At 30.6% G+C, this 144,179-nt stretch overlaps 4 protein-coding genes across 4 annotated transcripts; 1 reads left to right on the top strand and 3 right to left on the bottom strand.

Annotated features, from left to right (window-relative positions):
* Positions 1–38,112: 38,112 nt before the first annotated feature.
* On the bottom strand, positions 38,113–38,895 carry LOC147803482 (uncharacterized). The gene has a single exon (XM_087151340.1). The coding sequence runs from the start codon at positions 38,893–38,895 to the stop codon at positions 38,113–38,115; it is 783 nt and encodes a 260-aa protein (XP_087007466.1).
* Positions 38,896–39,587: 692 nt separating this feature from the next.
* LOC107442850 (retrovirus-related Pol polyprotein from type-1 retrotransposable element R1) lies at positions 39,588–41,420 on the bottom strand. Its single transcript, XM_016056510.4, has one exon. The coding sequence runs from the start codon at positions 41,418–41,420 to the stop codon at positions 39,588–39,590; it is 1,833 nt and encodes a 610-aa protein (XP_015911996.3).
* An 8,712-nt stretch (positions 41,421–50,132) lies between these two features.
* Positions 50,133–54,389, bottom strand: LOC107446823 (uncharacterized). Its single transcript, XM_087151339.1, has 4 exons — positions 54,278–54,389; positions 51,474–51,699; positions 50,885–51,404; positions 50,133–50,799 (listed from the first exon to the last, which is right to left on the bottom strand). The coding sequence occupies exons 1-4, from the start codon at positions 54,387–54,389 to the stop codon at positions 50,470–50,472; spliced, it is 1,188 nt and encodes a 395-aa protein (XP_087007465.1). The 3' UTR covers positions 50,133–50,469.
* Positions 54,390–75,429: 21,040 nt separating this feature from the next.
* On the top strand, positions 75,430–142,302 carry LOC107442849 (uncharacterized). Its single transcript, XM_016056509.4, has 5 exons — positions 75,430–75,833; positions 129,818–129,944; positions 130,865–131,007; positions 139,826–139,967; positions 141,015–142,302. The coding sequence occupies exons 1-5, from the start codon at positions 75,794–75,796 to the stop codon at positions 141,268–141,270; spliced, it is 708 nt and encodes a 235-aa protein (XP_015911995.1). The 5' UTR covers positions 75,430–75,793; the 3' UTR covers positions 141,271–142,302.
* Positions 142,303–144,179: the final 1,877 nt, after the last annotated feature.

The raw sequence follows: 144,179 nt of genomic DNA, 5'->3' as shown, positions 1-144,179 counted from the left end.
AAAAATATATATCTTAAATAGTGTGAATAGTTTTAATATGAAAATTTCTATTATCTGATAAAGTAGGATAAAATTTGAATTTCTGAATTAAGTTGACAAAAGATTTAAAAATTACATTTTCAAGAGGTTTTTTTTTTTTTTTTTTTTTACTTTAGTTTCAAACTTTTTTTTAAAATTCTGTTCCATTTTAATCCAATTGAGCTGTTACTTTTGTTTACTCCAATCTTTCCTTGTAACTAAAGAATTTCATAAAAGGTTGTGCCAATGAAGCATCATCTGTTATAGAATCATATATTTTATTTCCGTTAAAATTGTACTTAAGCTCATTTCTTTTCTTAGCCATATATAGTTGGAAATGTTTTCAGGGGTGTTTTTTTCTTCATATTTCATTTATGTTAGATATTTTTTCACTGCATTTATAAAGCTAATATTTTCTTGATTTCACATTAGGTGTAGAATTGAATAATTATTATTTTATGTTGGATCTCCTAATTCTTTTTTTAAAGTCTCTTAATTATTTTTCTCTTTCATACTGACTTTAGAAATTTTAGCATTAAAGTCTGGAAAAGTAGGAGAAATTTCAGTCCATGCTTTAAAAGTGAACTTGTCTGTGCATGTACTATTGTTATTTTAAATCAGGGATTAAAAAAGCCAAGCTGGCCTAGATTTTTCATCAAAACCTCAAGAGTTTTTTAATTAGGAAAAATTTTGAACTAAGATGGAATTAACTGTATAGCTCAAATTTTCTTTTTTATATCGAATTAAATTTTAATTGAATCATGAAAAATTGAAAACTAATTTGTTTCATAGATTTGATTAAAATATAAAAATTCAATTTTTATGTAAACTTAGTTTATTAATTATATCTTAAAATTTGCCTAAAAAAATTGATCAACTTTTTCAATCTTTTTAAATAATTTAATTTAAATCGCTACAAACTGTCTAGATGTTCAAGTGGTCTTAAGGTTTTTTGAACATTAATTAACAATGCTTTCTTTATTAACAGATACTTTACTTTTCCATCCAAATTAAAACAAATTGAATGTAATTTGATTTAATTTTCTTGATAGTTTGAATGTTTTATTGTTTTTATTTAAATGAGAATAATTTACAATTATTTTACTGCTGAAGTAAAATCTATTAATCTAGTACTGTATATTTTGATTAAAACCCACCTTAAAATATAAAAAAGCGGTGGATCTTTACAGGTTTGGTTCATTTTGGCGAGAGCTCTACTTTAAATTGTGCAAATCTTTAACCCACACTACAAATAAGTCATTGGAAGTGGATGAATATCAACTGGTTACAATGAATTGCTTAAGGAGGTTATTAAAAGTACACTGCTGTAGCATATGTTCTTCTATTTAAATTGCACACATTTTCCTATATATGCATGTAGCTTTCAGGTAAATATATCTTGTTAAAGCTTCAATAGCTTATAATTCTCAAAGAATAAATTGTTAACATACTACTATTTAATTTATTTTAAAATTTCTTGCTTTTGAAGATAAGAAACAAAGGTTTTCTGCATCATATGAAGATGGTTAAAAGGTAAGTATGAAAATTGCTGGGTTTATGGCTAACAAATGTGAAAAACTGAAAACAATTATGTTTATTAAACTTAAATATTTCTAATTATCTATGTTTTTTTTAAAATTGTTATGACTTTCATAAAAATTTTTTTTTTTAAATACTGTAAAATTTATGCATTGATTTTATAAAAATGTTGGCATTCATAAAATGTAGCTACAGTTAAAGCTAACATTAAATTACTAACTTAAATCATCTTTATATCTTTGGAAGGTTAAACCAAGTAGAATTGAAATATATAATAAAGTTTTTCAAAGTTGAAATATAATATTTAAATAACTTGATTTAAAGCAACTGGGATATTTATTTTTTAAAATTGTCTAACATATTTTTTGCCCAAATTTATTAATAAGGATATATTTTACGGTCTAATTCCATTGATGGGGAATGCGTGTATAATCATCTGTGTAATTGTTTCATCTTATATGAATATAATCGCTTGCACCATCATGCATTATATTGCATCTTCTGCTAATGCATGTATATTTTATTTCAATATTGACTTGGAAAAAAAAGTAGACTGAAAGCTTTAGAATGAAAGTAGAATGAAAGCTTGCTTAGTAGAAAGTAGACTGAAAGCTAGTAGAATGAAAGCTTTCAAGTATAATTTTCTATTCTCTGTATATAATGTGATTTGCTACTAATAAACATATTTCAATTCTGGTAATAAAGATATTTATACCAATTGAGTTATGTCTATTTAAATATAATCTTTGAACTTGAGTTAGTATATCAATGATGAAAAAGGAATTGCTCTACCTACAGTAATTTAAAATATTCTTTTTTTTTTACTTTAATATTTTCTAAACTAAACTTATTTACTCGTCATTGTATATCTCATTGGAAAATTTTGCCTTCCCAGAGTGTAGGTGATGTTATATCTTTCAATGAAAAGTGATAATCAATAGAGATAAAGTTAAATTTTCTTATTTTGAAAACAAAATTATTTCTTAAATTTCATGACGAGTTTCTTTCAATAAATAATGAGGGAAATTGTCTGCAAAAAATAGTTGAATGATAATAAGCATTTTGTTACCACTTGATCTATTTTATTGACACAAACTGTTGGGAAGAATTTCATCTCGCGCTGCGTGTTCTTGTGCCAGCAATCTAAAAGTGTTAAAATTATCAGTGATATTTAACTAATTTCATTTATTCAGTAATTAGTTTGTGCTAATTAAATAATAATTTAGATCTTTTAACTAAATAAAAAATTCTATTGTAACAATATTGTTTTTAAATAATATTTAAAATTATCAATACTTTTATCAGATTCTTTGGTTAATAATTGTTAAAAAAAATCAAATTAAAAAAGAAATCAGGATTTTTGCAACCTCTTGTTGTCACAACTATTCCTGTTTTCTAAATTTCATTAAACCTAACTAGTTTTAAAGTTTGAGCATAGCAAAAAATGATTTTATATCATTTTGTCCCCTTAAAAATTATTTAAATATTTCTTATTTTTCAAAATTAACATTCTTAATTATTGATTGCCTCATTTGTTAAGTTTTTTTTCTTCTTTTTTCTACAAGTCTTGTTTTTGAAAAAAATAACTGATTACTGTAAAAAAATAACTGATTTGTATTTGATAATGCTGATATAAAATCTTTTGATTTCGAACAAATTGATATATTAGCATTGATTAGTTTTATCTACATTTTCTTTTTGTCATTATCATTGTTTAGAATCTAAATTGTTACATATATATATTTATATGGGTTTGATATGGTAGTTTTTTTGTGTAGGAGGAAACTTTTGATAGATTATATATAAGATTAAATAGTGATTAATAAGATTTTAATTACTATTGAATTCATAATGCTTATATATTTATCAGCTTCTTTTGTGACATGATTAGTATCTGTGATGCAGAATATTTGTGTATTAGAGATACTAATAATTTTATTAATGACTAAACTTAAGCATTTATTTTTATAATCTAATCTGGAAGAAGCTCAGATAAATTAAGTTTACTTTTTATTTCATTTGTGATATTAATATTAGTAGAAAGTTAATCTTTTCTCTGTGATATATTTCTCTTGTCTTTACTACCATTTTTCACTGTATTGTGGTTTTATATTTTTTTATTGAAATAAAATATACAATATAATGTTAGGTAATATTAATTCTTTATGGTTTACAGTACATTTTGACCACAGCACTGTCAGGATATATTGCAATATTAAACTCGAATTCTTTAAAAATATGTTTGGAAAAGTCAGTGAATTTTTTTAATCTATTTGAGTAGTAGCCCTGATTTTTTCTGATGATTAAAAAAAAACAACAGATTGTTAAATCTTGAATATAAGAATTAAAAATATAAAAATCTACATTGTTAGAAAAAATGAAACTTGTGAAATACCAATAAAAAAAATACTCTATTTTAGTGTCTGGTTATTCAGAAGCTGTTCGAACATATCTGAATATTTTGAATTCAATCTAATACCTGATGTGGATACAAATTCTGTGTTTTTAAGTTATATCGATTTTGAAATATTTAAATTATTAGAATAAATATTTGCTGGATTCTTCCTCAATGTGTCTCCACCTTGCCGTGGTGAGGAAGCTTAAGGTAGAGTACTACATTGTGAGTTACTCTACTGAACAAAGAGAGACACTCTTCTGCCGTATGTTACAAGTAGGGATGTTACGAATATTCGACCCTTTTGCTGAATTTTCGGCCTAGCCGAATACTAAAGTTATTCGGCTGAAGATGAATATTATTAGATATTTGGCTGAATAAATTCATAATACATTTCACTGCATTAATTATTAGAAAATCTAACTTTTACTCAATTTAAGTTGTATAATACATAAGTGTATTTAATAATGTTACATAAATAAAAACGTTTTCTTGTTGCAAATTTATCATCATATGTATTTAAACAAGCATTGGAATCTTTTACATTAAAATACAAATATATATAGTTTGTTAAATAGAAGTGTGAATACTATCTGAATCGGCAATTAAAATTTATTTGTGATTCCCTTAATAATATCTATTTATCAATTATATGCACTAGAAATATATGATTATATAATTATTTATTATGAATGTAGAACATTGATTATCCATTTAATGGATGTCTTGATACTTAGAGAGACAAGCTACATGAGATATATGGTTTACAGGTATAAAAAATCATTTATCATTGTAAAGTCTGAAATTATGATGCAAGAACAATATTGGCAGAATATTCATCTCTACCTTTTTGGCACCAGTCTTTAACTTTACCATTATTTTAATTCTCTAAATCAAGCCAATCATCGCGAAATCGCATAAAATGATTTGGCATCTTTTACTTGTACTTATAAATTAAACAGATTAAACGCAATAGATATAAAAACAAATTAATCAAACATAATAAAATAAAAACTTAAATAATCTAATTGAAAGTTAACATTTTGAAGCAAAATATTAACATAATAATTTAGTTTGCCATCTACTCAGAAAAAAAAAAGTCATAGAAAGTAGTATAAGCTTAGAAAGCACTAAAACTAATTTTCTGTGTAGTCAATGACAACACTCACTACTTCCAAAGGGTAACTTAAAATGGGCGATGAAGGTCCAATCAGGTAACAAGTTATATTCACTCCTCTGAATGAACCAATGGAGGTTGACAGAAAAACTCCCCTAAAAAGAGGGGGAGATAAAATTAGTTAGGACAAATTCCTGTTACTTCCATAGAAGAAAATAAAACAGGTGAATAGAAAGAAAAAAAACTGACCTTGAGGTGTCTTCATCTTTGAATAGAATGAGTGACCCATAGATATTGAGGAGAAATACAGCAGATAAAGAAAGAAAGAGTTTGACAGACAACTGCAATTTCCACAAAACATCCCTCTGACTTTTTTAGTGACATTGATAAATAATACTCTATGATACATTCCATTCATGCTACTACTGGTTCTCTGTTATTTCACCCTTTATTGGCAAAAGGGGAGTTGTTCCACAAATGTCTCCAGGCCCTAACAATAGGAGTCCACACACTAACTTAGTCATTGTACCTTGAAACTTTTGTTAAACAACTACAAGAGATAGGGAAGGGGGGAGAACACTCACTTACCCATTGTCATTAAGCAGTATTGAGGACAAGTGAATTTTATAATGATCATGACTATCTGAGGAAAGAAAAATCTAGAAAATTGCCTTCTATAGTAAAAAAAAAAAATATTAGAGGGAAAAATATAGGCCAATTTTGAAAAATAGGAGGCTTTCTTAGCTTTTTATAAAAATATAGGAGGACTTCTACCCCTGTATATATTACCAGCTTCGGAAAATAAACGCTCACTGTATACTGCACTTGTAGAAGCTGAAAGATATTTTCTTGCTAAATTTGCAAGTCAAGTCTTGGAAAGTTTTCTGCGTTTGCTTTCCTCAAATTAAGTGGACACTCCATCCTACCTATTAGAGGTTTATCAAAATAGGAATTTACCTCTAATAATTTATCCATTGAATTTTCTTCTGTATTTGTCGTGTTCTGCAGTGACGAATGCTTTATTTCTGTAAAGCAATCCCAAAACGAAGAGGGTTTCTCCTCAGCGATTCTAACATCTGTAGCTGCTGTGTTTTTAACTGCACAATCAATGTCCATAGTTTCCAAAAATGAAGTGAGCTTTCTTTTAATAGTACTTATTTCTTCAACATCTTGTTTATTAAAAAAGGCAAATTTAAATCGTGAATCTAAAGCTGTTGCAATCACATAATTTTCATTATTTTCAAATGATGAAAATCGTTTGTCTATATTTTGTATAAGAACATCTTTTACTGTTTCCACACCAAAAAAATGGTCTCCTGACTTAGAGAGGTATAATTTCAAAGTTTTAATCTACAAAGTTTTTTCTACAGAAATTGAGCATTTTGTAGAACTAACTTCTTTCTTAATTGCTTCAAAAGGCTTTAACAAATTTAAAAGTTTTTCCAAAAGCATCCACTGATTTCCAGTTAAATTATTTATATCTCCATATTCAGCTACATATAAGGAAACAGCACTTTTTTGTTCGTTTAAACGTTCTAGCATATAAAATGTGCTGTTCCACCGCGTTGATACATCTTGGATCAATTTTTTTCGCTTTCATGCCAAGTTTCTCAATCTGGATATCTTTCAATCTAGAACATGCCAGAGATGAATGATTGAATTGGCCCACAATCTTTCTAGCTATTGCAATAAGGTCATTTACAGTTCTTTGTGTAGATAATGCATCTGTAACCACCAAATGCAACAAGTGTTAAAAACACCATTCAGACTGCATATTTGCCGTATTTAGACCCTTTTGTAATGTTACGACCACCATCATTTGGAACAAGATAAATTTTATTTAAGTTCCATTCAGTGCACACTTTCTTGATTATGTCACTAATAGCTTCTCCTGTATGAGAGCCAGGAAAGTGTTTTGCAGAAAGAAGAGCATCATAATAAATGAAATTGTTACTTATCCAATGTCCTGTTACACTTATAAAGCTGTGATTATTCACTGAACTGGTCCAGATATCTGGAGTAAGAGAAATCTCCTTTGCTGTTGCTAGTAGAGATGAAATCTTCTCCTTACAATCTTCATACAAACTTGGTAACACAGTGCCCTGGAAATAATTTCTGCATGAGCTTTATATCGTGGTTCTGTTTCTTTCATTAATTTGATGAAACCTGTGTCTTATACAAAAGAAAAGGGCTGGTTATCACAAGCAATCATCTCCCCTAAGTAGGTAAATTAAAAAGGCCGATTCTGGCGGTGGAGTTGAGTTGTTTTCATCCTGCTGCTGAGTTGAATTGTTTCCCTCCTGCTTTAGTTTTGGTTTCGGTTTCTAAAATTTTTGACTTCCGGTTACAACACCAGATTTAGTTTCTGTTTCCAAAGCAAGTAAAATGTCACCTATTTCTGCCCGCTTGAATTTCTTATTTTAGTTTTGATTTCGGTATTATTTCTTAGCGATGGCTACACTCATTCATTTATATTTGTTTTTAAAAGATGGCAACACTCAATTTGGTTTCGGTTTTCAAAATACACAGGCGGTTCAGTTTTAGCTTCGTCATTTATTACAAGTGGCTCCATCTAGTGATTAAAATAATTACTAATTTTTGCACATTATAGATGTTTGATACTGGTGACGCCATCTATGTGGAAATTTTAGAAATAAAATAATTTTAAATCTATTTTAATATTTAATTATGTTTTTTTATTTATTAAATTAAAATTCAGACTGAGGATCGAACTCATGCCAATCAAAAAAGCACTCGTGGGTCAGTAGTTGGATATCATAACCACTGACCTACGATTGCTTGGTCAGATATGTGTAAATAAGTTAAACCTTTGTATATTGAACACGTGTATAAATGAAAAGCGGTCGATTACGATATCACCTTTTAGTTTAATCGATAAGTTTTTCACTTAATCATTGACAGTTATTAAATGACTATTTCTACCCGTATTGATGCTATTATAATTTTCTCTGGGTGGCAACGGCTTTGACCATGCACATGTTCAACACACATTTGAGTTTTCTTCAAATGAATAGCCATTAATGATTCAGAAAATATAGTTCGACGATTAAAATTCGGTTTTGCTACAAGTTTGCAAGCTTGTTCTGCAGAGGAGCATAAGCGAATGTCAATTCTTTTTCTAACATTTTCCATTGTCTTTCCAAATATACTTAGTATATTTGGAATATAATAGTAACTATTATTCATCAATTTATAGAAGTCTTTTTGAAAGTCGTTAACAGCTTCTGTTCTAAATTTAGTGTTAAAATCAATGTAACTTTTAAGCCAAGGAGATTGATGAAACTGTAATATGCGATGGATATTTTTTAAAACTAAACCTAATTTTAAAACAGCTTTAAATTTTGATAATGAACTATACAAGGTCCGGCTATTAATTTCCAGGACTGACGTAACTGTAGGAGAAAGAAAAGCCGGAAGATGGCGCTAATGATTGCATATTGAAGAGTATTTTCTTGCGCATGTGCAGTGCAATCGGCGCCATTCTGAAGTGAGTGGTTCTCGTGGAAAGGCGCATTAAAACGGAGCTCTTAAATTCCTGTTGTCGAAGTGAAATGGAGCAAAGAATTAACATTAAATTTTGCTTCAAATTGTGCAAGACAGCTGCAGAAACCTACAAATTGTTAAAACAAGTTTACGGCAAGGAAGCATTATCTCGCTCAAGAACTTTTGAATGGTTTAAACGCTTTCGAACGCGAAAGCGTGGAGGATGATCCGCACACAATTCGGCCGCAGTTCGTACGCAAGCTGGAAACAATTGAAAAAGTTCGCGTCCACACATTGCGTTTGCTGTGAGACGATTCTGAGCTCAGCATGGTGTCGTTAAGTCGCAGCATCCACCATACCCGCCAGACCTAGCACACACTTTTTCCTGTTTCTTAAGCAGACAAATTCACTGAAGGGAACAAGATTTCAGGATGTCGGAAGCCTTCACGAAAACTGTAACGTCACTAATAAAGAGCATTCCAAAAGAGGACTTTAAAACTTCTTTCCGAAATTTGTACAGCCGAGCACAGACGTGCATTACGGCTGATGGGGATTACTTCGAATACTATTAAATGGCTATGTGTTTAACTTTTTTTTCTTCTGAGTTATTCCATGAGTCCTGGAAATTAATAGCCAGACCTTGTATATTTTCTTTTAGGAAAAAGAGTTGTTAGTAATCTTTTTTTCTTGCAGTTTTGGTGGTATAGTATTTTCTGGTGGCAGTGGAAAGTCCGAATGAGTGTCGTGGAGATGTTCAGGATAATCAAGGTCGACTTCTAAAATATAACCGATATCGGCGATATGAGATATATTTTGTACGTCTAAATTTAAATTTTTACACCACTCAAAATCTTTAAGGGACTGATCTGAGACTTAATCTTTAACTGACTCATAGCCCACCCATAAAGATTATTTGCATCTAAGTACATTAAAAATTTATTGGGGATTATATTCATTCATATATTTTATTTGCATCCCAAGATGAAGCTGGGGCTGTGAAGTACCAACATGGGTCTAATTTATAAGTTTTTAAGCATGTATTACGAAAATTTTCAAATAGATCAGCCAATAAAATAACATCACTTTTAACATACAAATCACAGTATTCCCCCAAATTATTTAAATTAAATGCGTTAAACACTGTATTAGCATGATTATATTCTTCTATACTTATCGGTTTCTCATTTAACTCATTATAAAATTTATCGATGGGGGGTAAGCATGGATCGGTACATTTTTCGTAATTGTCAATATAATCATATGGGAAGATACCTTTTCTTAACAGTAAATCTAATTTTTCTGAAGGGAAATAGTTTTTCATGTGATAAAATTCTTCCTTTTTTAATGTTTTAGTTAAATTTTCTAAGCTGGAGGACATAAATTTGAAATAATCTAAAAATCGAATTTGAAAATTATTACTAACTTTTTTACTGAATGATATATACTTTTCTTCCATGTTGGGAATTACGTTAAAATATTTCTTATCAAACCCTAATTCTTTTATAAATATATGGGCATCATAACCTGATAAATTATGGAAAAAAACTGGTAAAAATGTTGGTACCCTCATCAAAAGATTACAACTATTGCAGCATGCTCCGTTAAAATTTTGATTGATATGATTATGATCGCGTACTTCTTTATTGGATGAAGAGAAAGGTGTAGAACAAACGTAACAATTTTTAGCATCGTCATAAAGTTTTTGCTCAATATCACTTAAAGGTTTTAGATTTGCATAAATTTTTTCTATTTCCATAGCTTCTTTTACAATATTTTAAATGAATACTTTAGGGGCATCCCTACCTCTGTATACGATTGGATCTTTATATTGGCACCCGTCGTAACAGACAAAATAGCAAAAACTAATTGGGATATGCTTTTCGTAAGCATTAGTGAAGGAAACTGTTGGGTCGGGGCAGCAGTTATCAATTTTTGAAGTAATGCATTCAAAATCGGCATAAACAACAAAAGGAATTTTTAATGCATTTTGAAAGTTTTTAAATTTAAGAAACTTACTATCTTCTGTTGGCATCACCACTCTGGCAGGACTCTTCTCATCGCAAATTTCTTTGTGACGAGAAAGTGCTTTCTAATTGGAAGCCTGTTAAGCATCTTTTACATATATATGTTTTGTGTTGATGTTTGCATAGTTGTTTCGATACAAGTCGTGACACGTTCTTAATCCAGCAATAATGGCCAATTTCTTTACTAATCGATATAAGAAACTTACTATCTTCTGTTGGCATCACCACTCTGGCAGGACTCTTCTCATCGCAAATTTCTTTGTGACGAGAAAGTGCTTTCTAATTGGAAGCCTGTTAAGCATCTTTTACATATATATGTTTTGTGTTGATGTTTGCATAGTTGTTTCGATACAAGTCGTGACACGTTCTTAATCCAGCAATAATGGCCAATTTCTTTACTAATCGATATAAATAACAAGTCAATATGTTGTTCTAATTCTAAGTCACAAAATAGAAGAGGGAAAATTTTAAGGTGCTTTTCAAACGAATACACATTTATAGAAATGTTGTTCATTTTCCCAAAATTCTTTACATCACTAAGAGGGGTTGGAAATGATACCCCCTTAAAATTTAATGTACTTACATTAGCATCATAACTTGTTACTTTATTTGCATTGCTTGTGACCGGGAACAAAGCTGATAGAATCGCCCACTTGAAACACTGCGATTCATTATTTATGACATTCATAACAGCTTTAGTGTCCGAAATCTGCTTCGGCAGTTCTACAAAAGTTGATCCTTTTAAAGGGGAATATTTGTTTGTGCGAACTTCGAGTCTCAATATTTCCTCTAATGTCCAGCCAGAATCTTTTTGTTCGAAATCTTCACTTTCCTTATTAATTTTGTCTGACATATGGCTATACAAAATTTCTAAATTTGTTGACTTATACACTTCACTATTTGGCGTTTTGAATTCGACGTTTTTTATCTGCTTTTCACCGGAATCGGTTTTCTTTGAATAAATAGTGTGTAACCATTTACTAACTTTTAAAGCATTATGAATTTTAAGTTTCTCTCTAAATATAGACAAAGTTTCTTCTTTTTGAAGCACTAAAAACTCCTTAATCTCAAGTGAATTGTCATCGTTAATAAGTTCAAAAGTTTTATAAGACTTTTTAAAAGCACTTTTCACTGCAATGTGTTTCAGGGGAAGAGAGGGTTTTTCCACTGGAATGCTTGTCGACGAAAGCTCTGTTGATGTAGAAGGTTCTACAATATCGATGAATTTGTTTGAGGCTACTTCTATCTTTTTATTCACTGTTGTCGACGAAAGCTCTGTTGATGTAGAAGGTTCTACAATATCGATGAATTTGTTTGAGGCTACTTCTATCTTTTTATTCACTGTTGTCGACGAAAGCTCCGTTGATGTAGAAGGTTCTACAATATCGATGAATTTGTTTGAGGCAACTTCTATCTTTTTATTCACTGTTGTCGACGAAAGCTCTGTTGATGTAGAAGTTTCTACAATATCGATGAATTTGTTTGAGGCAACTTCTATCTTTTTATTCACTGTTGAATGTTCTGTTGGTGTAGAAGGTTCAATAATATTAGTGAAATTGTCTAAAGCGACTCCTATCTTTTTTTTCGATGAATTTACACTCTTCATCTCTTCCTTGCTAGTTTTTCTATTACTGTTCCCATTGTTTAAATGGTGTAAGAGAGTGTCGTTCCTGGTGAATGATGTGTTACAAAACTCCCACAACAGTTTTGATGAAGAATGCACAGATTCAACATGTCTTTGAAAATCACTTTCACGAATGAATTTTTTCTTGCAATCTATGCACTGATGAGAATGTTTTTTATGATGAATTTCTAAGATATGACGTTTTAAAGCAAATTTACTTTGAAAACTTTTCCCGCAAACACTACAAATACCCATATTGCAACTATGGAGCACTAGAGCTTAGCTAATAGAAACAAGCGACATTCGTTATCTACAAGTTCATACTGACTGAATTTCTTAGAGGACGCGATAACCACCTTTACTATTATGTTAAAAGATGCATCTATACTGAAATCTTGAAACATGTTCACTTTACCTGTGTGGTCTAAAACAAGTTTACTATGATAACAGATAGTCACGTGATTACAGATCAATACGTACAATACTAGTTTAGTCGGGACGTCAATCGCCACACACACAGTCTCAGTCAAAAACATATATTTTCAAAAGGATGGGGGGGAGGGGGTATAATTGCCTACCTTTGTGTAAAAAGAACTGACAACTCAGGAAGGTGTTCCATATTTCATCAGAAAATAGTATAATCAAATGCTTTTCCTTAATTATGAAAAAAAAAAGCTTTTAATTCATCAGCATTGATTTCTGATATAAATAGACGGGTCACAAATTATAATTGTTCATTTTAATCATGGATTCTCTTAAATTAGTTCATCCATATACAATGGTCCTCGCTGGTTCAACTGGAAGTGGCAAAAGTCATTTTGTTAAAAAAATAATGGAAAATAAATTGATAAACCCCTTTCCGAAAAAAATTGTTAGGTGCTACGGTGTTTATCAAAAATTATATGCTGAAATTTCAAACGTTACATTTCATGATGGTATACCACCAAATTTGAATCAGTATTCTGATGCATTAATTATCATAGATGATCTTGGAAATGATTCGCAATTAACTAAGTAATTCACAAAATTTTCTCATCACAAAAACTTAAGCGTGATCTTTGTAGTGCAGAGCATTTTTCACAAGGGAAAAGAAATCAGAGAAATATCTTTAAATGCTCAATATCTCGTATTATTCAAAAATCGAAGGGATGAATTACAAATAATACATAAAGACTTTTTCTTAGAATTTCCGATTTTTTTTATCTGTAAATTTAACAGCTTGTCATGATGAGAAGAGCCGGAGATTGTTAGCTGACTGACTGAGTCATCTTCACTTTCGTTTTCTTCAGCCGAATTCAAAATGTCTTCATTGGTGAAAAGGTATTTATCTCCACTACTCAAAATCGAAGCATTCTCATCATTGTTATCTTCTGAATCATTTTCAGATAATTAATGAAAATATTCCAAAACTTCATGAACGGTAAGACTACGACACCGTGACATACTTATAATGAAAACGAAGGGGAAAAAAAACTTCTAATAGTCTGCAAAATATTTCACTCTGAACTCGAACGGTCTTCACATGCCAGCGTTTGATACTCATTATGACCTTGATTGAAAACTTTCATTTAACTACTAATCACCGGTTCAGACCATTTGAGTATTTCATGGGGTTGAGACAGACATGCTTTATGTCTTTAACGTTGTTTCCAGGAAAAAAAAAAGGATTTCTTTTTCATAATTCAAGTATCAAATTTATTTACGGGTCAACTTGACCCGTAAATGTTGAAGTTAGCCTTTTTGGAAATGTACTTAACCTTGTTATTTATAAAGCAAAAAATAATCTGACATTTTATAAATTGAAAGCTGCATACGTGTCATATTATGTATTCAATAACATTCTGAGGTTTGAAAACATGCAATTTTCACTGATAAATGGGAGATTTGAAGGCAATATTAATAAATATCGAACAATATTAGAGAACATAAACAAATTTTTTTTTAAAGGTACATACATTACATTACGATTTCTAACTTGTCGTTTTCTGTTATAACTTTTTCCCAGGATAAAATCTGGAAAAAGAGAGGCATATTTTAACCTCATGTTCTCAGCATCCTCTTCACTAAACGCAGTCTGATTTGCAACTCTTTTCAAGACAATAATCTTGAATCGGTACAAGGTCGAGTCGAAATCTGGTCTGTAGAGGACATCTAGAAAGATATTAAAACATTTTAATAAACAGAAAACATTAAAAAAAAATTTCATATAATAAAACAGACAAGCAAATTAAAGAAATAACTTCTGCTATTAATAAATATTTTCAAAATTTAGTACGGTATTTGATTCAATCAAGATTAAATCCATCACAGTATTGGAATAATGTGCACCAGCAAAATAATTTCAGTAAAGTTAATAAAACTAAAACTTTTTCCTCTGCTGCTATGGTAAACACATACAGTGCACATTTTTGAAGTAAAACATTAATATAGAATTCTTAACTTTAAATTGATAAGAAGTTAAACATATTTCCAACTTGCCACATTTCTTAAATTTATGATGATTTTACATAACCTGGTAGTTTATACAATATCAATACAATACAGATTTTATTTTTTATACAATTAAACCACTGTTATGCATTCACATTCCGTACAAAGATAACTCAGTTTATTTTGCCGAATATGTTATGTATAGTCAAAATAAGCATGCATACTTTCGGTAACATGAGCTCATATTTTTATTGTAATAGTTAGATCTTTATATTATGCTAATATATTTTGCTTATCAAGCTTTCGACTAAAAAAAAAGATTTTTGAGAAAGATTTTGTTTTTATACAATAAAGCCAATTTTATGCATTTTCATTCGATACAAAGATAACTTAAACATAGGCTCACCCACCTAACAAAACAATAGAATACATGTTAAGTATGAGCTTTATGTAGCACAGAACACAGCTCACTGCAATAATAAAATTTCGCAGCAATAATCATTATATACAGATAAAATTTAAATTTTAAAAAAAACAATTAGCATAAATTTTTTAATCGATGTAGATTGCATTTAATGCTTACCTTTGAACAATATATCCCAGACCAACGGCATGTTTGCACGTGCCACTGATCCCAGCTACACGAGAACAGGAAATTTTTTACACAAATTATCGCCTGAAATGTTAAATTCTCCTTCAATTCAATGGGGATCTTAACTCTGATGTTTGCATACATAAGGCAAGAAGCTTTATGTGAGCACCGTTTCTTTCTTTCACACCCAGCTATGTAAAATGATCAACATTCAAAAGTCGCTCTCCTTCGATCTTGCATTAGGATTTCCTCCCACATATCTAACAATTTCTCCAATTCTAATCTTAAAAAACATGATTTTTCAAAATCAGATGACTCGAAATTTTAAAAACACAATCTAATCAGACGTAGTTCTCCCCTATGACTGTCCGCACGCTAATGGTGAAAACATACGGAGTGTTGCCATAAGTAAAGAATTTCGCTAGACTCCACCTATAGCCCATTTTGATCACCTATGTTTATATATATTTAAAACAATGTTTTTATGAAGAGTTACGAATAATGTAAGTAGAAATGATATTAATTTACAAACGATATAGGTAAAGTTTTATAAAATTACAAGCAATGGTAAAAAAGAATAGTTGCATTAAAAGTTATAAAAATTACAAAGTTTAAAACATTCTAGTTGGCATTGGATGCGAAGTTATGCAATAATTCTTTGGCCTCATTTGCATGACGTTATTAGTCTATTTCTTCGTAAGCAATATAATGCAAGTATCTTGCTCACTATTACTATACTATTACTATTTATAATCTCACAGCGTTAAGTTATGATGGAACTGCGTTTTAAGTACTAAGTTGGCAACTCGTATTGAGTAAATATTTTTAAATAGATTAATTCTTTTTCAATAATGATCGGTATTTGGTATTAAAAGTAACTAAATGAGAGTAAAAACATTATCTTTTAACTTTGTATCCAACGAAAAGGTAAGATAAGTACAATGAAAGAAATTGATGTCTGTTGCCCTTCGATTTGTTTATGAAGTTTGACACATGCACGCAGAAATTACTTTTAAATCAAGAATAATCTTTATTTTCTCAGTTTCTGCTGCAAAAAATGATTCAAACCAACGTGACAAACTAATATTTGCATCAAAATATTTTCTCTCCGTGATTAAAGTTTACGCTGTAAAATTTATCTTTTTGCCCATTATGTCGAAACCTGTTACTTAACTTCTGAGGCTTTTAAGAAAAGTCTCCCTGAAAAGACTTGCGTGTTTTCCTCAGCTGCTAACTCAATTAAATCTTCAAAGCTTGAAGTTGTTATATTGTCTCGCATCATTCTTTAATGAGAAAAAAAGAATGCAGACCATGTTAACGGATCACTTTTCCCCGTCAAAGTTACTTTCAAGAAAGTTTCCGTCAAAGATACTTTTCAGCATAATGGATTTCTGTTTTAAACAGTTAAAAATTTTGTTTAAAATGATAAAGTTTTGACAGGATTTTCTTAAAATTAAGCCATATTCATGAGCGTCCTTCAAGATTTTATTTTAAAGAATTAGGCGCTTTACCATTAAACGTCACTAGCACATTGTTATCGTTCGTAGTTTTTGAGAGATTGAGTTTTATATTTCAACTGTTTAAAGCGTACTTTAAATAAGTATTTACCTTCATTCATTAACTAAGGTTGTATTTTAATGATATTTGTTATAATATTTTTGTTATATGAGCCGCGATGACTCAGTGGTTAAGGCACTGAACTCTCATCATGAAGAACTGGGGTTCGATCCCTAGTGGCGGCTTGAAGCCCACCCAGCTTACGATTGATGGGTACCAGCTTGTCTGCAAAGTAAAGGTGGCCTATGCAAACTGACCACATTTTATTTTAATTTTTGTTATCCCTAGTAATGCAGTTGCTGTCAGTGAAACTTTAAAACGTATTGACTCCTTAGAGGGTTCAGCTTCGTCAGGTATCTACGCTTACCTTAGATATCTTTTCCGAGAATGTTTGCACCATAATTCATTTATAATGAGGTTTGATGATAAGACTTGATTTGATTATGTGTTAGTCATGGTATAGTTCTTTTGTTTCTTTAATTTCGGGATACCGTTTACATGCGTCGCAGTACAGCAGAGCTCTGCCATTAAAATTCAGATCTACTCAACAGTTCATCTTCGTACAATTGCCTGATCAAATATAGTGTAGTTTGTACTCCAAAATGCAAGGATTTTTTGTGAAAGTAATCAATGATGAGTTCAATCAAAGGATGATTCTTTGGCAAAAGTATTTGATGTTTTTGAAATTCAGAAAGTTTAGAGCATTTCAATCTTCCTCCAACTCTCAATATTTCTTTTTTGTCCAAAAATAAGTTAAGGATGTTGTTATTTTTTCGTTTTGTTATTTTTTGGAATAAGATTAGCATTTTTTAAACACTTTGCTTCAGAAGAAAATTCTGATAACTGTACACGTTTCACTAAAATTTCCGTAACTAGTTCTAATTCAGACGCGACGCACTTAAACACTCTGTTTTCCTTAATTCTGGTTCCATTTTAGCATTATGCAGAAACCTTAAGGCTAAAGCTGATATTCTAATTAGTCTACTGAATGATGAATATATTGCGATCAAATCTCTTTCTGCTGGCTCTTTTTTAACTGTTGCATTTACAGCAACTTATTTCTTTAACTCCAATTCATCGATGTTTTTATTGTTTTGGATTACTGGTTCTGAGGATACTGGCCATTCTGTTTCATTTAAAGTTAACCATATGGGTCCATGACACCATTCGCTGTTCTTAAGATCATTTAAGCATACTCCTCGACTTATCAGATCAGCAAGAATGTCTTTTCCTACTAGGGGGCAAAGCCCCCTGTTCGCCACCGCTCGCCAACCCCGATGATTGCTTCGCAATAATTGTTTTTTCTTGCCAGAAAACAGTTTTTCTACTAAAGTTAAAAATATTCACTTAACATCTATGTACTAAAAGGAATTCTATTTACTTACGCTCTTGCGCCTCTACTTCCCACTTCCAAATATTACTATCTATTAGTTATTATAAACATTTAGATCTCTTGGTGAACAGAAGTGATTTTTTAATTATAATTTTTTTCAAATAACATTTATATTCTTAATACATTATATTGTTCAAACAAATTTGATGAGTTCATAACCATAATTTAAAATTTTAACTAATAATAGCAGTACTGAAAAATAACTTTAAATTGGGGATACAAAAATATTTAAAGGAAAACAATACCTTTACGACTATTGTTAATTTTATGCTGATGACAACCTAAACAACATGGAAATGAATGGGGGGAAACTAGATCCTACCACGTGATTTTCCGGCCAATAAAAATGCGCCGACAACAATGGAAAACGGTATCAGACCATTATGATTTAATGTTATATAGAGATACAGCGATGCCACTCATCGAGTTTGCTAAGTTTTTGTATTTCTTGAGCTCATAACATCATTTGGATTTTTAACGGGCGATAAATTTAGTAAACCACTCAAATGAGCGTTGATTAGCATGTTTTTGTTTGCAAATCTATCTTTTAATAAATCCAGGGCTTCATCGTAATTCTCATCAGAAATTGCAAATCCGTTAATGCATGCAAGAGCATTACCACATAAATAAGATTTAAAATAATTAAATTTATCAACTTTGCTTAATTTTTCATTATTATGAATACAACTTTCAAATAAATTGTAAAAATCTAATCAACCTGCATAATTTCCCGCAAATTTATTTATATGTAATTTAGGTAGATTTATGTTCTTGCTTTCATAATTATTTGAATCATTTATTTCAGTGGTTCTTGAAACTGTGTCAGCTGGGATAGAATTCATTTTCTTTATTTTTAAAGAAAGTTTTGTTTCCTGAAAAATAAATTTTTCTTGGATTTCTTCAGAAGTTTCAATATCTTCAGAAATTGTATCTTCAGTCAAAAGATTTAAAATTCCATCATTCAAAAAATTCAGTTATTTTCTTTTTCATTTAATTGTGCTAAAAAGGCTTCAAATTATTCCAGTATTTCTGTTTCGTCAATAATAGATTCTTCACTTTTAATCAATTTTGTCAATGTTGTTCGTACGGCGGTACGCTTCTTTTTTAATTTCGCAGTGTTTTCAGCCATATTGATAAGATATTGTTCTATCCAGGTAATTCAGTTTCAATGTAAAATAAAATTCTTACCTGGATATTTCATTCGCTGATGATGTCATATCAGTTTAAATTCAATTCAAATTCAATGTAATCAGTGATTTAAAAATCAATATCAAGGTAGATTCAGTTTCTAAGTGGTTTTTTTTATCAACAGTTCAGAAAATAAGTCATCGGCGAAAGCAAATATGTATAACAAAACAATTATTTAATAACGAAAAAGAATGAATACAGCATCTTAACGTTTCCGTGTTTGCATGTTCACTACTAGTTGTTGCGCTCACAGTGCCTTCTTACCAAAGAGAATAAAATATTTATATTCACTATTTATAAAAAATCATGAAAATGAAATAGAAGGATTAAAAATGATTAAATTTATGAAGTTAAAAGAAATTTTAAAATCTTAAGAAATATGTAATGCCTACAGTGGCATCACTGTAACTAACATAACCTCCAGGAAAATGTGGTTAGTATACGATTAGGGTTCGGTTCAGTAAATGATTTGGTTAGGCTTTTAATTATTATTTTATAAATAAGAGAAAGAATTTTTATTTTTCCAAAGTTTTTTTTTTTTTTTAAATAAATAAAAATATTGTGTTATGAAAAAGTGTTGAAGTTGGTGCTCCCAACCCACTGTTAGTTTACACTGAATAATATTGTTTCGGGTAGAAAAGAAGGACTTGAAATTGCATTTGTAGAATCCATCTGCAAAGAATGAAAATTGTAGTCGAAAAGAAAACACTTTTGGATGCGCGACTCAATACTGAGGCGGTGAATGTTTTCTTTTCTATTTTCTCTTGCACTTTTGAAAATAAAATAGTAATTTTATATTTCTTTTAATATAGTTTTGGTTCTATTTCTTTTTTCGATATAAAATCCTGTGCATGAATTTTTTTTTTTTGGGTGGGGGGCGGTAGAAGTTTATATTTAAATGATAGGTTGTATATTGCGTTGAAGGTTAATTTTTAGTGCTACATAGTTTTCAAAATATCTTTTTTAAAGTTGAAATATTATTCAAAATTAGTTCATTGTTAAAATTAGAAATGTTTCAGAAAAATATTTATTATTTAAATACGATCTCATGACGAATTTTACCACGACACAATAAACGTGGATCGTCTCTACGATATCAAGGCGCCTCATTGAATTTTAATTTACCACACTGTTTGCTTTCGTTATTTTAAATATACGACATCAATTCGGTTACGTGCTGGGTTTGGCCTTATATTTCATTAGTTTTTTCGTTGTATCTTACGTCTCACTTTCATTATATTTTTTATTGAATTTCATTACTACACATTATTTTCATCTAGTCATTTAACGTTATTCTACAACAGTATTTTGCATTCAATGTAATCCCTTTTATATTCAGATTTTGAGCGCGATATAGCCAAATCATGACTCCGCCATCAAAAAATTAATCCACTTACTCACCCTTTTTTTTATATTTGATCCATTCGTGAATAGGTACTTGTGATGAGAAAAAATATTGATTACTGAATACCACGAATGAACAAATATTAACTTGCAAGAAAATGCAAATGTTTTGTTTACCCATGTAAGCATATTCTATTCTGTTTCAGAAGTAGATCACAATAAATTTTTTTAAAACTAATGTTAAATGACTGTCACATGTGCCTATGCTATTTAAAGTTTGAGCTGTAATGTAATTTACAAACAATCTTTTTTGAAGCTAAATGTGATGACTAAGTTGCTGCATGATTTGTCGGTTCCTGAAAGAATAAGTACATATCGTCGCTTTGAAACTAAACCGTGGTAACTAAAAAAAGCAAGTTTCTCAGGAGAGCGATTTCTAACTTTTCAGGAACTTCCACCGCAGGTTGACTCAAAGCTATGGCGACTATTACAAAATAGTTTACATTTAAAAAAACCTGTTTCTTTGCATTTTTCAATGAACCAGGCCAGATTCTCGTAGCATTTCTAATTTTTGCGTAATTTCGAAGTAAGTATTTAAGGTACTTTGAGTTGCAACACTTTTCTCTAAAACTTTTATTAAAAGTGGAGAGTTATTTCAAAATACAACGATGTTCTTCAAAACATCCTCCCGAACATTACATATTTCATTTCAAATCTTGACACACAACAGTGTAGGAAAAAAGCTTTTTTGAGTTACCACGGTTTAGTCTCAAAGCGACGTTATATCCTCCAAGGTTATGTTGCAACTGGCACACTGCTACACTATTCCCTAAAACTAAGATTGCGAATCGTGCCAATGCGATAACGATTTATCTGCTCTCTAAATTAATTTTATGGAACGATGAAGCTAACACGTTGTTTCTCTAAAAGAGCGTTTTTGTTTTGCACAAAATGACCCAAATATCTCATTTTTCGATTTTTTTTGATTTACTACGATTTAATTTCAAAGCAACGATATGTAACTACGAGAATTAATGAAATTTGACAGATAAAACATATCCCAGTTCTTCCACTCCTTCGGGCAACTTCAAGTTGTCTCTTAATCTGTTTCTGATGAAGCATCTTGAAAGGTGCTTCAGAGATCTTGGACGCTTATCAGAAGTTTCCTCATAATTTACAAGATTGCATTGCCATACGTCATTTATCTTAGCTACTTTAAGAGAAGAAAATTATTTCTAATAAGAAAAACTAATTCTCTTAAGTACTAAATGCCAATTTTGATTTATAAAGCACTGCCCTAAATATTTAGGGGAATCCTCCGACCCATTGAAAGTGAAAAAATTGTTCTATATTTCTTATTGCATGAATCTCGCTTAAAGTGTTTTATCAGAGGGCATGCAATCGAGGCGTTTGAATACCTAATGTACATGTATATAAAGGGCAATTTCTCAGCGTAGGGACTCTTACACATTCTAATGTTGTGCAGTTTTTTTTTTATGAATGATAATAAAATTCTTGTCGAATGTGAATAATTTAAAATAAGATATAATTAGAAAACTCTTTTTGACGGCTGTAATAATTTCACGACATACGGGAAAAAAATGCGGAAGAATTTATAATAAAATTTCATTTTGAACGAGAAAAAAAAAATTTAGAATATATAATACTTCAAAATGATTATTTTACAATACAATTAATGCTTTACAGTTAAAGTCAAGATAAAGCAAAAGTTTGTTTTCTTAGGCGAAACTGTTTTCCACTAATGAGATGAATTAAAACATTTTACGCTGAACTTAAATCCCGTAAGGCACCTTGATTTCTCAAAATTTCTTTTTAGTTTTGACTTAACGATGAGAGCAACTTTTCAAATCTGGTTTTCCCAAGAGGATGAAAGCGCAAAAGTAGTTCCTCCGAATAAACTTCAGTTGTTTACACAACGTATCGACATCGGATTCCACCAAATAAATCTTTCTATAAAATACTTATTTATACCACTGAGCTGATTCTTAATGGCACGTATCACTAAGTTCGAGAGTTTTAACTTAAGGCAGTTAGTTACTCAAGGGGAAGTGCGTTAATTTTCTTTTTGAAACTACGAAAGATAACTTTATTTCTGCCCGTTATCGATTAAAAACCTTTCTTCAGAATTGTTATATTCATCGAAAATGTTTCGATTTTGACGAAGAGTGACACATTTTTACTTTGAAATTTCTCGAATTAAAAGAATCTTGATTGAATTAGAACTGTGTGAAAATCTTCCTTGCCTTGCCTACTAGAAAAATTTTTTTATGAGGGGGGGAAATTTATTGTATATTTTCACATTAACAAAGTATAACTGATTAATTAGATTATTTTTAAATTAATGAGCTAGTTATTTAAAATGGTGTAATTTATTCGAGATATATTTTGCATGAAAATCCTACTCAACAAACGCACCCTTGAATCGTTATCACTTTCAGAGTCCCTAACCTCATCCAAGATATCTGTGATTGACTATTTTTTGACCATGTAAAAAGCATTATTTAAAAAGTCCTTTCTGAGACAAACGAAGTCTACCTAAATCAAAATTATGACCACATGGGTACTTATAAAGTCTACACTGTGATTTATGTGAACTAAATAACTTAAGATATTTAACATATGATTTATTTTAGATTTTCTAGAGAATAAATCAATATTATATTTTAGATATTAAATTGTTTTAAAAAAAGTTTTTTTCAAATTATGAGCAAAATTGCTTAAGAAATTCTAAAAAGATTTTTCAGACATTTTTCTGAGCTTTAACTTATAAGTCAGATAAATTTAAAAATAATAGTCAAATTTATTATATTCTTTAAAAGCTATTTTTATTTAATGAGCATTCATTTAATCAAGATCTAATGCCCAAAATAATTTTTTAAATCAACAATTAGGTTAAATATTATTCCAGATAAACATGCATTAACACTGAATAAAATACTTTGATTCATTTAAATAAGTGTTAATACAAAGGCATATGTTATTCAAATTAACTCATGTGCTCTTCATTGTAATTTAGTATCTTTCATTTAAATAATAAAAAAGAATTTACTTACCTTCTTTGGTACTAATAAAAATATTGTTCTATATTACATTTTGTAAAAGCAAGATTTATTTGAATCAGTCTGTGGATGATCTATAAAGCGGATGATCAGTTAGTAGAAAATTTAAATTTTACTATCCGGCTGGTAAAATATACTTCTAAGAATAAATATTAAAATTAAAAAAATTGTTTATTAAAATACAAATTGCAGAATAAGCATGTATATTGTATGTATTTAAAGCAGAAACTCAAAAACCACAAGTTTTAAGCTTCTATTGCCTGAACCCAATTTTAAGACTATTATTTATTAAATGACCAAATCTTTCTTTCGTTCTTCGCATAAAATATTTTCAAAACAATTACTTATCTTTTTTGATCAGTATAATCTTACCTACTAATGAGTTTAATATTACATATCTAATTATAATAAGATGAATTATTTGCATTTTAAGTCATTATGCTAAGAAAGCTAGTTAAATAAAAAATTTCTCTGATTAAAAAAGAAATAAATACAAAAGCCGTCTAAAAATAAAATAAATAATCATGTAATACTTACTGTAAGCAATAGATACACCAATCAACAAAGTAAATAAGGTTACTTATGTATTTTTGATAAACTGACTTATTACCCTTCATTAAACAACTTTCTTTGTAGTTCGAAAAAGGAAGAAAATGTAATTTTTTTCTTTTTCTCTTTAAATCTTATGTTACTTTGGTGCGCCCCACAGGGGTGTTATTTTTATTTATGCAATCTAGTGTCTGAACGGAAGCATATGTATGTGTTATCGATAAGAACTGTTTATTTGACGCCTTAGCAACCAACTTATTGTCATATATAATCACTCTAAAACTTATTGTCGTTTCAATGGGGGGGGGGGGTCCAATGTGTTTGGTATTGAATTCTGGTAATAAAAAGTTTCAATATTAAAAAAAGAAAATAATGACAGAACATTCATTCCTCCCCAACAGCAAAATGACTCTAAATTTGTGTTTGCATTTTTATAAAATAATTAATTTATAATAAATTTGTATTATGCTTTAAAGTTTCCTACGGGAAAAATCAGTCTTAAAAAATTTCTAAGATTTTCCTTTGGCTAAGAATTTTAAAATCTGGCAAATAATTTGAAATTCTTAGCATTGACTATGTATATATAAATAGTAATATCATAATTAAAGGTCAATAAAGAAAAAGTACAGGTAAACAAAGAAAACACAACAACGGAAGCAAAATTATAATGGTAATCATACTTAATACAATGACTAATTAACCAGTGAGAATAGCCTAAACCAAGTTTACAAAAATTATAGTTTAAAATAAAACATCATAGTAAAAGGTGAAAACATACAGGTAAATTTGTCATACAGAATGAAACGACTTTAAGTCCATTTTACTTGAAGAGATGGTTAAGACTCGTTTAATGCAGGCACTTATAAAAAAAAAGTCCACATGTTTCGCAGAGAGCTTTTATTAAAACATTTTCCTAATTTTGAAAAAAATCAAATGACACACATTTTTTTTTAAAAAGTTTTCACTAGTGAACACACAATCACAATAATTTGGAGCAATAGCAACAGACATTTAAAAGTTGTATCTGGAAGAAGAAATGCTCAAGTTAAAAACTTTGCCGGGGGAGGTACATGGGCAAAGCATTTGCAGAGGAGGCCTGACCAAATCCTTCCCGCAGCATCCACATCTTGCACGTTCTTTAAAGTTTAAACTTTCGCTCGAACAATGGTGGAGAAAATTTCTCTACAGGGGAGAGTAAAAGCGAGTCGATGAAGTTATCAGCATAATTGTGAAGTGATCGGCTTTATTGTTTCCAGGAGTGTCACAATGGCACAGGGAATAGAGGTAGACGGATCATGGGTCTGAGTCCCCTGGACGTCAGACTAACTGTAGCAGGTTTGAGTGGTTTTCCTCTCCATGTAACTCAAATGCGACTCTTGTCATACATTCAGCTCGGCTAGAACATTTAAAACAGGACTTATCAATGTAAGAGTATTTTATTTGAATAGGTTGTTAAAAGTTTTCATCACAATGTACACAAATACATTCATGAAGATTTTATTACATTAAGAATAGGTTTAGCAAAAGTAATTTTTAAATTTAATATTATTGAACTAATTTAACACGTTGAATGCCATAGGGGTCACCGGTGACTGGTGCTGAGTTTGTAGTGCCACAGGGATCACTGATGAACGGCGAAGCCTAGATTATTCGAAACACATAATTCGAATACATTTTTAATGCTCTTAATTTTTTTTATATTACTATTATTACTAAAATGGTTTGAAGAAATTAATGCAATACATACTGAAAATATCATTTTGGCCAGAAGCCATGTAAAATAATCAAAAGCAGTGTAAATCTAGCTAAGCTTAAATACATAAGAAAGTATTAAGATTGTTTTTAACACATAACAAAATTGGAGTGAACAAAGAAAATTCAAATGTAAATAGAAAAGTATTTATTTATAAAAATAACTACTCATAAAAATAATAAATTTTTATAAAAATATTGAATAATTGAAAATTTTTTTTGCATTTACTGGAACACAGTTAAGACAGAAAGTAACAGAAAAAAACTATAAATAATTTGGTTAAATTTAGATTACACAAACATTAAATTGCCTTTCAGAGAGCAAAAAATAATGTCACTGTATCAAGTTTATACACATATCTTTACCTAACAATCAATATATTTTCTTTCGCAATATTGTTATCAAAATTGCTTCGCTTCATATTTTTTGACTACAGTTCAGGAAAAGCATTAGTTATAGATTAATAAAAGCTTTTTGATAATGTTATGCTAAGTAACACAGGTAAGGTAGCAATAACAATAAAATAAATAAAGGTTTCTTAAAAATTATTATCACTGATGCTAAATTAGAAACTTTTACTTGTTAGCTTTTCGTTGCAGGAAAACATGGAGTATAAAGTGTTCAGCATTGAATATGGAGTACCAAATACTTTTTGTATAAAGTATTCAGTATATATCGATAAAGCATTAAGAATTTATCTTGAAAAATGCCAGTGGAACAACAGCGATTCTGCATATCTAATCCATTTGTGATGCAATGAATGTTATGCAAAAAATTTTTTTATTTATAGTTATTGATTACAAAATTATGTAAATTATACTGCACTAGTTAACAATACTTTAATATTTTTAAAAAGTTCAAGCTGTTAAGCACTTTTTATTATTTTATTTTAAACATAGAGCAAGGTACTCATCACCGCCATCACTCAACCATGACCAAAAATCCCATTTCTAGGGCTTTGCTTTTTAACGGCCATGGTTGGAATGCCATGTAATTTTGATACTGGTCAGATAAAGTGGACTCCGCTTGAGCTAGCTCTTTTCAATCTTCGGCACGATAACCAATGAGAGAACTTTCAGCCGTGGCAGAGTTCATATGCACCTTGCAGAGTATACACGTCAGTTGTTTTATACATTGCCAGGATCAAACTCCTTACCCTAGTTCTCTAATAAGCAGTGTGAAAAATATTTTAACTAGCTGTGCCACAAGAGCACCCTGGAGCAGACTATTAACCTTTCTTAAAAACCAAACAAATAAATTTTACTTTCAAATGTTAAATTTTTTAAAAGGAAAGTTTTTCAGTCGTAAATAATTATATATCCCATATTATCTATTTTGAGTCATAAATTCAGAACTAAAATTTGAAATTTTAAACTTAAAGCTGTGATGTTACAATAAAACATTTTGAAACATTACTTTTACAAAATAATAACTGATTAAAAATTAAAAATCTACAAATCATTAAAAGAGTGCTTTTTTCATGCTCATACCATATTTAACATATTAATAAAGCATAATCTTGTTTTTTTCTTCAGGTTTATATTAACTGTAAGTTTAGTAGCAGTTTAAAATAATTATAATTAGAATATGTATATCCAAATGTCACTTGTTTTTTAAGATAGCTAGTGATTGAAAGTATACTTTTCATAATTATAATAAAAGTTCCAAAACATTCTTCGTTGTTTTTTAAATTATTTAATCATTCTCTGAGAGAATTTCTGTGATAGCTCTTGATTATAAACTGAGATAAACAAGAAAGCAAATTGGTTTATTCAAATAAAAATAATTTCTTATTCATAACAATCGCCACATTGAAAACCTCATACAAAATTATGATCAAACACTACAGAACAAATATAGGGCATTTTAAAATCATTCTTCCTAATACTATAATGATAAAACATAAATGCTACAACTACAACAGAAATGTAAACATTTTTATAAGATTTGTAGCAGTAATAGTTCATCAATAATAATTGAAATGTTTTAATAAGAAAGATGGCATCGTTAATTGGGAAAAAATATAAAAATAAGATATAAGCATAAGTTTTCAACTTACCAAATTCAAGCATTTGTAACATCACACGCGCCACATAGCCCGGGCTGTAAACGTAAACAATCTGTTTCAATCGGTGGAGTGGATGGGAGAGGACAGGAAACGGAAGCTGGGCTGTTCAGATCTTAGAGGAGATATTAGGGTAGAGAGAGCTAGTCTATTGTTTGGGCTCTGAAAACTTGTCCCAAGATGGGGGTTTCCATTTTGGCGAAAAAGTCATAGCTGGCGGTCGCATCGTACAGGAATATTTTCAAGAGTACTAAAGATTTTTTCTCTCTTTTATTTTATTTTGAATGCTTTCCCAATTTTATTCGTGATTGTAAAAGATAAGCTTTCAAATAAAAAAACATTATAGTATGTGTGCTACATTTAATTATTTACTTTTAATTTCTTAATCATAAAAAGCTAATAACATATTATTTAAGTATGACTTTGCCAGACAATGAAATAAAAATAATGATTTTTTGAATCGAACATACATTTGAAAGCATTTAAAATATAAAGAACTAATTGCAAATGATTATAGGTATTAATTATTTTTGTCAAAGCGTCATAAGAGTTAAATAAAAAAAATAACTAGTTCCTTCAATAGAATTTAAAGAACAGCAAGAAAATAATTGGATATCAATATTTTATTTTAAATAGTTAAAAAAATACATTATCATTCTGTTTTATATTACACTAGCCGCCAAAGGCGGCCAGCTGTCCGCCACGCTAAAGGTTTTCACAAATAAAGTTTTGTAAAACATGGCAGGAAATCTGAAGATTAGTGGACAAATAAAGTGTTCCTGTCCTGCAATTTTGTCTTCATATCCAGTTCTGCTGCAGATGTGTTATAGCTTTTGAGGATGTTTGAAGATGTAACTTTGCTATGGTAACCTAAGGCCTATGGTAACCTAACCTATAATATATCTATCAGGTGGAGACTTGTTTTTCCTTTAATTTTTTTTAAAAAAAGGCCTCAGAAATTGTAAAAGCATACAAAAGTTGCTTTCGAGATCATCATTGGCCAATAGCTGAAAGCTGAAAACCTCTTCTAATCTTCTTTGACGTTTCTCTGATACTTCTTGGGCTCTAGAATTGCTTGTCGAAATTCGGTCATGTTCCATCCTTCTTTGACGTTCCACAGACGTTTCTTGGGCCTTTCATCTTCTTTGAGAATCTCTTAATATCTTTTTCTTTGACAAAATACAAAGTTTTTTGGAAGGTGGTCCTACCATGTCAGTAATCGGGTTTTTAAAAAGTCAACGAATACTTTAGAACAACAATTACTATGAAAGCAAATCATGAAACTTCAATATTAAAATCCAAGTGCTTACCTGCAAACTGAAACTTTCTGAAAATAACTAATTACATTTAATAAAAACTGTTAAAATAAAGAATAGAAAAACCAAAGAGATCCAAGGTAAGTGTGATCGTTCCTTCGAAAACAATTAAATTCCTATTTTATATATTATATAGCTACAACGCTTAAGAAAAGAAAAAAACTAAAATGCTAAATACATGAAAAGAACACGAAAACGAATTAATTTTTTATGGTATCAATTTCTATTTCGATATAATATTTTATGGTATCAATTTCTATTTCTATATTGCTACAAAAACTATCGTCTTCGCTTATGAAAAAAATAGAGCGTGGAAGGAAGAAGAAAACTTATAACAATTATGAACAGCGACAAATATATCAAAGCGAAGCGTTCTATTTACGTATCGAATATGTTGCCACATTTTTAATACAAAAGTCAAACTTTTCTCCACTTTGCTAAAAGTAAACTAATGCGAAACTTACAATTAAATAATTAATTCCTTCGTATATTATTGGTTTAAGCTGTCGAAAATTAATATTTCATTTGTAAGGTTCGCATTAGCATACATTTATAAGAGTGGAGAAACGTATATGCATTTTTAATAGTTTTTTTAATATGGCTCTTTGAAGACGAAAAATCATAGATTTTCTTACAAAATGACTGATAACTAAGAAACTAATCCAAATTTTTGAAAAAGAAAAAAAATACTTCTTCATTATGTCAAAACACAATTATGTGCCGAGTTTCGTGCCTGGGCGAGGCTTCTGGGGCGATATATTGTGATTACAGACACACACACACACACAGCCGCGTTTATTATTATGTATAGATTACGGCTTGAACTAAGAAATATATTTTCATTGTCAATCTTTGTTTAAAGAAAATCATCTTATCCATTTGATACAACAATCTGGCTTGATATGCAAAATATTTTCTAAGTCATTACTTTATAATCTGTAAATTTTAATAAGGAAAAAGAAATAAAATGTAATTTGCAAAGTTAAGAAATACATTTAATTTTTAAAAATTCATCATGTCTTTTTTATATTACATTCTGACATGAATTATAAAATACGTTATTAGCGTTATATGTTATCAGCGATAATAATTTATTTCAACCAATGCATACAATTAAAATTTTAGTGAGTTAACATAACATGATGAAAGTATTTAAATTAAAATACCAAATTTTTGTCTTGTTATTTGTCCCTTTATCTTATTTTTAGAAAAAAGTATTGCGAAATTCCATATAAGAACATACTGTCTACCAGTTGTTTGAAACATTGATAGCTCTCGACCGCTACTTGTAATTTTATATTAAAAAAATTAATTGATATTCAAAAAAAGAATGATTCCCTTTTTATTTCTCGAAATCAAAATTAAATACATATAATGATAATAATAAATAGCCACACCTTTTATAATCCTATAACAATTATTTAATAATAGGACCTATTATTAATAATAGAACCTATAATAACCTAGTTAATATTTTCTTCAATAATAAATGTACAGTAATAAATGTAAAGCTTCCTAAGTAAATATGAATATCCAAACAATTTTTCCTATATAATAAAACAATAAGAAATATATTCTTCGGCTTATAAATTTTATTTAATAACGGAATTTCTAAAAGATAATTTTAGTTTTGATCCAAAAAAATATTTTTTGCATGAAATGTATTAAATATATAATTAAATCATTTAATATATATAATTAAATTCGCTTAAAATTATTACAAAAAATTATTTTAATGCATCAATAAAAGTTACAGAGCGAAAATTAAAGCGATCTGTTTGCAAACATTGGCGTGAAAAAAATGCGCCAAATCCGATGCACGCGCTTTATCAGAAAAGGAGTAAAAATATCAGAATATTTGTATCAATATGAAATTTAATTGTAATGAAAATGCCTATCAATGTTAACTACATTATAATCTATTAATTTAAATAAAAATATAAAAAAATAATTGCTATTTTGCTAGTTAAAAACCAATTAAATTCATTCCATAATTTGACATGCTAACATATAAATAGAAAATAAATGTTTATAATTGAATATAAAAGAATAAAGATCTTTCTTGTGAAATGTAAAAGGTCCTCCTTTAATGAATTTTTCGTTGCATCCAAATGCACAGCAGTATACCACCATTTTTTTAACATTTAATAGTTAAAAACACAGCTTATCAATTCACCTCCATAGGAAAAGAATGGGGAGAGGGTTTACTGGAGGGAAAATCGTCCAGGAATCACGTGACGATGTTCCTTGCAACGAGGGATGGGGGACTGGTTCTCTCTACCTAAATTACTCCTCTAAGGTTCAGATAGCTTTTTCTTTGATTAAAGACTCCATGATTAAAGGCTTGTTAATTTTCAGTAAATGAATAAAACTGTACGCTTAAAGCATTTGTGAACGAAAACGGTTCATACAGCTTTAATGAGTACAGATATTACATACGTACTTAAAAACAAAATTATTGAACACAAAATTTAAAAATTCGTAAAATTAAACTTGCTTTGTTAATGTGAATGCTTTACGTAACTGTTGCATCAATTCATGAAAAAATAAAACTAATAACTACTGTAAATATGCTATCTATTTCTGTGATATCGTTATGATTTAAATATATTTTGAATGAAATAAATAAAAAACATAAAAGAGTGATCGTATTAGTGAGATATTGTTCAAATTAATTACCTGACCCCTCGTTCCAGAAGGATCTCCAGGTTTCTCTACTGGTCAACTAGTGCATTTGAGATGAAGTTAAAGAGGGCACACAGTTCATTATGAAGTGTTGAGAAACTTTATTTTATTCATCAAACTTTCGGTTGGTTCACTTTGATGGAGCTGGCTCCCTTTTCACCATTTCTTATCATTCTATTTGAATACGCATTTCCATTCGAACGAGGCTTCCTTTTTTTTATCTCCTTTAAAAAAAATTCTAGCACAGACGATTCATAAGCACCTGGATCGTAGATTTTATCATGGAAGTCCGCCAACCATTGGCGACAATGCACACGTGCTGTTCATCTCTATTTGCCAGAGATCTACTTAAATACAATTTGGTTTTCCCTTACATTTTATTTGAGAAACTTTAAATATTAATTTATATCTTAAACTTTAGAGAGGTGAAGCATCTTAAAAACTTATTGGGAGGAAAACTTGAAAAATATCAAAAAATGAGACCGTTGCTTCTCTCTCACGGTAGCTTCCTCGACTGCCGCCAAGAAGGTACGCGGGAAAGCGCAAAAACGATATACGGTTAAAGTTAGGGTAGGGTTAATCGATACGAAAAATGAGTCAAACAAGTTAAATGAAGTAAAAGGCTATTGCGGTTAAAAAGAACGAAAACTGAAAAAACTATTGAGGAGTAGAAAAACAACGCACGTGTGATGTAGCAACATCACAATTTCTTAATCAGGTATATCGTATAAACTTAAAATTCGAATCTCGGAGAGTGAATTGGTTATACATTCAACTTGGCAAAATTTCCAATCATTCAAATTTTAATAATGTGCGAGTTTTTGATTAATAAAAATTGATCTGATTGGTGAATTGAATTTCAAAGATACCAGTTGATGTTTCATAAAAGCAGTAAAAAAAAATATTTAAAATAGAAGTCAAATAAAACATTTTCTTTTCAATCTGAAATTAATATTTTGTAAGTTTCATGAAAGAACAAAAAAAAAAAAAAAAAAAAAAAGCAGAAAACTTTAAATATATACTTTAATTAGAGAATTATTGAAATTCTCAAACAATTAAACAGAAACTAAGATCTGAAAAACTAAGGTAGAAAATATCACAAGACAAATTTTGTGTGAACTGAAAAAAAATTTAAGAAATCTTTGTTCAAACTTAATTCACCTTAAAGATATTCAAAATGTCTTCAAAAATTCTTAAGATATTCTGAAAAATCTTAAGATGTTTTAAGGTAACATTAACTCAGGAAACTTTCTTCAAATTTTCTTAAGACAAACTTAATTCATCCTAAAAATATCCAAAATGTCTATAAAATGTCTGAAAAAATTCTTAAGATTTTTTAAAGAATCTTAAGATGCTTTAAGGTAATTCTAACTCAGGAATCTGTCTTAAGAATTTTTGAAGTCAAACTTAATTCACCTTAAAGATATTCAAAATGTGTGTAAATTGTATGCAAAAATTCTTAAGATATTTTGGAGATAGAGTTAGAGGAGATCTTAAGAAATTCTCTAGATTTCTGAAGAATTTTTTAAGAAAATCTTAAGATTATTTTTAGTGGGGCAGCAATGGGACTCCCAGATCAACAATAAACTGCACTCTGTCAAACTAGATTTGAACCCTTTACCTGTGGCACGTCTCCGCAGTGCAGATGTTAAACTTACCCGGTTTCGAATCGGCCATACTAGACTGACCCATCTTCATTTGTTATTCGAGGAACCTCTTCCTCAATGCAACATTTACTTGTAATGTTTTACCTTCGGTGGTTCACCATATTTTAATCATTTGCCCGCTTTTTAACAAGCATAGTCTTACCTTTTTTGGTAGTTCTATTTTATCTATGGGAGATTTGTTAGGTGACTCTCATCACCCTAACATTTTTGCATTTTTACGTGCTATTGGCATCTTAAATTGTTTATAAATTTTATTCTATTCATGATTTTAGTCACTTTTAGAAAGATGTTATTACTTTTACACTATTTTACATGTCTTACAAAATTTTACTGTGTTTCAACTTTGACCTGATTTTAATCCATTATTACCGTTGATTGTTTCTATATGATTTTATCAGTGATCAATGTTATTTACGGAAAATAAGTAAGAATGCACTTTAATTTTTGACCAAGTATTAACATATTGCTTGGCGCAGCATGTCCACATTTGGACCTTGTGCCATTAAACTCTATATTCAATCAATCATGAACTTCAGAATCCACACCATGTTTTCTCTTACAATACTTCCCAACATTATATTTAGAAGATTACAAACAACGCATGGAAAAACTTTTACAGTTCTTATCCTTCAACTCTTACCAGTTTCTGTTTTGAATTATGTTTATGTTTTATTGATATAATTGCAATTTAATAAAGAACGTTTGGTCATTTAAATTCTGTACAAAATAAAACGAAAAGGATATTGAAAATTGTAGCTAAGGAGAATTGTTGAAAAATAATACAGATTATATATCTACTTAAAATTTAATGAGTACGTGGTATAAAGTCTATTAAAGTAAGTCAATGTTAAATTGTTTATAAACTTTAGACTATGAATACAATTCTAAAATTTAACGTTACTTTCTACAATATAACTTTATCCTTAGGTGACACCCATAAGTGATAACAAATTTTTAGTGAAGAAATATTTTTTGTAAAGTAGCAATTTACTTTTATGTTTTCCTATTCTGATTTTAAATGTCATTGGTTTTTGACTATCACGTAATATTTCGACAATTACGTTTTAAAAAGGTCTAATAATAATATATAAAAAATAATGTTATATACCATGCAATGGATCTAGATGTTACAGAGGTAGAATGAAGAATTAATTTCTGTTTACCGAAGTGTATTTGTAAATTAATAAAAATATATCTAGTTGTTAAATTTGATATATTTCTTATACATATAAATTCCTATAGATGATGTGAAATTAAAAATTTGAAACTTCCCATCCCTTCTTGAGATATTTGTAACCACTTTTTAAATTTTTTTTCTTTCGATTGTGGTCACCCTGAAAACAGTTAATGCAAATGGTCCAATCATTACATGACAATGCATTATTCGAAAGAAATATCTGCGGGGCATGGCAATCAATGTCTTATTTGATAAACGAGTGCTTAACTGTTCAGCAAATATTTGACTGCTCTGACTTTTCTGAACGAACAACTACTATAGTACTTGAGTTATTTGACTCATTCTTCCAGGATTAGACTGGAATGGAATGGAAGAATTGTACTCTATTTTGATTAGTTTCCTACATTGGCATACCACACAAGGCTTTTATTTTTTTAATCAGATTTGTAATTTTGCGTTATATATAGTAAATTCTAAATTGTATGATTTTTTGACATACTATGCGTTTTTTACACTTAATCATTCATTGAAGTTTTTTATTATAGTTTTTATGGAATGGTCATTATTATAAGTTAATAATTTTTGAAAAATAATGATCTGATTTCAATTGTTTCTATTTAATTCTTGTGGTTTCAATTTACGTTAAACGTTAGCTCTAAAATATGACAGGAATTACAAAAAAAAAGTTATGTATTAGCGAATGTTTGTATTTATAATATGCAGTGATGTAAGCGTTTCTTTGTTACTGAAGCTTTTGTAGCATTCTTTGTAAAAGTTTTCTACCACGACGTATAGGTAGTGTAAAGGATAGAAAGTTATTGTTAATGAAGATGATGTAAATTCAAAACTTGATGTAAAGCTTACTTGTCTCAGAATCGGTCACTCTCGACTCACCCATCTTCATGTGTAGTTCGGAGAACCTCCTCTCAAATGCGACACTTGTAACGTTTCACTTACGCTTCATCATATTTTAACCATCTATCCCTGTGTAAACCAAGGGCGATGCTTTTGTTACGTGTGCTACTTTTACACGACATATTTTAACTTTAACACTTATTATAATAAATTTGTTAGATATTTTTTATGTTTTTCTTAATTTGTTGTTAAATCTACACGTGTTTCAAGTTTTTAAAAAGAAAATAAAAGGTACAAATAAATGTGATGTTGGAAAAAAAAAAATCTGAAATTTTATTACGTGTATTTATAATGTTAGATATTTGAAACTTTGAATATATTATTTTAATTCTGTAAAGTATAAATGTGTGAAAGTAATGTATTTTCTTTTATAGATAGACACAATATCAAAGATGTGTCAAGTTATATTTTAAAATTTTTTCCAAAAGTAACTTCTTAATTTGGAGAAATTGGAACGTTACGTGTTCCAATTTCTCCAAACGATCAGTGTGTTACCTTTTGTGAATATTTCAACTAAAAGATCAATTCAATGTTCCGCTTATTTAAGTTAGCAAGCATGCGCATTTGCGTCAATAATGTGCCTGAGATAGAACACATCTCGTTTTAATTTCAGTTATAGGTGCTCTACTGAGTACAAAATATCAGGAGGGGATAAAAAGTGACTATTTGTGTGCCACAATCTGTGCATCTATGCATGTTATTCAAGTATCTAGAGATAGTTGGCATAGATTTTATGCTTTATATTATTGTTGCCATGAATTGATGCTTTCAATTAATATCTTTATTTCATTTTGACCCTTAGGAAAATTTGCCATAAAAAATGCCATAGGATATTCCTATGGGGTTTTGCCTATGGTAAAATTTTGCCATAGGCAAGACCGCATAGGAATATCCTATGGCATTTTTATATAACAAATTTTTGCCATAAAACTAAGATGTGCTACAGTTTATGAAGAAATATTTTTCCATAGGCTATGATACACCTTTGCCATACAGCTATGGCAAGCAACATTTCCCATTGATATTTTACCATACATCAAAAATTAATTACTTACAAGAATCTTTCGCAATGGATATTAAAAATGCAAAACTTAATAATTGTAGAATAAATATATATCCAGCAAGCTTTTTTAAAATTTCTTTGATAAACTTCCCCTGTTTTACTTGCAGAATCCTTTCTGAATGCTTTTCTTATTCAAATAAATTTTAAACGGTTAATACTAACCGTTAGCAAATGGGTCCGGTGGTCGGAGCGAGTGGGGAAAATATTGGTTATGTTGATTAGGAACAAAATATATTGAGTACAGGCAACCAATATTTGTTAATGCTGTAAAAAATAAGAAACTAGAAAGTGGGTCCGGAGGTAGGAGCGAGTATAAAAAACGTTAATTTGATTAAATTGTATCATAATTAGTTAGATAAGCGTCAGATATTAAAGGAACCTAAAAGAAAGCGAAGTAAAATAGTGGTCCGATGGTCGAAGCGAGTATGAAAATTTTTTAAATTTTGATATGTGATACTAAGCTAAAAATTAAACAGACTACTTAAACGATAAAATACTATGAAAACTCAAAAGATAAAGAGTGGGGCCGGTGGTCGAAGCGAAATTAGTTTAAAATAGACCAAACGGGACAAAAGCCGAATATGTAACTGTGCAACTAGTGGTGGCATGTGAACAAAATTTTATCTAAAAGCTAAGAATACAAAACAAGCTAAATTAGTTGATCCCCTACTAGTGAGGAATATTTTTTTATTCAATAACAAAAAGATTCCTCGTGCACCACTGAAAAAGTACAACACGAGGCTTACAGACGTAAGTATGGTATCAAACAATGTAGGATATTTAAACAGATATACATACTAAAAGGGCATGAAAAATTAGGGAGAAAAAAAAAATAATAATAAAAGTAAAAAAAAAACATTTGCAAAAAGGATGAGAAAAGGAAAAATAAAAATAGTACATAAAACAAACTGATTTATAAGATTGCATTAAAAACTGAATCAATGAATTTGCAGAAAAGTTTGAAGACGGTTTTGTTTCCCACAAAAGTGCGAAGAGGAGGGGGATAGTTAATATTGAGCGACTTTAAGGCAATTATTAAGTTTTTTCTATTTTTCTCAAAATGTGAGCATTTTACAATAAAATGCTCAACGTCTTGTGTTCCTCCAATATTGCAATCTCACAGATCACTGGAACTTAAGCCAAATCTTTTCAAATATGCCTTGAAGTTGCCTTGTCCAGTGAGAAATTGCGTCACATGAAAGTTGCAGAAAAAATGTTGATTATTGAGTCTTTGATTAACAGATGGAAAGAAGAGTTTAGTCAGTGAAGCATTTGTAGAAGCTTGATATTGTTCATTCCACACAGTTTGAACTTTATGTCTGGCTGAAAGTCTAAAAAAAGATTTTGGGGGACTTATATCACAAATGGAATCAAGATTAGTCGCTTGTTTCGCCAGAAAGTCAGCTCTTTCATTACCCAGAACACCGGAGTGACCTCGGACATGTGAAAAGAGCACAGGTTTACCCTCGGATTGGAGTTCATTTAAAATAATCTGCGAATTTGCAATAATTCTGTTAAATGAAGTAATACATTTAAGTGCAAAAAGGGATGAAAGGGAATCTGAACAGATGAGGAATTTTGATGAAAGAGATGAGTTGTTTGAGATCCATTTAATAGAGTGGTAAAGACACAAAAGCTCAGCTTGGAAAACACTGCAGTCATCAGGAATTCTAATCAGGTGGTTCTCCATTTCAATATTATTATAAAAGATCACAAAAGCCAGGTCAACTCTGTTATTTAATTTACTTCCATTTGTATAGCAAACGATCGGAAAGTCACTTTCAAAACTATTGCAGAATTTAATGGTATCAATAGGTTTTCGATTACCTGGATGTGGAACATTAGTTAATGAGAAATTAGAACTTAATGAGATGTTGCTGATATTGTTTTTATAATCCATGTCCTGTAAGATATAAATATAAATGGGAGGAAAACCTGATAAGACGAAACAAGCATCGTAACTAATAGTCCTGTATCCCCGCACAATTCTAAGAAGAATTCTTCTCTGAACTCTACGCAGATTACGTACATTAACTTTTTTAAGTAGGGCATTACCCCATACTCTAGATGCGTAGCAAATGAAAGGAACAATTCCCTGTTTGTAAATTAAACTCATAACATTGAACTTTAAACCAAAAGTATTGCATGAGACCCGATTTAATCCTTGAAGAATATTTTCGCATTTTTTTGATAAGTAAGCAATATGTTTTTTCCAATTCAAATTATCATCAAGAATAAGTCCCAAATATTTAATTTCACTAACAAAATCCAGAAGGTTATTATCAGATTCGAGTAGTCTTTATTTTTCTTTTTGATAACCATGATTTTGGACTTATTCGAATTGAAATCTAGTTTTTGTTCTTTGGACCATTTAACAATAATGTCTAGGATGGTTTGCGCAAGTAAAAAAATAGTGTCCTAACATTTGCCTTGCAAGCAGATTAAAAGGTCTTCAGCAAAAGCAATTGTTTTACAGCCTTGATGTTTGAAAGTATATTTAAAAGTTCATTAAGAATAATGTTCCTGAGCAGGGGTCCAAGGTCTGAACCTTGAGGGCAGCCTCTTTCAAGAGAGCGAAGGATGGTACGGTGATCAAGTGTTAAGAGTGGCAGATCTCTCACACAAAAAGTCTTTAATGGTATTGAAAATGTTGCGTGGCACATTATATTTTCTAAGCAACTTAATTATGCCAGGCCACCAGGCGAAATCAAAGGCTCCACGTATATCTAAAAAGATAAGCAATGTATGGAGATTCTTCTTCTTACCCAGGCCTACAAGGTCTTTTAATAGTAAAAGTGCATCTTCACAACTCTTTTGAGGAGTAAAACCAAACTGAGATTCGTTTAAAAGTTTATTGCTGTGCAAGAACCAAGTTAGTCTATTGGCTAAAAGTTTTTCTAGACATTTACCAAAAGTTGGTAAGAGACTGATGCATCTAATGTTATCTAAATGAGGTGTACATGAATCAATATTTTTGGGAATTAGAATGACATCAGCCCTCTTCCAATTAGGTGGAAAGCAACTAAGCCTCAAACAGGCATTAAAAAGTTTAGGAAGTAAGTTTGGAAACATATTGTGTATATATTTAACTGTTTCATTAGGAATACAATCAGGACCTGGGGCTTTATTAAGCTTAAGGTTCTTGACAATTGTATCAATTTCTGCCTCTGTAAATGGTGGCTCAAGATCTGTGTTGAGGGGAAAGCTCATTTCGTTACGCAAGGCAGTATGGAACGGGTCATCAACCCTCAAGGAGTCTGATGGGAAGCATTTATTCATGACCTCATTCATTGTTTCCTTTAATGATGTAGTAACTGCACCACAAGGCAGTCGAATGCCAGTAACTTCAATTCTTTTGGTGAAATTTCGCTTTATACCATAAGTATAAATTTGTTTCCAAACATTATGTACATTAATCGTATTTAGAAATTCTTTCCAAGAAGAAAGTTTTGCGTCCAGAAGTTTATTACCGTAAATTTTTTTGAGTTGTGGATATTTTTGTCTGTAGAGCTCTCTTATAGAAGAGTTATGAGTTCTTTGAAATCTTCGCCTTGCTGCATTAACTTGTTTCCTCATACAGTTAATTTCTGTGGTCCACCAGGGCACTTTATGAGCTCCGTGTTTCTTAATAGGCATTGAAAGCTTAGAAGCTTGGTAGATAACAGAACCTAAGTCATCAGTGATAGTGTAAAGAGAATTACGATCCGTACAGGAATCTAAGAGGTTAGTAAGATTGTCAATTTTATCCTTGCAGAAAAAGTAGAAACGGTCCCACTTTTCTTTGTTAACATTAAAGCGAATTGGTTGATAAATTGACGAAGAAATATGAGGAGAAAGAGCAATATCAAATTCAATAGTAAGATGATCCGACAAAGATTCATAGTCTGGAATACTCCAACTAGAAACATCACCAAGAAGATCAGTTCCCACAACAGTAACATCAATATAGCTGGAACCCTGGGAACCGCAAAAAGTGGGGCCGCAATCTTCGTTAATCACGAAAAGATGATACATGCTAAAAAAATCACAGAGCTTAGCACCGCGCGAATCCGAAAAAGGACTGAACCATATTTCAAATTTACTATTGGCATCCATAGCCCAAATTAATTTACTGCAGTTTTTAGTAGAAAGAGCATCATTAATTTTGCTAAGATCATCTTCAATATTTTTACTGGGTTCAAAATAGTATGAAAGCAAAATAAACTCGGACTTAAGGTAAGAAGCATGAAGAAGAACCATATTGTAGCTAAGATTCTTTAAATCTAAAAAGATAGATACTTGCTTATTCCGAATAATAATAGCAGCTTTGATGGTGTCACTATTGGTATCAAAGAAAATCCGGTAGGAAGAAGGAAAAATTGGTAAAAAAGAATTATAGTAATAGGGTTCCTGTACAATTGCGACATCGGCGTCAGAACTTTCCATATTCAGCACAAGCTGTTGGGTTGCCTTTTTAGAACGATGTAGATTTAGTTGAATAATTTTAAGGGAAAATGAAGTCGTATTAGACATAGCAGGTTTGCGAGATAATTTTATTCTTCATAAAAATATGTGATGGGCACTTTTCATCAAAAGGCTTGTGTCTAACATCAACTTTTTTGTTAGCATCATTAATATTACTATTGAATCTAACTCAATTGACACACGTACGTCTATCATCATTTGGACAATTTTCACTTTTATGTTCCTTAGAACATTTAAAACATGCGAGTGAGTTTCTACATTCTATTCCCCTGTGGTTGTAACCAAGGCATTTATAGCATCTATTAATTACAATAAAGTTCTCTACTCTGCAAATGGACCAATCACAGTGAAAATATCCAACAGATACGCTTTTCTTATGCAATGAAGGATTCACTTCCACAACAATATGTCGAGTCTTTTGGAACTTTTTAAGAGTAAATCGAACTCTAATACTATTTTTTTCATTGTTATCCAATATATCAGGGTTTTGCTCGGAAATAACATTTAATATTTCAGCATCTTTAATATCATTTGGAACATTTTTAACTAATAAGGTTGGATTTCTAAGCTTTGGATCAGTGGATACCAGTTCCGGACTATTCTTTAACTTCTCTTGTAAAGTTAATTTATCCTTAGAAGAACAACACTGTACTAAGACTCTATTATTAGAGATAGCTTTGATGCTTTTCACGCCCAGTTGAATTTCTCTAGGATTAACTTTTTCCATAAGTAGTTTTTTAATGTCATTGGAAGAAAATTTTTCCAAATCAGAAGCGGCACTAACTACGAGATTGTTGTTTGTTGTTTTGCTGTAAGCCGTATAGTTATTATTTTCATTCCTAGATGGCGACACTACTTCCGCGTACGTGGGTATCACAGAAATAGCCTTTACACTTTCTTCACATACTTTGCGATAATTAAAAGACTGTAAACGTTCAAAAGTCTTAATAATGAGAGTATTTAGCTCACCCATTGCTGTCCTGGCATGCTCTCTTAATTCTGTACTCATGTTGCACTTTGAAAGTAAGGCTTTGTTTATAATATTGTACTGATTTTCAAGAGACAAATAAAACGCGTCAAGCACGTCATCCGCCATCTTGAGCTCTCCTAGTGAGGAATATAAAACTCAAAAATTTATGTTGAGTTGTGTTAAGCACAGTTAGAAAAGAGAACGCAATATAGAAACATTGGTAAATACAAAACATGTTTAAGACATATTAAAATTGGTAAAATTAATTATTGCTATTGACAAATTGACACTTGGTCAGGGATAGTAAATAAAAATTAATTGGGTATAGGGATTAGCTATGACGAAAAAGTTGTAAACTTAAGGAAAGATTAAATTGTTAAAAGCAATTTTGGTAACAGCAGCAGACGATTTCGCCAGGGACTGTCCCGTTGATGATATTGAAGCAAAACAATTGTCAACCAGTAATCCAGCAAATCTAGTTAAGTGATGACCCTAAGCTATGTATAAATATGTAACAGAACCTTGTACATATATATGTGGATACTTAGGACATATTAGTTGTAAGATAGTAAAACACAGAGACATGATAAAAACAATTTAATGGCAAGCAAAAGTTAAACACAAAATAAAAATATAAAGCCCTAACATATGTAAGATAATGTAAAAAAAGCATTGCAAGAACCTAAGTGGAATTAAAATCAAAAACTAATGAGAATGCAAACACTGACTTTGATATTGATATATGACTGCAATAAAATGAAATTGTCATCGAACAAGGTAAAAGAATTAAAAAATTTCAATTATTAAAGAAATGATGGATCTGGCTTGATGATAAGCACTTAACTGTGTTTTTCATCATGAAGATTGTTTACAAATTGCTAAGGGGAATAGAACACCATTAATAATGGAAAAGTGATGTGACTTTAAAAATTTATATAAAATCAGAGGGAGGGGATAAAATAAAAAGAAAGATGTCGTTTAATCAGAAACAGTTGGGAGAAAGAAATATAAAAATTTTAGATAAAAATATAAACAGCAAGATATTAATTAATTAAAGTGTACAAAGTCAGCCTTACCAAATGGAAAAATTTAACATAGCGAAAACCTATACCCAATCGCGACATATTTTGAAAAGATACAGATAATAAAAGTACCAGACCGCCGGAAATTAAAAACTTGATAAATTCAGATAGATAATCGCATAGGCGTTTGCAATAAAATGTTTTTGACCAAGAATGAGATGAAAAAAATATTAAAATAAGTAGCCAAAGTTTGCGAAAAATTCCACTTGTAGTGGATGACACGTTAATATTGCGGTCTGATACTCTAAGCCTAGATCAATGGAACATCAGATTTCAAACACTCAAAAATGGGGAAATTGGCCTCCCGGTGGCCGGAAAAGACTCACCAGGAATGCCTTATGGGATTACATGTTGAATTTAATTAACTTCGGGGTGAAAAAATGGATATTTCTTTCTTTTAGAAGATGTTTTTGAGGACTCCATAGGCTAGATCAGCTTTTCCCTATGGTGTACTTTTTCTTTTCTTCCAGACGTGGACACGTACCTAGGTTTGCAAAACCCTTAACCGTATAGTCCACGTCTGGACGACAGTCTAGCTCGCACAATACGCGGCACATAAGTAAACCATTACAAAATTCATAACTGCACCACAATTACAAAGCACAATTGCGCAATACAGATGGCAATAATGCGTATACTGCCTATGGTATCTTGCCATATAAATTTCTATGTTAACCATAGGCTTATGGGGTAGTGCCATACAAATCTCTATGGTAACCATAGGCGTATGGTATCTTGCTATACAAATTTTTATGGTTGCCATAGATTACCATAGGCTTCTTTATGGCAAATTTTCTTAAAGGGGCTAATATGTAATACTGTCGTATTAGGCAGGAGTTGATTGGTTAGCTTTGCAAACACTGTAGAACAACTTAACTTTTTTGTATAAAAACTGAGGTAAATTGATTTTGCCTTTTGCTTCGCACTAAAAGTTTTGCACTGCACATCTATCCCATACAAAACACTTCTGCCATGTGATATGGTAAAATATTTCCAAATGAATTTTTTATATTTTGATTGACAAAAGATGAAATAATTCAACCATATATTTATTTTTAAATTCTGAATTAAATCAAGGTTCATCACTATAGAGGATTTCTGTTAATTCATTTTCTGAAGTAAAAGCATTCTGAAACAGCTTCTCAATTAGTTTTAAAATAAAAGTGCAGACACTTTTTTTTTTTACCTTTGTCTTTTCTATCAGAGAATACCGCGAATGAAGAACAAGTATCGTCTAACGAAACCGCTGCTGTGAATAGTCAAACAGATGCTTGATAGCAAAATACTGATTGAACTTTTTTTTGATATTCACAAGAATATGCCATTGAAAAGTCAACTTGAACTACCTTGATTTTACTATTAGATATTGTCCTTTTTGGAAAGCATCAGCGTGGATTCTTTTAACTTTTATGTATTATTGAAAGTTAGTCCAATTTTCAAGAGTAATTTCAAAAAATTCCTCCTGCACATTTGCCATCATATTTTTTTTTTTTACTATGTGACATTTAACATGTACAGAGTTCTTTCTTTCAGCCTTTAAACTTCAGCATTATCTTATTAATATTATAATCATTAGAATATTTTCTAATTAGGCTATCTTAAAAATACTATATTTTTAAAGATATTTTTGGCGACATTTCATTCAAATGTAGCCAAATAAGGGATAAAATACAAAACATGGCAAACCTTAAGAATTATTCACAATGAGATATTAACTTTCCAAAAAAATTTTTGGCCTTACGACCTCTGAGAATCAATACATTTCTGAAAGCTCTTATGAATGGTACAATTATGTTTAGATTTGAACCCAAATTACAATAACAAAACTGCATAGAATATTAGGCTTGTTCACACATCGCCTCGTAGTCATAACATAAGCGGAGGGATACACCGGAAATTTTCTAAATTTCTTCCGGTTTAAGGACGCTTGTTATTGTTTACATTAGACCACCCATCCATAAACAATCTCACTTCTGAAGAAAAATTAGGTGTCTGTGTTTCGTAGTCTCGGTTACACCTGGGAGGAAGTAGAGGTTAAAGAGTGTAGAAAAAGAGTTCTTTTAGATGAACTGGTTGATGAAGAAGGAGGAGACGAAGGTCTGAGATTCGAAGTCCTTTCCGCCGAAAACGAATCAGTGTCGTTCACCTGCTAAAGAAGACAGCTGTGCAGAAAAAGAATCTTCTAAACATGGCAAGTCTGTGGGCATAAAACACCACTTACGGTTTTGTCATTATTGTAAAAATAAAAACAAAACTAAATGCAATTTTAATATTTAAAATGCAGTTATTTTGCTGTAAAATTTTTTTGTCCTGAAACAGATTGAAGTTTATCTGAATGTGGAACCGTGGTTTCACCAAAACCAGAATAATTATTTGTCATAAATCAAATTTTAAGATTTCTATGCTTTAATATTTGTTGTTCATAGTGCGATTATACTCGATTTTAAATTTTGCACCATGAAAGTTTGCTACATATACTTTTGATGGTATTATTTCTTATAAAATAAATTATTGTGAACTCCCTCAACACATTGAGTAAGATAATAGTAAGGGCCATATAGCGAGGAAACAGTATTATATATTTATTTATTATTTTCTTAGCAAACATTTTTATGAATAAGTTTAAAAATACTATTAAAAAGTAAAATAATCGATAGGAAAATCTGATATAACGCTGAGAGGGTATTTTTCAAATAATATATTTTGTAGCTGTCAGAAAGGATCTTATATAAGATTGATTGAAGAGCTCTGTAAATTCCGAAAAATTGATTTAATATTTTATATTTTTTCAAGTTTGTTATCGTATACGAGTGCTTATCAACTTTAAATTGTCATTACCATAAATAAAAAATGTCTTTTTTTTTCTTCTTACAATGCTGCATATAGACAGCTCTCAGTTTTTGATGCTTGATAATAGTTATACCTTGTTTTGTTAAATGTTATATTGTCTTTTTTCTACCTTTGTCCTACACTACTATAAACATTTCGCTGCTTGATATATTTTTGAGATATATTGAAATCTATCTAAAAATGTGAAAATTGAAGTACTAATCGAAGAAAGGAAGTGCATGATAGTTAATTCTAAATAAAATTGTTTTGAATATATTTTATTTTATTATTTATTTATTTTTAATGTTTTTTATATTTGAATATTTGTTATATATATATTCATATTTTTAATTGTGCAACTAAGCAACATTGAAATAAAATGGATGTCCGTAGTATTTGATTTTTAATGGCGACTATACGATAATGTTTCTTAATGAATGCTCTAGAATTCAGTGCTAGTTTTGTATGTATTTGAATAAATGCAGTTTTTTATATTAGAGACTAAAAAATTCACGAATTTAAATTTTAGTAAAATATGAGTTGCTAAGGTAAATATCAATAGATTCGATGCATTTTAGACAAAATGGTTTCTAAATATTGTATTTACTACTGAGGGGTAAACTCCTCTGTTCACTGCCGTTAAACTGTATATACTTAAAATAATTCCGTTTGCTACTCGTTGTCCCCACTTACCACGTTTATATATTTCTCTAATAATTCTATTAAGATCTATATTTGTACACAATCATTTTGCTTAATGATCACTTTATGAAATGTTTAAAAATTAAGATTTATTATCATAACTAATTTAGCGAGTGTAGCCATAATTTCGAAGACCGAAATGATTAGGTATATTAAACAGTTACTTTTCGCAAGGCAAAAGGCCCAGAACAAGCAAAATTGGCTGCTTCCTCCTATTCACTACTGGTATAAAGCAAAAAGACCAGGACTCTCTCTATCTCTTCCTGGTGACAGGTAGACCAATACTTGCTTACGCCGACTGCGTATTTACAAAGACTCAATGATACAGAGCACTTGGCATGACGCGAATTTTCTTCGCACAGATATTAGGGATTGTCGCCAGATTTGTGGTAAACCCACACATCCTCTTTCGATTGTTGTAACCCCGTACAGAATGCGTTGTTGTGTTTACATTTCAATTTAAGGTTAAGAAATCGTGAAAATGTGTACAATATTTCAACAGCAGTTTATAAATTTTTTATCATCTTTCGAAATGAAATCGCCGAATTGTGATTAGCATAACAATACTTTAGTATCGAGCTGTAACAAAACGATTTGAGAGAATTATAATACTTCAGCTCAGAACGAATTTTTTTAATAAGATGAGATTAAAGTGTTTGATTACTTGAAAAAAAAAGCATAGATGTTTTAATTTTAAAAATCTGTATGGAGATATTTATAATATAGCATTTCTGAGATCGCCACTGTGTTTCTAGTGCTTACACTGTTGTAGTAAATTGAATATATTTTATACAAATATTCAAACTGCTGAAGTGTCTCCTATTATATTTCAGCAACTTTTCACTTCCCATCGTCATCAGTTTTCTCAATACGCCCCTGTATTTACAGATGGCTCAAAATCTCCAGGACATGTCGGTTGTGGCGTCGTCATTGCTGATGCCACGTACAATTTTAAAATCCCAGATATTTGTTCAATTTTCACTGCCGAAGCTGTAGCTATTCTTTTAGCTCTGCGATTGATCTCATCACTGCCTACTCGAAAATATTGCATTTATTCAGATAGTTTAAGCGTGTTGCGCCAATTGGGACATTTCGAAGAATCGACTCACCCAATTTTAAATTTTATACATCATCTGTTAAATTCTTATCATAAAAATGGGTTTGATATTTTATTTTGTTGGGTCCCAAGTCATGTCGGAATTCCGGGCAATGACTTGGCCGATGTTGCCGCACGATCTGCTACAAACCCTTTCTCTCTGTCTATACCATACCAAGATATAAAAACACACGTACGACAGCTTACAAAGTCTCTATGGTTGCAGCAGTGGGATCTCCAAATTAATAATAAATTGCGCGCTATAAAAATTGATTTAGATCCATTGCCTGTGCTACGTAATCGTAGGGCAGACGTCAAACTTACTCGTCTTCGAATTGGCCACACTCGATTGACCCACCTTCACTTGCTGTTTGATGAACCCTCTCCTCACTGCAATACTTGCAACGTTTTACTCACAATCCATCACATTTTAATTTATTGCACATGTTTTAACCGTCATCGTTTAACCTTTTTTGGTAGTTCTATTTTAACACTGCAGGATTTGTTAGGTGACTGCCATCATCCTAACATTTTTGCGTTTCTACGCGCAATTGGTCTCTTATACTGTATATAACTGTTTTTATCCTATTTACAATTTTATGTGTCTTTATTCAGCTTTGAATGCAACTGTTTTATGATACTTAACTACATTTAAATTTTATCTTGTTTTACTTACTCTTGAATGCGTTGGTTTCGTTGTATTCAGTTTTATAAATGCCGTGTGATTTTGATGGGAAAAACTTGTAGTATACATCTACCTAGGATTTTATTTTAAAACCGTTTGTTTGGCGCAGCATGTCCTTCTGTGGACTTTGTGGACATTCAATTCAATTCAATTCAAACTGCTGATTAATGATAAACACTATTCTTATTTTTAAAAAATTGTTACTCTAATAGACGTTATTATAAGAAATTGGATATATGATATACTATCGGTACTTTTGAAGAAAAAAAATGGGTTTATGTTTTACATTCTTATAGTTGAATTTGTTGCATGGTCTAACTTTTGAATTGTGCATGATGGTTGAAATATGAGCTAAAAAAAAACACTTTGTATTTTTAAAGATTATATGTATTTATTACCAATTTTATTTTAATTTTAAAGCAAGAGCAGATATCTAAGCTTTTATCTTTTTAAATTAAAAATTTTCCTGAGTGAAAAATTATAACTTCTCATAATTTAAAATGTTCTAGGTAAATTTAATTGACCATTTACTCTGGTAAAAATTTGCATGTCTTGTCCATCCAGTTCTACTTTCATTGAAAGAATCTTCTCTAATTTTGGACTCATCCATACTAAACTCAGAAATCGACTGGGCAATGAAAAATGCTCAAAATTATGCCATCGTATGCTTCGGCACAGTGACCCCGACTACTGAACATGTAATTTTGTTTGTAATTAAGTTTTGTTTAATGTGCTTTTTCAACTGAATAAAAGTTTTTAACTTGACAAAATAGCAGTAATTCTTGACTTAAGAGTTTGTTAGTAGTCACAAGTCTTGAAAGTTTTGTTTAGCTTATTTCTAATATTTAAGAAATGCCAAATTTTAAATTCTTCTTTTTAGTTTTTGAATTAATTAATAGTTCCCAGCTTTTTTGCTTGTTTGTTTATTTCTAACAATTAGGAAGTGCAAAATTTTTAATCCTTTTCCAAATCAAGCTATAATAATAAAAGTAAGCATCACTATTTTATAAGATTTTTAATAATTCATAATTTATATGAATATCTTATATATATATATATATATATATATATATATATATTACAAATGAATTCAAGTGAAGTTATTGAAATTAATTGCACAAGGTATTGTAAAGTAATGTTTACATTTCAAAATAAACAAATACAAGAGTTTATGTTAAAAGATCATTTTATTCCATCTGGTTTTAATATTGATGACTTATAATTAAAAAGAAATGTTTAAAATATTTACACTTGATAAACAATAAAATAGGCTTAGTTGTAAAGTTACCCCTCAAAAATCATACAAAAAGAATTAGTTAAATTTAAAATAACAACTTCAAACAAATACAAATTTTTAGAATATAATAGAAAAATATTTGAAAATTTAAATTATTTTGGTGCCGCCCTCTATTGATAAAAAAAGTAATCAATGTATGAAAATGTTTCAAAAATTAGATGAAATTACAAATCATTGCATTAGTTTATTTTAAAAATAGACAAAATGAAAATTTAAGAAATTTTGATTATTACATAGTCGCTAAATAATTTTTGAATCAAATATTTAGAAAGGAAAATTAATGAAATAAGCCATGCGATTTAGCATTTGGCTGATTTTTAACAATGCTATCTTGCAAACATCTTTTTCTTTAAATGCCCCTTTTCAGAATTCTAGAGGGTCGTCCTGAGGGTACACGTTTTTTTGATTTTGTCAACCCAAGCCTGCGTCTAGATATTGATGTAGACTGAACACCGATTTTTTTCAATCTTTTTGCCCTCAAATTTGGCAAAACACAGAGAGTCTGAAAATCATCAGGCTTTTTTATTCTTTTCAAGATACTAAGAGCAGCAGTAGCAGCATTTTCATTATTGTTTGTTGACATCATGTCCGCCAATCGTTCCAACTCTTTCAAAACTTCATTATTTTTTTTCCTCACAGGAGACGTTTTGGACACCAGGAGAATCAGTATTTTCCTTATTTACTTCTTCCGGTGATTGAATTACCTCATGCATTTCATTATCAATAATATTAATGCCTTCTATAGTTTCGTTGAATCCTTAAAAAAAACTAGGATCAGGAGACTTTGCACCTAAAGCCAGTTTAGCTAATCTGTATCTGTCATTAGCACTAATTGGTGGTGCATTAGGTAATGACATACCTTTAGTTTTCATTACAAAGAACTGATGCTTGCAGAAAGCACCGGAAGCTCCTGCTTCGCAAGTACAAACACCATGTTCAACATTAACGGTGTAAATGTTTTTTCCGTCAGCCGACTTTACTGTATACAAGTGCTCACTTTCTTCTTTTAGATTTTCCTCTGATAAGCTTTGTGTTTTTTTATTTAAATTGTTGTACAATAGTACAACTTCACCTCGCCTGGAGTAAGCAAAAGCCATCAATTTTTGTTTGAGATATGAATTCCACACAGAAATGCAGAAGTCTGTGAGGGCGACAATATTATATGCCTTTGTGCGGCACAACACAACATCTTTTAAAATTCTAATTGTTGCCTCACAGAAGTTGTTGGTATTGTTTTGACGAGTTATCAAAGTTTGGCGGTCAAGCAACAACCATTCTGACTTTCTGGTAAAAAATATAACGATTTATCAGAAGAAAAACAAATCAGTAAAAATACAAATTTCATTACACTACCTTTGAAAATTTCCTTGCGTCCTATAGATGATCCAATTCGAATTTGTGATTTTAGATACATTGTTTTTTAGTTTTTCTGCATCATCTGCATCTACCAGTGACAGTCTCAGATTAATTTTATTCAAATCTGATTTTTCACAGTCAATCTCTGCATCGCTGTACTGTTTTCTGATTTCAGGAAATAGAGTATCCTTGAAGAAATTAACTTCTTCATCAGGGTTTTGCCCTGAAAAGGGCATTTGTTTTGAATTTTCATCTGTCATACCTGAGATTAATAAACTACTAAGGTTGAACCAGGTTAAATGTCACAAACTGTCAAACTAAAATAGCGAGCGACTAAAAGTGTCAACAACGGAACTAACACAAACGCAAAGGATTGCTCTATATGCCTTTTCCTTACAGCGCATGCGCAGGTTTCTTTTTCGCACCAAAAATGCTTAGATGTTCTTTATCGCGCCAAGTGCTCTGTATCATTGAGTCTTAGTAAATACGCATCCCGACTAGCCAGTGGTCACCTGAAAAGTCTCACATTTTCTGCTAATCAAAAGATCTTTCCTCTTTGCCCTGAATGCCAAAAAACTAGGCATCATCTGAGCATATCTTGAACTGTTTAGGTCTGGACTGAAATGACATTCATTCCTCTCCCCTTTTAGTTTCGGACTTCCTAAATGTCAACGGATTTATTGATCTGGTCTGGGAATTAGCAACAACATCAACTACAGTTAATTTCACTTTACATGTAATATTTGTGTTAAGTATTCTAGTAATCACCATTTTTAGCTCAGCTCTAATTTATAATAATATGATATACTCTTAACAGGATAATGTTTGTGAAATGTAAATAAGTTTTGATACTGATTTAATTATACGTGTCATGAAATATTAGGTAACATTTTAAGATTACGTCATTATAAATGAAACACCACCACGTCGACCCTGTAACGCCTTTAATTTGTTACAATAATCTAAATCAGAAGCGTAATGATAGCAATGTAAGAGAAATAAATTTTACCTTTAAATTAGGGATACAAAATTATAGAAATATTTCATAGATAAATAAAATCATTATTTCATGTCGGAAAACAAAATCATATAATTTGGTTTTTCTGGGATTTTGTGCTGTCAATAATGTAAGACCAAGACATTTGCGATGATACGTTAGAATTAATGTATAGTTCTAAGAAAAGTTTTACGGAAAGTATATTAAGCATCAATTTAATCTGTTATTTACCAAGTTAATAAAATCAAAACGTGTGAAACTTTTTTGCTCCATTGAAATGGCTATTTTACGCATTTCTTACGATATAATTTTCTAATTTTTTCATAACATTTTTATTTGGGACAGAAATGTTAATAGAGCAACAAAGAGTAATAAAATACTTTTGCTCATATTTTTTATTTCTAAATTTAAATTAGAAAACTAAAATGTAAGCTACTTTCATAGTGAAATTAATTAAAAAAAATTGTTATTTGCAATTGCAATATTTTTATACTCACAATTGTTTATTTTGTATTTAAATGTGTTACGATCTGATGCATGGAATTTCAGTCCACACAATTTTAATTTCTTCATCCGTTAAGCTCAGCTGTCAAGCCTCATCTTCTCCAGTAAAAATAATAAAAAACGTACATATTAAAAACATGCAACTATAACTAAGTTAAAAAAGAAAATCACGTAAATAAATGTTAATGGATCAATGTAAAAAAAAAAATTAAAATCTAGATAAAGTCTTTCAAGATAAAAAAAAAAAAAAAAACTCAGAATTGAAGGAGAAAGTTTAATCGTAAAATGGCGTGCTCCAACAAAATATTAAATTAAATAAAAGTTATGTTTAATTTCAAATGATCTAGTACTGCTAATTATGATGAGTGAAAATTTATATCATACGGACAGATCAGTCCCAGTGGGATATTATTTTCAGTTTCAATTTTATATGGAAATAATACTAGTGGAACTTAAAAATCCCTTCGATACATGAAAAATTTAATATACTATTTTTCTTATGAGCAATATATATATTATTATGAACAATATATTTATAATTATTATGAACAATATATACAGTACCCTGCCAAATTATTAGGGACACTTAAAATTTCTAAACAATTGTCATTTTTCAAAGTGTCATAACTTTTTCAAAAATGAATCAATTTTCATAAACATTTCAGGATATCATGTTCAGGTCTTCTACTTTCTCTTAAAAATTACTAATTTAATTTATCTCAATGTTTTGCAAAAATTTGCACATTTAAACAAAGCATTTTTTTTTGAAAAAAAATGTCAAGTCTGACAAGTTGTTACTTTGTGACAAAATGTTTTGCATAAATATTATTATTTACACATTAAAGTACAAGTCGTAAATTTTAAAACGCGCTAAAGTAAATGACTTTACGATTTTTTTTCTTGACCGAGATATGAGATTTTGAAAAAATTTTGTCATTTATAGTGAAAAGTGACTTGTGGCAGTATTTTTGGTTAAAATGAGATTTCAATTGGATTGAATGAAATCGATATCAAAATTTTATAATAAATTTGAATTGTTTATTCAAATTATATAATAAATTACATATATAATAAAATGTTTATATTTATACTCGAAAGTATAAATAATTGGTTTTATTTATAAACATCTAAATTTTCACTATTTATTGTTGTGAATTCGAAAATTATTTGGTATTATTTTTTTGCAACTTTCTCATTCGGATTAATTACTTTTTTTTATTTAAAACATAAAAAACCTTCATATTTTGTAACATGTCCTTTTGCTTATATAACTGGGTTTATTCTTCGCGGCATGGCATACTTTCAATACAAGCTTTTGCAATAATATCTGGGCTATTCCAGGTTTCTTTCAACCTTGATATTAGTGTAGTATCTCTATTTGTTATAACTTCTTCAGCTACTTTTCGCTTCATTATTTCCCACAAACTCTCTATAGGGTTCAGATCTGGAGAATTTCCTGGCCAAGGAAGGACATTAATTTTTTTTATTGTCCAGGTACTTCATAACACTCTTTGCTTTGTGACAAGGGGCAGAGTCCTGCATAAAAGTGACATCTTCATCGTTTGGAAACCACGTACGTAATTGAGGTATCAAATGCCTCTGCAAAACTTGTTTATATTGATGCTGGTCCATTGTTCCTTTGACGATATACAGGTCTCCAACACCTTCAGTGCTGATAACTGACCAAACCATAATTTTATCAGGATGTTTGACGCGTTGCGCAATGCAATCTGGATGAAATCTTTCGTTGGGTCGTCTACGTATGAACATACTTTTATCTGATAAAATTTCAAAAGTTGATTCATCTGAAAAACAGACCTTTTTCTAGTCCCCAAACGGTCATGTTCCGGTGCTGCTTAATCATCACTGCAGTTAATCGTGGTTTCTTGACTGGCCGACGACCAGTTAGTTTTGCTTCTTTAAGGCGTCGTTGGATCGTTCTTTTAGATGCAGAAATTCTATTTTTTACGGCTTTATTTTGAATGAAAAAAGACTCTTTTTTCTATTATTCTTTACGATCAGATCGTGAAGTTGTAATTCTTTTACGACCACATCGCCTGGCTCTGTTGTGTTTAAAAGTGCTTTTCTTTTTAATAGCAATAGAGATGCGATTGACACTGCTTTTACTTGTTTCTTTCAAACGCGCTATTTCTCTATGTGAGTTTTCAGTGTGAAGTAAAAGGCTTTTTATTTGTGTTATCTTTTCTGCTGATAAGTCTTTTTTTTTACCCATAATAATCAAAATTAAAGGACACTAGTTGATAACATCTTGGCGAAGAAAAGTGCAGCGAGAGGAATCTGTTTTGGCGGCGTTTGTTACCGAGAAGTTTGGCGAGTAGAAATCAATTCTTCAATGGAAGGAAATTTTTAAATTTTATTTCGTGGAATGTAATTTTTTTTGATAAAATAGGATTATCTGGATGAGTTGTAGCCAAAGATGAATTCTTTTTTGTTTATTCAGCAGTCAAGATTTCCTGAGAAGAATTTTAAAATGTAGCGATAAAATAACGATGTTTAAAGATAAGAATTTTTTATTTTATTTCCAATGGCAGGGAATACAAACAATAACACAGAGGAACAATAAAAATAGTAAATAACAAAAGACCGAAGTCATCTTTCCAAAATCTCTCTCGCACGCCAATGTCTTGCGGTCTCCGAGTCAAGTCCGTGAGCCTCCTACAGCAATGGAGGTGCTCTCTATTCATTGGTGCTCCAGAACCACACAGTTGACACTGAGGGTGGTCAATACCTATACGATGCAGGTGTTCTCCTAGACAATCATGACCTGTTAGGAGTCTAAAGGTGGCTACTGCATCTCGGCGAGGCTTATCTGGTACAGTCTTAATATCTGGCTCACTCCAGTTATTATTCCTTATGCTTTCTCGTAGATCAGCAAAATCATTCATTTTCATTATGTTTTTTATATGTAGTTTTATAGAATGGTATGACAATCCAGAGCAACTGGGTTGAAGGATTTGTGTTCCCTTGCAGCAAGGAAGTCAGCTTGCGCGTTACCATACATGATACAATGGCTGTGAATCCAGTGGATGACTACTCTTTTGTTTTTTAGTGCCAAAAGTCTGATAAGTCTCCGACTCTGAAGCACTTCATCCGACAAAGTGTCTCCCTGCTAACCGATCGCCTGGATTGTAGCCTTTTTTTTAACTTTACTCCAGACGTGGACACGTACCTAGGTTTGCAAAACCCTTACCCGTATAGTCTACGTCTGGCTACCAGTCCAGCTCGCCACAACCCGGTGAGTTAGCCTGATCAGTAGGAATTTATTATCGAAAATTGCATAGTACATAATACATATAAAATCCTTTAAAATAAAATTTAGTAAGCAACATTGAAGTCTTGCAGAAGACAATGAAGTGCAAAACATTTGTTTAAAAGAAAATACAATGAATGAAACAAAAAATAAAGTAAAAATAACAAGAACAATAAAAGAAACGAATTTTGCTATGTACATAAAAATTGAAAAAGAGAAATAAAAGGAAAAAGAATAAAGAAAGTGTACATAAATGAAATGTATCATGCAAGACAATATAAATATTTTAAACATATGAATATATATATTTTTTATGTAAGACAAAATATGTTTTTTTTTATAGGCAGTCCATAATCTTAATGAGGTTAACATTAAAATTTTATTAAATTATCATTAGTGGATAAAAAATGCATTGTGTTTTTAAGTTTAGTATTCAATGTCTTGTTAGTTAGGAAGTTTTTCTGCCATTTGTATAGGTTAGATTGATTTGGCGGACGGGTATGCCAAGAGGCAGTGTAAATACATTCAGTAAGATAGTGCTCTGGAGTGCCCAGTTGGCCGCATGTACATTGATCAGCGTCAGTTATGTTTAGGAATTTTAAATATGTAGGGAAGGGACCATGTCCAGTAAGGAACCATATTTCTTGTTTTGTAGGTATGGATTTAAAGTAGTTTATTTTGGGAATAAAGTTATAAAGTCTTCGGCCTTTGTCGATGTTATCCCAATATATTTGCCAGCCTTTATTGATTGAAGTTTTGAGTTGTTTCTTGAAAAAAGAAATAGGATACGGATAGAAATAGTTTTGTTTATTAGTCGTGGAAAATTTGACGAGGGCATCTGCTTGTTCATTACCTTGTCTGTTTTGATGAGCTTTAATCCATGAAAGTTGTATATTAGTGTTAGATATGACTGTTTGGATTTTAATTGATAGTTTATTATTTGTACAAGAATTTTTCAATCAGAAAAGAGCCGATTTTGAATCTGACCAGATAGTATATTGTTGAATAATTGGATTGCAGCCTGGGAATCTGACAACAATACAACTTTTCCAAACTTTGAATGGATGACCAACAGTTGTTTCAATGCAATATATATAGCATGTACTTCGCCATCGAAGGCCGTTTTGAATTTCCTGGCAGATGCGTAGAAGGAAAAGTGATCAGAGAAAAAGCCAGATCCAGCAGCCATTTGCTAGTCAGAGCCATCTGTATAAACGTGTAGTCACTGATGATTTGGGTTCTCAGTATATATGGTCTCTAGTGCAAGGGATTTTAAAATTTCAGGTGCTGTTTGTTTCGTTATAATATAATTTTTGAGATTTAAGTTTGTTATAATTTCTTCTGAATTGATAGGGTTTTGTGGTTTTAAGTTATTTTTAATCACATTGCAAAATTCAAAATTTGATTTCAAAGACAACCTTTTGAATGAATCCGAGTTGCATTTTCAGGTTTCTCTCTTTTGCCTGATAATTAGTCCAAAAGAGGTTTTCACTTCTAATGAGTTTCTCAAACAAGAGCAAGGCCCGTTCTTCAATAATGGCTTGAACAGATCTGTTATTTATCAAAAGTAGCATGACTTCAATTGGGGTTATTTTAACCGCACCAGTCACTACTCTCAAAGCCCTATTTTGAATAATTTCTAAGCCCTTATAAGAGCTCTCCCTGCATGTTATGAGTGATTCGCAATAGTAAGTTATCAGGGGCAGGATAAAAGTTTTATAGGTCAAATTAAGAGTCGCTCTTGCGCATCCTTAAATTGATTCTGCTGAGCACTCGCTCAGTCAGCATTTCGATGTGTGGCTTCCAACTTAATTTATTGTCGAAAATTACGTCTAGGTATTTGTACCATTGAAAATTATTTACAATTACTCATGTACCAAAGTTAAATTGATTATAAATTTAACTTAAATTGAGAAAATCAAATGTAACAATTTAAAATTAATTATAAATTAAATTGAATGTTACAATTAAAATATATTATACAAAGGAATGGATTGTAAAATTGATAGAGGTATTCAGTCGATAAAGTTTAAGACAATCAAAGAAAATAAGAGATTAATTAAATAATGAATTTTGATAATAATTTGGATCATCATAAATTGATGTAAAGAAAAGGCCAAAAGTGATCGAAAATAGTGGAAGGAAAATTGCTTAAGTGCCACGTGAATTAACCCAACAGCAAGGGCTCGTGGTCAAGATAAAGTTAGGGGACGACTGAATAACATCTATGAAATTTATACACAACAGTAAATAAGTTGTAACTACCCTCTAGTCAAATAAATACAAAGAAAAAAAGTGAGTTACTCACCTCGATGAACAAACATGAAGACGTCGAGGAAAGACAATAACGTCGAAAAAAAAACAAGGTATTCACACTCACATTGTATTTTTCACCGAGGACAATCGAATACCCTGAGTGGGGAGGGATGTAGTTGAACAATTTTGGGAAGGAATTGGCCAAACTCAAAAAAATGATCTAAACTGAAAATAATAAAAGAGAAAGCAAAAAAATGTAGCTTTGGGGTGGTTTGGCATGGCTCGCTGACCACGAAGGTCAGCTTACCAGCCGCACCGCAATCCCCGAGAGACGTGTACTTGGCAGTACCAAAAAAACGATAATAATAATGGCGTCCGCTTAAGCGCGGGAAAATGCGAGTTGAAAAGCAGGAGAGAGAACAACTGCCATTGGATGGGGGATTACCACACGATTAGGTCACCACCAATCAGTGCAAATTTGTACTCCCACACCTACGAAATAAGGTGCCAAAGGGAAGCAGTCCCCCAAAAGGCGTGAACACCCCAAAAATTCTAGAAAAATCTAGAAAATCCAGCTAGAAGAGTAACCACGTGCAAAATTGAAGGTTACGTGAAAGTAATGGGAAAAGAAGTTAAGTGGTGACGTAAATTAGAATGTGAGGGAAAAGAATGTCGTCCTTGAAGGACAGTGGGGTCAGGCGACCTTGAATTGCAAAAGGTGAAAAAGAGAAAGGCACAAAAGAATGCGTTGCTAACGTAAAAGTAAAAGAAACATTTCCAATTCTCTTCACAGAAAAAAATGAAGAGAAATAAAAAATAGGAAAAGTACAAATACTATTAACTATGAAAGATTAAGTTAAATTTAAATTCCTGACCTAAAAAAATCGTCACACAACACTGTGACATCAAACAACCAACATTAAACTAAAAAGGGATTAAATTAAACAATTAGAAAAAAACGTCACACATCACTGTGACAGTATTTAAACTCGTTTGTAGTTTTTAGAGTGGTGTTGGGATAAATCAAGTTAGGGCAGAAGACCTGGTGGTTTAACGAAAAGGACTGCACAGCAGTTTTATTTAGGTTAACGATCATATTATATTCCGTGCACCAAGTCGAAAGAGATTCCAGTGCTTGGTTTAGTCTTCTCTCAATCATAACCCCTTTTTTGGTACCTGTGTCCATATAATCAAATCATCTGTAAAAAGGAGGCACTTAATACCTTCTATTGATTCCAGAGATGAAACCAAATCATTAATGTAAATGTTGAACATAACGCAGCTGCTAACTGCTCCGTGAGACAAACCAGTCTGGAGATTATACGATCTAGAAAGCTTGTTGCCATATTTGACTTTGCATAGGTGCTGGTCAAGGAACGACCTCATCCAATGGAACATTTTACCATTAATGCCAAAATCCAGGAGTTTCTGGCATAGACGGTCTTTCCAAAAGATAAGGAAATTGAAATGTTAGTAATTGAAATTGTAACATTTCAAAGATAAGGAAATTGAAATGTTCTTTTGTTAAAAAAGTCGACTGCGCCATATAGGGTATGGTTGAAGAACAAGGAATTTAGTTTAAATTAATTATAATCAAGAAGCCAGAAGATATTATAAAAAAAGTATTTGAATAAACAATAATAATAAACAGCGAAAAATCTATCAAAGCGAAGCGTTCTATGTACATATCAAATCTGTTGCCACCTATTTTTATACAAAAGTTAAACTTTTTTCAACTGTGATAAATATAAACTTATGGGAACCTTACATAACAAATAAATAATCAATAGCTAACAAATTTTCAACAGAAAAAAGTCAATAGGTTGATCTCTTTAAGCTGAAGAATATATACTAAATAATTTTCGAATTCACAATATTAAATAGTGAAAATGTTGATGTTCATAAATAAAACCAATTATTTATACTTTCTAGTATAAATATAAACCTCTTCCACAGCCATAGCATGTTAACTTTGGTTGAAGTTCAAAATTTTCCAGCCTAGACCATTCTTGAAAATTCTGTCTTTAATCAGGGTATCCCCTTCTACTTTGTTTTGAATATCTTTTATATTCGGCTGGAGCTTGAAGCGGCTGGTTCTCTTTTTCACTCTTACAGCTTCATAATCATCAAGCCGTTTGACGAGCCCTTCCACAGTGTTTAACTGGGTCCACTCATCAATGAAATGATCTTTTACATCTACCGGCAATACTGATTAATTCTACTAACTGATTAAAAGTAGTTATTCCCAAACCACTAATCCAACCTTGGAAAAAGTTCCTAAATTCATAGGCAAAATCTTGCCTAGAAAATGAGCTAGTCCAGTTGTGTTTCACGAACAGCTGACGGAATTTTTCCACATTCAATTTAAACCTTTTTAGAAGCAGCAGTTTTACTTGGTCATAATCACTAGCAACATCGTCAGTCTCTCTTGCGACTAGTTGCGCAACATCATAGGGCAGCAGCCCAATAAGATTGGATGCCCTAAATTCTTTAGGAACTTCACTGAGTTGAGTTTGGCGCTCAAACAGCACTAAATAGAGGTTTATGTCATTCTTTGGGTTAAATCGGCGCATTAAGGACAACAAATCAATCACAGGTTTTCTCTGGAAACCATCAGTATTGGTGGAGAGTTCACACTGTCTTGCCTCTATCTCGAGTCTAATGTTTTCCAGTTCCAATTTCATTTGCTCTGTCTTGATTCTTTCGTCGCTCTCGATGATGGCCTTTTCTAACTCAGCAGCTCTCTTTTTCTCCTCCGTAACATCTTGTCTTTGGGAAACGATAGTGTTTAGCATTTCTTTTACAAACTCCTCTTCATAGTTATCACTTCTTACAGGTAATAACTTTCTTCAAATCAATAATTTTTAAATCAGGGGTGACTTCTTCACCCAGCTCACTAGCAAGGAGAATTAAATCCTCCTTTGCGAGCTTTTCCAAAGAACGTCATCTTTCAAAATTTTAAGTAATCAAAAGATGTTTCTATTTTCAGAGCACACTTTATAATGTGAACACAGGAGCGATTCTTCCACAAGGGCACACTTTATATGTAAACACAGGGCATTTCTTGCACAAGGGCACAATTTAGATTAGTAAAACTTAATGTAAACACTGTGCGATTCTTGCACAAGGGCACACTTTAGAGAATTAAAATAATACTGTAATTGTAATCGTAAAAATGATCTTATAGAGGTAAATTTTATAGGATACTTGACAAACTTTGCCACCTTCTGCAACAAGTGACGCAGATGACAGCCATGTTGTTGATGTAACCAAGTAGTGAAAAGAGCAAATTGAAAACTATATCCTATAGCTGTATGATGAATTAACTAAGTTTCTTTAACATTTTAAATAAAGTTTTTTATAAGTGAAGCTTTAAAATGTTACTCCCTTCTTTTTCTGCCGACGCTTCTGAGCTACGCAAGCCTTGCCGCTGCACCGCAGTAAATTGCAGGCAATGCAAGAATGTTGAAATCGCTTGATGTGTCCTCGTCCGATTGAACTTGTCCACGGTGTAGCACTTGCTTTTTTAATCTCTTTTTTTTTCGAAAGCGTTTCATCGTCATTTAAAGTAGAAACCTGTTTACGTATATCTTTGCGTACAGGTATTTCCTTAAGAAAATACCTGTATATAGATACTATAGCAGTTGTATGTTGCCCTTTCGACCAAAGCTTAACCTATGTGCTTTTAGATGCATATGATGATTCGAAATAACACTTACTGACAGAACTACATCAGCCTGTGGTTTTGGTTTTCATTTAAGTCTCTACCCGTTGGTTGAGTGGTGGGCTGCAGATGTTTACTTTATTGGAGGGCAGATGCTTTTTTCCTCATAGCGTTAACACTTTGATCAATCCACGAATATCGTCTGATGTTTATGGTTCTAAAATGAGAAATTTAATAGTGCCAATTAAAATGAGGAATTAAATATAAATATGTTAATTTTGCAGTATTACAAATGATTATTACCTAACTACAACAGTTTTAGAAGGGGGAGCCGTCGAAAAACTTTTGAAAAAAAATCACCGTAAATTAAAAAAAGCTTGGGAATCATTAATTAAAACTATTCTTTCAATTTTTACCGATCGTTAGGCACGATATAGTTTTACGTTTTTAGCGCAAGAGACAAAATTAATTAAATGTACTTAAATTATTAATAAATTAAATGTACTTTTGTATTTTGATGTAAAAATCTTAGACAAAAATTATTACTTTACATTTAATCATTTTTATCAACATTTTTAACATGTTACAGGCGGGTGTCATTTAATGACTCCATACGTTCCGATTCTTTGAAAGCTAGCCACCTGTTCATTCCTTTTTTATTAGTAGCTGCATTAATCAGACTCGTGTAATTTTTATTAGTTTTAATACAATGAGCACCAAAGTGCAAATAAAACCACAAAATGTATTTATAACTTTGCGAGGTAACAGTACCATTATTATTTATCGGGAAAAATGTATTTAATAAGGAAAAGATAAGTGTTCAAAATAACACGATTATATCAAAAAATATTAATGTAAAAATATTATCTGTAAAATATTAATGCAACTTTCGAATTCAACAAAAATATAAATTTTGATACGTATTATCTGATGTAGATTTGGTTTTACTTTACTAGGGAAATTGCAGAATACTGGAAAATATACAGATAAAAGTGTTTTTAAAAAAAATCTCAACGAAGCTTGAAAAAAAGAAGAAAAAAAATCACAAAAACAAAAAGCGTCTGGGTTTTATCTTTTTTTCTTTTGAGAAACCTTGCCGCAAGTTTGTGGATAATTTAGATTTGGCTGGATTGTTCCTTCTTCTTCATTTGTTTCGCTATTTTTTTATTATTTCATTTCTTTCCTAAGCTTCTGAAATTCTTTATGAACTCGAGCAGAAAGGATATTTCTTAGAAAGGATTGGGATTGGTATTCTGACATCTCTCTTGTTATTTCTGCCACACTTTTCCAACCTTTTTTTTCAAGCGTGAATTAGTATGTCTAGGGAAATGGATACTAATCCTTTTTTTTGGTTGATAGCAGAAACCTATCTGTGAATTTTTACAATTGAAAACGTAATGATATCGTAAAGCACGTTAGTAAATTTTATGCGTAAGTTACTTTTAATCGAAATTGATTATATGTATATAAGTTACTTTTATTTCTTAGAACAACTTTAAATATAAAAGTTACTGCCTAAATAATAATGTACGTAGTAATTTATTTTGCTAAAACTCCCTTAAGAGGACGCTATACCGCAGGAAAACTCATTCCTGACTAATTCTCTTTCACCTAGATAAATTTAAAGTTTAGAGAGAACTTACTTCAGGTAAGCTTAGTATAAACTACGAAATTTCAAGTACTAAAAAAATGTTTTAAAAATATAGAATCATGACCTTTTTACTTTTTTCCAGCAACGTTTCATCTCTTTACCTAAATTACGACATACCGTTTAAGATTAACGCAGTATAAACGATGTTTCAGCTATTTTGTGTAATTCAACTTAAGGAATAAAATTCCTTTCAATAATTTAAAACTTAATAATTTTTAATGCTCAGTACTTTGGGTGATGGAGTCGGCATGAAACTCTATGAAAAATAAGTTAACTCTTATATATTTTTATTCTGAATTCCTGACCATGTTAGAGTTCCAGAGAAATGAAAAGGCCGACGAAATAGTCAAAACCATTCAAAATCTCCCAAATTCCCTTATGATTTATACAGGTATTTGAAACATAACTAATAGGACACATGGTGGGAGTCAACATAGACGATGGAAATTAGTAACAAACTATTTCAAATAATTCCATCAATAGTTCCTATCTTACTTTTAAATCTGCCCAGAAAATAAGAAGTTATTGCTAATAGTATACAAATTGGAAGCATCTTTTTTCTCACATGCACTTGTATTTTAATAAGTTAGCTCACGTGTATGTTCAGAGCCGTTTTTATGTTTATAGGGACCCTGGGCCTGTCATTATCAGGGGGCCCTTTATGAGTAAAATTAGAGAAAAAAAGATTTATTTTGAATAATTTTTAAAAATTATTTTATTTTAAGAGTAAAAAACATATAAATTAATTTTAAAAGTTTATATACATTATTTTTATCGAAAATTTATGGTAACAATACTTTTTGCGCTTTTTGAGAGGCGAATCTTCTATCACATCATCAAAATCAATTTCCTGTAAGACATACATTTTGCTTTGCAGATCAAAATCTGCTAGACTTAGAAGCATCAAATTATGAAGGTGTGTAGAAAATATGCAAGGAGTTATAAAAAATACAAGAAATCACGGTTTGATTATTATTTTTTTTTTAATAATCGCCGTTGAGAGACTTACTCAATTTTGAGCCAATGTCTGACTACGTAGCGTTGAAATTTTATAATCAATCCAGAAGACAAGAAAACTCTTGGATCAATACCCAGAGGTATTGAATTGTTAAGAGAACTTGGAGTAACACGCACCAGTCACCATTTTATACTTGGGCAGGCTCAATTCGAACTCTCTTTCTCACGAACACGAGTCCATAGCCCTACCATCAACCAAGCTATCGTGGCCAAGTTATTAGTTTATTTTATAACAGTCATTGAGCAGCCCACCAGATTTCGAGTTTACTACTACTAATGTTTAACTCTGTAGCCTTGTAATTTTGAACCCAATCCAGCAGACAAGAGAACTCCTGGATCAAGTAGTGGAAGACATTTTTGCCTTCGTGGAGGACGTTTCGATGGAACTAGCCCGCATTTGAGTTACATGGAGAGGAAAACCACGAAATCCTCCCATGGTTAGTCTGATACCACGGGAACTCTAATCCATGATCCGCCTACCACTGAGGATATTTCACGTCAGCACTGTGGTCGGTAAAAGCCGGATGTGGAATTCATATCGATCAGTCATCACTGGGATTCGAACTCGGTGCACCTCTTTTGGAGGAGAATGCTCTATCCCATGAGTCCAACTTTATTGAGTAATAACTCTGCGCCAGGTACCAATTTTCCAATTTTATTGATTGCTACCAATTTTATTGATTTACTTAATTTTAATCATCTTCAAAATGTAAATGGTAATTCAACCGTAATTTTTGTAGAGAAAAAAAGGAAATAAACCGTTTTTCCTCTTAACCTGCAATGAATGCAGAAGCAACCACGAGGGTTAGTGAGCAAAAGGAACAGGTAGCGGAGTCTTCCAGTTTTTTAAATAATTGTTAAATTATTAGTTATTAACATGTGTACTTAAAAAAAAAATAAGAAAAACATTTTTCAGTATAGAGAAATAATATTTAAAAAGTGTCATCAGCTGGAATAGAACCCACGATCTCACAGTTTTGTGTTAGATTTCCTAATCATCAGCCCCAAATACACACACCTGCCTTGAGGATATTTTTAAATTTTTTTTTTTTATCATTTGGATACTTGAGATTCTTGAAAAATGCTTTCCAAATTACCATTTTTAACGTTTATAACAAGTATCTTCAGTTCATTTAGAAGTAAACCATAATTCGGCTTATCTTATTCATTTTCAGCTTATGTATGTGCACCAAAAATAAATTCAAAACTAGACTAGATGTAACACAAGGACTGCAAATTTAACTGTCGGATATAAAACCTTATTTAAGATTGAAAATAATAAAACGATGAAAAATCTACATTCCTCGAATTAAATATTTTAAAAATAGTCTGTTTTTAGGTTATAATATTCGTAATTAGCTTAATAAACTTTAATCGTAATGTCGGGGCTCCGCCGATGGAAGACATTTAATATATCAATGGAACACACTAAAGCTTTATATCAATTAGCAAATTAGTTTTAGAATGGCAATTATAGAATAATTATTATAAGATTATTATAGAATGAATATAGAATTAATTATTATTATAGAATGAAAGGTTTTGAAAGACAAATATTTGTTAATGTTTAATATTTAATCTAAGAAATAACATAACCCATATTGAAATCTAACGAATAGCCCCTGATAAATTTCGTGACAGGAAAAAAAATTGAAACCTGATTGATTTCCGGATTTTAGAAACACCTTCTAGTTTTACTATTCAATCAAATTGGTTTCGATGTCTTTCATCCCACATGTCTCACTAGTGATTCAGCATATTTTGATATCATTTTTGTTTCGTTCTTACTTAATATTATTTGTTTGTGACAGTTATTTTTTTACTACTTTTTCGCTTATTAACTGTTAAAGTATTAATTGTTTTTTGAATTGACAATTTCAATCATCTTTTAGGTATTTAAAACTGCAGTATATCACATGAAAGTATTAAGTATATATCATTTTTACAATAAAGTAAAATAAAAAGAATTCTGATCCTTAAGAACAGATATTAAATAGTCTCATGATCGACTGATGGAGCATAATTACCTTTTAAACAAATCAAAAATGGTTTTACCTTTCCAACTAAAAATTTGCTTATTTTTAAATAAATTATTAATACTCAAATTATTTAAAAGATGATACGACAATGAAGTTTTTTATTTTATTCAGTCATTTTATTTATTTTTATTTCATTAAATTAAATGCACATGTTTAAAATAAAAACAAAGCTGTCAAAATTTCATATATAGTTTCGATTTATAATTTTAAGAAATTGTTTCGACTTTGATTAGGAAATTTAAAAGCCTTATTAATGAAAAAATTGAGAAGCCTTATTAACTTTAAACACATAATAGCAACAAAAAGGAGTTAAAAATAGAAACAAATATGATTAGTAAACAGTAAAATCATAAGCTAACTAAATAAATTAATTTCGTGTACGAAATATAATATTACAAATTAAACATATTTCATATTTAGGGGAAACATGGATAATTTGGTCATACAGGAGTTTTAAACAATTTTTTTCTCATGTATAAACATTTTTTTAGCTGATGATCATTTGATTTCAATGCTCTATTAAACAAAATCATATGTTGTTTCTGTCTATTAGCAGTAAGTAAAATTAAAATAAAATTACATTTGCTGTATCAATTTTATCCAGAACAGACCAAATCAAGAGTTTTGGTAAACAGGCCAGTCAAAGAGGGAATTGAATAGTGGCCCGCCATTTAAATAAATAAACAAAAATATCTCAATGTATATATAAAAAAACTGCGCAAACCTTTCACGTTTTCCCTAAAATCAAATTGATTTACCAAAATTGATTTAATAGAAACATTTGCTTACCTCCAACGTGAAAGATTTATGTCTTCTTAATATCCTACGAAAATTTTATGTAGAAATTCCTATTTATTCCTATTTTCCTGTTACGATTGATTTGAAAAATAGCAAAATTAAATCAACTACAATAATTAAATAAATTAAACAATTTGGCTAGTTGAAACATTTAGGATGACCAAAGAAAAAAAAAGCTTTTATAATAAATTAGAAAAAATTTCTAAATTTTGCAAGAGAGAAAAATTCGAATTGAACGAGTCCCAATTTAAAGACACTATGGAAATCTCAAGACAGATTCTAAGAAGACCCTCCCCCTATTTCTATTTACAGCCTTAGAAATGTTTTCTTCTTAGAAATTTATGACCAGAAATCAAACAAAAGGGTGGTTCTGTGAATATCTGATATTTCCGAAGTTAGGAAAAAAGAGCCCCTAGGCAATATCAAGAAGCTAAAAACGTTTTCTCACAGTGTAAAGTGAGGAGGCTATTTGACAACTCTGTGGGTCATAGCCAGCCACGAAAGTGGGGATATTTTCAGAAGTGGAAAAAGCGTTTTATTGCTCTTTTGAATGGAAAAATGAAGAATAACAATTATTTTATATTTGTAAACACTTCGATTAGATTTTGAAAAGCATCTGACTATGTAAAAAAGGAAAAATAATCTGATTAAATCTCTGAATAAGAATCTCTGAAAATGGGATCTGGGGGCCCCCTTGAGTTATAAATAATAAATGAGTTAGAATTAAAAAAAAACAATTAATGCAATGAGATTTTAGACTTTTCGGGGGGCCCATCAAAACTCTGGGCCTGGGCCCATCCTTAAAAACGGCACTGTGTATGTTCCAGGTGCCAAAAACCTTTTCAGTTTGATTCAGTTGATAAAATATAAATAACCAACTCTGACAACGGCACTAAGAATTTTCAACTTTACAATCTGGGGCAGAGATAGCCCACCAGAATGTTGTATTTCATCTTAATGGCATAGGTTTTTATGCAGTGATTTAATTTGATTTTTACCCTTAGACATAATTTTTTTATCAAGTGTGAAGTGCGGTATAGCTAAATGTAACTCTTGTACTAGAAATAAAAATAACTTTTTCTTAGCATATTTAAAAACTGAAAATAAATCTTTTTGAAATTGAATAATCATAAATTTCAATGATTAAAATTACCATCAGCTCCATTTATTATGTTTCATACTTCTATCATGAAACAACTTTTTTATTTTTAGGTTGTTTAAAAATTCACAAATTTAAAGCTCTAATGAAAGTACATATCATAAGTGATTTTAGAGTCGAATTTTTATGATTTGAAAAAGAAAGAAGAAAAGTTATCTATATAAAGTGAAATTTTATTTAAATATTTTTTTCTCTCTTTTCTATCGCGGATTGTTCTTTGAAGTTGATGGATAAAATATGATGAAGAAATGAAATTCATCATACATGCAATCTGAAATATATGCATCTCTCAAACTCTACTGAATCGAAAACTCTTTGACATTTCGAAAAGTAATTTCTTTTTATAAAATCTATCATACATATTTGAATTTCAAACGAATTTCGCGTTATTTATAAGCGTGAAGTTTGAAGTATGCTGGGGCGTTTTTATGATAAATAACTTTAAATTAAGTTACTGATAATGCAATGTTACATTTGTTGAATGATACATCAGTTTTAATATAAATTACGAATTCTTGAAAAAGTTTTCATCCCGTGCATTTTTCTGAATATTTTCCTTGAAATATATCCCCATCTATGAAGAAAAAAAACTGGTTTCTTGTTAACTATTCGGGAATGTTAACAGAATAGTACACAGTACTAATGTTTACCACCGTGTTCTTTAAAAGGAATAGCTGAATAACTTCTGAACAATAATTGGATTTCCTCGTTTTTCTAATATGCTAATCAGTTATTGCAGACGATATTTTCATTTACAAAATAAAACACAATAGCGTTTGAATTTTTCACTAAGGATTAAATGAAATAATGTAAAACTTTATATTGCACAAAATTATTTTTTTAATTTAAGTTTTCTACAAATCTGTGCAGAACTTAAATTATATTTCTTAATTAAAAGATTTTAATCATAGTGAACCAAACTTCTTATATCGACCTAGTATTAGAGGCGGTGTAATCGGTGAATGAACAAAAAAATAGCACCCCAAAAATGATTTTTATTTAAATTATAAAAGTGTAAAAACCTATTCGATTTGTCCATTGAACTCAAATTTAATGTAATTAGAACTATTTGAACTCGTAATAATTAATCGAACGCAATTAGAGATTTTCGAAGAAAAAAAAAATCAATATCTAAGGATTAAATTTAAAGATTACAGTAAGGAACCCTCCTAACTTCATTCTATCTATTCAACAAATTCATTAGGACTCATCATCGATTGTAAAATTGTTCTAAATATCAATAATTACACTTATTGTATTATGATATAATATACAAATATTACTTTTACAAATAATTAAAAGTTTCATGACGAAAATTTTAATAATGGAAATATTTTTGTTCATATTTTTAACTCTTGAAAGATTTACCCCTAAGATGTAAAATAATTAACTTTATAACAATACTACTTTACATTACTTAATTGAATTCGCTATTAAAAATATACCGAATATTAAAACTTCCGTTCAGTCAGCTTCAAATTAAAATTTTATTAAATAATTATTTATTATTTAGAAATATCTAATTATGATAAAAAAAATTTAATATTAAATATTAATTTTTTTAATATTAATTTTTTTTCATTTGAAAGTTCTTTGTAATCAATGTACCATGAATGTCAAAAATACTTTAGAGTTTATCCATTAAATTACAACATTGATGTAGCAGATTAAAGTTATGAATCGCAGAACTTGGAAATGATTTCATTTCATTTCAACCCAATTCTGCTCTAAGAATTTCGTGTTTTTAAGATTCGAAAATATTTTCAAGTTGTAGTACTTTATCTTTTGAAGCAAACTGAATTGAATTTTTACGATGGATTTTTTTGCTTTGGTCAATTCCTGAATTTTTAACTCTCTATGTTCTCTTTTCTTCTGGAATTTTCTATGAATTGGTATATCAACCCAATCATTCTTAGTAATTTCGTTTACTTTCAAAAATAGCTAAAGATACGTGAAGACACGTAGATCACTTTGTTTAATGATGAACAAAGTTGACTCTGACTCCTTGAGTCTTTCAGAGTTGCACCCTCTTTATCATCGTTTGGTGTAGAATGAGGTCATTCTACTTCGGACGATGTCAGCCAATGAGGGTCCTCCCACCGATAAATTTCTTCACTCAGCTGATGGTAGGTCAGCAGGATTTTCTCATCCAGGTACGGGATGCGAATTTTCCCTTCCTGTTTAGATTCATATTTTAGAAACTCCCTTAATTACAAAAGTGCCCTGAGCTTCTACGTTTTTAATCCAAAATAGTTCTGTTAAAGAATCAGTCGAGCAAAATTTTTTTGAATTTTCGATCGAATAAATACACATTTTTCCACAAAATATTACACATTTTTCCATAAATAAACTAATTTCTCATACAACCTAAACTTATTAACAATTTAATTAACCAATTAAATTTATTTGTGACAAAGTCCTAGTGAGCTTGTCAAAAGTTACAGCTTTAGTTAGGAAATCTGCGATCATTTCGTCCGTTTGCACATACTATCGCACTATCGGATACCAAAGTTTCTTGAAAATTTAATTTTCGACGACCTTTTACTCTACTTGTTGATGGTTTGTAGCCTCTGTCGGTTCCCACTTCTTGATGTTTTGAATACCAATTCCTCACTACATGTCCCGGTCGTCTACAGGAGTAGCAAATTTTCCTTGGTAAACTCTTCTGAGTAGCATACGCAGATTCCAAATTTCTTTGTCCACGGGATTTCTGTAGTAAATCTTTTTCTTCTTCCCTTAAGACTTCGAGTATTTCTTCTAGCGACTTTTCCCGTTGAGTTTTTAAAACTTGTTTTATGCACTCATATTTTTCAGCTAGACCTCTGACCGTGTAAAACACCAATTCTCTGTCAGATATTTTCAGTCCCAATGAAGCACACTTAATAGATAATCCTTTATCTCGAGCTCGGCTTTTGGCTCCAGCATTTCTAAGCCCTTAAGTTCGGCACCAGCATCAATCTTTCTGTTTTCTTCAAGCCCAGTGTAGGTAGTTTTAATCCTTGTCCACGAAGCTTTTGCATTCTTTTCTTCTGCATATTGTAAAGTCTGTTCGTCTGATAGCGACAACTTCAAGTATGATACGGCATCTTGGTTAGTAGTTTCCCAAACTTGCAATTTAGCAGGGTCAATTGGAGCTTCCTCTGTCAATGCCGGCATTAGTCTTTTCAAATTCAAAACTGCTTCCATTTTCATGGCCCAACGATGATAATATTTCCAGTCAACTTCGGAATTCCAAAAACTAAGTCTTTTTCCTTGATGATCGTAAACTACGCTCTGCTACCAACTCTTGTTTTGTTGAAGAACATAGAATCAATGCCGGCAAATAAAGAGTTTATTAAAATACAATTTGAGGAAATAACATCTCTCACACACAGTGCTATGCAAAAGAAAAATACATCATAATCAGTCATCATAGCTTAAAATGCGAACGAACGAACCACCTCTCAAGCAGATGCTTCAACTACTATATACGGATTTCCCCTATCGGGAAGTCGTTACACTAACTACGCAACTCGTGCAACTTACCTGAGAGAGAGGGAAAATGGGGTTTTGTTCGCATATTAACAACATTATAATAACACATTTATTTTACAACCGCACATAAACTGAGCAAAATTTGATTAAAATACCCGTAACGGGTTAGTAATAACCTTGCAAAATAAATGGGAAAACCTGTAACGGATTGGTATGAACCTTAAATTCAAAACAAAAACTATTCTCATCAAAAGTCAACAACTATCTGATGTTACATAAATTTTCTCGTTCTTTTATTTTTAATTTATCTCGTTATGTATATAAGATGAAGTTGAATGACAAGGAATTTAATTAATATGCAATATAATAAAGAAGCGAAAAGATATTTTAAAAAAGTATTTAATGAAAAATAATAAACAGCGAAATATATGCTTTGCGAAGCGTTCTATTTACATCTCTGAATGTTGCCACCTTTTTATATGAAAGTTAAACTATTCTCTGCTGTAATAAAATTAAACTTATGCGAACCTTACATGTATTTTTATTCATGCTTTTGTTAGCCATATGTTTTTTAGCTATTTTTAGAACCTTTGATGACAGGCAGATTTAATTTTCAAGCTGTACTTTCTGAGAAAAATTCTTTAATTAAGAGTTCCAATTGGTTAAATTCATAGATGCTTCATTCATTATTGTTTTAGCTTCATGATAGATTTGACGAGCCTCGTCTTCTGAGTCCACTCCGGTAATGAAATCATCGACGTATAAGGAATTGTCCAGTAGTTGAATTGTCTTAGGATATATATCATATAATTTTTTCAGATGACTCTTAATACAGGCAGCAAGCAAAAATAAACTAAGCTTAGTTCCAAAAATTAGTCTACAAAATCGGTGAACTCCAATTTTAGGACTTCGTAAATCCGATTTATCATCAAAAAGAAAACGCATGGCATCTGTGTCTACTGGAAAAATAGAAATTTGATATGCCTTTTTCTATATTTGACGTCATAATTAAGCGGTATTTTCTTAAGTTCATGAGAATTTTTAAAAATCTGGTTCGGTCCATCTAAAGGGCCGTCGTTGAGAGAAAGTCCTTAATTTTGTAGTCGCATGTTCAGCCCTTATCACTGCATCATAAGGAATTGCGTATTTTATGTCACTAGATTCTGTATCATCACCAATTTTTTCGATTATTTCTTTCCTTTAATTGCCTTTGAATAGCCTCTTTATATTCAAGTAATTCCAAGTTCTTCTAAATGTTTGCACCAATTTGAAAAAAAAACGAAATTTTGCATTTTTATAATTATCTTAAGATTTGCTTAACCTCCATCCATGGTCATTTAATTTCATGTCTCTTTTCCTTCTGAGTGATAGATGGAAAAAAAAACAAAAGCTTTTTCTGTTTCTTTTCTTCGCAGATATTTTTTATTCCTATTGATTCATTTTCCCAAAACATTTTTAAGGACTCGTTAATATTCATGTTTTCTTCTAAGGTCAGATTAGCTATAACATTCGTTAATTCATTGCAGTCTCAGGAGGGAAAATTCATTTGAACACACCATTCGAAAATCGTTTTAAGTGCAACCGCAGAATAATTTATTCTTTTAATTCGATCCTTACTTATAGACCACTATGTCGGTGCCAACAAAATCGAAACATTTTCACACCTATTAATCTGTAGTCGTTTAACTTAAGCCCAATTCACGATATTCCAAGGCTTTTTAGTTCTTTTTTCGTTTGATTGCTCGGCATTTTTATATCCACTGATGTAATCATTGGAACTTCGATGAAATCAAAAGTGATACTTTACTCAGGGTCATTAATATTTCTTAAAAGTTAATTCTACAATTTTGTTTTTATATTTTTTCGGGTGATTTTTTTTTTTTGGTCAAAATCACTAAGAACGCCCTGTGTAATAGAATTTGTCCCATTTGAGCTATGATTCGTTCATCCTTCTTCCGAGTTAGATTTAAACATAGAAACAAAACTTAACCTTCTGTGCAGAAGAGAGAAACTTTCTTAGAACTATGTGTATTGTAGATATATACCTGACATTTACTTTGTTATTTAGATCTATATGAGCAATCATTTTAGATTTCACAATGCGCAATGAAAAGAAGGGGAAAAAAACGGACCACCCTGAATAACTTTTTGTCTAATAACCGGACTTCACGTTATAGGACTCAATCTTAATGACTCGTGGGGGTGACCTCGAATATGCCAATTAGCGCAGATGATATTTTAAATTAAGAAAACAGACACAATAACGTACTTTCTCTAAATAAATATACCCTTTTTTCAACGGAATCGGATTTCTGACTTCCACAATATAGGGGGTGGCCGCAATCTGGGAAATATGGCCCCCATAGTTTGGTCAGGCGAGCTCTCCAAAATTTGGACCCCTTAATGCTAATTTTACCTTCTGGATTTAAAGTCTCAACATTTTCATTGTTTTTCTTGAAAATTTCAACTAAAGACTATTTACTGAGCGAACCGAAAATAAATAACAAAAATGTGATGTTTCTGCCATTCTTAAATAATCTTATCGTACTACCCCAATATTTATAAAAATTAACTCCACGGTCTGTTTTCGCTTCCCCATCTGATACAAAAACTGCTATAAATTTTCAGATTATTGGAGTTCAATCGAAAATTAATTTCAGATAGCTAACATTAGATGGAATCTATTTTTTTTTTAAAGCTAAAGCTAGACAGTTTCTAATTTTTCAGTAAAAAACTCAGTTTTGAAAATTTCATCTAAAATTGTGTTGCACAAATCAGATATCTTTAAGGGCTCATCTAACTTACGAATCCTGTACTAATTAATTAGAATATTAAAAATCTACCTTTGAAACTTAAAAATAGTACTCTATGCTCTTAAAAATCCGATTATTATATTGAAAGTAATTGTGGTATTCCGTTTTAATTTAACGCAATTTGCATCTTAACTTTAAAAAAAATATATACTTTTGTAAATTGCTTCACCTCTTACGTACTTCGTCTCTTAAAATAAAGAAATAATTCTTATTTCAAGTTCTGCTAATTAGTTCAATAAATAGAGAAATCTTCCATTTTATTAATTTTATTTCATAGAACAGAAAGCTTGTCGAAACTGAGTAAATAAAATAATACTTATTGACGAAACTGAATAAATAAAAATAATACTCATCGAAAACTAACTGATGCGTCTCTAAGCGGTTTCACTTTCTCACTGAACTTAAAACTACCACTCCATCAAAACGTTAAAATCTGGAAACGGCACTTAACAACATGAGGGGTGGATTACAAAGCAATTTGTCGAAATGGGCATTCTAACGATGTCTTTCTACCTGAAGACCCCTGGCGACACATCTCCCTTCGCCTGAAAAGCTCTTTCTCCTGATCCCGGATCTCAGTGTCGATTTCGGCATTCAAGAGGATAGGTAACACAACATAGGATAAGTGGATCATAAATTTGGTGCTCCATGTGCCGCTCTCTGCCAATTTCTCTATGCTTCTAATCCTTTTTCTTCGGCTGGCCTTATTGCCGGGTAAGAGTTTCTTCCTTTTTTTTTGTTAATGGATTTATTTTATGCTTTTAGGTAATCTGTTTTACTCAGCCAAATGTATAAAATGCTTAAAATTGATATTAAATAATATGATTAAATTCGCTATTACTAAATGAAATACAGTTAAATTTGATTTTAGATTTTTTGATTAAATTCGTAATTATTGAGCCAAATGCGTAAAATAATTATAATTAATATTAAAAATTTTAAATAAATTCGTAAATAATTGAATTGAATGCGTATTAAAAAGTTTAATTAAACCAATCGTTTTTTTTTTATAATTTAGTTCTATATTGTACTCAGATTTTGTCCATACTATCACACTTACTTGAATTAAAAATTTGTATTTTGCTGAACGAGTAGTTCGCGGAATGTAAAAGCAGAAACAGATATAAACTTTAAACATTGTCGATTAAGTTTAAAATTATTTCACCTTAAAATTTCTAGAATGACTGTATAATTCTGTCTATTTAAGTTAATTACATTATTGCAAAAGTGCTCCTTAAATAGATAATTTAAATATTTTTTTTCTAACCAACATGGCCAATTTTAAAAATTTATGCTGTTAGCTAAGCCAATGTACCGAAAAAAATATAATGATTTTTCTTATTCTTAATAAATGGGAACACCATGTAACACAGAATTTACTATGTTAAAAATTTTTAGGGAAAACTTTCGTTTATTTGATGCTTGTGCAAATACGATTGTAAGTTTTTTTTTACAAAATAGATTAAGTAAATGAGTATTATAAACTTATTTATCTGCCTTAAAATAATTTTTCTAATATTTTAAGGTATTTACTTTTGTTTTTATGTGAATATTATATTATATATTTCAACAAAATGAAAACAGATTTATAATCGTTACACAAAAATTGTACTATTGCACATTAAAATTTCGAAAGCATATAAAAATTGCTATAAAATTATTAACTATTTACTTAGACATAATAATTACAAAAAAATTCACTATAGACCATTTAAAATATTGAAAGTATAATTCTTAATTAAATTATTTTATAAAAATTTATTTGAAAACAAATAGTTAACTTTAAATATAATATTACATATATTGTAAACCGTAAAAAGCTTATTCAATTTGAGCTTCTGAGGTTAATTCATACTTTATTCAGAAGTTTTGTTGCTTTAATTTTTAGATTTCTATATTTAATCTTAATTATATAAGAATTCGATTAAAAATTTACTTAAAAATTGATAAATTTACTTTAAATATAATAGTATCTACATTGTAAAATTTACTTTAAATATAATAGTATGTTTATTGTAAACCAGGAAAAGTTAATTCAATTTGAGCTAATTAGGGAAGCTCATACTTTAATCTCAAATGGCGGTAAACTTTTACAGGTTTTGTTGCTTTACAAACTCCTGAATTTTGACATTTAATTTTAACTAATTAACAGTAAAGAAATTTCTTTGAATTGAAACATATAAAGCTGGTGCTAAATGCAAAAAATAAAAAAAATTATTTATAAAAAGTTAAAATCCATGAAGGAATTTTGAATTATTTTCACGCGTTTTTGCCGTAATCTGCCACTATTTGTTGAAGGAAAAATTTTTTATAACTCTCTTGCATCATGAATGCAGGATGATAATCAGGATTTTTTTTATTTTAAAAGCTTAAATTACTGTAAGTATTCAAGATGGAGATTGGTTAAACTCATTTCTGCAGAATTTTCTTATAATATTAGATAAAATGTGATGATAATCGATTGCCTGTTTAATTATTTTTTAATATTCATATTAAGGTTCAAGAACTTCAGAAGATAACAAGCTTAACCATAATTACACAACCTATGAAATGCTATCAGGTGCATTTGCAACTATTAATAGTTTTTCAAGATGTATAGCTTCTCCATACTTTCTTCCCATGTTATTCGAGTGCTTAGCGCATTTGGATTTCTCTACATTTATGGTGATTAAATACTAATGATCTTACTGATTCTAAGTGAGAATTCCACTGAGTATCATTTGGCAACTGCGTCATGCATGCATGAGAAAACAGAACTAATTAACTTCAAGCTGTTAATTAAAAGGGAACTCTTCATTTCCTAAACCATTTGGTTTGTAAAAAGGGGAATAATCTAATTTAAGGTTGAAAACACTTTAAAAGGAGTAAATTCCTATTGCGATAAACTGGAAATAAGGTGTAGCTAAAAACTAGAAGCTGACCATTTCTTGTGTCTTATTGAATATTTATTTAAAAAGTAGCATTAATTGTTTGATTCATTTTAATTATTCCGGAGTTGAGGATCTGAATACTGATCATCAATCTTTTATTTAAAATATTGCATAATTGAGAAATTTAATTATTTAAAAACACCACAGCCAAATTTACAAAAAATGCACATGTGAGTCGTGATGAATCTGTAAGTTTTTTTCTGATTTTAAAGAAAGGAGATTATTAAGCTCACCAGCGTCCTCCTGAAACTTCAAAAACTGGTTGTAAAATTTCTATACGGATCTTTGAAAACTCACTGATGTGCCTTTTCATATGTGAGTAATGATGAATCTGTTAGTTTTTTCTGATTTTAAAGAAAGGAGATTATTAAGCTCACCAGCGTCCTCCTGAAACTTCAAAAACTAGTTGTAAAATTTCTATACGGATCTTTGAAAACTCACTGATGTGCCTTTTCACATGTGAGTGTGAGTAATGATGAATCTGTAAGTTTTTTCTGATTTTAAAGAAAGGAGATTATCCTGAAACTTCAACAACTGGTTGTAAAATTTCTATACGGATCTTTGAAAACTCACTGATGTGCCTTTTCAATTTAATTCTTCTAAGAACAGATTTTTTTTTTAATACTAATTTGAAAAGAAAAGAGATGAGTTTTCGAATTATTCTTTTAGAAATTTTTCTTCTTGTTTTTTAGTTTTAGGAGGATATTTGTCAGTGCAGTTATTCGTCAACAGTTCATTTTTTTTAATTTACAAAATCAATTATTGATACATTTTTGAATCTGAATGGGGAAAAAAAAAATTTTTTTCAAACTTTTTTTTTTGGATTTTATATTTTATACAAATATAATTCTGATAATCTAACTGACTTTTTTTTAAAATTAATAATATTTTTTTGCTTGTAATTATAGCGTCAGAAAAAATATATGTAAAAGGGACAATGGTGTCCTATCTGCATCAAAGGGTTATAAAAAGTCATTAACTCTTATAAAACTAACTTAATCCAGAAATTAATAGCAACTTAAAAATTAAGTAGATATCAAATTAAGACTTTGGCACTTTTATTTCTTCTAGATCTTGTTGGAAAATCATTTGTTTCTCAGACAATTTCAATCCAGTTTCTTAACAAATATTGTCAGAAAGGAAAATGTTAATTATTTTGTACCTGACCTATGTCATAAAATTTATTCAAATGTAACTTTATTAAAAATTATAATAGCAGCGAAATAATAAGTGTTTTAAATAAATCATTCCTAATTACACAAATTCGCAACATCTTGTTAGATTTTTTTATCACAATAAGTTTTATAAAATCATAAGCATTATCAATATAGTGATTAAATTTTCTCTATATAAATTACATTTTTTTTTTCATAAAAGAATAAATAAAATTCCTTGCGAAACACTAAATTTCAAAATGCTACAAATTAATAATTAGCCAATATAGAGAAAAATTTCTTCACAAAGACGCAAAATATCATGTACCAAAGTTATTAAATTTATTGTGAAGTTCCCTATTTAGAACAAAATTTATTTCTGAGCAATAAATACAGAACATTTTTTGAATCATAGCGTAACAGTCTTAAAGAGAAATATTTCAGAACACAGAATTAAACCTTTGGAAATAATACACTGTTTCTATAAAAAGTTAAAATAATAAACTATTCTTACCAATAAATAAATATTCAATATTTCATTTCAATCTAAGAAAACATTTTGTAAATTATAGATAGATCCATTGAAAATTTTGATGAGGGAAACAACAAAACAGGAAAGAGGTCTCAATTGAGAATTGAATAAGAGAAAATGTTAAAAAAGTTTTGAATGTTTCCACTTGGGATTAGTTTTTCGGTATAGTTAGAAATAAAAATTTCTGAAGCAAACATTCTTAAAACTTGAATTTCAGTTATTAATATATAACATTTTAGTTGATAATAAAAGATAACCAGTTAGCGAAGAAAAAAAGATAGGAAAATCTTAAGAATTATTTAGGAAAAAAACTTTGCAATGACTATTTTAAACATGTCCGTTATTCAATTTTTATTACCTAATTTTTTATACTTCATTTTGAGTAATAGTTAACTGTTTAGATATTTACTTCAATATTCTTTAAAAAAAAAAAGGAATCGTGTTTTTGTGTATATGAACTTCATGCCATTGGGCATGTCTTAAAACTAATCATAAAGTTAAAAAATACAGTTGATAAATTTTATTGTAATAAATGCATCTCTCATGATTATTAAAAAAAGGAGGAAGTAAAATCAAAATGGAATTAATTTTACTCTAAATGTACAATTAAGTGTAAATAATCTTTAATGATTAATGTTTAAGTCACATAATAATAAAATTACTTATTTTTTTTCTTTTTTACAAAAGATTATTTTATGAACATTTAAAATGGTAACAAATGTTATACTTTACTATTTTATTAACTTGATGAGTTTGATTTACAATTATGATACATAAAGAATTAAAATATATATATAAGATCCAAGAGCAAAAATATATAGAGCAAAGTTTTTAGTGATCGCAAAATTGATTTTGGTTACCTCGATTTTACATCCACTATCACTTTAAATAATACTGAAATCTACAATTACCCTATTGGTAACTATGTAAATATTGTATCACTTTATCAACAGTTCTAAATAGTGGTAACGAAAATGAGAAAAATTTTCATCTAATTTTATTTTTACCACTAAATATTATTTTCTTGAAAAAATGAAAGCTTTGCACAATGCACAATTTGACCCCGAAACGTTTAGGTGACAGACAATGTAAAAAAAAAAAAAAAAACTCTTGCTAATACAACTGCTCGTCCATACCGTCCAGTGGAGTCATTTGTTTAAACTCATTATTAGTCATGAGCTAATCGAGTCATTTTACTAAATGGATTCTTGCAAATCAGTTCAGCAGAATGAACAGTTTAGTGAATAATTTTTTTTTACCAAAAAATAAGATAAGAACCTAACACTAATGTTCTAAAGATTTTTGCAAGGGTCGAAATTTAATTGGATATTCCTAATAAAAAATATTTTGTCCTGACCCATAGGAAAATTTGCCATAAAAAATTGCCATAGGATATTCCTATGGGGTTTTGCCATACGTATATGGCAAAATTTTACCATAGGCAAAACCCCATAGAAGTATCCTATGGCAAAATTTTGCCATACGCATATGGCAAAATTTTGCCATAGGCAAAACCCCATAGGAATATCCTATGGCAATTTTTTGCCATACGTATATGGCAAATTTTTGCCATAGGCAAAACCACATAGGAATATCCGATGGCATTTTCTATGGCAAATTGTTGCCATACATGTATGGCATAATTTTGCCTTACGTATATGGCAAAAGTGTATGGCAAAATTTTACCATAGGCAAAACTCCATAGGAATATGCTATGGCATTTTTTTATATGGCAAATTTTTGCCATAAAACTAAGATGTGCTAGAGTTTATGACGAAATATTTTTGCATAGGGAATGTTACACTTTTGCCATACAGCATATGGCAACATTTCTGGTTGATATTTTACCATACATCAAAAAATAATTACTTACAATAATCTTTCGCAATGGATATTAAAAATGCAAAACTTAATAATTGTAGAATAAATAAATATCCAGAAAGCTTTTTTTAAAATTTCTTTGATAAACTTCCCCTGTTTTACTTGCAGAATCCTTTCTGAATGCTGTTCTTATTCAAATAAATTTTAAACGGTTAGTACTAACTATTAGAAAATGGGTCCGGTGGTCGGAGCGAGTGAGAAAAATATTGGTTATGTTGATTAGGAACAAAATATATTTAGTACAGGCAACCAATATTTGTTAAAGCTGTAAGAAACAAGAAAATAGAAAGTGGGTCCGGAGGTCGGAGCGAGTGTAAAAAACGTTAATCTGATTGATTGGTATCATAATTAGTTTGATAAGCGTCAGCCTGAAAGACCTAAACCTAAAAGAACCTAACCTAACCTGTCAACCTAAAAGAAAGCGAAGTAAAATAATGGTCCGATGGTCGGAGCGAGTATGAAAATTTTTAAAATTTTGATATATGATACTAAGCTAAAAATTAAACAGACTACTGAAACAATAAAATATTATGAAAATTCAAAAGATAAAGAGTGGGGCCGGGGGTCGAAGCGGAATTAGTTTAAAATAGACCAAACGGGACAAAAGCCGAATATGTAACGGTGCAACCAGTGGTGGCATGTAAACAAAATTTTATCTATAAAAAAGATGGTATTAGACTATGAAAAGCTAAGAATAGAAAACAGGCTAAATTAGTTGATCCCCTACTAGTGAGGGATTTAAAACTCAGAAAATTTATGTTGAGTGTGTTAAGCCCAGTTAGAAAAGAGAACGCAATATAGAAACATTGGAAAATACAAAACATGTTTAAGACATGATTTAAATTGGTAAAATTAATAATAGCTATTGACAATTGGTCAGGGTTAATAAAAAAAAATTAATTGGGTATAGAGCATCGCTATGACGAAAAAGTTGTAAACTTAAGGAAAGATTGAATTGTTAAAAGCATTTTTGGTAACAGCAGCAGATAATACGGCCAGGGACTGTCCGTTGATGATATTGAAGCAAAATAATTGTTAACCAGTAATCTAGTTAAGTGATGACCCTAAGCTATGTATAAATATGTAACAGAACATTGTACAAATATATGTGGATACTTAAGAAATATTAGTTGTAAGATAGTAAAACACAGAGACATGATAAAAAACAATTTAATGGCAAGCAAAAATTAAAAAACACAAAATAAAAATATAAAGCCCTAACGTATGTAAGATAATGTAAAAAAGCATTGCAAGAACCTAAGTGGAATTAAAATCAAAAGCTAATGAGAATGTAAACACTGACTTTGTTATTGATATATGACAGCAGTAAAAATGAAATTATCATCGAACAAGTTAAAATAATTAAAACATTTTAATTATTAAAGAAATCATGACCTGGCTTGAACATAAGCACTTAATGGAAACTAAATGCTGCGTTTTTCATCACGAAGATTGTTTACAAATTTTAATGGGGAATAGAACACCATTAATAATGGAAAAGTATTGTGACTTTAAAAATTTATATAAAATCAGAGGGAAGGGATAAAAAAAAAAGAAAGATGTCGTTTAATTAGAAACAGTTGGGAGAAAGAAATATAAAAATTTTAGATAAAAATATAAACAGCAGGATAATAATTAAAGTGTACAAGGTCAGTGTTAACAAATAGCAAAATTTAACATAGCGAAAACCTATACCCAATCGCGACACATTTTAAAAAGATACAGATAATAAAAGTACCAGATCGCTGAAAATAAAAAAAACTTAATAAATTCAGATAGATAATCGCATAGGCGTTTGCAATAAAGTGTTTTTGACCAAGAATGTGGTCGAAAAAATATTAAAATAAATCGCCAAAGTTTGCGAAAGATTCCACTTGTAGTGGATGACACGTTAATATGGCGGTCTGATACTCTAAGCCTAAAAGAATGGAACATCGGATTTCAAACACTCAAAAATGGAAAAATTGGCCACCCGGGGGCCGGAAAAGACTCACCAGGAATGCGTTGTGGGATTACATGTTGAATTTAATTTACTTCGGGGTGAAAAAATGGATATTTATTTCTTTTAGAAGATGTTTTTGAGGACTCCATAGAAGTTGTTGTTTCGTTGGTGGGGATCTAGATCAGCTTTTCTCTATGGTATACTGCCATACAAATCTTTATGCCTACCATTGGCCTATGGTATACTGCCATACGATTTTCTATGGTTGCCATAGGCCAATGGTGATGCGCCATACAAATCCTTATGATTACCATTGGTCTATGGTATACTGCCATACAAATCTCTATGGTAACCATAGGCGTATGGTATCTTGCCATATAAATTTCTATGGTAGCCATAGGCTTATGGGATAGTGCCATACAAATCTCTATGGTAACCATAGGCGTATGGTATCTTGCCATACAAATTTCTATGGTAGCCATTTCTATGGCCATAGGCTTCTCTATGGCAAATTTTCCTAAGGGGAGTTGCCCTTTTTTAACCTTTTCTTTCTTGATTTTTTCTAGATTTCTTGATGCAATACCATGACTCTTTTATAGTACTCAATATAACAAGTACAACGCATTCTGAGATCCAATTTAAAATGCTAACATTAAATTTACAAAAATATATATATTTGAAATTTAAAAATTACTAGCCTTCCGCTATTGCAAAAAAAAAAAAAAAAAAAATCATGTTTTAAGTGAATAATACTCGGAGAAAAAGATAAGCAGAGGCTTTTATTAAAAATTTCTGGTATTAATATAGAAAAGTGAAAAACAAACATTTCACTTTGTTTTCATCTTACAATTTTACCCGAAATGTTTATGTTGCGAACATTCGTAAGCGGCCACTAGCTAAGTAGTATTAATCCCGAAACGGAAAATACCTATTTTTAGAAATTCTGCTGCATACTTCAAAATAATGCACCTGTTTTTTAACTTATAGCTAACTATTCAAATCAACATTCAGTGTTATCAGTAACGTTAAAAGCTATTGCATCCTCGCATCTTGCAAATACGTTTTATGTTTTGGCAATTTTTGGTTAGTTATTAACTTGTTTGAGTTTTATTGCTAGATAAAATGTTGCGTGTGAAAGAGAATTTAGTATTAAAAAAAGACAATAACATTTGGCATTAAATAAGTGTACTAGCTTATTACTACTTGTTTTTTTAGAATTCAAACTTGTATTTGTAGCAATCTATTTAATTCTTTAACATTATTAATAAATAATAGATGTTTATTGCTAGATAATAGATGTTTATTGCTAGTAATAGATGTTTATTTCTAGATAAAATGTAGTGCGTGGAAGAGAATTTAGTATTAAGAAAAAGACAATAACATTTGGCATGAAATAAGTGTACTCGCATATTACTACTTGTTTTTTTAACATCCAAACTTGTATTAGTGGCAATCTATTTAATTCTTTAACATTATTAATAAGTAATGTTCGCCCTGAATGAGTATGTTATGATCTTAAATAATAGAAGATTAAATGTATTATGTTTTTATTCTTAAAAATGCAGATGTTGAATTTTTATTAAGCTAAAGCATAGGTCACCAAACTTTTTTGATCATCGACCCCTACATAATTTTTCGAAATCTCCATCGACCCCCATAAAAAGTAGTTTTCTGTTAATTAAAATAAAACTCTATTAGATACGGTGTTTGGACATTTATTTTATGACTTAAAACATTTATTTAAGTAATAGTACATTGTGTAACAATAGTTTTATGAAAAATATATTAGTTTTGAAATTTAAATACCTTAATATTTATTAAATAATAAGTAATTATGAATAAGTAGAAATAATAAGTAAAGTAGCTACAGATTTATTGCTCCTTAATCAATGAGATGGGTGTGTCTGGTGTTTTTTTTGCAAGGTTCGCTATATTGGGTTCAAAATTGGTCAATTTTAATCTTAAATCCCCTCGAAACTCCACATTTAATTTATTTCTGTACTTAGTTAAGATTGAATTTACGTGACTGAAACCGGCTTCAACCATATAGGAACTTGGAAATGGTAGCATATATGACTGAGCTGTTTCGTAAAGTTTTACATATTTTCGCATTATATTTATATTTGTCCAAAATTTGCTTATTGTTAAATTTTCAAAAAGCGTCTTTGCTTCAAGATCCGATAATAATTCAGCAGGTGATGTCTTGCAGGTTGATGTTCACGTTTGCAATTTGAGCAGAAAATAGCGCAATAATCCAATCAGGGATGTCAATGCTTTCCAAACCAAAGCGCAGTTTAAAATCGTCGCTCAATTTTTGAAGATGATCTGCATATATTTCCAAGTCTTCTTCTTTTATTCCGTCTATCGCAGATTTGAGAAATACTGATAATCCTTACGTAGCAATGAAGATCTAAATAAATTTAATTTTACTTACTAACAGTATTGTTCGAGCTTCGATAATTGTTACATCTTTTCCTTGCAGCTTTGTTTGGACATCATTAAATTTTCCAAATAAGTCCGCTAAATAAAAAATATGATTTTTATTGTTTTGGAGTTCATCACTCAGAACAGGGTTTATTTCGCTGAGAAATTCGGTCGTGGAGTCAAATAGCCTTTGCAAGCATACACCTCTAGACAACCATCTAACTTCGGTTTGCAGAAATAGTTGGTTAAATAACTCGTCGTTTTCTTCACAAAGTTTGGAAAATATTCTTGATTTAAGAGGTTGGGCTTTAATTTGATTGATACACTTAATACAAAACTGTAAAGCTTTAGGTAACTCTGGACTCAGATATTTTGCTACTAAGTTTTTACTTTGCAACACACAATGAATAGTACGTATATCGGGCACTTTTTCTTTGAGAAATGTAGCAAAACCTCTGTAACGCCCTATCATATAGCAGGTGCCCCATCTGTGGCTACCGCTATTATATTTTCAAGCGGAATCTCATATTTATTAATTTATTTAAATATTCTTGTAAGCATCTAAAAATTGTCTCTCCTTCTCCACCAGTTTCAAAATATTTAGCAAATAAAAATTCATCAATGACTTGTCCTTTAATTTTACTGAACTATCTAACGTACATCATAAGAATAGCAGAAACGCGACAAACAGATTCATCAAGTTGAATAGAGAACTTGCAATTTTAAATACGTAAATACTTGTTTCACCGCAATAAATATTCGTTTATTAATTTATGTTCTATAAAGAAACTGATATTAAGTCAATTATAAAAAAATTCACAAATTTCACAAACTCAATTAAATATGTTTGATTTGCGTATTAAGAATTGTTTTTTCTTCGACCCCCAATCTACCCTTCCGATTCGTATCGACCCCCGCTTTTGTTAAATAGACCCCTGGGGGTCTATATAGACCACTTTGGCGACCTCTGAGCTAAAGGATTAATTTTTATCAAGTTTAAAAAAATTATTTTAAATTTGATGACCACAAAAAAATTTAAGTTTTTCAGAACTTTAAATATTAAAATATGATAAGAACTATTTTTTTTATCGATAAAATTGAGAAAAAATGTTTTAATAAAAACTATAGCTTTTAGATCGATATAACGTTAACTTCTTGTTTGTTTTTCGTCTTGCTCTATTTTTTAAAGAATATTCTGCACGAAAATTGTCTTGATTTTGTTTAGTCTTTTTTAATTTTTTTTGTTGTATTATTTCCTCCTAATATTCTGTTGAAACCACAATGAGGTACATAAAGTAACCTAACTTCTGGCAAAATTAAAATATTCGTGTATTTATTATATTGTCAAAAGTCTTTATTAATAACATTTTTATTCTATATTTTAAACATCTTTGACATTTATTTTTGTTGTTCCTCTGAAATCTTTATACTTAAAAACAAATGATTTTTAAAACAAAAACATTTGAACAAATGATTATTTTGGAAAATTTTGATCTTAATAGTGCACGGACAAACTGAATTGAATAAAATATTTTTTTCTAATCTAATTTATAAAAATGAATGACAAAAGATAAGTAAGAGGAATCCTTATTTTACAGAACCTTTAACATTACAGTAGATATTTTATTGTTCTAATTATTCTTTTAGAAAGAAAGAAATTATTATTAGTATTGTTTAATTCTTTTTTAATAAAATTCTAAATGAAGCAAGACCTTCCTTCGTAATCAAGATGAAAATATTAATTTTTTGGATTTTGGTATTAAAAAGAAAAAAATATTTTTGTTGATTTATAAAAGAGATGATTTTTATTTTAATATAAATAATCTAATTACTTGGAATTCTAATGTTTCTAAAAACATCTATTTAAATACCATTTTTTATCAAATGAGAGAATTAAAAGAATTACACTCTTTCGTATTATATACAAAAGCTTTTTTTTTACCAAATATCTGGTAGTATCATTTCGTCAATATTACGTAAAATTTGCTAATTGACATCCAATTTCCCAAAAATTAACGTTTAATTTACGTATTATACTCCATGGTAGTAGCGAGATCAGATGTCCATTAATCTATTGACATCTTGCAAATTATTTAAAAATATCTTCGTAACTAGTTTGCCAGATTAAAAAATATGAAATTAAAGCGTAAATAGAGGATAGTGAAATATATTTTATGGCGTGTTCTTACTGAAGTACAGAACCGCAAAGTTATTTTCCTATCTAATTTTTTTTGTGCTCCTCACACTATTGCATTAATATATTTTACTTTGGGATATATTAATACAATATTAGAAAGCACTTTTATTGACAGATATATTCAAGTGAGATTGTATCTTTTTGATACTTCATTTTCTGGCATTTTAATTTTTTTTAAAAACAATTTTCAAAATAAATTTAGTAAATTTTGGTAGTTATTCTTCCCATTTTAAAAAAAAGTTTATCTTTTTTATTTCTTTTCTTGTTTTCTTTGTATTTTTTTCTGATATATATATAAGTTCAAAATGTAGAGAAAACATGGAAAAAGTTGCGAAATAATGAAAAGAGAAGATGATTATTAAAATAAAATAACTTAATAAAAAAATTTTTTATAAAAATCCAGGAAAAAAAGATACAATCTCTTCATCTTTTCAAGTGCTTTCTAATATTGTATCAATAGCCAAAGCAAAATATATCAGTACAATAGTATATATATATATATATATATATATATATATATATATATATATATATATACACAGTCCATAGTTCTCGCATCCATATAAATCGTCTTGTTTTAACGGTTCTGTCACAAATACTATCCTTATAATGTTAATAATACCCGTACAGATCGTTTTTAGGAAAGTAGCAGATTTCCACCTCTATCGTTCAGAAATTTTGCTGATATTTTCCAAAATTATTGAAGTTGATTCGTATTGAGAAATAAAACTGTAACTCCTGATGTTAATGATAAAGAAAAAGCAGTTGAAATTTCGAGATATTTTAAATAAGTTTATACAGTCAGTCACAAAAGTCTACATACACCCGCTAATATTCGCAGATCTAGCACTTTACTCATATTTTTAAATATACAACTTTATTTTCGTTAACATTTTGGATAAAAACTCATATCTAATAAAAACAATTATGAACAAATTCGTTAAAATATAAAAAAAATTAACAACACATTAAATTATATAGTCACAAAAGTCTACATACAGAGACAGAACAATACAAACTTTCAGAATTAAATGCCAAAAAATGTAACATTAATACTTTGTAGGACCTCCCTTTGAAGTAACAACTGCCTGAATTCGGTTTGGCATCGACATAACCAGATTTTTTGTCGTCTCAGGTGTAATTTGAGACCATGCAAGCTCTATTGCCTTCTTTAGGGTTTCCTTGCTTGTTACCGATTGCTCCCGAACTCTCCTATCCACTTCCTCCCAAAGGTGCTCGATAGAATTAAGGTCTGGGGACTGTGGTGGCGAATGGAGCTGTTTAGGCGTTTTATAGAGTAGCCATTCCTTAACAATCTTAGCTGTATGTTTTGGGTCGTTGTCTTGCTGGGAGACAAAGTTATTCCCAAGTCCCAATTTTCGAACAGATGGAAGTAGATTGTCTTGCAAAATCTTCAGGTATTCAAATCGATTCATTATGCCATCGATAAACACTAAATTGCCAACTCCAGCGGCCGCCATTGCTCCCCAAACCATAACCCTGCCTCCACCGTGTTTCACAGTTGGAGTCAAATTCTCGGGATTCATTTCTGTGTTTTTTTTCCTCCAGATTTTTCCGCGGCCATCACTCCCGAACACATTGAACTTACTCTCGTCTGTAAAAACAACTGTTTTCCAAAAATTAAAATCTTGGTCAATATGTGCAGAAGCAAAATCAAGTCTCTTTAGTTTGTTAGTAGATGAAATGAACGGCTTTCGTTTAGAAACTCTAACATTGTAGCCGGCTGATCGAAGAATTTTACGAACAGTTTCTGGATGCACTTTCTTTCCACTAGCTGTTGCAGTTTGATTCGCTAATTTTGGAGCACTAATTTTCGGATTTTTCTTCACTTTTCTTACTATGGTTCTTGCATCACGATCATTAAGCTTCCTTACACGACCACATCGATATTTGTGAAGCACATTTCCACGCATAACATAATTTCTGTAGATTGTTTGAACAGTTGACCGACTTTTTTTTGCAATTTCTGCATAAGATTTGTTTTCACATTTCATTCTTACAATCATATTTCGAAGTTCTAAAGATGTTTCCTTTCCATGACTCATTTTGTTGAAGTTACAATGTCAAAAAAAAACGGGAAATGAAGATTAGAACAGATAACGAAACATGAAACCTCAAACTAAGATAATCTTCCAAAATAACTTCGTATGCAAATTCTTTTCCGTCCGCCAATCAGGTGTATGCAGACTTTTGCGACTTGATAATTACTATGCAAATCACAAAATTACCTAGAAATTATTATTTCTGAATATTTTTATTATGGAAAACAAATTTTTTAGAGAAAACTGAAGGAATGATATAGTTTTTAAAATTGAAATTTAATTGCTTTTTGAGAAACCTTTATTTTGATCAGTGTATGTAGATTTTTGTGACTGACTGTATGTTCTATTCGTCCTTCTTCTGAATCTTAAAACTTTTTGCATTGAGTATATATTGCAATTAGTATTACAATTAATTTGTATTACAATTAAAATGTATTTATCCTAATTATAAATGTATTTATTTTGAAGTCCATCTCTTCTTTATCAGTTTTCGAATCATAATTTAATATTTTAAGTTGACCCACATTCGTCGTTTTTCCTCATGTATCGTTCGTAATGAATCTTCCCTTTAGAAACGATCGATTGAGGTTTTACTGTATATATAAAACCCATTTTTATATATCACTTATTATTTTAGACAATAATCAAAATCTGAAGTGTAATTATAGCAGACAATAATAATGCATCACTGTAGTGAAACATACACTAGAACAAATAAATAATTTCCAGGTCAATACTGTGATAACTGCTTAGGATACCTGAATTTTAGACAATAATCAAAATCTGAAGTGTTGTTATAGCAGACAATAATAATGCATCACTGTAGTGAAACATACACTAGAACAAATAAATAATTTCCAGGTCAATACTGTGATAACTGCTTAGGATACCTGTATTTTAGACAATAATCAAAATCTGAATTGTAATTACAGCAGACAATAATAATACATCACTGTAGTGAAACATACACTAGAACAAATAAATAATTTCCAGGTCAATACCGTGACAACTGCTTAAAATACCTGGATCCTAATGTTTAAGGCAAATTATTCCCATCTCCCTCCGGAATAGAAGTGTACCGACAACAATCAGAAAGTTGATCTAACCGTTCTGTTATTATATTTAGAAATATATTTATTCCTTTGACTTATTGCAAATGCGCGCTCGAATTTTCCGTTTTCTTTATATTAGATTACTTGGAGCTTTTCGGAGATATTTGAACTGCTTCTTTTTTATCGTTATAAAATGATTTTCACTTTGAAAATAGCATCGTAGAAAGATATACTTTATTTAATTTTCTGTTACATTTTAGATCCAAAGATTTTCAGAGATGTTCTTTTACGACTGGGATACTTTCTTTGAGGATTTGAAAAATCGTTATTACATTTCAAAATTCTATAGATACTTTCGAGATAAGAAAAAATTTTATATTTTTTCCATCCTATTTTTGTAACATGGTAAACTGATTCTTGCGTGTCTTGTTTTTATAAAAATCAAGGTACTAAATTGTTTCATGGTGATACTCACCCTATTCGATAAGCCTTTTCATGAGGAATTTTTTTTTTTTTTAAATGTTTCGATTTCAATTAACAAGTGGTTTTTAAAACAAATTATACTTCTAAATAAACTGTTTGTTAAGTTAATTATCTATTTTAAAAACTATAATATCTAACTGTAATTTATTTGATGAAAAACATTTCATTCGAGATTTTTAGTATAAACTAGGCAGCTTTTCGAGTAGCTTCCCAAACCGAATTCGCATATTAGATTTTATTTCGACTATTAAATTTTAGTTCAGCTTTGTAAGTTGTAAAAATATAAAACAAATATATATCCTGTAAGACCGATGATTTATACACATTTCAGTATTATTCTGTTTCCGCCATCCGCAATTTCACTCGGGAACAAATACTAGACTATATGTGCCTTAAAGGTCCATCTAGTTTTTTTTTTTTTAAATTTGCCTATGTACACAATACTTTATTCAATGCATTTTACTCTTAAATAAAATAAACATTAAATTTTTGTATAGTTGTTGTCGCTACGAAAAATAACGTTTTGTCCCACTTAATGAGCAAATTGCTTCCTGTGTAACTACACCTGCTGCAATCTAATAACCTATCTACTATCTCCGACATTAGTTATCTAATATAGACGTGTTGCATCTATACCCTTCGACTGAGAATCGGTTAATGGTTCGAAATAATTAATGCTAAATTAGATTAGACTTTGAAATTGTTCACACTAATGTATTTTTCTAAGAATGCGCTTCACTAAACAATTAAGAAAAAATTTATTAATTTTAATAAAAATAGTGAATTGAAGTAAATAGAAGGGAAATTCAATTAATTGTCAAGTAATAATTTAATCAAATTAATTGGGATCGTGTTACATTGAATAAGTGGCAGATGTATTAAATTGATTTTTAAACATCATCACTAAAAAAAATTTCTGTTAATTCGAATAGTATTTAATCAAATAAAGATAATAGAATTCTAATCATTCTTCTGCGAAAACTTTAATTTTATGATATATTGGAAAGTTGCCTAAACCATACAATTTTTCACATTAAAATTTTTTTTCAATCACAAATACTGACAATTACACTTGAAATAATTTAAAGCTGAAAAAGTTATTCAGCTATTTTAATTATTTTTTTAGTCATAATATCTGTGCAGTGAGTGTTAAAAATTGTTTTTGCCAGGTCTGCAAGTGGTGTGATGTAGGACACTGGTGATCTAGTTCGTACTTCTTGCTCCCTAAATCGTGCCAGCATAGACAGTTTGAGCATTTAAAGTGGACAAAAAAAAAAAAAAGACATCAATTAACCTCATACAAACACTAAATATTTTAATAAGGCATACAGTACTAAATTTCCTTAAATGTTCGAGTTCGGTGAATGGCATAAATTAAAAAAGTTATAATATATGACGTCACCAGAAATAAGCTGATGTATGACTTTCATTTGAAAATTAAAACAGAATTAATTATAAAATTATTTTTAAAATTAATACATGATAGGTATATGGTTTAGTTATGCTTTTGATACCACATGAAAAATGTATTATTTTCGACCTGCAAAACTTTCACTTTTTCTTTTTTTTTTCTTTTCAAGGTAGCAAATGTTGCATGGTATCTTTTAACTGAATTAACCTTATGCAGAGCAAAATCAATTATCAGGTTTATCTTCAATGATCACAACATTCTGTATCGAAGATTGGTTTATTGTAGAACTAACTTTTTTTGTTATCAGGTATCGAGGAACTGTTTTCGAATATTAAACTGCACTTGATTTTTGAACTAATTTTAAGGTTTTTCGATCTAATTTCTTTAAATTTATTAAAATAATATTTCTTGAAATTTGCAGCTCTCGTACCTTTTCTTTGGTGAGTTTAAATTTATTCGATAATTCCTGAATCAGATTTCTCAATTTAATCCCTAGCAGTACATACAGTACTACAAGTTCTTAAATCACGAAAAGGTTCATCACATGGATCTGATTGATTTGTGTCCAGCACTTTATTAAAAAACTAATTGGTCATTGAAGTACACAACAGAACATTTACATCCTTGAACAGAATTTTGTACTGTTGCAGCCCTATTATAATAAGCCTAATAATCATAAGATAAATTAATCGAATCGATAAATTAAACTGTTTTAGTTCATAAATTTATATGATAGACATAAAACCTGTAAAAGGCTCATAAATCACACCAGTAGTCGTAAGAGCCCGTAAAAAATATAATTTTGGCACCTATGAGTTCTTAACTTGAAATTTTTTTAAAGATTAGTAATGTATTCCAATATTTTTTTAAATTACTTATCCAACATTTTTGATTCAAAAGCGAAATAGCCTTTTTTTAAATTTTGTTTTCAGTTTTTTCTTTTCTCCTATGACTTTCTGAATCCTCATCATCTCTTTCATCCTACAAGCAAAAAACCAGAATAGTCATATCTTCTATATTTAGCATTTAAAAATAAACTGGTTGATTAGTGTCGTATCCTCTATTAAATCATACAAGGTCCGGCTATTAATTTCCAGGACTGAGGTAACTGTAGGAGAAAGAAAAGCCGGAATATGGCGCTAATGATTGCATATTGAAGAGTGTTTTCTTGCTCATGTGCAGTGCAATCGGCGCCATTCTGAAGTGAGTGGTTCTCGTGGAAAGGCGCATTAAAACGGAGCTCTTAAATTCGTGTTGTCGAAGTGAGATGGAGCAAAGAATTAACATTAAATTTTGCTTCAAATTGGGCAAGACAGCTGCAGAAACCTACGAATTGTTAAAACAAGTTTATGGCAAGGAAGCATTATCTCGCTCAAGAACTTTTGAATGGTTTAAACGCTTTTGAACGCGAAAGCGTGAAAGATGATCCGCACACAGTTCGGCCGCAGTTCGCACGCAAGCCGGAAGCAATTGGAAAAGTTCGCGTACACACATTGCGTTTGACTGTGAGGTGATTCTCAGCTCAGCATGGTGTCGTTGAGTCGCAGCATCCACCATACTCGCCAGACCTAGCACACACTTTTTCCTGTTTCTTAAGCAGAAAAATTCATTGAAGGAAACAAGATTTCAGGATGTCGAAGCCTGCAAGAAAACTGTAACGTCACTAATAAAGAGCATTCCAAAAGTGGACTTTAAAACTTCTTTCCGAAATTTGTACAGTCGAGCACAGACGTGTATTACGGCTGATGGGGATTACTTCGAATAATATTAAATGGCTATGTGTTTAACTTTTTTTTCTTCTGAGTTATTCCATGAGTCCTGGAAATTAATAGCCAGACCTTGTATTTCATGGTGTGCTTGAATAGTTTTTGTTATTTCTATGGCATTAATAGAATACAAATCCTCTTCTGTGGGGTAGTTTAAGAGGTGAAGGCCTGCAGGGCAGTTAAAAACATGATATGGTGTCAGTTCCACATTAAGACAGTTGCCACAGTTTTGATATTTTCTAGTCTTATCTGTAGAAATTTTCATGTTTTTATGATGTTTTGTTCTTAGTCTGATGAGAGTAGTGGCTGTCTTCCTATCGATGTCAAGATTAAAAATAAACTTATACTACTAAATGAATTTCCATTTACCAACTAGATAATTTTTTGCTGGCGCTTTTGATATGGTTGACTACAATAAAAACTTAGATAAACGAATAAAAACATCAAATAAATGGATGAAAAATTTCAAATTAAATTAGTTCTCTTTTTTTTTAATTAATGTTTAAGTTAAAGGATATGTAAAGAATGATTTCTTCTTTTTATGAATTCATTGTATTTTGCAAATTCTTCATCAAATTTATCAGTTGAAATGTCATTTAATTACGCATGGAATTCACATGTTTTTAATCTAAAAAGTGAGCAATTAACATTCATAATACAAACCTTTTTGAAAAATACGCAATGTGAAAAACCCTCCCGTTTATGCTATTCATAACAGTTAATGATGAAAAAGACAATTGTATTATGTTCTCAATCATTTGTATGGCCTCGTCACAAAGCAAACCAATTTGATATGAATAAGGAAACTGTGCCCGTTAGATCACCAGACCTTTTTTTTTTTTTTTAAAAAATATAAAAAAATTTATAGAATTTAAATAAATCAAAGACAACAAAACATGTCTAAAATGCATCAGTCATGTAACTTAAAAAATAGAAAACTATTTTCTTAAAGAAAAATGAATGCCCTCTCTCTTTCTCCTCCCCAAAAAATGTTTATGCCATGTCTATTCCGCTGTCACACCAATAACATTCTTTCTCATGGCTTATCCGGCTTATAAAACTAAGGAATATTTCCAGAAAAGCTGCACCATTTGAGGTGGAACGTTTGTTAGAGGATTCGTCGAAATGTCACGCACACACACAAATATTCGAACCGAACAGAATATCACACTAGACAGTACGCACATGCCAGGATCATCATAAACTTTAAAATTTTGAAGGATAAATGAATTGTTTTTCTGATAGCATACAAACATTTATCTTAAGTTAGATTTGCACATTTTTTATCATTCTGAAACATTTTTTTCAAAACTTTTTGATTTGAGTAACTTACTTTAAAAAAGTATGAAAATATTTAAAAAATTATTATTTACTCCAAAAATGTATGAAAAAGGATTTTTTCACTACTAAAATTAAAGAAGTACAAGTAAAAACATTAAATTTGTAAAGTAACAAAAAATGCTAACTACTGTAGCACAGTTGTTTTCCTGCCTTCTCTTCACTGATTTTTTTATTTCTTCCAGTTTTCTCGTCGACTTTAGTTGCTCGTTGTCAAAATGTACTTGACTTAATTCATATTAAAAATTCGAAAAAAAATTAAAAGTCAAAGTTTTAATTTGTCCAATTCAATTCTTAGAAATAAACTGTGCGAGGAACCTTCCCAGTGCAGTAGATGTTAAATTCAACTAACGATTCATTGCATTTTAATCGTTTGCCCGTGTTTTAATCAGTATTTGTTTATCGCAGCATGTTCCTTTTTTAACCTTTAGGCCGTTAAATCCTACATTCAATTCAATTCTTAAAAATACAATTTCAAAAGTAAGACTTCGATAAATGCATGTTCTATTTCTGCATGTTCTATTTCAAATTTCGGGTCATTAAATTTCACATTGAAGCTAAAGTTTAGAAATGAAAATTTTTTTTTAGAGTTATCTAGTTTTGTAATACACTTTTGCATATGACACAAAAAAAATAATAACGAAATACAGGTGATTATCAAAATAATGGAAACACTTGTGAATAAAAGTGACATTTAAAAATTCGCTTCATTAGCATTAGAATATAATCCTAGCTACCAGTTATTTTTAATATGAAAAGTACATATATAAGGTGGTATGAGAGAGTTGTAGCAGAGTTGTCTACGCTTTAATTTTTTGTCAGTTGGTCTAGTCAGCCCGTCTAGTTGGAGCAACAGTGACCGAAACAACCCAGCTTTTTAGGCTTTTCTAGAGGTAGGGTGTCTAAAGTCATGACAGCATACACACAGCTCGGAAAGACAAGATCAGCAAATCAAAATAGTGGATGGAAGGAGAAGCTGAGTGAAAGAGACCGACGGGTATTGAAGCGGAATGTAATGTCTTAAAAGAAAACAACTGCAGCCAAAATGACCGCAGAGCTCAATCACCATCTGGATTCTCCAGTGTCAACAATGACAGTTAGGAGATACCTTCATAAAGAGAACATTTACGGCAGAACAGCGTAAGGTGTTCTAGGGTGTTTCCATTATTTTGATAACCACCTGTAAAATTGAAAAAAAAAGTAGTTATGAATAATTAGGATATAGAGTAAAAAAAGTAATAAATAATTTGGAAATAATGCAAGAATAGTAGTGAATAATATCGAAATGCGTCAAGTAGAGTTAAGATTTTGAAAAGAGAGCATAAAAAGAAAGAAAAAGTCAGGGATAATTTGTGAAGTATTTATAAAAATGATGAATAAGTTGAAAATAGAACTTTAAAATAAGTAATTTGAAAGTTAACATATATAATTTTTATTCCAATCCGCATAATTAAATTTATCTTGCTAATTTAAATTTCTATACAATATAAATATACTGCATCTAAAAATAACATTTCTGAACTTACAGAAAATGATTAAGAAATTTTCTTTAAAAAGCACTTTTAAAGAAACTGAAAGCAGTTGCGTGAAATCTTTCCGTTGTAATAAATTGTTAAAAGTTGGAGTTCAAATCTATTTAAAATAATTAATTGCTGCTTTGTTTTGCCTAATTATTTTACATTAAAGGTTTTTTAGATTTCTATTTTAAAGAGAACACGTCTTGAAACTATATTTCAATTAAAAATTATCTTCCTGATCAAAACACTTTTTAATGAGTTAGTCTTCTTGTGCGTTAATTAGAGCGAGCTTTTGAAGTGTATTTAATTATGAGCCTTTTGTATACAAAACAGGCGAACAACACGTCTTAATTAAGAAGCACTGTTCTAGGTTGGCATTTTCTTCAGTAATTAAATACATTTAGACACATAAATAATGCATGTACTTCGACATTTTTTTTTCTTTTTTTGCTATGGACAAAAATGTGAAGAACAAAATCTGTTTTATAATCATAGCAAGAAGTTAGCTTCTATTTTCAACAGTAAAAAGAAAAAAACAGCGACAGATTCTTAAAAAATCAATATTTCTCTTCTTTACTCAATCAACTTTGTACATGGTTGGAATGAGCTTCAGACTACCAAACAATTTTTTTACATAAATATGATTATAGCAAAGAGAATGGGATTTATTATATTAAAAAAAGTAAAAAAGTTTTTTTTTTGTATATATTTCTAGGAGGCTCCACCCCCTGCTCGCATTGTTCACCAACCCTCTTAATTGCTTCTCATTCATAACTCTTTAAAAGTCATTATTTTGCACCGGAACACAAAATATTTTGTCTTCAAAATTTACATTTTTTGTAACTTTGTGTAAAAACATTATTAATATATCTGTCAATCAAACGAAATCGACGATATTTAAACAATTATCATCTGTACTTGATAAAAATTAGAGGAAAGTAAGACTTACTAATGGAATATCGATTAAGTGATTCTGTTATTAAATGTATTACTAATAGAATACAGATTGCGTGACACAATGAATAGAAATAAATGAGAAGTAATTTAGTTATTATAACAATTGAAATAGAGAACGGTTTCTCTTTACTAAGTTTTTTTTTGTTTTCAAAATGTTTCATTTAAATGTTATGATTTAAATGTCTTTCAACATGTTTCTCTCTCTTAATGCCACATTTTTTTGTTGTTGCTTCTTTTGATTGAAATCTATCCGCGCAAGCTTTTAAAATAAAGATCGCGTGAGAAAAAAATAAATTTTCTTCAATGGATAAACAATCAATATTTGAGGCAAAAAAAGCATTCAAATTAGCGATAAATTTCGAATAAATCAATCACTTATTTTTTTTCAATCATAATTTTATTCTTGCAATGAAAATTTCCAGCAAAATAAAATTTATCGTTGGCTGAAATTTCGACCCTTTTTTAAGAAGGACATATTTCTCGAATATTAGACTACATTCTGTTTCCCGATTTAATTATTGTTCTTCCTCGTAACAAATTTCAAGTTGATGCAATTGACTCTACAATTAATTACAGCTAATTGGTCAATTTAAAATGCAAATTAGCATGCAAAGAATTAAATAAAAGATAAAGTTAAAGTAACATGAAAATCATAAAAACTTCGTCTTCAACTAGCCTAAAAGAGAAGAAAAACTTTATGTTTTTCAAACCTAAAACGTAACGTCATGTAAACCCATCACTTTCAAAAGACGTGTTTGGTGCAACATGTCTTTTTTGGACCTTGTGCCATTAAACCGTATTTTCAATTCAAGAGAAGAGGGGTGAATTTTCGGTGGTGATAAAAGCTTAGTACAAAAGTATATGCCCGATGTTTTAATGTTCATGTAAAGGAAGGTGTGATATTATGAAAGAAAGATATGAAGTAATGAATTTTAAGATTTAATGAAACTTTTGAATTCTAATATTTATTTTTAAAATTACCTCTTACATAAATACATTGTTATTCATCTTCTGGTTCTTAGACTATAGACTTTCGCTTCGGCATGTTGAAATATATATTTTCTATCATTGTCTCGTTCAACGATAAGGAAATCAATGCATACCTAATGTTATCAAATAAACAGTGGATATCCAACGTATTCCGCTGAGTAGTACCAATATTTCGATTTGAAGGACCACTTAATTGGGCACTAAGTCTTTTGCCGCTCTTGGCGTTTTACTTTTTTCCTCTTCTTGGCGTTTTCTTTATTCCTCTTCTTTTTCTTCTTGTCTTTTTCGTTCTTGGCGGGGTTTTTCTTGCTTGGCGTTTTTTTTCCTCCTTCCTCTTCGATACGACTTTCTTTCATTACTTCCACTTTGTAATTTTGAGAGTTTTTTAATTAGATTTATCAACTCACACTCAGTAACATTGACAATGATAGTTTCTCCCAACTCTTTACATAATTCGACTATATCACACTTCTTTGCTCGTCTCAAAAAAGCCATAACTAATAATACTTGAAACACAATTCCTTTAAAGTAAATCGGTAGTTCTATTTTAACTCTGAAGGATTTGTTAGGTGACTCCTATCATCCTAACATTTTTGCGTTTCTACGCGCAATTGGTCTTATAGTATACTGTATATGACTGTTTTATCCTATGTACAATTTTATCTGTTTTTATTCATCTTTAGATGCAACTGTTTTATGATGTTTTACTGCACATAAACTTTACCTTATAGCTGTAACGAATCAAGCTACATTAAAGAAACTGTTCTTTTTTTTATTAAAACACATTTATTTGACAACCACACAAACTAAAGAAAATTAAATTAAAATACCCGTAGCAGGCTAGTATGAAAATTTAAAGCAAAAATTATTCTCTCATCAAAAATCAACAACTCTCTCTGATGTTCCATAAATTGTCTCGTGCTTTTTTTTTTTTTTTTTTCAATTTATCTCGTTATATGTTTGTTTTTTTGTTTATGCTTTTGTTAGCCAGATACAGGGTATCCGCGTACCTGGAAAGTCATAAATTTCAGTATTGAACAAAATTTGTCATGATTTTTGCTATTTTTTCAAAAAAAATCATGGAAAGTCATGGTTTTAGGTCTCCAGTGTTGCAAGTGCTGCGCTGATCCGCGCCAATTCAGGAAACCTGCTCCTACATGCTCCAAATTGAAGTAGTAGGCTTAAATTGCGCCGATCTGCACCAAAAGGGATATTTTCCCCTGGGTATCGCCAAGTCACAATTTTGCGGCAACCCAGCTACTGCCATGGGGGGGGGGTTGGTCTGGACTCAGTGGTAATGATTCTTGCACTCTTATGTGCAACTCTGCTTCATTTTGCAAGATATTCTCAATTTCAGGTTTCCTTTTCCACTCTCTGAAATGGAACCGAAACTTCCCTCGAATTTTCGGGGAGCAACTAAACATTGTCAAATTTTAATAGCAAAAGAAAATTCTATTTCTCATGTTAATTTCATCGTTATTGAAGTGCCATCGTCTTCGTCAATGATAAGCTAATGGCCTTCTTGCTCTGTTCTATTTATAGAATGGTATCCATGATCTTGGAATTAGCTTGAGGACCATTCAGAGATATTTTTAGACTTTATAACTGGTCTCAAATTTTTTTCCTAGGCATTTATAATTTAAATTAAAAGCGAATTTTCTTTTGATGTCACAAAAATTCCTTAAATTAAATTTCTATTTATTTTATTTTGAAACTTGTTATTTTAATTATTAAAAAATTAACAATTGGTCTCTTTTCTTTAACCACTGTGTGCAATTGGCAAAATATTAACCATACCTGAATAACTTTTAATCTTATGTTTAAATATTCACGACCTATTATTCCTTATATTAAAAGGGACTCATCAATATACATATGCTTATTAATTTGTCTTATTGATATGCTTATTAATTTGTGACGACTGTTAATTAAGTCCATGGGATCACAGTTGCACGAGTTCAATTCCAAACGTAAATTTTAAATAAGAAAGATTGTATGGTTCAAACAGATGTCTTGCCTCCTCAAAGGTAAATTCAATGAAATAGCTTGTAAGCACACATTCTAATCTGAAAGATTATCTTAACACCGAAAAGGGATTCTAATTCCTCTCTGTTAACGTAAGGAGAATTATATGAATTAATTTACTTAGTTATTGGGTGACTAGCCGCATTTGATGACTAGCTTGGTCACCTTTCTAAATTATCTTGTGCAAAATATAAACTTCGATGGTAACCAATCCGAGTGCACAGCACAACTATTTTTATATATTCTAAATCTTCTATCCCTTCCCCAATCTTAACAAATTAGTTTTAAACAATGTATTAACCAAATTTTTTCACTGTCTATCTGTTGCATGCAATTTTGCAGGCGCGGAAGTACTTAGATTATTGCAATTTTAACTATTTTCAAGGAAAGTCGGCAATACTGTGAAAAATTTTTACGTATTTAATTTTAGTAATAATTTAAGATCTATCCGAAAGCCACACAAACTATGAGTTCGAGGGTAACATAAATATTAAAATTATTTATTTTTCTGAAATTAGATAGAAAACTCATTCCAATGCAATGTTCCATTACGTGCTGTACTACTTCCTCACGCACCTCTCGAGCCACAACTTGAGTATCAAATAATATATATATATATATATATATATATATATATATATATATATATATATATATATATGCTATTGCTCAAAAAAGGCAAGCTTGGTCACCAAAAATAGTATGACAGTATGCGATCGATATCATATCACCGCTTATGTGTCAAATTTCTACAGCCATTTTAAAAGAGGTCAAAAATAACGAAAACAAAAGTAATTATTTATAAATAATTACTTCATAACTAAGTTTTTATTTCTATAAACGAAACAAAATTATTCTAAACAAATAATTAACGTATAACTAATTTCTTAGCATTACGAAACTATTATTTAATACACCCTAACAAAAGAAATAATAACTATTGTGTTGCTAATAGACAGTTCTGCTTTACTGTTGTTTTTTCTTTTTAATTTCAAATGTAATTGTTTTATTTCAAAATTATGGTTTTTTAATATTGACTTTGTTTCGATAATTTTTTAGCTACATAAATACAATTTTTAATTATTTACATAGTTTTTTCCTTATTCCACTGTATGTACGTAATTGTAGCATAGATGAAAGATTTTAAATACTACACCATGGTGAAAACAATCAGGGAAATAGAAAAGTGGTAACTTAAATGGTAGCATTTATTAATTTAGGTATACCATGTTCTATCATATCTTAGTTGAAAGCTTAATTGTATAATTTTTATTTTGATAAACATAGTGATGAATTAAATAAGTTAAAAGTATTTTATATCGCGTTCATCAGCTCACCCAATCCTAAGTTTGCGACTATCGTTGTTCTGTCTAGTCCCTTAATTTTGAACCCTACCTAGAAGACAAGGGAACTCCTGTATCAATGATTGGGGCAAACTAGTCTTCGAGTTGGACTTTTTGTCGGAACTAAACCGCCTTTGCGTACATGGAGAGGAAAATTTCCCACAATTAGCCTAACGGCAAGGCGATTCTAACCCAGGATCCGTCTATCACTAAGGATATTTTACGTCAGCACTGTTGTCGGTGCGAGCTGGGTGTGGAATTCGTATTAACCAGCCATCACTGGGATTCGAACTCGGTACATGTCATTGGAAAGCGAGCGCTCTATCCCCCGAGCCACCGCTCCTCAAACTAAAGCATTTCCGATATTGTCGCTACCCTGTAGAGAACAATTACATTATCTTCTCAGACAAGTGGCGCATGAAGTTCGTCAAAATGTATCTTGCTCTAAAATATATTAGTACAAAATGTCGATAGATAAAAATAATTATATTTGTATTTTTTTAAAAAAAAAACTTATAAAATTACAATCGTAAAATGTCCTTCTGCCGCCCTTCAACAATACTAATTTCCTGAAGGTTTCTTCAAATAAAAACATAATGGCATTTTAATCAAAGTCTTTGAAGTACAGAAAATCTTCTGCTTGAAATAAATATTATATTGCTTTTAGATCCGCGTTGTTTATCTCCGGAACTTTTGATGTCGATTTATTTCGAAGCAAAGCCACTCAAAATTAATACCCTCTGGTTGCGTGGTGTTTAATTTAATCTTTTTCGCGAAACTCAAACATTTGTTCAAACAAAATTCATTCCCCTAACTATTAAACCTCAGTGCATTAAAACTTTTCATAAAACTATTGCTTCGCATTGTAATGTGATTAACAAACATTGGTGAGCCAAAAATATATCTTTGCATTTCTAACTAATTTATAAGCGCTTTTACGGAAAACGTACATACCCAGTTGGAAATATTTCGGTTTATGGTGACGAGAAATAGAATTATTTTTACAGGAAAGGAATGTTAGAGATAAACTTAGCATTTAATTGTAAGCTGTACTTATCGTAAGTTAATGTTAAATACTTTTAAATTGTATGTTGTATCGAATCTATTTTATATAAAATCTTTCGTATATAAAACATTGATGCGTATATTTTTGTACGATCGAGGAAATTGTTTTTATCGGATTGGCAACAAAAATCTAAAACGAACTGGGCTATAAGTTGGGCAGAAATGAGAGGTTAAAAGCTAATAGTTCATGTTAACAAAGTATTCTATTCTTTTGGTTTAGTTATACTATTATTTAACGCAGGCATTATAATAATTTAGTGACACATTTTAGCTTTATGTTAAGTACAGGAGAGAAATACGTTTTAATAACAAAAGACCTGCCAAAAATGCATTACAACTAAAACCTTTTTTTTTTAAAAAAATCTGGTTTACTACTCGCATTTTAACCAACCTTACTATTGTGCTGTGTGATGCTAAATTAAGACGGGAGCGCTGACATCACAACATACTTATTAAACATAGTGGCGCAATGAAAACATATTACAGCCTGCGTAAAATTGGATATATATCAAAAAAACGTATTTCTCAGTTTTATAAAAGTAAAGAACAGTTTCACATTCATAAGTAACGTTAATGATATTAATCAGTAAATGCCTTATGCAATCTTATAATTCTAAGTTCTCGACAGTTACCGTGATCTCTTCTCATTTTCTAACCTTTTCTCTGATTTTAGTTTGTCTCTTATTCAAACTTAAACTTAAACTGCGTATATAGAAATTCTGAGAATTATTTGTTCCAAATGTAATATTGCCTCATTCGTTCCAAGTAGTGAGGAAATCGCTCATGGCTTGCAATAGCGGCACAACTCAAAAAATCATGTTTTGAGCTAAGTGGATTTAAAGTTTTCATTGCTAAGTTTAATGCATAAGAAATGCTTTAGTTTGCTTAAACGAAGATTACCTTCAAGTTGACTATGAGTTGTGCTAGTATTGCTGCTGAAAAGAGTGTGTATTTTCATATTTACAAACCAATGTGTTTTTTTAGTTGTGCCGCTATTGCAGCCTGCCTATGAGCGAAATATCTATAAATCAAAGATTTAACAAGGTGTGTTGCTTATTTTTAGAACTTCAATATGAGGAGATCACCTACTTACCAGCTAAATAAAAGCTATGCTAATCTAGACATGAGTATACTCAGGAAGTGAGCTCGAATCGTGAAGCAACCCTAGTAGCATACTTCAGTTTTGGGGAGTTATAATAAAAACTAGTAATTTCGTTATGAGTATTAAACTTGGAAAAACAAATTATGCATGTTCAATATAATTCATCAGTAAATTAAAGCTTTAGTTTAGATTTGTAAACATCCACAACAAAGCGGAATTCTTATTTTTTTAAAAGCTTAATATGCAACTGTCATAAGAAACTACCCAATTTGCTCAAACATTAACGTACAGTGCGCAATGTGATTAAATTTTCATGTAGTGGGGCTAATCTTAATTGATTGTGGACTTCACTTTTTACTCGCTGGAATTATTATTTTAAACCCTCAAATTATTTGGGTTAGATGCAATCCGGTGTATATAGTCCCAATAGTTTGGCCAAGAGAGCGGTCGAAAATTCGAGCCATTTTGTTATTCAGCTATTTCTCAGGCTAAACAAATCGAGCACAATTATTTGTCTGTCTAAAAATGTTTGATCTTTGAAGTAAAGGTACCGTATCCCGTTATTTAAATCTGAATTATTTTCCATGTATTCGACGATCATTGTTTGCTGGCTATAGTTAAATTCAGTATGAGTAGCCATTTTCATACATAAACGTGCTCGTGCTATAGCTAGCAGAACTACAAATAAACTCGCAAGGCTGTTGACATTAGAGAAGACTTTTAAAGCTTTCTGTTTCAAGTCAGTGCGATTCTAGCCAGCATAGAAGAAAAGAAATATGTTCTTGCCAGTACATGATTTTTTTCTAATTGGTTGAAACTAGTCCCTTCTGCAAACCTCGATTTCGAAGGAATGGTACGGAATTGCGAATTCCGAGATGCTCGTGTTGCGGGAAAGTGTGCATTACAAAATCAAAAATCCGATGAAAACTAGTATCCTATCGGAATATCTTCACAGCGGAATTAATTTCGGTTAGTTGGTAATAAACTCTCAGCAGCGAATTAGCAGCAGAAAAGGCGCATATAAATTCCGAAGATATTGAAATTTAGTTATTTTTTACTTTAAAATATTCTTAATAATTAATATTATAAGAAATCTTTTTTTCGAGCATGACATTTGGATAGAATAGGTTTATCGTATAAGAAACAATTCTTTCTAAGTAAATTTAGCTGTTTCGATTAGCTTTATCTATATGATGCCGCTGTTCTCCATTTGTTACCAATTTCCATCAAAGTTATGATGGCATGTCTTCGAATCATTCTTGGTTCAAACCTTCATTAAGTGTTATTTTTTTACAAAAAATTATTGTTCGCACTCAATAGCTCATTAGTTATGTTTATATATCGCTCATGGGGTGCAATAGCGGCGCAACTCAAAAAATCATATTTTGAGTTAAGTGGGTTTAAAGTTTTCATTGCTAAGGAAAATGCTTTAGTAAGCTTAAACGAAGATTACCATCAAGTTGAATTATGAGTTGTGCTAGTATTACTGCTGAAAAGAATGTGTATTTTCATATTTACACCTGTTCTTGGTCCAAAACGCGTGTTTTTGTGTTGTGCCACTATTGCAGCCCATGAGCTATATATATTAATTTTTTTTTTACACTTATGCACTGTTAGAAAACCATAAATAATTTTAAATTCTAAAGTGACTTAAAATGAACGCATTAAAATAACTTAACTTGACTTAAGTTACACTTATTTGTCTGGAAAAATGAGCCTTCTCATCTTGAGTTAAATTCACTTGAATCAAAGAGTCAACTAAAATAACTCAAGTTCGGTCTCGAACTTGAGTGAATTTCAATCATTTTTGATTGACCATCTTTATTTCTTGAATGAATAGTTTCAACTGGAACTTGTGTGAATTTTAAGCATTTTTGATTGATAATCATTACATTCGAGTGTTGCACTTTAACTCGAACTTGAGTGAATTTCAATCATTTTTCATTCATAATTGTCATCAGTCAGCTTCCCTTCAAAAAGAATTGGTGACTAAGAGCTTTGACGCAACTGCAAAGGGTTTAAGATTTTTAACATATTATGTGAGAATACATTAGTTGTTGTTGTTACTAATCCTTCATGACCTAGCAAAAGCTAGATCTGGTCCATCTATTCTAGCAAAGTCAATTACAAGAATTGGAGATGATTTTAGGTCTTCCAGACCCAGGCAGTCCAGGATATGCTCCGGAGAGGCTGGCTCTAAATGACACTTATTGCAGGTTGGTAAAATTTTGCAGCCGGAGCTAAAAGTCATTCCTTTAAGATGGCCACCATTAAATCTTGAAATTGCTGTCACATTTGGTCTATCCCCCTCGAGCTCAAGAATGCAGCCGGGGTGCCTTCTAGAATACCAGTGGTGAGCAGGGGGGGGAGGGTAAGCCATATTCGTTTGCAGTTTCTGTTCCAGGCAGAAGAAATTTCGTGGAAGGTGAGGGAGTCGCAACTAGTCATAGTCTCTATGGAACCCCTTTTGGCCAACATGTCAGCAATTTCATTACCTGACACATTTACGTGGGAAGGTATCCACTGAATGTGAATATCTCAATCATTAGTGAATAAGACAACTAAATAATGGAGAAAAAAATTCATTTTATTTTACATATTTACTCTCTAGAGAGCAGAATATTTAAGTTTTCAATAGTGATGTTAGAAGCACCTTTTTTTTTTAAGCTCATAGAGCATGAATTCGAGAAAGGAGAAAAACATAAACCTTGCTTCACTGTAAATTACATTAAAAACAAAGTGACTCTTAAACTACAAGTTAATTGCCTTTATCAAGCAAGAACCAACATCTCAAAATCTCTTGTCCAACGCAAGAAAAAACTTCAGTTCTGTGTTTTTTTTGTCTCCTTCACCGATGAGGGACGACTGTGGGCTGCTCATTTTATTTAGTTCTTTTCATATTTTCTTGGAAAAAATATTCATACATCTTGTAGACAATTTTTAAAACCTAAATCCAAATTTTGGTTTATTCTTTTTCTAATAAACACACTAATTAACACTCTTCCCCCTTTTTATACAGGTAAAAAAGAAACAATTTTAGTTAAAAATTCAAAATGCTTTTAAAAAAATCTTTAACATTTTTATAAACTAAGAGAAAACTTTTGTCGCATTTTTTTTTTCAAAAAATAAATTATAAAGTAAAATTTATATCTTTATTAAAATTCCACAATCAAGCAAGGCAATAAGTCTGAAAAATAAAATTTATTTAGATCACATTTTCTAAATTCACTTCATTATGAGAAACACACATATTTCAAAAACTTGACTCATTCCAATATATATATATATATATATAAAATCTTGATTTCTGTTTTTATTTCATTTTGAACGAATTTCAGCACTATTACAGCTACATAACTAAAAAGTATATTATAAAATGAAGAAAGCACAGAATACTTTATGCTCATTTTGAAATATTATCGAATTACTTTCTTAAAATGAGGAATTTCAGAAATATCACCACTAATTAAATGATCTTTTAGTTCATCTTTATTCAAAAAGTTGAAAGACATTATCGCAAGCAAATAATTAAACGTAAAATAGAATTAGCAACGAAAACTGTTTGCAGAGGATTATTTCTTTTTTGAATATAATTTGCCGGGAGAATGGACACGTCGGATCCAGTATCGACCAGAAATGATAAGTTTGTTGTCCGGTCTCGAATGAACAGGCGACGCGATGTTTGTGGCAAAGAACATGTCGCGTTTATTCTTCGCCAACTCCGTTTTCCCGAAACTTACATGGCATAACACATTTTCCTGGTTTTCATTTGTTTCCAAAATGGCGATGGTACCAGCAAACAGATGAATCTCGTTGATTTAACACTATTACTTCTGTTCCTGCTATAAGGAGAACGAGAGTGGGAATTTTCAAGCTTATCAATTCTTTCATTTAATTTTTTAATTTAGCGAAGTAATTTCTCTTCCATTGAATTTGAATCGTTTTCAGTTATAAAGTGGGTTTCCATGGGAGCTGGCGTGACTTCTAATCTCTTATCGAAAATGTCGGCTGCTTTTTCTAAAGTTAAATCTGAAACAGCTGCTAAAATCGTTTGCACTGATGTCGGCAAACGCTGCAAAAATAATTCTAACATAAGCTTTTCAGGGACTTTTAAAGTTTCTGCACGATCATCCTTAATAGTTCGGAAGGTTTCCTATTACCCAGTTCTTCACCAGACAAAAGTTGGCGAATTTCTTGTTGCGATGATTCGCCTGATCTAACAATTAATTCTGTTTTTAAATTATTGTAAGGATCTGTGGCACCAGGATTCATTAAAATATCTCGTACAATCGATGCAATCTCTGGCGGTAATTAATAAACAATGTAATTATGTTTGGTAATAGATTCTGTTATAGGTTTGGGAGATGCTAAACGTGCTTTCACACATAATAAACCAAAGAGCAGGATCTGATCTGTTATATACTGGTATTTGTACTGCACTTACCTCAGACACGGCGAAAGAAGTCTGAATGGCGTCACAAGATCTTTTTTTCTCTCTTCAATATTGTTTATTGACATAGGCGATTAAAACATTCTCCTCAATGGTGACCTGCGGACGTGAAATGAACTCGCCAACATTGATGGTTGGTCCACATTAAACAGTTAATTTGCTCAAAAATATACTGCTCAATCCGGTGAACTCTAGGGGGCATAACCCCCTGTTCGCTACCGCTCACCAACACTGATGATTGCTTCGCAATAATAGTTTCTTGGCAGAAAATTGTTTTGTTTTTTTTACTGAAGTTGAAATTATTCTCTTAACTTATAAGTACTAAAAATAATTCTGTTTGCTTACGCTTAGGCATTTACTTCTCACGTCCAAATAGTATTATAAATATTTAAATATATTTGTGGACGGAAGCAATTTTCCTAAGTAATCATTTTTTTTAAATAAAAGTTATATTTTATGAACCTTATATAACATTATACTGTTTTAACAAATTTGGTGAGTTTGAAGCGTAATGAATGGTTTAAAGAATAAACACATTAAATAATTATTATTTACATTTATTTACAATTTATACATGACTAGTTTAGGTTAAATGCGGCATCAAATATTTAAGATGCAAATACGCAAAGATCAAATAATAGAACAACATTAAAATGCAATTCAAAAAATTAAGAATTAAAGTTGTAGTAACAACAAACTTAAAGTTCATAAATAATTATAAAAATAATTAATGCAGAATATGATGAGTGATGTACCGTCGCTTCAAGTTCACAACCGTCATTTAATATTTTCGCTTACCAAATGAGCGGATATATTAAATACTACTTTTGATTGCATTACATTGTGCGTGAAGCTGATCGTTAAGTTCTAAATCATTAAACGAATCTCTTATAACAGTAATTTATTAATGTTATTTGCACAAAAGATAATAATTGTAAAACTGTTCATAAGATTGGACACCTTTTTAAATAATTTTATCTTAAAATGTAGCACAGAATTACGTTATAATAATAATACAAAACAATTATCTTAATTTTTAAACTCTTAAATCAAAAGATACAGGGAAATAGCTACAAATTAGGAATACACATCATTACATTTTTATATATAATTAGACATATTGTCCTATCATATCATCATAGAGACCTAAAATCCACATAGTTTGCTTTTTAAAATAAAACGATACGAATTCCAGCTTATAGCTCTCACACAATTAAATAAATAATAAATGGAATCTACTTCTAATGCATTTTTAAGTCTGTATGAGCTGGTATGTTGCCACTATACAACCTATGCCAATTTGTGATGTATGTCGTTAGTATCTCCCTGAATATTGTTTCATTCAGTCGCACTCAGCTTATTTATTATCTGACTCCATTTAATTTCTATACTTTACAAGATTACAATAATTCTAGTAGAAAATAACTTGCTTACACCATTTTTATTTAATCAACATTAGAAGACCAAAATCGTTGCCATTTTCTCTTTTAATAAATACAATAATTACAACTTAAAGAACATATTAAGTAACTTTGTGACGTCAGACATATATTTACAAAAACTAGAGCCCCTAAATAAGACAGGCCGACTTATCATTTATTTTGGAGCAAAAGCTTTTCCTTCAATAATGAAGAGCTAAAAGATTTGGCGACTTATCGCTACAAACGACGTTAACCTCAACTATAGAATAATCAGTAAAGAAAAGCGTACAACGATTAACATTGTTTTTCGGAAACTTTTTTTTTTTATGCTTACACAAATTCACAGCAAATTTTATTATCGATTTAAAGTTTTAAATAAAAAACTGTGCATTTGCTATATGCCAATTACAACAATTTTTTTAATAATTTATTTCAAAGTAAATTTGATACTAAATTTTATACTTCAGCAGTTAAAACTGGGTTTTTTAAATTTCTTTTCAGATTTTTTCTTTAACAAAATTAAAATGGGGGAAAAAACATGTTTTGACCTGCAATATTTTTTGGTATGTTTTTATGATCAAAATAATTTAATTTCTCCTGCAATATTCTAAATGTAAATGCCTATAATCATGAGAAGCAATAAATTTTGTTTTGAAATCAAAAATTGATTTAAAATTAGCTATTGTTATTGAGACATGGAGTTTTCTTTAAAACATTTAAAGACAAGACGAATTAAGATTTTTAGATATTGTTATTATATAAATAGAATAAATAGAAAAATGATTTTTATGAGTAGGAGCAGAAACGACGCATGATAAATTTTTAAATAATTTATTTAAATAAGCATCTTATTTCAAAACATTTATTTATGAAATTTTTGTTTTTTTTCTAACTGACTGTGAGCTAAAACAATTTTTATGAGCTGCCCTTTCTATCATCTGATTTTTTATACCGATGCATCTTACTGTTGAGTAATGTACTATAACTTTACTTTTAACATTACAGCACATAGGCAAGTTGACATTTGGACTTGCTTTATCAACTTTACTAACAAATTTTAGATCAACACGCACTTTTTGAGGCAAAAGGTCTTGTTTTAGAAACTGAAGCTGTCTTTCTGCTGCTTCTCTGCAAATCCGGTAGATGCCAAATGAAACAAACTTTAAACCACCTTGATTAGAGTATTCGGTGAATAATTTCTTATGACTGGGAACCTCTGGCTCATCTGTATCCTCACAAGTTTCCAAAGCAACTTTACACGAGTCACAAATATGGTTTCGTTTTAGCAACTCATTTAGAGTTGAACCTGCAATATAATGTATGTCGTTTTCCTCAGCAATAATGATTTTAAGGGACTCTTGCTGCCTTGAAGTGCTGGGTACATTTTTTGGATCTCCTTCACATTTTGTAGAATGTTCTTGACCTGTTTTCGGACAATTTGCATTCGGAAAAATATTATCAAATAAGTAGTAATCTGAATCTGCAGAATAATTGGAATTTTTGACATCAGTTATGAACTGAGAAACACAAATCATTTTCATTGCAGTTTTAGCTTGGAGGCCAGTTGGTTTCGCGCAAGATTTGCGCCATACTTGGGAAAATACATTTTCCAGAGCGTCTTGAGTGAGCCTACTTGGTAAAAAGATGCATAACCCATAGTAAGTAACTTATTAGAAAGTTGTATAACATTGAGCGAAGATAGAATCACACCAGTTTGAATAGGCTTCCATGTTGGACCAAATTTCGAACATTGAAATATGTCTATAACCGAAGACAAAAACGAAAGCTTGCTATCTTTATTTCGGAGTGTAATTGCACTTTTTCTTGTTCTGCTAGTCATTAACTGAAACCACTGGCTTAAGAGCCTTATAAACCACGCCGTTGTTAGAGCAGCTTTCGATATTTGTTGTAGGTGTGCAGATTTTTCAAGGGCAGCGGCAGTTTTAATGGATATTAACTGCACAGCAAGTGCTACATTCATAGGATTGAAATGTGTTGGGAATAAATGAGCCTTTTTTAAATGGTGTAAGGATCTCAAAGCAGACTGTAAAAAATTATTTATCAATCAACTCAAAATAATTCTTAATTAAAGGTAAAATTACCTTACCTGCAATTTCTGTTGTTCTTCAATTTTCCCGGTGAGAAGATGGAAAGCTTTTCTTTCGCTTTCAAAAGGATCGCTACTCTTGTAAAAATAAAAAGATGTCAATAATAAAAAGTAACAAGTTCTGCCATTAAAGGAATTAACTATTTCTTTTTAAAACATTTAATATTTAACACAAAACGTAACAAGAAACATAATTGAAAACGAAACATTAAGCTTTTTTGAAATGAGCATAACATATCAACCTCTTTACTCTGAGGCGATCATTCCCCTTCTGTTTACAAAACTTCCGCCTCGCTACAGTTACAGTTAAAATTTTAAAGTTAGACTGTTCGTCGCAGTTTCTCGACACTCCCCTCTTGAGTTTTAGAGATGTCGATCACTGAAACTCAACACATATTACTGTCCAAAACGTTGAGGCACTCTCACAACCCTACCAGCTCGAGTGGTCACAGAATCAGTTTTTCTATAGTTATCAGTCACTGAAGGGTTAGGGTTGACACAATTATTCGGAGTAGTATTATTCGCAATAACATCACAACCATCCAGTTCCATAGGGCACAGTTTTTGGACAGGGCGAATAAATACACCAGATTTTGTCTTTATTTTCGCCAAACGAACAAGTCCATCTTGACTGGGATATGTTTCCAAAATTCGTGCCATCGGCCAGTTAAGTCTCTTGATGTTGTCACTCCATACGAGTACTATGTCACCTTCTTTAGGAACACGGATGTTATTTTTCTTTCTGTAACTTTCTCGTAGCTGTCCTAGGTACTCCACTCGAAATCTCGAACGTAGATCTTTTAGAATTCTTAACCGGTATGCCAAACGTTTATTTAAACTTTTTCCATCTGTTTGGCTGAATTGGTCAAGATCTGTAACATCATTACTTTTGTTTTCTTGCAAAAACATTGCTGGTGTAATTGGATTCAAGTCATTTGCATCATCAGAAACATGGGTAAGTGGTCTTGAATTGAGAAGACACTCACATTCGCACAAAACAGTAGCCATTTCCTCATAACTTAGCGAAGTTCTTCCCAGCACTTTTCTCAAAATCTGCTTCATAAGACCTACTAAACGTTCCCAGAAACCACCCCACCATGGAGCTGAAGGTGGTATAAATTTCCAAGTGATGGGAGCGATTTCACCTTTCAATCTCTCGAGATCAACATTTCTCAGCAGTTTTTCAAATCCGACGAAGTTAGTCCCATTATCCGAATAGATCTTCGAAGGTCTTCCGCGTCGTGAAATGAACCTTCTTAGAGCCAATAAGAAGTTGTCAGTGGATAATGCAGTCAAAAGTTCCAAATGAACTGCTCGGTAGATAGCACATGTTATTAGAAGTATCCACACCTTTTGCCTTTCTTTAAGGTACAAAGGACCCGCCACATCTAAACCAATTATCTCAAAAACAGACGCTTCCTTTACTCGATCTTCCGGTAATGGTCCTTCAGGAATACTAGCTGGTCTTGAATTGAACCTTTGGCATACAACGCACATCTTTATGGCTTTCTTTATGGTTCTTCTACTCTTTAAGATCCAATAATTTTCTCTTAAGGCAGTCATTAAAAATGGTACTCCGGCATGTCCTAACTCTTGGTGTTTACTGATTATTAGACTTTTTACCACGTGATGATTTGATGGTAAAAGTAGTGGAAGTCTAAAATCCTCTTCATCTATTCTCATGAAAACTTTGGTTTTAACCCTTAGGAGACCATCATTGTCTGTTATAATTTTTAGAGACTTCAATTGGTTTCTGTTCCTCCAAAGAATTCTTCATCCTGGACTTTCTTTAGAATTTTCAGCTCGGCCTTCTTCAGTTCCTCAGCACATAGTTGTCCAGATCTTTTATCACTAGGCGTCTTAGCATTTCTGGAAAATCTTAAAATCCAACCGGTGATTCTTATTATTCTTTTGTACGAAGAAATGCGATGATAGTATTCGTCATTTTCTTTATTCAAGGAAGACACGACAATTTTCTTCTTCTCAGAGTTTATCACCTTTTCATCTGGAATCAATTTGTAATTAGGCCAGCGGTCTCTAGAGTCTTTCAGCCATGGTAGCCCCTGCCACCATTTTTCCTTGATAAGCGTCTTCACCGAACACCCCCTAGAAGGTAAATCGGCCGGGTTTTGAATTCCTGGAACATAATTCCATTCACTAACTTGGGACAAAGCTCTTATTTCTTTTACCCTATTGGTCACAAATACAACCCATGGACCTTCTTTCTTTATCCAATACAATGCGTCCATGGAATCAGACCAATAAAATGTTTGGATATCCTTCAAGTTCAGATCATTTTTTACAGATGTTGCTAGTCTCACTCCGATGTTACAGGCGAGTAATTCCAATCTCGGGATAGACACATTCTTTAATGGTGCCACTCGTGATCTAGCTTGTAGTAACTGACAAGTCACTTCATTTCCCCGTTCTGCTCTCAAGAAAATTCCAGTAGCATAAGAAAGTTTGGATGCGTCGCAAAAAACATGCAAAGTCAATTTTGCGTCATTCAAATCCAAGCATGAGTAATTTCGAGGAATTTCAATGTCTTTCAAATCTGAGATTTGGTTTCTCCAATTATTAAACTTTTGAACGATATCTTTCGGCAGTTCAGCATCCCAAGAGACTTGAGCTTTCCAACAATCTTGGAGAAGTAGTTTCGGTATTAGAGTCACTGGGCACGTGAACCCAATAGGGTCAAATATCTTATGTGCCAATGATAATATTTTCCTCTTAGTTATGCTTTTATCATCGATACTGATATCGTTAATATCGCAAGACAACGTATCGTTCTTAAAGTTCCACAAAAGCCCTAAAACTGGGACTTTAAAGTTTTCGGAATTCGCAATCTGTAAATTTTCCTCAACTTTATTCTCTGAAGTGTGCGCATTATGTATCCAGCCACGCAAGTCAAATTTCGCAGAAGCTAGCAGTTTCTGTGATTCTGATCGAAAATATTCTAGTTCTGCAACAGAATCAACACTTGCTACACAATTGTCCACGTACATGGAGTCTTTTAGTTTCTTAGCCAAATGCTTTAAGTTTTCTGGTACGTTTTCCAAATGGTGGTTTAAAACGGCAGCTAGCAGAAAAGGGCTGCACGAAACACCAAAAACAACGCGACAGTGCCTGTAAGTAATTAATTTGCGAGGGTCACCGTCTCTCCACCATAAAAACTTCAAAAAATTCCTATCACTTTCTTGCAGGCTTATTTGTAAAAAGGCTTTGCGAATATCGGCTATAACACCGATTTTACCCCATCTAAAACGATTTAAAACTGATGGTATTAGCTCTATCAAATTTGGCCCTTTTTCAATACACTCATTTAACGATAAAGAATTACGAGTTTTAGCTGACCCATCAAACACGGGACGAATTTTAGTCGTTGAATTCTCTTTGATGACTGGTCTATGAGGTAAGAAGTGCTCAGTGGTCTCTGCTTTATTTATGTTGTTATAATCTGACAAAACCTGCTCTATAATGCCTTCTTTTTCCCACTCATCAAATACATCTTGATACGCCTTTAACATATTACTAGAATTAAGCGATTGCACGGTATTGCTAAGCCTTTTCTTGGCCAATTCTTTATGATCCGACAATGTTACACGACCCTCCAACCAAGGTAAACAAACCTGATACCTACCGCTTTGATCTCTGGTTAATGTTTCTTGGAAATGCTTTAGAACAATTTCTTGTGTTTCTATTTTTGTTTGTTTTTCACTCATATCGTGAATTCCTAAAGAATCTAACTCCCAAAGATCCGATATTTTAGCATAATCTACATGTAAAGTCAATAATAACTGAGGAGTATTAAATGCGTTTTCTCGTACAGATTTTCCCAGCACTGTCCACCCAAGACGCGTATTCGCAGCTACTAACCCTCCTGATAGATGTTTAATATTCCCCGTTAGCAAGGTACTTGCAAGATCTGCCCCAATAAGTATGTGAATTTCATTTGGGTTTTTTTCATATAAACAAGAATTCCCTTTTAATTCGATATCACTTGCAAAAATACCCATACCTATTAATTCACGTTTACAGTTGGAATCACTTATTTTAGGAATAGGAGCACAAATCTGCTTCTGATCCATCACGTCAAATTCACAGCTGAATTTCTCATCCAGGCTAGTTAGCTTAACACTATACCGCTTATGTTGTTCAGTATTTTCAATACCTCCAAAAAGTCCGTGGGTGACAGTTTCCTCCCCAATGCAATTTAAACCCATTGTTTTAGCAATAAATTTACTACAATATGATCTTTGACTACCCAAATCAATAATTATTCTTACTAAATGTTTAGAATTCTGACCATGAACATATACAATTAAAGTTTGTAAATAAACTTCATTAGAACAACAATTATTAGTTAAAACACTACTTTCAACAAGTTTATTACTATTATCAAAATTATCGGATTCATTCCCTTTTAAATCAGGATTTAAATAACACATTATTGATGCATGGCGCTTCGAACAAAATGTGCAAACAATTTTTGAATAACACTGATCCGCCCTATGATTCATAATTAAACAGCGAAAGCAAAAGCTCGTCTTTTTTTCAAAATATTCTTTTTTTCTTCTAACGATAAACTCATTGCTAATTTACAACTCGCTGAATCATGCGGTTCCTCACAAAAAACGCAGAAAGATTTTTTATTTCTGTTCTGTTTCATCTCAGAGCTCAATAAATCTGTTGCCGTATATTTCGGTTTCTCATTTTCACGTGATTGAATATTTAACTTTCTACTAGAGGGGGAGAAATTTATTTCTTCATTATGGCGCCGACTGATATGTCTCGGATTTCTCCGATCCACTTGATATTTATTTCCAAGGTCACTTACTGTACTCATCTGAATTGAGCGTTCTCTACAACTTAATGCTTTCGAAAGAAAATTTAAAAGCTCTTTTATATCTGAATATACATTTTCATTTTCGATTTTATTATACTCTAATACTAAATCTGGGGGTAATATTTTAAGCAACATAGGACACAATACACTTCCATAATTTTCTGGTTTTAATTCTAATGATTCTAAACTGCGTATATGTGTCATGCAATTATCATAAAATTTTCTAAATGCGTGAATATCGTTTGAACTTTTCAACGGTTGCATATTTAAAATAGCGCTCATATGTGTGTGAATAAGTAAATCTTTCTTAGCAAATCTATCTTTTAATAATTCAATTGCGGAATCATATGATGCGTTTGAAATTGAAAAACCCTCAACCGTATTTAAAGCAGATCCACCTAAATGCGCCTTCAAATAGTTAAACTTATCCACTTTATCTAATAATTCATTATTGTGTATCGCTGTTTCAAAACTATTCCAAAAGGTTAGCCATTGGCTGACATCACCATAAAATTTCGCGATACTCAGTTTCGGGAGTTGAATGCGCACCTTTTCTGCTGCTGATTCGTTTATTTCTGTTTTATTTATTGAACGTTGTAAGGTTATATTTTCGCTTTCCATACTCTTTACTGACGTTTGCATTTCATTTATTTTCTTTTTTGCTCTTAGTTTAGAAATAACTACCTTATCTTGATACTATTCTGTTTTTTCAAATTCTGATTGATATTCATCATCGTTGAAGAGGGGTTCTAGTTCTTTATCAACAGAACTCAAAGAATCAAATTTGTTTGTTAATGTTTCGATTATTTCTTCGATTACACTGACATTTATATCTTCCGTTTTCGAAAGTTCTGCATCTAATTTAGTCAGTGTATTAGTTACGCTTGTTCTTAAGGAACCTCGTTTTCTTTTTAACTGCTTAATTTTCTCATCTGCCGACATCTTTTTAAATTATATATCAATTCGATAAATACACGATCTTTTAAGAAAAACTAATCGGTCTTCTCAGTCCCAGCGGGGATGCCATGTATTAAATTATTTATCAATCAACTCAAAATAATTCTTAATTAAAGGTAAAGGTAAAATTACCTTACCTGCAATTTCTGTTGTTCTTCAATTTTCCCGGTGAGAAGATGGAAAGCTTTTCTTTCGCTTTCAAAAGGATCGCTACTCTTGTAAAAATAAAAAGATGTCATTAATAAAAAGTAACAAGTTCTGCCATTAAAGGAATTAACTATTTCTTTTTAAAACATTTAATATTTAACACAAAACGTAACAAGAAACATAATTGAAAACGAAACATTAAGCTTTTTTGAAATGAGCATAACATATCAACCTCTTTACTCTGAGGCGATCATTCCCCTTCTGTTTACAAAACTTCCGCCTCGCTACAGTTACAGTTAAAATTTTAAAGTTAGACTGTTCGTCGCAGTTTCTCGACACAGACTCTCCGTACACTTCATCAATCCACAATTGCTTGATGTATCCTGAAGATACGTACCTTGAAGGCAAATCATTTTCTAAGCAAATGTCTTCAGGAAGAATAAAACGGTATCGCAAAAATGCACTTTTAATGTTTTTAAAAACGTGAGGAACATCAGGCAGACAGTGGAATTCTTCCCCATCTATGTTGAAAGTTATGGATCCATTTGTCCTAGTTAAAGAGATACCAGCAGCCTTCCACATAGATTTATTTGAAGACCTCATATCAGAAACAGTTGCCACCACTTTTAAATTAATACTTTTAACAGCTTTTACCACCTGGTGTACATAGTTGAATAATATTTTCCCAGATGTTGAACAACCAGTTAATTCATGAGCGACGACTTGCTTCCACGGAGATTTCAGACCTCTAATCATTACTACCATATAATGGTTCGCATCGACTCTGTATCTCAAAGTCGATAGCCCAACAAACTCTTTTTTAGAGACATCAAAATTTTGATGGGATGCGATTTCCATCTCATCAATAGAAATACAACAATATTTGTCTAAATCATCCATTGCACAAACTTTGGCTTGAAGCAAGTTAATGATGTTGTTTAAGATTCCAAAATTTACTTTAATGCCATGAATTCTACGATTCAAAGTGCTATAAGCTGGTGCAGGAGAGCCAGAATTTCTTAAAAATTCATATGCATGCTTTCCCAAAGCAAAACGTAGTTTTAAGCCCTTAATAAAATTTTCCTTACACCATTTAGCTATAGTACGAGGATTCTCTCCTAAGACTACTACTTGTTGTGGTGTAAGAAAAGAATACATTTCCTTTTTCAAAGAGGCTAATTGCGATTGCAACTCTTGGTTTTGGGTTTTCAAATGTAAGTTTTCTTCAATCAAACTTTGTGGATCATCAATAATTTGAACATTGGTTTCAGCCTATGTAATGAAACGAAAATATAATATGAGAAAACATTTACTTTTTTAAATTGCTTCATATTTACTGGATACACTGAGCTATTCAATGAGTGCTGACAAAATGAAGCAAAATTTACAGTGGTTTACTTATTTCTCGAAAATGGAATTACGATTTTTGATTATGAGCCAAATAAGGACTACAATTCAATATATATATATATATATATATATATATATATATATATATATATATATATATATATATATATATATATATATATATATATATATATATATATATATATTATACATTACTAAGTAGAAATAGTTCTTACGCACTTTTTGGTTCTTTAATAATAAAAAAAACTAAGCAAATGAAGAGGAATTAATAAATTTATACTTGCATTAGATTTTTGCTTATCTAAAATTGATCCAGGTTTTGGACAGCCTATTCCTTTCAGTCTTTTTTGTTGAATTTTAAAGGAATTTGGAAAATTGTAGGAATTGCTTCAGGTCTTAATTTAATGTTTCCATATTTTTTATTTTTCTAAAATGTACCTCAAAAAATATTTAGAACTGTTTTGGCAATTTACTGCCGCACAACCACCCATATCAATAACTTTTGGTACACAAATAGCCTTCAAACTTTCACGCTAATACTAACACAACGTAACTTGCGAACTAGTTTGCTCCAATTTAGTTGATAGTTCAGCTCTCATAGTATAGAAGCCTTAACAGAAACTATCACTCTATTTTCCATATACTCCCACCTTTTGATAAATGCTAATTTATCAAAACAGTTAATAAACTAATTTTGAAACATTCAACTCAATCACACACGCACACATATAATTCAGCATTCATATAAATTAAGGTAGAACAGTTTGCAAATAATAATGAGAAGTCGAATTAGTGATCATAACGTTTTGGAAGTCTAATTCTTCTTCCGCGCCTAGTTTGATCATTCTTGGAATCAGCGACCACAACTCTTGGAGCAACAGTCTGAGTTGTATCAGAGTCTTGATTGACAACAACTTTAGAAGCAAGTGACTCAGTTTTGATAATGTCTACTTTCTCGTACAGTTCATTACTACATGAAATCTCTAAGGGGTATATATGTTTGAGAGGTCGTGTCAATTCTCCAATCGCAGTTAACTTTAACCACACGAATGAAATTGTCATGTCCAGGAAAAACTTCAATAATTCGCCCAAGTGGCGAATCCATTCTCTTCTTATTATCACACTTAATTAACACAATATCACCTATCTTTAGCTCATTGATTAGATACCTTTTCTTCACTGCACTAAAAGACTGAGATATTCATCTCGGAATCGTCTTCGGAATTCCTTAAGTAGCCTTTGCTGGTATCTCAACCTTTTCGAAATATTAACATCATCCAAATGATCCAAATCTGGGACACCAACAGTTGGAATATCTTGAATGAACAATGATGGAGATAGGGGAACCAAATCTCTTGGATCATCTGAGACATATGTGAGAGGTCTTGCATTAATTACAGCTTTTACATCACACAAAAGGGTTAGGTTTTAAATCACATAAAATACTTTACACGTGTATATAAAATTAAACTTTAATGTGTGATTTTACTGATCTTGTGCACCACAATGGCATGATCCGATGTCAACAAAACATAATGGTAAGTAAAACAAGCAAATAATTAACGAAGCTTAAATATAAACATTAAATTAAGGTATAAATAACAGAATGGTCTCGAAAAAGTCCTCTTTTATTAGCTGTACGGAAAATTCTAATCTGAAAACTGTAAACAAATTAAAAACGATAAATTGCACAAGGCTGGTAATGATAAATAAATCACTTCACTTCAATTTATAGAAACGAGAAGACTAATTAATAATACCTTGTTAAAAAATTTTATAATAAATTAAGCTTAGCTTCCAGAATATTTACAAATTTATTTGGTTAGATTATTATATTATTATTATTTATAATCGGATGCAAAAACCTTAACCAGTTGTCCGCTTTTAGAATAATCTAAAGTCAAACGTTCATAAATATTTTAAAAACGCAGAGACATGAAATTTTTTTCAAGAGTTTAAAGTCGTTTGAAATATGTAATGTAAGCAATAAAAAATAGATTATTTGTCCATTCTTTAGGTATTGTGATCCCTTAAGGGTCTCAAATTACTATATAAAATAGAGAAAAAAAGATCATTGAGACATTTGTTTTCCTATTTTGAGACATTTTATATTATTGAAAACTTTGACATCGACCAAGTCAATGCCAGAAGAAAACAGATAAGAGTTGAAAGGCGATAGTTAAATACGCCCCCAAGTGTCATCTGGTTATCAAGTACCTAATGTTAGCTTTTACAGCGATCGCATTCTTCTATTTCCACTGATATACACAGACGATAAACAAAACATTTATAACAAGAAAAAAAGGAAAATTATTTTGTTGCCTAGCAATCAGCCAGAGTTAGAATATTACAATTACAAGAGTTGCCAGCCGTATTCAAACAATTATTTAAAATAACTCTCCATTGATGTCGCAACATCCTCACCACCCCGGTCAACCTCAAGAGGGATGACCAGCTGTATAAGTCGAGTTATAGTCTTTCCATCCACTCTTAACACGCATGTTCGAATTTCCCCATCACGTTCCTTTAACTAGATTTGTAATTCGGGTATTCTTCCACATGTGCCTGGGTCTGACGTCTTCTTGTAGTAGCACAAGATCTCCTGCACGGATGGCGAAGGAGTTATGAATATTGCGAACTTGGTGATTGAGAGCGCAGTTGCAGCAGATATTCTTTGGACCATCTTTTCCAAAATATATCCAATACGTCTTGTTGTTGTCCATAGGGTTTCGTAAGTCTTGGATTGTTATTCAGATTTGTAGGTGTAGCTGTTAATTTTCTACCCGTTAGAAAATGTGCCGGTGTCAAAGCTTCCTTGTTGTCTTCATCTCCCTCTTCATATAAAAGGGGTCTGTTGTTAAGGGTGGCTTCTATCCCTACAAGTACAGTGGATAGAGTTTTCTTTGTCTAATAGTGCCCGACCAAGAGATTTACGAAGACAATTTTTCATTAATCCGATTAGGTGCTCCCTCCAACCTTTGCCTAGCAAGAGTTAAAATATTACAATAGTTGGCAGCAGTGTGAAAACAATTATTTAAACTAACTCTCCATTGATGGTGCAACACCTATTGCTGGTTTTCATGCCGTCTTCCTATAGTGATTTGACAGATTTCGAAAGCGTTTTTGTTTTTTCACCACTTTAATATTAAATTTTTGAACGTACTTGCGTTTTTTACTTCATCTTTCAAAAGGATTCTAAAAATATATAATAATATAGACTGTGATTATGGAACGTTCTGTATACCCGAAAAGGTTATATATGAGGTATTTTCTTTTATTGATATTTATAAAGATATTTACGAAGTGCGATCCCTTGTGAATATTCTTAATAAAACTTCGACGTTTAATTCTATGCTTATTAATTTTTAAATACTTCATAGCTATTTGAAATTCCTGATATTTTGACACTGGAAATGTTAAATTATTTAATAAATTAAAATATGTTTAGGAAATTGAAACATAACCCCTGTAATGAAAAGAAAAGAAGAAATGGAATGAAAAGTCGATATTAAAATATACAAGTCAAATTAGTAACGGAACTGAATCTGAAACTAAACAATTGGCAACGGGATCGAAACAGAGGGTCAGAAATTTCACAAACTGTAAATGAAAATATTGTCTTTTACGTTTATCCCAATTTAACAGATTCCTGCATTTGTGTCAGTAAACACTGCATTATGTTTAATTCTGCCCTTAAGGCTTAAAGCAAATATTCTGGCCATTGAATTTAAGGAGAATATGCGGAGGGTTCAGAATGAAATTTGATGTTAATGTAAAAAATAACACGTGCAAATCTACGTAAAAATAACAATATTATGTTGTCTCAAAAAATGTTTTTTTAGACTTAGTTACAACACCTTTCGATCATCAGCTTACCTAAGTCTATAATTTATTAATGTTTGGCGGCTAAGTACAGCAGATTCCAGATCTTGAGCCATTACATTTTACGTTAACTTTAATATTTGCTTATAAAAAATAAACAATAAATTAAAAGAAAGAAAAAGGAACCTAAACCAATGCTTCAAAACTCCTTAGAGGCAATCTAAGAATTGGTGGTAATTTCTTTTTATTAGTGACTATACAATGGAATGTTATAAATTGCTATGCTTGAATTTAAAATTCTAATACATAAGGGTTTAAAAACAATTATAAAAAGTTAGCCAAATATTAAACAAAAACCTTTTTATTTTTCTGAAAGTTTTTAACTTTTATCAACTGTTTTGTTATAAGCAACTGCTCAATCCCAAGAGAGGAAAATACTTGTATGTTGAATTATCTAAAAACTTGCTTGTCTTTCATTTTTGTTTCATTTATCGATGAAGTCCAAGAGGAGAATATTCTCCCTAGAGCTATCATTACCTACATTCTTTTTTTATTTTTTCCAAAAAGAAAATCTCATTCATTTTTAAAACCATGCAATTTAAAACTAAGAAGAAACTTTTTTTTTTCCTACTTTGTTTTCCAACTTTTTTTTTCTTCCTAATACATTTGAGTTTACCATCTACTTTCATTTTGTAGTAAACAGTTCACGCAGCTTTTAGAAGAAAATATCGAGCTGAGTATAAATAGATACTGAAAAATTCAGGAGGAAAGTAGGCACATTCATTTTTGAGCGAACAACTTTTATTTATTTTAGACTATTAAAAAAGAAAGGAAAAACTATTTAAAAAAAATTATTTTAGGTTTAATAATGCACATTGAACTAATGATTTCATAAATTGATTTAAAAAGATTATTGACAAATTGTCTTCAAGTTTTTAGTGTTTGGGAAGGCTGATTCTTATGTTTACAAACAGTAAGATATTAATAAAAAAAAAACATAAATTGTCCTAATTACCATCTTAAATTCAAGTTGAAGGTAACCGGAAAAATATTTCGCTTAGTTTAATTAAATTCTTTTTTGAAAAATCTGATCTACTTGGAAGTACTGCTTTTTTCCATTATAAAATCACTCAAAAGTAATAAGTCTTTAGAAAAGTGTTAAATAGTGTTACAGTAAACAGCTGTATTTTATGCATAATGGGATACCTGCAAGTGACGTAGTGTGGGTATCTCGATCCTGATTGGTTGTTGAAACGTGGCATTTGTTTACGTTAGCAACTGTTCTTTCGATTATAATTCGAGTAAGCCAAATCTGTCAAAGTATGAATTCTTTTGAGTGACACATTTTAAAATCTTGTTCAAATATTCTTGAAGATTTTAATTCTTTCACTATATATTTACAAGGAGACTTAACACAAAGGCAGGCACGAAGTCATGTGGAACATAAACAAACTAATTAAGAGTCGAAGGTGCCAGGTACACAAAACAAAAATATATCATGGTTAAAACAAAATACATAAGCAGATAATAAATCTAGTTTAAATAAAAAAAGTAGACGATAAAGAATTGTATTTCAAGTAATTCAATGTGCAATACGGCTCTTTTAATTAACTTATCATTAATTAGCAACTGTTCTTTCCATTATATTTCGAGTAAGCCAAACCTGTCAAGTACGAATTCTTTTGAGTGACACATTTTAAATTCTTTCTCAAAGGTTCTTAAAGATTTTAATTCTTTCACTATATGTTTACAATGAGACTTAACACAAAGGCAGGCACGAAGCCATGTGGAACATAGACAAACTAATTATGCGTCGAAGTTGCCAGATATACAAAACAAAAATATATCATGGTTACAACAAAATACATAAACAAATAATAAATCTAGTTTAAATAAAAGAAGTAGACCATAAAGAATTATATTTCAACTAATTCAATGTGACATACGGCTCTCTTAATTAACTTATCATTAATTAGCATTATAACTTATGAAGAAAAACTTAGCTAAACTTTAATACGCCATTTTGCTGATAAAGATTAGCTGGTTCTGACGTCATATGTCACATGTGTGGGTATGGGAGGTCTTCTTCTTCGCTTGAAGTGTTAGCATCAAATTATCATTAAAAATGAGAATTGTCTATGAACATCCGTAATACTGTATTTTTAATGGGGAGTTTTATAAAAACCCGAAAACCAATTATATTTCGGCTTCTTACTGTAATTTATAGTAGGAACCATTCCCACTGTTCGTATAACAGTAAGTAACCATATTACTCATACAACAGATTTGTGTGTTGATAGACCCTTTACTATTATATCTAAGAATAACAATTTAAAGGACACTCTGATAGAAAATATAGATTTGCCTAATTCCCCCCCCCCCCCCAGATAGGAACCACCCTGCCCGACTTAGTTTTTCATCGTTTGAACAGGTTGTTGGAACTACATCCACATAGACACCTTATTAAGTATTTCAAAGACATTTGGTGCATCTCAAATATTTTTAACCCACTTTTAAAGATAACCAATTGTTAGACGCCGTATAGCATTATTGGCTCTTGAGTCTAAAACTTACAACTGACTGTTGAAACTACCTTGGTTTCAAAACTCATCTAGGGTTTTAAAAAGTATTAACTCCCGGAAACCCCTTTAACTCTTCCGCGGAACACTCTGTGGGAACCGTTGTTCTACGTCAGTGTTTCCCAAACTTATGACTTTTGTGTACCCTTTCTAAATTTTTCGTAACGCTGTGTACCACTAATACAAAATGAATGTATTTTTTACTGTAAAAAATTGTCCGAAAGTTAAAAATCACAACTGGCTGTTGATACCCCTAATTATTAACTGTTAACTCTGCCAAAAATAGCCAATAAAAAAATACGTAATCGTAAATTTTCATGACTAGCTTTGTTTTTAAATAAAATTTTGTGAAATTTTCGTTTGTTGCAAGATATTTCGCATTAGAATGCGTACCCCCGGTAGACTGTTCCCGTACCCCTGGGGGTACGCGTACCACACTTTGGGAAACACTGTTCTACGTAATCGCATTTATCAATATGGTATTGCTCACAAGGTGTCATGGCTTTTTGTGTTGGCATACTTATCTTCTACTAAGTATTTTTTTAATGAATTAATATTACAATATTTCATCGAACTGTTTCCATTGAATGATAACATTTAGGAGCACCAAAATTCGAAGAATAATGAGCCCTTGATTATTATCATCATCATCAAACATAAACTGAATTTCGAATTACATTTAACATCATTATGATAAAGAAACGTGTCAAACTAACGAGAAATGCATAACACACCGTATCATTATTTGATTATTATTATCAGAAATTGAGCAGTCTTAATTATCATTTGCTCTATTAATCATATGGACTCAAAAGTTATATATCAATTCAGATATTCAGTTAGTTGACGAACGTGTTCGGGAATATACTCATTTAGAATTCCACATTGTTCTCTGATGGAGTAAATCCTCGCTAATATCAGCACTGAAACACAAATATTTTGGTAATGACGTCGATTGTTAAAGGAAACATTTTGCTAGTTGACAAGTTGATTATTGCGCTTGTTGGATTGAGCGGAATAATAACGTTATTTAGAATTAATAGAATATAATTTTATAGCAATGGACTCTAACAATCGAGAACGAGAATTACATGGAATAAAATGAAATTAATGATCTAAATATGGCATAATTAATCTTTTATGATATCATTTAGAATAAAATTAGATTGTAGTGGGGTCTCAACAATTTAGACCTTAATATATCTTTTTAAGTCTTTTAATAAGACACTTTTTGAATAATATATTATTAATGAAATATAATGACTGCTTTGATTTTCAACATGTTAGGAAGAAAGTTATATTAAATAAAATAGAACGAATGATATAAATGCATCAATCGTAGGCTGCTAATAAAACTAGATTCGAACAACGTTAACATAATTAGTGGAATATAATTTGATAGCTATGAAGGCTCAAACGTTTGAGGAAAATGATTATGCAGAATCAAACAAGCATTTAGGTTTTAAAGAAAAGTACTAATTTAAAAAAGAAAGCGGCAATCTTAAGGGGTTAGATGAGTCTTGATAGAGAAAAAAAACACATTTTCTGAATTTTTTTATGCAATGAAATAATTCTCATGAATTTGTGGTACATTAAAAAATATACTTGAATTACATTTTTAAATTTTTTCAACAAAATTTTAAAAAATTAAGTAATTGAGAACTAGTTTTTGGAAAACCTCTCAAAAAAAGTATCCTCTCTTTAAATGCTATTCTTCAAAAGCAAATGCCCTGATTTTATTTGAAGATTTAAATGAATTAATAAATAACATTTGAATTTAGCCCGAATTGTAAGTGATTCTTATGAATTTGAGGTATATAAAAAAATACACTTGAAATACATTTTTAAATTTTTTCATCAAAATTTTAAAAAATTAAGTTGTTGAACTAGTTTTTGGAAAACCTCTCGAAAATAGTATCCTCTCATTAAATGCTATTCTTCAAAAATTAATGCCCTGATTTTATTTGAAGATTTAAATGAATTAATAAATAAAATTTGAATTCAGCCCGAATTGTAAGCAAAAATGAAAATAAAAACACGCATTTTCTTATTAAATGCGGTATGCTCAAAAAAATAATAATAATCCTATATTTATTTACAAATCAGTTTTTATCCAGGTGTGAATAAAATTTCAATATCAGCATTTTAGACAAAATGTTCTGTTAATTTTATTTTTTTCTCGACATTCACTTGACTTATAGGTAAATGGTATTTATCATTTGGATCAGGATGCAAATGGTAAATATCCCTTTGTGTTCTGATCCTGATCATGTTTCGACATGTTTTTTTTTTTTAATTTTACCTTGTGTGAAAATATTTATTTATTTTAAAAATGCTTTGAAATTTGAGAAATAAATACTTTATTGAAGATTTTTATTAATATTTGAATTTAAAATTGAGCTGTGTTAAAAATTGTGATTATTGCTGTATTCACCAAGTGTGGCTTTTGTTATTTAAATAGTGTTCTTTAACACATTGCACGCCGGAAAATTACATTACAGATGTATTACAAATGTTATAGATTTAAATTTTAAAAAAAGTGGTTGGCAAGAAACTTTTCACTATAGTTACAACATCAATTTAAAAAATAAAAATACGACGAAACGATTGCAATACTAATTTATGTTTGTGATAATCGCGAATGAACATATGATGATCACGAATGGATAATTTATTTGAAAAACCGAGCGGAAACGAAGTAGTTTTGCTACCACTTTTCAAACTTTTGCATGGATCAAGAAATTTCAAAAAACGTATTTTTACATGACCCGCTTGCAATGTGTTAAAATGCAAGTATTTTCAACTAATGAAGTAAAATTTTTTCAGTGTTTATATACGGAGAAGAGTGTACCCTGCACGAATTGCATGCTTGTTTAGAGTCTTTGCAATCAGTTACACAAAACAACGATTTAGCACTTGTTACTACCAAAGAAGAGCTTTTAGCTGTTTGCAGGTAATTCAAAAGTTATAAAATATTACAAACTGTTAAGTTAAATTTTTTATTGTTATTGTTAAGTATTATAAGTAATCGCTTTTTCTAGAGCACTTAATGTCTAGATAAGTTTTTATTTTATTTGAAGACACCACTCAAAAGTTTGAAAGTATGATAAGATATAAAGACATATTTTAGTGTTATACATAGCGCATTAGCTTTAGATTTTTGCCCATAGATGGCGCCACTGGAAAACAAGAACAATCGCACCCCCTCTGCCTAAACAGGCATACGTCAACAATTAGCTTTAGATTTCTGTGATAAAAAGTAAGGATAAAAAATATGTTACAGCTTTCTGTTTAGAATGACAATGTAGAGGAAAGGGGCCTATCTTGAGATAGTTCCCTATTATGCAATCTCTGTATTGTAACCAAATGTGCAGTTAGTGTAAAGCTTGGTGTCATGAGTTCAATCCTGGCAGCTGGCTTTACAACCAGTGTGTATACCAGGGACTAATATAGGGGAGATCTGCCTTTATATCTATGGTGTATACACAACAAGGTGCACGTTAAATCTGTCATGTCTGAAAGTTTTCTCTTTGCTTGTTTTGTGAGAGATTGGAGAGAGGGATCAGCTCAAGCTTGTTTACGTCGTGATATGAGCACCGAAAATAACCTCATCAATAAACCTCATTTACACCTCAAAAAATTAACTTCATATATAGCTAAAAATACATTATACATTAATTTGTTTCATAACTAAATTAGGTGTGTTTTATTACATCTGTCAACCTCTGAGCAATCACAAAAGTATCTTTTTCTGTAAGGATAGTGTTGTAATGTGTCAGAAGCTGGAAGAGATTTCTATTTTAAGCATGATATATTTATAGTATTCGAAATTTAAGCTTAACCATCGTTTCTTTTTTAAATATTATTTTACAGAAAACTTAAGGACAGCGTTGGTTGTGTGGATAATCACATGAAGCATTGTTTCTCACCTACGCAGACCAAAGTTTTCAACAGTTTGGTGTCGGGAGCAAGGCAGTTTCTTTCAGAGCTCTGCGTTATTGGTCCAATACAAGAAGGCAAGTTGTTAAATTAATAGTAAGAGAATGGTTAAACCAGAGCTTCCCAAAAAGTGTTCCGCGGAACCATAGGATTCCGTGGGAAATTTACAATATTGAAATTGCCAAATAATTAAAATAGGATATTGATGCATGTAGGCAAAATTCTCCTATGTTTTAAATAAATGAAGACAAAATAGAATGTATTGGAGTCGGAAAGTTGCTAATTCTGAAACCATTAAAATCTATTAGGGCGATTCTTTCGTTACGTGTGTTACTTTTACACGACATATTTCAACTTTAACACTTATTATAATAAACTTGTTAGATATTTTTTATGTTTTTCTTAATTTGTTGTTAAATCTATATGTGTTGTAAGTTTTCAAAACGAAGATTGAAGGCGCAAATTAATTTGATGTTGAAAAAAAAAATTCTGAAATTTTGTTACGTGTGTTACCCTTTATAATGCTAGATATTTGAAACTTTGAATATATTCATTTAATTCTGTGAAGTATAAAGGCAAAAAATTAAGATATTTTCTTTTATAGAGAGATACAATATCGAAGCTGTGTTTAGTGATTTTTAAAAATTTCTTGCAACAGTAAAAACTTCTTTATTTTGGTGAAATTGGTGCGTTACGTGTGTTAACTGAACGTTACGTGTGTTACCCTCTGTGAATATTTCAACTGAGAAGTCCTAAATGTTGCACAAAAACATTTATTTATTTTAATTTAGCAGAAGAAAAACAATTTATTTTAGCAAATAAAATAGTTAATGGTCTGGAAAGATGGTTGTAGCCCTTCTTTATACTGGTTTAGAGAGTAAAACATAGCAAATCTTAGGCACATCTATTCCTTCAAAATCATTTCTGTTTGGAAACAAAAATATGCATATTTTCCAATTATTTTATGCAAATATTGCATTTTAAGTTTACAAGCATGTGCATTTGCGTCAATAATGTTCCCGAGATAGAGCATATGTCGTTTTAATTTCAGTTATAGGCGCACTTCTGATCAGTAGGGAACAGAAATTGACTTACTGACTATTTGTGTGCCACAATGTGCATCTATGCATCTTATTCAAGTATCTAACGATACTTATGCATAGATTTTATGCTTTGCATTACCGTTGCCATGTATTGATCTTTTCAATTAATATCTTTATTTCTTTTTGGCTAATATATAATACTGTTGTATTAGGCATGAGTTGATTGGTTAGCTTTGCAAACAACACTGGATAGCAAATAAATTTTTTTTTATAACAACACAATGATATAAATAACTTTGCATTTTGCTTCGCTTTCAAGATTTTGTACTACACATCTATCCCATAGAAGGAACTTCTGTACGTGATATCGTAAAATATTTCCAAATTAATTTCTTTTTTTATATTTTGATTGACAAAATATGAAATAATTCAACCATATATTTATTTTTAAATTCTTAACTTGACTTATTACTATAGAAGGTTTCTGTTAGCTCATCTTCTGAAGTAGAATCGTTTTTAAACAGTCTTAAAATAAAAGTGTAGACATTGTTTCACCTTTGTCTTTGCCTTAGGAAAATATTGTAAAGGACTCTATTTTAATCTCTTTAGGAGAGTATCGTCTAAGACAACAGCTGCTGTGAATAACGGAACTGTGGCTGGATAGCATAATGCTGATTGAAATTCGTTTTGATATTCAAAAGAATATGCCATTGCAAAGTCAACTTGAATTCCCCTGGTTTTAATGCTAGATATGTTTGTTTGGAAAGTATCACCTCGGATTCTTTTAACTCTTACGTATTATTGAAAGTTAGTCCAATTTTCAAGAGTTATTTCAAAACATTCTTCTTGCACATTTGCCATTATATATTTTTTATTGTGAGCTATTGTCATCTTTTTCTCATCGTTACCAAACTACAATAAATGATGGTTAGAAACCTATAACAAGCAATGAGAAATTTTTGTAAGTATCAGAAGCACCCTTCCAACAATTAGATCCAAAATTTCTTTTACTTTATATACATAAATACTTCTACCATCACCATGTATTGTCATAAACTTAATTTTAGCCTTCCAGTTAAAGAATAAAAATTTCATGATATTTGTTTTGATTCTAAGTTTTACAGTAGCAATAAATTTTTTAGTCATAAAGCACTAAATATGGAAAATTAAACAATGTTTAGGATGCAACTGACAAAAATCAGTATAAGTCTCTCTTAGAAACATTGTTAGATAGTTCTTTCGTTTTATTGCCCGTTTTTCCCCGTAATAATCAAGAGAACCAGCTCTTGTTTTAATACAAGCATAGTATAAACAATCTAACTTTTGAAGAAAATCGATTTATTAATAATTAAGTTCATCTGAAATACTTAGTGGTGAACCTTTTACATCATTATCAATCTGTTTTGAAAATTCAAGTCTAACTTTCATTATTTCCTTATTTTCTTTCCTTTGAAGTGCAGAATCTTATGCTCTTTTCTTTTTTTCTTCATCTTCTTATTCTTTTAAATCCAGATAAGGACACAATTTTAAGCTTATCCATTTTATAATAATCTAGCAAATGCAGTCGAAATATTCTACTTAAACATAAACGTATAACAAATAGAAGTTTGGGAAAACAATTTCCTAAAGTTTCAAAATTATCGTCTTATTATGCTGTTTTTTTATTAATGCTTATACCGACCTGATTTTACAAAAAACCACAATCTTACAGTTCCGTATTTGTGGCATTGAAGTTGCGCGGCGGTTATAAAAAATGTCCGAACATGATTTAAATCTTTTATTGAAAATAAATAAATAATTAAAGTGCATAAGTACCTCTAACACACATAACAGTTACGCGCGTAACTTTTCGTTACGTGTGTTACCTTGAATAAAATTAATTATAAAATTTTAACTATTGGCAGTTTTAATTCGAGAATTTTTTCCGTTGCATATCTTGCCTTCTTAATTTATAAAACAAAAAATTTTCTTTTTTACTAAAGTTTTTACAGAAAAAAATGCGAAATTATGTTACGTGTGTTACTGGGAAATTAGACTATCTTGATTAATCGATTTTCAAACAAGCAAAAAAATTTAGGCCAAATTAAAAAAATACATTAAACAATGATAAAAGAGTAAAATAGTTATATTTATTACTAAAAACTATTTTATTGCTCTTTAATATTTTAAGAACTCCATTGGAATATAACATAACAAAGAAGAGAACTCCTGTTAAAATTCATAGTGTTCCACCTTTTGTTAGAATTCACATAAATATTTTTTGTAATTCAAAAAACTATCTTAACTATTAAAAAATGTACATCTTCTAGATTCCGAAATTGTGTCATTTTTGATTTTAAGATAATTTTGAAAGTTTAGTCACTCAGGACCACTTTTCGTGGAATCGCCCATTACTGATATTCATAATAAGATAAATACTATACCAATTTAACTAAACGAAGATATAGTTAACTAATAGAAGTTTGTTATCGGTAAGTCGCAGAATAGAGATTATGCTACAATTGTTTTAATGTGTTTGTTTTATTAGCAGTAAAAAAATTGTTAAAATACATCACTAACTTTCATTATGATAGTGTTGTATTGTATTTATTAAATATCCAAAATCTTTACTGAGGCATACCAAAGATAATCTAAATGTTTTATTAATTCTTTGCACTCTGAAGAAGAAAAAAAAATTCTGAAGAAATCTGTTAGAAATTTTTAAAAGAAATGTTTCCCCAATGGCAGTGAAATGATAATTGAAGTGACCTTGAAAGCAGTCATTCAATTGACATGAGCCAATATTTACTACTCAATAAGGCAACTAGCGGGTTTCTACAAGTATGTTAAAACTATTTAAATATAATTGTAATAAAAATAAATTTAAATTAAATTTGTTAAAATTGATATCAAACATAAATGTAAAAATTTTCTCACTAAATTAAATATAAAAATTAAAGTCTTCAAAATGCGGAAGAGGTGGCAGGTATTATTTATTCTACAGGAATATTTTAATTTGTTAGTACACCTTTCTTTTAAATTTTAAATAGTTGCTTAATTTCTGTTACATATATAGATTTTTTAAATATGATACAAAAGATACTATTTTTTTCTATTAGATACGCAGGATTAACAAACTTAAATTGCAAAGACTGCTTAAAATGAAAGAGATATAATAGGACAATATAAAACGAATATATGTTATTATTGAAAACCAAAATAACAGAAAGTCAACTGTTGGTGATGAATGGCAAAATTCACTTGCCTTGCTGTAACGAAATATTGATTGCAACAATCGGATTGTTATGTTTAGCTTACATCAGCATATGTAAATAATAATGATAAAAAATTTTGTGAATGTGAATGATAAAAAAAATCAATCATTTTTTACCATCAAAGCTTATAGAATGTCTCCTTAAGAGATATATGTTTTTATAACAAAACAAAAAAAAACTATTCCACAATCACCATCAATATAAATATTAAATGTTTTAATTTGATAACTATTTTTATTTAACAATTATTCGGAACAGATTCAAAAGCGACTATGAGAATGTTGCCATTCACCAGAAATTAACTTCAGGCTATTATAACTTCATTAAAATTGCTTCAACAAAAACCATCGAATAATTTCACTTTAAGATATGTTGGCGTGAATTTAAAATTTGTTGTGATCTGTATAAACGAATTAATGCCATTTAGTGATAATAGCTTTTATGAACAATCCTTCCTCATCTATGTCTAGTTGATTGAAATAAAGCTTAAAACTTTCCTTTTAACTGCATTACAGTTTCTAAAAATAGCTGTTTATTTCCGCTACCTTATCATATTACATTACTCGCAAGAAGAGAACTAAAAGCGCTGATGTAGAAAGTGGCTGTCAATAACTATTTATCTACTGAAACTAAAATCTAAAAAAAGGTAAATCATTTTTAACAAAGTTGAAAGCTTCGTACAGTTAATTTAGTTAGATTTCAAAGCACTTTTTTAAAAGACTTATCACAGTCTCTTGCGAATATGTGAAATACTTATTACCGGTTACAAAAGACTGCATAAAAATAAAGTATTGCAAACTTTGCCGTTAAAAGGGGGATTATTTAATTAGACACATAATTCAATTTGAAAGAAAACAGAGCAGAATAAATTATAATTGTCACTGTTTAAGCTTTAGAAATTGTTTATAAACGAAAATACTTAGAATGCATTAATTTTTAAAGCAATTATTTGATTTTTAAACTTAGATCTGCATTTTTGGGTGCACGTACGACAGTTTAAATCATAATTTTTTTAGATGTTGCCTCAGATCAAATTACTTAAAATATAAATTCTATCGAAATTTATGATAATATGAAACTATTTATTCATTAAACCCCCATTAGCTAAACTTTTGAAAAATAGGGATTTTCAGTAAATATGATAGAATTAACTTTTAAATTATTTTATAACCGTCGTTGAACAGAAGACCCAATTTTTGGGTTTACGACTACCAATGTTAAACATCGTAATCTTGTAATTTTTAACCCAATCCAAAACACAAGGGTACTCCTGGATAAAGTATTCGGTGAAATTTGTTCTCGTAGAATACTTTTTTTGATGGAACTTACCCTCATTAGCGTTACACGGAGAGGAAAACCTCCCGTGGTTATCTTGGACAGAAAGGGAACTCTAATCTATGATCCGTCTTTCCTCTGAGAATATTTTACGTCAGTGCGAGCCAGGTGCGGAATTCGAATCGACCAACCATCGCTGGGATTCGAACCCGGTTCACCTCATTGGGAAGAGAGCACTCTATACCCTGAGCCACCACGGCCTATATAATATATATATCTATACGTATTTTATATTTGAAAATTCCGATTGATTTAAATAAATTTTTCAAATTAAAATTCAAGCGTTACAGCATAGTTTTCAAAACTTGGCCAAATTGCCTCGATAGATGCTTGTACAGTCCGCAAAAAAAAAAAGATATCACCCTGAATAACTTTCGTTCTAATGATCGGATTTTCTCGAACTAAGGGTTAATCTTAATGGTTCCTGGGGGTGACCTCAAATATGCTAATTAATTAGTGCTAACTATTAATTAAGTTACGAAATCAGACACAAAAACGTACTTTCTCTGAATAAACATATATTTTTTCTTACATATTTGGATTCTTAATCTTCAAAATATAGGGGGTAGCCGCAATCTGGGAAATATGGTCCCCATAGTTTGGTCAGGAGAGCGATCCAAAGTTCGTACCCCTTAATGTTAATTTCACTTTTTACGTTTTTAGTCATATTTTAAAAACTAATAAAGCAATTCGAAGAAAATTCCACCCAATCATAAAACTCATTTACCCAAAGATAATTTCATGAAAAAAATAATTTGTAATAATTGTTAATTATTTTTTATTATTTAATTAAATTAAGGATGAAAAATTTTTGAATTATAAGGTATGAATTTTTTTATACCATATTAATCTACATATTTTCCAATTGAAAAATCTAAAGTTTCAACTGTTTTTATTTATTAGAAGCTGAGAAAAATTGAAATTAATTATTTTTAAAAAAATAATTTGGCGACAATGAAGAAATGATTAAATGGGGCGATTAATATTAAAATGTGATAAACTTGCGAGGAACTTGACTTCGCGCGCTTAGCATAAAATTTCATTTATAATTTTTTCGCTAATAATCGTTTGCTTATCTTTTCATTTTTATTTTTTTAAGCTATAAAATACGATATTTCTTCTTTAGTCGTCTAAAATTCTATTTGCTATTTAGTAAGGAAATTTGAATAAAACATTTTATTGAATAAAATACATTTTATTCAGAGAATGTGGAGTTTTATAAAAGCATGCTTCTGATAGAATATGATTATACAACAGATTGTGCTTCTTTAATGTGATTATTTTTTATTTTTTAGTTTTTTTTCTTCTCAATAACTGATAAAATTTCAATAATATACATACGAATGAATAAATTTGGAATAAAATATTCATCAATTTCTTGAATATATATTTTATAAATATTAATAAAAATACGTAGTCAACATTTTTAAGCATCTCTCACAACATCGCAAATTTCTCAAAATCTTATAGGGTAAACTAACCAGTGAAGGAATACTTAAGCTTATCTTGTCTTTAAAAAAAATCATAAAAATTTCAAAATTTGTAATTTTAGCTACATGACGTATTTGCTATTATGCATGTCGACATATTTGTTATTAAATGCAAATTATGTAAAAAAAAATTAGATAACTTACATAATATTGTTTTAAGCTTTTGGTGGTTTAAATAATAAGTAGTAAGATAACCAAGTGAAGGAACAGTTCTTAAATTGAATAAACACTAAATTTTCCAGTGAATGAACACTTAATTTTGAGAATGTTTGATGCTCGTTAGGAATCCTTAGGCCACACAGATATCTGTCGCCCTGTAGATGCCTGAATTGACTGATGTTAAATCAGGCGGGCATTAGGAAAAAAAAATCTTTTAAGTTTTCGTGCCCCCATTTCAGTATCTTAAGGGCCTTACGAGCTCTGTTTAAAAAGAGAGTATCATATCAGATATATATATATATATAGAGAGAGAGAATATAAGAAAACAAAAATAATCATAGTAGCAGTATTTGGTGGTAAATGTAGCTTATCGTAATTGAAGAATATGCTGTGCGACATTTTATGGTGAATTTGCGAACGTAAGTTTCAGAATGTATCGAAACATGTGGATGCTATTTGCTAATCATCTTTATCCAAAGAAAACCATGTAACGTAAATATCTAGCAAAATGAGGCAATTTTTTAAACAATTAATCATACAATATGCAACATATTATTTCAATATCTTATTCTTAAACATAACATATTTCAATGTTTTTAAAATGCCACTAAACATTCAGCAATTCATTGAGTTATAGAAAAAAAATATCGTAAATTATAGAAAACCTTGCGAATGTGCATTAGAATTACTATACAATCTACATTTTATTTTTCAAGCACTTTTTTTTTCTTCAAATTTTTATGCCTAGAAGACTCGATTAAAGCTGTAAAAGTCATTATCCCTAAAATTTTGTATACAGCTATTATAAGTTATGTTAATTTGATTTTAGTATGAAATCCTCGAATAAACATAGCAAAAATAGCATAATCTAAATAATATCAGATAAAAAGTTCATGTATTTAAATTCTAAAAACTTATAAATCGATTCAAATTTTCTTTTCAAAGGGGATTAAAATAATTTTTTTTCTTTTTAAACTTTTTGGACATAAATGAACTTAAAAGTTGTCTATTGCCTAGAAACTTCGAGATGTTTTCTATTAACTATTAATTAAACCTCTCAGAGCAATCACAAAACATTATTTCAATTTTCTTACAGTCAGAAATTGGTTGCCTAGCAACCTAGTAAAATTAAGCGTTTCTCTTTTGAATCAGTCAATGGGTTATCTTAAAATATTTATTTGCGCAGGCGACTTTTTTTGGCGGTTTTCTGGACTATCGCCAAATATATAAACCTTTATTGCAACCCAATTTACGACCCAATTGTTTTAAAATTTTGTCTACCCCCCCTAATTCAAGTGTCTAGATTCCAAATATGTAAAAAAAAATATATGTTTATTCAGAGAAAGTACGTTTTTGTGTCTGATTTCGTAACTTAATTAATAGTTAGCACTAATTAATTAACATATTTGAGGTCACCCCCATGAACCATTAAGATTGACACTTAGTTCGTGAAAATCGGATCATTAGAACGAAAGTTATTCAGGGTGATATCTTTTTTTTTTGCCGACTGTACATTCTTATTGTTAACCGAAATGTGAAATATTTATGCATCTTATTATTGATTTATTTATTCATGCATTATTAATTTTTTTTCTGTATTATTTATCTCTATAGCATACTTAAAACACGCCCCATGTTTCCAAAATGTCTCGCTGTCCGAGAATAAATGTGCGCCTAAATATAGACATCTCATGCAGCTGTCTGAAAATGTAGAAGAACAAAGAAATGTTGATGATGGACTCAGGGAGTCTTGCTGGTAAGTATTAACTTTACTAAAAATTATAGAGAAATCCGAATTTTTGCGGGCTCTACAGGTTTTAAACGATCCACCTTCTTTCAGGCGTATCTCTACTTTATTAACGAAGTTCATTAGCTATTACCAAAGCGAACACTTTAATTAAAGAAAGGCATGATTTTTTAGAAATTATTTATTGTGAAGAATGAAATTTCTTTCATCAGTTTACGAATATAGAACGAGTCTAGTAAATTAAGCATCATGCTAGAACTGGAGTTGCATCTAGTCCAGTTCGTATATGTAAGTTGAAAATGAATAAAATAAGCTAAATTCTGGTTTTGGTTAAATGAAAACTAAGAGCTGTTTTAAATGCTGAGAATGATTATTAAGGAAATATATTTCTTTGTAATAAATTTTGGTAATTTTTTTCTTGTTCTATTTAGAAGTTCGACTAATTAAATAATTTAAAAATGAATATGGTTTATAAATTCTAACTCCGTCAGACCAATTGGGAAATAAGCAAGAACAACAACATAAATGAATATCCTATTCATAATTTGTTCAGTATACCGTTTTAACAACTTTTTTTAATATGTTGCGATTTATTTTTTATAAACTGTTTTTTTTTTTTTTTTAACTTAACTGAGTTTTTTTTTTTGATTAAACCATAAAAAACGAAATATTAAACAGCAAATAAAATATTAATTTCATATAATTAAAGGTGTCAAGTATTGCTCGCTGCAAAAAAGGCTTTTTTGGAACCCATGTGATTGTATCACGTGATCCAAGGGTGCCGCGAAATACCTTTTGGAAGCCGCTGCCCTCGAACATCCTCTTAATTTTTCTGTAAATAGGAATCTGTTATGTACTACTTAAAAAAACAGCAATCGATTCTCTAAAGAAGTGGGTAAAATTGTAACAACTTCCAGTTTTTCAATTAAAATAAAAATACCATTTCTTCTAAAAAAAAAAACTTCATTTCATGAAAAGTTAACTCAAAATTATTATGATTGTTTAACTATCGACTCAATTTATTGTTGTTTATGTCATTATTTTTTCCTTTTTCAGCGCATTCAACGAATTTGTTTTGTGCAAATATGAACACGTCCGAAAAGACTGTGGATTGTATGCAGCTGAGTTCTTACAACAGCATTTAGATCGCATATCTAGCCCATTAATTCACGAGCATTGTGCACATTACATGTACGCAACCAATGCATGTGTGAAATCCTCATCAGCAAGCAATTTGGCTTACAATTCAGTTTTAAAAACTTTATTTGCTCTACAATTAATATTTATCTATCGAATACTTAGATTAAATTGAGTCTAAGTGACATTTAACAAGTGGAAATATGAAGCTCAAATGCAGCCAAAATTTTGTGTTATTATGGTGAATTATAATAGATACAGTATATAAATAACGAGACGGGGGGGAACTGTTTTGTACTATTTTTTAATACAGGGTAAAAAAAAATTTTATAGCCTTGCGCAGTACCGCTTGGATCAATTGCACACGCATACTTATGATTTTGTCGCCCGCTTAAACGAGCAGTGGTCTTTTAACTTCTTAATAATGTAGAGGTCACGTGGGTACAGTGGCACATGAATTTCCATGTTAATTTCTACAGAATAACATTCATTATGATTTAACGTGGCCATGTGACAAGATGACTTCTCAAAAAAGTTTACTAGGATATTTGATTACCTTTTTTAAGTTTGTTAGTGTTTTCAAATAACACTGATTATTAAGATTGACTCCAAAATGTAAGGTAATTATAAATAATCATGCATTTTCGGTCCCTCCATTAGTTTTTCAGAAACTGAATGATTGAGCTGACAACTCCTTAGCTGTCATCGTTTTATCATTGCTTTCATGACAATTATTGTCATCTAGAGAGTGAAAAATACGCGAATCGTTTTTTTTCCTTCTAAATAACATAATTTTACTTTAATAGCTATCTCGTTATTTATAAACTGTATCTAATAAACCCTATCTTTGTAAATACTAAAAAGTTATTTTCTTTTATAATGATCAATCTTATGCTCATGTTTGTCAAATATTATTTGTTATTACTACTACTGAAGTCAGCGAGATTCAAAACATCACATCTTAACCCCTTCCTTCTCGCTCCCGTGAAAATGACGGGGTAATGTTTCGCCCTCTATTTCTCGCTCCCGTGATATTGAACGGCTGGAGTGTTCAGTAGTAACGTGCCAATAAGAATAAAACTAATTCATCTTTTTTGCCCAGAAAACATTTTATTTCTCATTTTACTCACCCGATGGCAGTACCAGGATATTTTTAAGGTAATTGTATATAGTTAGTTTATTTTAAGCTACAGTGGCGCTCACGTACTTAAGGACTGTGTTCTCAAAATAAATGCGTCATTATATTGGATGAATATTATGTTTTGATTAAGATATCTATAATGACGAATTCTACCTTAGTTGAACTTCAATCCTCAAATAATTCATTCGTGTTCACAAGTGTTTCATAAAAGTTTATTTAAAAAATATAGTATTTTGTTAAGTTTCTTATACTTAAGGACAGTTTGTCTAATCATGAGTTATTGAATGATTACAATCAATTTATCGATCAATGTAAGTGTAATTTACTACATTATCTTTGTTTGATGCTTTAAAACATTATATTAATATTTTTTTCTTTCTTTTAGTACAAATTTCAACATTATTATGAGTAAAGGTAAAATGTTAGCAATGAACAGAGATGTCGAATAGATACTCTGAGAAAAGAAGGTTTAAGCATTAGAAAAATTGGTAGGCGGTTAAAATTACCAAAAACAGCAGTTTTCCAAGCATTGAAATCTATTCAAGTGACCAAAAGTATTGAAAAATCATCCCGAAAATCACGTCCTCGCAAAACTACCGAACGAGAAGATCGAATTTCTGAAGCTGATCGTCACAAAACCGCCCCGGACATCAGGAAAGAATTCGCTGAATTAACAGGCAAGCACGTAAGCAATAATACCATCAAACGGCGTTTAAATGAGTTTCGGCTTATGGGTCGCGTATGCAGGAAAAAACCGTTGATGTCAAAGAAGAATATAGCAGCTCGATTAGCTTTTGCAAAAAGACACCGAAACTGGACATAGGCTGACTGGAATCGAGTTATATTTACAGACGAATCGAAGTTCAACAGAATGGGCTCAGATGGCAAAAGATATGTGAGGTGTTGAGTCGGTGAAGAATTTAATGTACGGTGTACGAAATCAACTGTAAAAGGTGGAGGCGGCTCGGTAATGGTGTGGAGTGCCATGACACGTTCAGGATGTGGTCCAATTCACAAAATCGAAGGCATCATGGATCAGCATGTGTATGTGGACATTATCAAGACTGTTTTTCTGCCTTATTACAGGGAACTTCGCTGAAGAAAACCAATCATGCAAGCCGATAATGATTCAAAGCACACGAGCAAAACTGTGAAAGGCTTCTTGTCAAGCAAGAAAATTGAAGTTTTGCAGTGGCCTTCCCAATCACCAGATCTCAACCCGGTCAAGATGCTATGGATAGAAGGGGATAAATATGTGAAACAGTAAAAACCACAAAATTTAGGTGATTTATGGAAATGTGTCCAAGAAGGCTGGGCGATACCTCCAGAGCGATGTCAAAGATTAGTAGATTCGATGTCTCGTAGATGTGAAGCAGTAATTGCCGCAAAAGGCTTACCGACTAAATACTGGCTTCAAATCTTTTATTTTTGTTACATTTTTTACATTGTTATTAATTTTATTAACGATTAAGAAATATTTATTTTGTTGTCCTTAAGTATGTGGAATGCATATTTTTTCTAAAATGTTACATAATTTAAGTATAACAGTTAGATAAATGATTTTCATTGTGAAAATATATTAAAAATAAGTTATTTGTTCCAATACATAATTATCAATTCAATAAACTTATGCGTGAACATTAAATTTGGGATTTTACTTTTCATAAAGACATGTCCTTAAGTACGTGAGCGCCACTGTACATGTCAGCACTGATCAAATACGTAATACAAATACAAAAGCCAAAAAATAGGCACTTTTATGACCGTTTTCTTGAAAATTAACCGATAGTTAAGGGGTTAATGACCTTATTGCCAATATCTCTGTTTTATTCGAAAGTTAAGTATCAAACCCATTAGTGCTCAAACTTTTATTCTACATTGAAGTGAAAACTGCTCCCATACATAAATTATTTATATGTTTATAATTGAAAGGATTAGGCACA

Source organism: Parasteatoda tepidariorum, chromosome 9, assembly GCF_982258835.1.
Source record: "Parasteatoda tepidariorum strain Cologne lab strain chromosome 9, Ptep-v5.0, whole genome shotgun sequence".
Taxonomy (NCBI): Eukaryota; Metazoa; Arthropoda; class Arachnida; order Araneae; family Theridiidae; genus Parasteatoda; species Parasteatoda tepidariorum.
This window is presented reverse-complemented; position numbering and strand designations above follow the sequence as displayed.

Coding starts and splice junctions, on each gene's coding strand:
- LOC147803482 (XM_087151340.1), bottom strand. CDS start 38,895: ATGGATTATAAAAACAATATCAGCAACATCTCATTAAGTTCTAATTTC.
- LOC107442850 (XM_016056510.4), bottom strand. CDS start 41,420: ATGGAAAGTTCTGACGCCGATGTCGCAATTGTACAGGAACCCTATTAC.
- LOC107446823 (XM_087151339.1), bottom strand. CDS start 54,389: ATGAAGCGAAAAGTAGCTGAAGAAGTTATAACAAATAGAGATACTACA. Junction 51,700..54,277: donor TGCAAAAGCTTGTATTGAAA/GTATGCCATGCC, acceptor TGCCCTTTTCAG/GGCAAAACCCTGATGAAGAA. Junction 51,405..51,473: donor ACGCAAGGAAATTTTCAAAG/GTAGTGTAATGA, acceptor ATTTTTTACCAG/AAAGTCAGAATGGTTGTTGC.
- LOC107442849 (XM_016056509.4), top strand. CDS start 75,794: ATGCTTCTAATCCTTTTTCTTCGGCTGGCCTTATTGCCGG. Junction 75,834..129,817: donor TCGGCTGGCCTTATTGCCGG/GTAAGAGTTTCT, acceptor AAATTTTTTCAG/TGTTTATATACGGAGAAGAG. Junction 129,945..130,864: donor GAGCTTTTAGCTGTTTGCAG/GTAATTCAAAAG, acceptor ATTATTTTACAG/AAAACTTAAGGACAGCGTTG.